At 44.9% G+C, this 119,483-nt stretch overlaps 1 protein-coding gene, 1 long non-coding RNA gene and 1 other non-coding gene across 3 annotated transcripts; all 3 read right to left on the reverse strand.

Annotated features, from left to right (window-relative positions):
- Window positions 1–24,248: 24,248 nt before the first annotated feature.
- Window positions 24,249–25,487, reverse strand: LOC135915359 (uncharacterized). Its single transcript, XR_011512469.1, has 3 exons — window positions 25,446–25,487; window positions 25,288–25,368; window positions 24,249–24,341 (listed from the first exon to the last, which is right to left on the reverse strand). It is a non-coding gene; the product is annotated as an uncharacterized lncRNA (long non-coding RNA).
- A 24,183-nt stretch (window positions 25,488–49,670) lies between these two features.
- Oat (Ornithine aminotransferase precursor) lies at window positions 49,671–117,723 on the reverse strand. Its single transcript, XM_065449789.1, has 9 exons — window positions 117,520–117,723; window positions 111,992–112,169; window positions 100,241–100,465; window positions 85,005–85,228; window positions 76,949–77,121; window positions 76,000–76,078; window positions 67,487–67,600; window positions 58,386–58,524; window positions 49,671–49,909 (listed from the first exon to the last, which is right to left on the reverse strand). Exons 2-9 carry the CDS (start codon window positions 112,161–112,163, stop codon window positions 49,746–49,748), a joined length of 1,290 nt encoding a protein of 429 aa, XP_065305861.1. The 5' UTR covers window positions 112,164–112,169; window positions 117,520–117,723; the 3' UTR covers window positions 49,671–49,745.
- Window positions 94,111–94,183, reverse strand: TRNAS-CGA (transfer RNA serine (anticodon CGA)). Its single transcript has one exon. It is a non-coding gene; the product is annotated as a tRNA-Ser (tRNA).
- Window positions 117,724–119,483: the final 1,760 nt, after the last annotated feature.

Genomic DNA, 119,483 nt, shown 5'->3' on the forward strand with positions numbered 1-119,483 from the left:
TTTGCAGTGAACTGCGGGGTGGAAAAAGTTCTAGGCAAAAAATAAATACGAATACAAGGAGAGAAGAAGAAAGAAGCGTTGCAGTAGAATATGGCTGCCGGATGCATCCGCTGAAACTCCACTCAGAAGAAGCGCGCTCTGCGCCTGACAAGTATGCGACAGAGGTTTTAGTAGAAATACAAAGCACAAAAACGCAACCGAGAGGCCGGGTAGCAAGGCACTTGCGATGGCTGCGCCGAGTGCCACGAGGAGTGGCGGTGCCCGAATCCTTTCGCGGTATGTGCGCCGTCATTTCAAAACGTCGTACAAGTTTATCGTCCCAGCCATCTGTATACATTGAACTAATGCGGCACGCCACTGGGCTCAAAGAAGACTGTTGTTGCGTTGCAAGCAACGACAGGGTTCAGAATAGAAAGAGAGGACTGCATATTTTATTGATGTGACGCATTGACCAGGCAAAGTAGGTAGAAAGTTTTCTAGAAAGCACTCCCACTTTTGCATACTGAAACAGCCGCCAATATAAAGGTTTCAATATGAATCAGCTGCGTCAAACGTAGGTTTGAAGCAATTGTAACAGCAGCCGAAAGCTTCTGTTAGAAACTCTTGGAAATATTGCAGCACTTCACAATTGGCGACTCTGTCAGCGAACAGGAAGCGCATTACCGCAGTAAGCTCAACGAAATCTGAAGACGAGGTAGGTGTCCTCCTGGATGTTGCGGAAAGCTTTTGAACATAAAGTTTTTTTATTGGAATATCGTGTTACTCATAAACAATACACCGAATAAGTATACCGCAAAAAGAGGTCTCAGTTTGAAAGCTGTCAGGGACCCTAATACAAAATTGTGGTGCATTCCAACATGCAGCACTCTGTTCTTTAGAAAACTTATACATCGTTTCAAAAATAATATATTGCATACAACGAAGCAGAGACTACACAAAAACTACACTGCAAGTACACCTGCAATCTTATTGCTCAAAAACGCCACCGCAGCCATAGCTCTGGAACAACACGGTCAGTTGGATACCTTTAAAGTTGCTGGTTGTGATTGTAACAGCTGAGAACAAAGCAGTATCGAAATTTGTGCAGAGTGAACTTTTGAGGGCACTCAAAACTATAAATATATGTAGATGGAGAGAGCTTGCCAGAAATTATACAGTTTTAGTTGGGCGTCTGCAACATTTCTGCGTACGCAGGAAAGCCGCGGAGGCGACAGCGCGCATGCGCAATACGCAGGAGCACGCGCGTTTGCTGCGGCCTCTGCAGGTTTTACGGGACGTACGTACTCACGCGTGTCCACGAGGCGCATTCTCCGATAGGGCTCTTGCCGAAGATCCTTCTAGCCACCATACCGCATATGTGATTCTGGCTTGTGGTTTGACTTAGTGGCGGCTGATATTAGCTACACAGTTTCAGAAGCTGGCATATGGATGCGCTGATTAGCGCACTACCGGCTCCTGCGCGTCATCATCATCATTAGCCTGGTTACGCCCACTGCAGGGCAAAGGCCTCTCCCATATTTCTCCAACAACCCCGGTCATGTACTAATTGTGGCCATGCCGTCCCTGCAAACTTCTTAATCTCATCCGCCCACCTAACTTTCTGCCGTCCCCTGCTACGCTTCCCTTCCCTTGGAATCCAGTCCGTAACCCTTAATGACCATCGGTTATCTTCCCTCCTCATTACATGTCCTGCCCATGCCCATTTCTTTTTCTTTATTTCAACTAAGATGTCATTAACTCGCGTTTGTTCCCTCACCCAATCTGCTCTTTTCTTATCCCTTAACGTTACACCTATCATTTTTCTTTCCACAGCTCGTTGCGTCGTCCTCAATTTGAGTAGAACGCTTTTCGTAAGCCTCCAGGTTTCTGCCCCGTAGGTGAGTACTGGTAAGACACAGCTATTACACACTTTTCTCTTGAGGGATAATGGCAACCTGCTGTTCATGATCTGAGAATGCCTGCCAAACGCACCCCAGCCCATTTTTATTCTTCTGATTATTTCTGTCTCATGATCCGGATCCGCAGTCACTACCTGCCCTAAGTAGATGTCTTCCCTTACGACTTCCAGTGCCTCGCTTCCTATTGTAAACTGCTGTTCTCTTCCGAGACTGTTAAACATTACTTTAGTTTTCTGCAGATTAATTTTTAGACCCACTCTTCTGCTTTGCCTCTCCAGGTCAGTGAGCATGCATTGCAGTTGGTCTCCTGAGTTACTAAGCAAGGCAATATCATCAGCGAATCGCAAGTTACTAAGGTATTCTCCATTAACTTTTATCCCCATTTCTTCCCAATCCAGGTCTCTGAATACCTCCTGTCAACACGCTGTGAATAGCATTGGAGAGATCGTATCTCCCTGCCTGACGCCTTTCTTTATTGGGATTTTGTTGCTTTCTTTATGGAGGACTATGGTGGCTGTGGAGCCGCTATAGATATTTTTCAGTATTTTTACATATGGCTCGTCTACACCCTGATTCCGTAATGCCTCCATGACTGCTGAGGTTTCGACAGAATCAAATGCTTTCTCGTAATCAATGAAAGCTATATATAAGGGTTGGTTATATTCCGCACATTTCTCTATCACCTGATTGATAGTGTGAATATGATCTATTGTTGAGTAGCCTTTACGGAATCCTGCCTGGTCCTTTGCTTGACAGAAGTCTAAGGTGTTCCTGATTCTATTTGCGATTACCTTAGTAAATAGTTTGTAGGCAACGGACAGTAAGCTGATTGGTCTATAATTTTTCAAGTCTTTGGCGTCCCCTTTCTTATGGATTAGGATTATGTTCGCATTTTTCCAAGATTCCGGTACGCTCGACGTTATGAGGCATTGCGTATACAGGGTGGCCAGTTTATCTAGAACAATCTGCCCACCATCCTTCAACAAATCTGCTGTTACCTGATCCTCCCCAGCTGCCTTCCCCCTTTGCATATCTCCCAAGGCTTTCTTTACTTCTTCCTGCGTTACCTGTGGGATTTCGAATTCCTCTAGACTATTTTCTCTTCCATTATCATCGTGGGTGGCACTGGTACTGTACAAATCTCTATGGAACTCCTCAGCCACTTGTACTATCTCATCCATATTAGTAATGATATTGCCGGCTTTGTCTCTTAACGCATACATCTGATTCTTGCCAATTCCTAGTTTCTTCTTCATTGTTTTTAGGCTTCCTCCGTTCCTGAGAGCATGTTCAATTCTATCCATATTATACTTCCTTATGTCAGCTGTCTTACGCTTGTTGATTAACTTCGAAAGTTCTGCCAGTTCTATTCTAGCTGTAGGGTTAGAGGCTTTCATACATTGGCGTTTCTTGATCAGATCTTTCGTCTCCTGCGATAATTTACTGGTATCCTGCCTAACGGAGTTACCACCGACTTCCATTGCACACTCCTTAATGATGTCCACAAGATTGTCGTTCATTGCTTCAACACTAAGGTCCTCTTCCTGAGTTAAAGCCGAATACCTGTTCTGTAGCTTGATCTGGAATTGTTCTATGTTCCCTCTTACCGCTAACTCATTGATCGGCTTCTTATGTACCAGTTTCTTCCGTTCCCTTCTCAGGTCAAGGCTAATTCGAGTTCTTACCATCCTGTGGTCACTGCAGCGCACCTTGCCGAGCACGTCCACATCTTTTATGATGCCAGGGTTAGCGCATAGTATGAAGTCTATTTCATTTCTAGTCTCGCCGTTCGGGCCCCTCCACGTCCACTTTCGGCTATCCCGTTTGCGGAAGAAGGTATTCATTATCCTCATATTATTCTGTTCCGCAAACTCTACCAATAACTCCCCCCTGATATTCCTAGTGCCTATGCCATATTCCCCCACTGCCTTGTCTCCAGCCTGCTTTTTGCCTACCTTGGCATTAAAGTCACCCATTAGTATAGTGTATTTAGTTTTCACTCTACCCATCGCCGATTCCACGTCTTCATAGAAGCTTTCGACTTCCTGGTCATCATGACTGGATGTAGGGGCGTAGAACTGCGCGTATAACTCAGCAATTGCCTTCTCAACTTTCGAGTCCGGCCAACTATAGCCGTTTTATGCGCTACACACGACCTCGCGGCTGCGTACGTAGGTGGTTGCGAACGCCCAACTAAAGCTGCCTATTATATATGCGACGATGCGTGCAGCATCCGCACAGCACGCGCTAGACACATGGTGCGATTTTGCGTGCGATCCATCGTATGGCCATTCGCATCAACAGGTTCTCAACCGGTTCCGACGCAGGCGGCATCGGATCGCACGCCGCGCATGCGACCAACTTGCTGGATGTGGTCCCGCGTCGCCCCTTGCCTGTACGTGATGGCCTCGTGGCAGACCCGGTGGGGCGGGGCCAATGGGAGAGTTTGTTCCCGCTCAGATCATCCCGATGCTTTTAAATGCGTAAGCATTTCTATACTTACCCAACGAGGAAAACCGTCCGTCCATCCGTCCCTCTAAAGGAGTACTGACACAAAATTTCGAAATCGAGTTAACGTGTCAGATTGATTTATGGGGGCATACACACATCATCTGCTAAATATAAACTGCGAATATAGCTTAGAACATATCTAAAATCAATTTTAAAGTACGTGCGCGCAGCCAACCGCAAAACGCAGCACCTCGCGACATCGACATCCGTAGGGCAAGCCCGGCGAGCAAGGTTCTCACCACTCCGATCGTCCAGATGTCCTTTCTATGTCTCTCTCTCTCTCTCTCTGGTCATGACGCTGACCTCTTTCGCCGCTGGCCGCGTTACAAAAATCAGCTATAATTTGTTTCTGGCACGAAATAACTCTTAAAGTGACCTCGAAAGTTTGGGTGTTATAAAACATTGCGCGAAATAGTAAAGCATTGGCGTGATTTTGACTCGCAAGCGCTCAGCGCAGCCGCCGCGGCAATAGTCTCTGCGAAGCGGCCGCCTGACTAACATGTTTCCCCGACGACGAAGTTACTCAGTGCTAGAACGCACCTGTCCCAGCTAGCCAGTTTTCGTCAAATTTTCATCAGTCCCTGGGGCGCTTATCGCGTCCTGGCTTGAGGCGATGGACGCGGAACGTTCCGCAGACTCGTGCTGCCAGAAGTCTGCAACCGCAAGCTCTTCTATGAGTCAAGGCACCTGGTCAACCTCCAGTGAACGCTCAAGAGAGACTCCTACTCCTGGGGCCATGGATGTAGAGCCTATTGCCAGCCCGTCTGGCCACAGCACTACATTGACAAGTTCCTCAAGGAAACGAGGCACCTGGTCCAGCACCGGCGAAGACACAGAGGTCTACTCAATCACAGGTGACTACTCATCCGATAACAGCTTCGTGTCGTTGAGGAGCCGAAATGCTAAATGGAGGCTTATGAAGGCGTCGTCCCCAGCGAGTACGTCAACCATGCAGGCAGGCAGTGAACGATGACCGCACACCATCCTCTTCATGCCAGTGAATTCTTCCGTCAACCTTCGAGTATTGAACAGGCAAGATCGGGCAAGCAAGATCGGGCATGTTAAGGGCACCTGCGCAAACTCCACAATGTGCCCCCGGTGCGCGGAGTCACACACGGTAGATGTCTGCCGTGCAACAAACTTTAGGTGTGGCAACTGTAAAGGCACCCATGAAGCGACATCTAAAGAATGCCCAAGAATCAAAAAAAGAGTTCGAAGTTCTGAAGAAAATGGTCAGGAATAACTCAACCCATAGAGAAGCCTCAGAAAAGGTCCGGCGGCGGCGTCGCCATCGACGGAAACGCTCAAGACAGGGTGGAGTTCGTGCACCGCTTGCGCCAACGCCATCATCTTCAAATAGAACGCCCGAGAGCACAAGGAGATCTCAGACGGAAAAGGCTGCCCCTGTGAAAGAGTGGCCGGCGCTCGCCAGCTCTCAATCTTCTAAAGAGCCTGCACGCTTGATGCTCCTATCGAAGCCCGCTTCTGTTGGTGAGGCTTCAGCAGTCGACTGCCAAATGATTCCGGTGCTACGATCCATTGTGAATGTCATCAGGGCCATGCTGACAAGCATTGACACTCCATCTGCTCGAAGTTGGCTACAAGTGCTCGACGCGCCGAGCCCCGTCCTAGCAAGCCTTGAGTGAAGCCATGACTGACAGTCACCATTCATATCGTGAGGAGGTCAGAGAAGCGTCGATCCTTCAGTGGAACGCGGGAGGTCTAAGATCTCGCATCGCCGATTTTCGTCAATTTGTTCTCACTAACCGATTTCCAATCATTGTCATCTGTGAACCAAGATTATCACATCCAATAAGACTATCCGGCTACGAGACAATATGTTCATCAAGTGACATCGAAAGTTGCAAGGTTGTCGCGTTTATTCGCCGTGAACTCACTTACGTCGTCCAACCGGTGCAACCTCATGACGATAATCAGTACGTGTGTATGGCTGTTAAAAGTAGGACAGTCACCTTTGCACTCTTGGGGGTGTATCTGTCTCCATCAAGTCGATTTGACACCAAAAGATTAGAAGACATCTTAAAAACACAACCTGGTCCGTGGATTATCCCCAGGGACTTCAACGCACACCATACCATTTGGGGAAGCTCAAAAGTTAACGCGACGGGACGACGACTAGCTTCATTAGTTTCCAACAATGGTCTCTACCTGCTGAATGACGCGAGTACAACATTTCTGCGGGGAATAACGTACAGCAGCTGCCTCGATTTGACTTTCGTCTCCCACCGCCTCGCCACGCATGTTAAGTGGTTTTTGGACATAGAAACGCACGGTAGTGACCCCATCCCCACTTACCTCAACATCAAGGGAATGTCTAACACGTATACGTCCACCACGATATGAAGAATAGATTGGACTGTCTTTAAATCCCAGATTGAGGACGCTTGTCACAAAGGCCTCTCTTGTGGACTTCAGCAAGCTATCAAGAAAACAGCACAGACAGCCACGCGCACATTCCAAGGTGTTCTCCAAGGTATTCTGAATTCGACCTGGAATTGGAGCGGCTTCGTGCGATTCGCCGTAGTGCTGAAAGAGGATATCGACGCACTAAGACAATTCAGGATCTAAGAACAGCCCGGCGAATGCAAAAGAAGATATAACGCCGCATGCATAAAGTATAGGCTCCGCGGTGGTCGAAATTTTGTGCGTCGCTAGATCCCCGCAAACCGCTGTCTCAAATATGGAGAACTGTGCGAGGTCTACGTTCTGTTACGGAACAGCGTTTCCCGTTTAAGGCCCAAGCACTATTCCAGCGCCGACAAGACATTAATGTGACGGAAGACTTCTGTGCTATGATTGCGGGCCAGCCAACTCGCACAGGTTCGCTTACATTGAACCGTATTCCAGATTCACGAGATTCATGCATGGATCTGCCTTTCACGACGCAAGAGCTTGACGCGGCGCTCGCCCTATGTAATCGGTTGTCGTCGCCTGGTCCGGAGGACATATCTTACCGTATGCTATGCCACCTTGGTGAACGGGCACGAAGTGCGCTCTTTAATATCTATAATGAGTCCTGGCAGGAGGGCAAAGTTCCTCAAGATTGGAAGATCAGCCACCTGGTACCGCTTCTTAAGCGTGACAAGTCTCCCTTAGAGATTACTTCATACCGACCGATTGCGCTGGCAAGTTGCGTTGGGAAGGTAATGGAGCGAATTATCCTCACCAGACTTGTGTGGTATCTTAACATTACAAAATCTACCCAGGCGCCATAGCTGGTTTTCGACGTCACCGATGTTCTATCGACAACGTTATCGATCGGGTAACCTATGTTCAACACCAAAGGACGTGTAAGAGGTTATCTGTCGCAATGTTCTTAGATATAAAGGGAGCCTACGACAACGTTCTTCATGATGCCATACTTAAAGCATTGAAATCGGTGGGCCAAGGCGGTCCATTATATCATTGGACGCACAGTTATTACATAGGCGGTCTCTATTCCGTAACACTGAAGCTGGCCCAACCTCGCAATATTGCACGCACCATGGAGCTCCACAAGGCGGTGTCTTGAGTCCCACGCTTTTCAACCTTGTACTCATTGGTCTCGTGGAACGACTTCCGAACACAACTAAAATATTAACGCATGCCGACGACATCTGCGTCTGGGCATCTGGTGTGACACGGCCGCAAGTACGCGCCAGGCTTCAAAACGCTGTCATGTCAACATCGGCGTACTTAAATGAACAAGGCCTCAAGATCTCGCCAGGAAAATGCGCATTGGTCGCGTTTAGCCGAAAGCCAATTAGATCATACGATGTCTCTATCGACGGTGAAAGCATACCTTATGTCAGGACGCAGCGATTCTTATTCTAATAATTGATCGTGACCTCTGCTGGAGTCCTCATGTGGCCTACCTAAAGAAGAGCCTGGCGGATATTTCTAATGTGCTTAAGTTTCTTGGAGGAAAAACCTGGAGTACTTCAGTACATGCAATGATGCAACTGTACAGGACGCTCTTTCTTGGGTATTTGCGATACAGCGTGCCTGTGCTGACCAACACCTGCAGAAGTAATATCCGTACACTGGAAAGCGTCCAAACCCAAGCACCTAGAGTGTGTCTTGGATTGCCACGGTGCTCGTCAACGGCTGAAACAATTGCCTTTGCACACGATTTCCCAGCTAAGACCCATATAGTCATGGAAGCGCTCAGTGCACACGTAAGACACCTTACTCGAGCCCCTGCCCATCATCTAGCCTCACTGCCAGAGGATCGACCACGTGCTTCCTTTTGTGAAACAGACCTGCCCTATCGTGCATACCTTCCATCAGGTTATACAGCTCCAGCGAAAGTTCCGTTTCCACCACGGTGCTTGGCTCAAGCAAAGGTTCGACTAATGGTACCAGGAATACAAACAAAAGCCCAACTCTCGTCTCCAGCACTCAAGCAGCTATCACTGTTCTTGCTTTACGAGACGTACAACGAGCATCATCTATATACTGACGCTTCAACCACGATGAATGGGTCTGCAGGATCGGTGATCTTTCCTACGAAACCCTCCACCATAAAGATTCGACTATCTCACCAGACTACATCGACGGCCGCGGAGCTTGCTGCTATTCGTTGTGCATTTCGTGTAATTTCTGAAGAGCAACCCAAGAAATGGAGCGTGTTCAGTGACTCCAGGGCTGCTCTTCATTGTTTGGTTTCTGCCTTACGCCGAGGACCCCACGAACAACTAGTTCTAGAAATCAGACTGCTGCTTCACCACCTCGCCGAGCAAGGACACGACATCACGTTACAGCGGATTCCAAGCCACTGTGGCATAATGGGCAATGAACATGCCGACGCAGCAGCACGATCTGCACATGAGGAAGGCTTGCAAGACTGCATTCCGTTCTCAAGAACAGACGCTGCAATGAAAATCCATGTGCTTGCAAATGAAGCCATCAAAACTTTATGGAACACACCAAGCTTGAAGCATACACGTCTACACCGACTGGACCCATCCCTTCGACTTCGACCCCCGTCTGGACTCTCTCGACTCGAAACAGCAGTATTTTGCCGACTGTGTCTTGGTGTCGCCTACACAAGATCTTTCGCCTTCCGAGTCGGTATGGACGACAGCGCGGCTTGCAGTCACTGCGGCGGCGAGGAGACTATCGAACACGTACTTTGCCAGTGCCCTCAATACAGCGCGCACCGGCTGTCACTAGCGACCGCCTTGGCACGCCTTGACGACAGGCCACTTTCGGAACAGTCACTTTTTGAATGCCGACATGAACTTTCGTCGCAGCGAAAGTCGGCCAAGGCTTTGTTGACCTTTTTACGTGACAGTGGTCTATTAGAAAGACTATAGTGACCCCATTCCATCCCTCTTCATATTTTTTTTTCTCACGCTTTTATTTTGTCGCGCTCTTCTTTCCGTCTTTACTTCCCCTTTCCCTTCCCCTAGTGCAGGGTAACAAACCGGAGGTTTTAACTCTGGCTAACCTCCCTGCCTTTCTCTCATTTGCATCTCTCTCTCTCTCTCTCTCTCTCTCTCTCTCTCTCTCTCTCTCATCGCTACCAATGGCGTCAGGAAAACAAATTGTATTGTCACTTATGAGTGACAAATGTGCAGACGTTGATTGTGTTGACGAATATAGGTGCTTTATTACGATCTGCGGACGGATCGCAAGGGCCGTGGGGCTCGGATCTGACGGCCAGCGAGCTAGGCCTGCACCGTCTCCCAGTGATCGCAAGCTCACCTGGCTTGCTCGTTCGCTACCGTCGGCGTCGATAAAATGAGATGTATTGCAATTTAAGTGCGACATAATTGTGTACCCGTTGTGCTGACCAACATAGGCGCTTCATTACGAGCTGCATGCAATCTAGTGACTGTTCATTTCGAATCTTCGATTTAGGTCGGTAATTTTTTATTTAACAATTGTCAGAAACAGCACATTTACAGAAAACGAAACTATCAAGTTTACAAACTCTGTAACTCCGCAATGAAAAATTATATCACAATTATGTACATTGCATCTAATAATACATCTAATAAGGACACAATTAATATGTGACAGATGAATCTCAAGAAATATAGTAATACGGAAATACAGCTTTTGCAGAACCCTTGCACACAACGTAACGAATTCGTGTAAGATAGAAATTGACCTATTGATGTTGGCCGCTTTGAATGATCTAATAGATGCCATTTACAGAACCGCGATATATGTTCTTGATGCAGAGCGAATTATTTGTAAACTTCGTGCTTCTACTTTGTTCGAACTTTCGAAAACTTTTTCAATAAAAATTAGGCACTAAATCGAAATCCTGCTTCCAACAGTCACGATAATTTACTTTTCTCTTTGAAATGCCACAAATTTCATTAAAATCGATCCAGGGGTTATCTCAGAAACGCGTTTCTACGTTTTGCATGTATTTGAATAGGCCGCGTCGGAGTTGTGCCCGAGCTAAGAACTTTCATTTTCGAAGGAGGAGCTCGACCCCCACTCGGCAGCTCAAATGTAGCACTGCGACACACATTAGACAGACGCGATGTAAGTGGTTTCATTGGCAGTAGTACCTTGTGCGAGGCAATTCTAACTCTCCACATTTTCGATTAATGATTTAATAGACATTAATCGGTTGATGTAACATGAGCAAAAACATGAAATCAGGTGCTGTCGTACTGCTGCATGCATTTCCCTCAGGCACTGCACATGACGGTCACCACCCTTGTTCGACAAATATTCTTAGCACAACATTCTGTTTCATGAGCCACCCGAGTGTGAAGGCACCTGCTCGTAAATTAGTGAAGGTTCACCTACACTCACGGACAACTTTCTGTGGCAACGAAAGGAAGACTACAGAGTCAAAGTGCGCAAAAGTGAGAGCGCTTCTGAAAAGTATCTCGCGTTTTGATCCACGTTCGTTTAAGTTGGAGAAGAGAACACATAAACACCTTATTTGCAACAGTTAAATGAGACACACCACTGAATGTACAAGTTTACTTATTTTGCGGCTTTTCCCATCCACGTTTTGGGAACGCGAAACCGTCGCACGAGGAAGCGGCGTCGATTCAGCTTCTTCTCCGAGCAACCGAAAGCACCGTCAAACGCTGGTGGACTACTTCGCTCGGTAACACATGTGCAGGAGCTCCGCCCCCGTACCTTTTCCTTCATAGCCACAGAAAGTTGTCCGCGAGTATATGTTTATGTAGATTACCGGCTAATTTTCATTGTTCCGACAGCGAGTTTCCTTGCTCATCGAGTAAGGAGCGCTCATTTTTGCCTGCGAGGGTGACCCCATGCTCGGTATTCAGTAAGCGAACGTTTACGGCAATTTATACGGGCCGGACGATAAAACTACTAAGCTTACTTCTTATAGCTATTTAGTAATTTGCTATCGCAATCAATGCTTAGCCCTTCGGGCAAAGCTGCATTTTCTCCCCTACGTGATTTTTTTCTTGCCTCGTCTACTGCCGCAACCCTTTGATCATGCGCCTCACTTTATGTATACGTATATAAATTCGTATCTGTCGCCGCAGCACAATTGGTAGTGATATGCTCACGTAATGTGGAGGTTGTATTTTGGGATCCAACTCGTGGCAGATATATTTTTGTCTACATTCATCTCTCTTTCTTCGTTCCTTTCCAGGTTTCAAGTTCAACCACAATAGCGGACTTTATTTGTGATTTCCTTGGCTTCATTCTCTGTTCGCTTTTCATGGTCGTGATTAACATCATTCGAGCCCCACGGGTTCTCTTTTGCGTATACATATATCGGGTGTCCCAGTTAACTTGGACCAAGATTAAAAAAGAAACAAGAGCTCTAGAGAAATCGTACCGACGGGATAGTAGCGGCTGTCGTGTGTACTTACAGGCAGTATTCATTTCATCACGAAGTACTAAATAATTATTTGCTTTTAATTAGTGAACTTTTTCATTATTGCTTGAATCGCAAACAGGTCAATTACAATGGTGTAGGGCACCTTAAATAACCTGTGAATCAAGAATTTATTTCGTGCTGAAGTGTTCCTGGCTGTTTTTTCCAAGAAAAAACAAAAGCCCACGACATACGCGAAATATGAAATAGATGCGCGTCACGCCGCTACTCAAGCGCCTCCAAGCAACCGTTGAAAGATACACGGCTGCATTCGTTTATCGCCTCATTGTACAAGGCTTCGTCATGTAGGATGGCTCGAGAAGTTTCGCGACCTAATTGGCGTGGTGCGATAAGCGTCAGCATCGGCGGACGCATGAATGTTGTGCTCGGTCATGAGGCACTCGGGATAGGTTTAACATTCGCGTATCATGAGACAAAGCTACAAAAGAAATTGAACCGATGTTTGAATAAAACTGTGCGCTATAGAGCGCGAAAAAAGCAAAAAAGGCAGCTCTCGGAAGATAAGAGCTACTCAGGGGTTCAATAACAAATAAACCAAAAGCACGTAAGGCGTCTCAGCCGACCACGAAGGAACATCCAAAGGTGCAACTGGTTTAGCCATTTGCCCTTCCAATCTCTTATCAATACTGTTGGCCGAAGACCGTCACAGGATGGTTGCAAGACATACAAAACAAGATAGGAGTGCTGCCGCACTCTAAAACAGTCCAAATAAGGCATATACACAGGAATAAGGCATATACACTTAAAGAGAAAGAAAAAAGGTTAAATCTTACACAGTTTTCTAAGCACTTCAAGCACAAAAACAAAAACATGTACGATTTTTTTTTGTATTTGTAGTTGAACATTTCTATTAGTCTTCGGATAGTTACAATTCTTTTACCGTCTTAAGGCTTTGCTTTCAAATTCCAGAATTTAGCAGGTCCAATACCAAGCGGTAGTCGTTTAGAATGTTAGGAAGTTGAACTGCTAGTTTTTGATCTCCGTATTTTGTTCTGCAACGTAGTTTTCCTATCACTTTTTCTGAGGTTATAGCTTGTCGTTCTGCCATGGTATTTGCTTTGGAAGGAACATTTGTCTTCCCAGAATTGCCGGGAAATTTCGAGGAATAATCCGTAAGTGTGAAGTTTTGATGCTGTTAATATTTTATATTTGTTATAGTATGGTTTAGTGGTATCAGTACGTCCTAAGTTACCTATCGCGCGCAGTGCGCGGTTTTGGAGTGTTTGAATTGATCTTAAGTTAGATTGTGTGGTGGTTGACCAAACCCGGAAACAATAAGCTCATCGAGAATGTATAAGCGCGTTGTAAATATTGCGCTTCGCATTTATCGGTAGCAAATATCGCAACCTGTTTAGCACACCTACAGCACAAGCAATATTTTTCCTGAAGACATCTACGTGCGGTCACCAGGACATGTTTTCATGGAATATAATTCCTAAAAATCTGGCTGTTGGTGCCTGTTCGATGTTGACCTTCTGTAATTGGAGTGTCATCTGAGAGCGGATTATTGTTCCTTTCGATCTAAACACTAGATACTTAGTTTTAGTTATGTTTAATTGGAATTTATTTGCATTTAGCCACAAACTTAGTTGCTGTAACCGATGTTATCTTGCTCAAAAAGATTTCCTTTTCTCTTCCTGAGAAGAACACGTTAGCACATCCGCGTATATTATAATATTGGAACAGCCTTGAATATTGACAATATCAATAATATGCAGTAAAAATAAAACAGGCCCTAAGAGGGATCCGTGCTGCACTCCGTACTTAATGTGCTGAATTTCAGAACTAACTCCACTTATTGTTGTGTACTGTATTCCAGAGGTGAGATAGCTTTTTATTAAGGATGATGCGACAACACGAATTCCATAAAGAGGTAGCTTTTTCAAAAGGACAATATGTTGCACGATATCGAAGGCCTTCACAAAATCGAGAAAGATACCAAGAGTTAGCATTCGGTTTTCTATGTTGTCAAGGATTTGTTCTTTTATTTCAAGTAAAGCGGTTTCTGAAGATTTAGTCTTGCAGAAACCATATTGCTCCTAAGCTATTATTTTATACGTGTTCAGAAACTCACAGAGTCTTCTATTAATTAGATGCTCAGAAATTTTCGCGAAGACAGAAAGAACGAATATTGGCCTGTAGTTATTCATGTCGTTAGGGCTACATTTATGAATGACAGTCACCCGGGCTAGCTTCATCGTATCTGGAAACACACTGTTAGAAAGAATTAAGTTGCAGATATGTACAAGAGGCGTGCTTACAACTTCACTGACGGCTTTCAACGGCTTCACTTTTATGTCATCTTCACCAGAAGCACAACTGTCTTTCAACGAAAAAATTATGGTCTGTATCTCGTGCTGCTCAGTCGGCCCCAAGAATACCGTAGAATAACATCGATTTAATATATGTTGTGTGCAAAAGACCAGTGTATCATTCTGTGAGGAGGCACAAGCATCAATAAAATGACAATTGAAAGTATTTGCAACCTCAATATCTGACAATTCACTATATTGAAATTCAACTTTTTTTGCGATAGAGTCTTTGTTCATTACCTCATTTGTTCGCTTTCCACGTGATATTTGAATTTCCCATGATAGCAAAAAACTTGTTCGCGTAATATTTTTCTTTAGAGCGTTTCATATCAGAATTTAATTTGTTATGATCACATTTGAAAGGCCGAAAGTCATCTTCGCTTCTGCTACTCAGAAAAATTCGGAAGAGCTTGTTACGGCATTTTATCCTGTTATAGAGGTCATGAGATATCCAAGGCTTGCTAGATTTTTTGTGTTTTTTAAACTGCTTAAGTGGGAAACATCTGTTGTATAAGAACGCGAAGGTAGATATAAAAACATCGTAAGCATTGTTTACATCAGTTTCCGCAGTCACTTCGTCGCACCGATAACCAGAGATAAATTCAACAAATTTCTTAACATTTTGTTCTGAATAAATTCTTTTAAGCTTTCAGGGCATATATTGGATGGCTGTTTATGAGGTAGCAGACAGTATATAGGGAAGTGATCACTAAGATCGCACATCAGGACACCTACTCTTACATATTCAGCAGAAGAACTCGTCATACAGAGGTGAAGCGTTGTCTGGCTTGTAGGTGTAATGTGAGTAGGCACGTTGATGACATTTGAACACCCATACGATTCAAAAGCTTCCTGAAAACGCGTATATTCTTGGTTGTCTGGGCAAGCATCTATGTTAAAATCACCCATCAGTATTGTTTCGAGTTTAAGTTCAATGCTGAGCTCTAATAATTTTTCAGCGAATTCGAAAAAATTACACATGGATCCAGATGGCGGGCGGTACACGAGCGAAACCAAGGTGTTCATGCACTGAAGACCAATACATTCATAACATTCGTTAACAATCTTGAGCTCTGGAATTAAACTATACGACAAACCAGAACGCACTCAAATAGCAATTCCGCCTCCTCGTTTTTTTCTTTCGATAAACAGAGATACAGTCATATCCAGAAATAGAAGCACATTCATCTTCTGATGTAAACCACATTTAACTAAAACGAAGCAAGTCAAAGCAGTGTTGCAATTCAGACAGATACAAACTTACTTCGTCAAACTTATTTCTCAAACTTCGCACATTAAAATGAAAAACTTAAAGTGGACACTAGTTCTTTAATGACGCGACATCACGAGAAAATTGTAATTCCAGGGTCGCCATTGTGGTTTAGTAAACATAACACATGTATTGATATCACGCATGCCGCCATCACTTCGAGGCTGTAACACTGACCAGATCCTCCTCGCGGCGTATGACAACAGCTCGGTCGCCGCTCCTTTTTCGCACCAAAACTTTACCGTTTGAGTGCCAGACGTATGCGTACCCTGAGGTCTGGGCCTATTCCTTCTTTTATAATATAGCACGTGATAGCCGTGTCATATTTTCACAGATAAACACGTGCCCATGGTCCTTTAGTTGCTTCTTGTTTGCAAGCGAGGAATCGCGAAGTTCCTGGCGAACAAAACGGATAATGATCCTCCATGTTTTGCCTGGTTTAGCGGGAAGTCTGTGTATAGCCATAACATCACTCTTCTTCAATTGTGGACGCTTAATTTGCATCGCTACTTCGTTTACCTTCATCATTAGGTCTTCGTTCTCGCTTTCCGCAATATACCATGTATTTCAATATTTAACATATGGATACGGCATTCAAGGTTATCCAGATCCTGTTTGATTTGGGACAATTCACTGCTCGAATCTGCCTGTTCAAATTGATCAACTCTGTTTGATAGTTGCGCGGTAACTTTTTCCTGAGCCTACAGCCTCGTCTGAAATTCATCGAATTTATCAGAAAGATGTTGCACGGACGATTCCAGTTCCACCAGTTTGATTGGCAGAACTAAAAGGGTATCTAGCTTGGTTTCGATTGCTAGAAGTCGAACTGCTATGTCTTTCTGCGGCGTTTGCCGCTTAATTTCAGCATCCGTCCTTTGCGGTCACTCAAAGTTGAGGTCACTCGATATGGTAATTCCAAGGTACTTAATGTGAATTTCACGGCTTATGACCTTACCATCTATCTGATAATCGAAAGAGCGTATATTTTTTATACACTTACACATACCCTTATATATATATAGTGTTGCTGTAGTTTATTTTCATTTTCCACTTATTGCACCATGTCACTAATACCTTTTAATGCGGAATTTAAGGCGATCTGGTCCTTGCGGCTGGATATTGTGGTATACATTAAGCAGTCGTCCGCAAAAAGTGGAACTTTGATAACGGGGTTAATCTGTTCTGCAATATTATATATAACTGTAAAAAAGGACAGGGCCGAGCACCCACTCCTGGGGGATTCCTGACGTCACAGGCAACACTCCGGATTTCGCGCCATTCACTTCCACAAACTCTGTTCTTACTAAATATGATTGAATCCATTTGATAATGTTAATGTTAACGCCGAGACTAAGCAGTTTATCAAGAAGTTCCGGGTCTCGAACGCGGCCAAACGCTTTTGAGAAATCGAGGCAAAAAGCATCTAACTAACCTTTCTCGTTAAGTACGTTTGAAAAATCATCTATAGTATTGGTGAGTTGGGTAACCGTTGACAATTTTTGCCTAAAACAATGTTGGTGACGAAGAAGGATAGTAGCATTTTCGAAGTAATTGAACAAGCTTTTTGATATTACATGCCCCATAATCTTGCAGCACCTGTAGGTAATTGAAATGGGCCTATAATTTTCTATGCTGTGTCTGTCGCCGGACTTATAGATAGGGACCACTCTACCTGACAGCCAGTCAGATGGCAACTTGCGCTGTTCTCGGGACGCCTTAAAAGTGATACAGAGATACTTAGATATCCATTCCGCATATCATTTTAAAAATTCATTTGGGGTCCCATCAGTACCGGCTGATATTTTTGGTCTATGTTAAGGAGCAGTGCAAATATTCTCTCCTCAGCTAAAACGATGTCTCGCATAAGCAACATACCCTCAGTGCGATTCTCGTCAAGGTCAGCGGAGGATGGCTCCGATGGAGCGAACACAATGAAAATATTCAGTATATTTTTCAGCAATTTGTGCACAGTCGTTAATTATATTGCCATCAATACAGACATATTGTATTTGTTCGTGCGACAGAGCAAGGTGACGCCAAAAACGTTGTGGTGAGTCTTTCATGAAATTGGGTAATGTTTGCGAGTAAAAGGTGGTTCCCTTGGCGTCACGAGCACGTACTTAAGGGTTTGGGAAAGCTGCGAAATCTCCACTTTGTTCCTCTCTTTATTCCTACTTCTGCGTCTTATTCTTCGTTTAAGCTGTATTATATTGCAGTTCATCCAAGGACTGCGCTTTTTTACTGCCTTGATTCGTCTTGGCACGAACTTTTCCAGACAGTAGTTCACTGTATTCCTAAATCTATTCCACAAGATGTTGACGTCAGTCACCCCATCGAACGAGTGCAGTGACATTTCAAGACAGTCCAAGATGCTAACATCGTCGGCGTTACTCTTATACAGATAGTTGGTCTCTCTTAATTCTTCGTCGGGAGGGCTTCCTTTACACAAAACAAAAGCAGTTTATGATCAGAAAGTCTGTCTTTGACGGAAACACTACAATCTGGTACATTGCTTGGAATGAGCACAAGATCAAGTAAGGATTCTGATGTCTGCGTAACTTTAGTACTTTCAGGAACTATTTGCGTGAGGTAGTAACTGAAAGTAAAGTTTCACAAAGCTTCACAATGTGCAACATCTGTTGTGCCCACTGCAAGATCAGCCCAATCTATTCCCGGTAAATTGAAATCTCTTGCAAGAATGCCACGGGTGTTAAGAGGAACATTGTTGCACATATAATCTTGAAGGCATTGTAAATATGAAAGAGGAGCATCAGGAGGTCGATAGACAGCTGCAATAATAAAAGGAACGCCTAGAAACACTGTTCTGCACCAAATACTTTCAGTATTAGGGCAGTCATCCAAAACGAGGACCACGACATTGGTGAACCACGACATTGGAGGACCACGACACTGGAGAAATTAGCCTCATCCGTCCAAAGCACGCGAGTGAGAAAGTCCGGTTCTTCTTCATATTTCGTGAAAATCCAATTGGCAAAGTAAAGTCTGTTTTCAAAATCTCGGTCTTCAAGTTTTTGGTGAAGATATACATGGTACGGGTGCATAGAACCTTTTTTTTTTTTAATCCTCCACACTGATGACCTTGAGGTTCCGGCCTCCGCACTGTCGTCGCGCACACTACCGTGAGGGTTAGCACCAAAGAATTCCAAAGCATCCGTTTCCGCTTCTTGAACCCCTGTCGCAGCCCTGCGTCGGCTTCTTGTGAAGCTACGCGTCTCGCAAATCTTACTGTTGACGGACTAGGGCGTCCTCTACAATGCCACATTCGGAATAGCTTCGCTGCCTTCCTCTTGCCGCCATGCGCCGCCCCCAGAGCCAGGAGCATTTTAGTCTTCTGATCATTCCTGAAGGGCATGACTTCCTTCTTGAAGAGCAGCTCACTGGCGTGGTACCGTTGAGATCTCCCGTTATTATCTACGCACTGACACGTCAAGCAAAAAAGATGTACTACGTAATCGACAACAGCATATGCTATCCGTACAGATGAGCCAAAACGCATTAGATGGACATAGCCTGCGCAAGGTTTGTTTTTATTGCTACAAAGAACAAAAGGAACATACATTCCGGGCGCGCCCATCTGCAGAACAAGATGAGTGCACAAAATTAGTCCCGAGTGCGCCGTCACGGTTTCCCGGCTTCGAAATCCCCCCTACGGCTCCGCTACGCTTATCAATGCGTCAGCGGCGTGTTGTCATGATGCCGCGACCATCACATTGCGTCAAGCCCTGTATCGAGCTCCCGCTACTAGTAACGCCGTGTATTCGTGGCTATTCGCTTGGGAGCGCTTGAGTAGCGGCGCGCGAGCGAGTATCGATTTCGTATTTATTCGGAACGTTTCGCGCGCTTCTGTTTTTTCTCAGAAAAACCAACGAGGCAAAGCTGAGCATGAACAAATGGTGGATTCGGAGGTTATTTGAGGTGCCCTACAACTTTGTAATTGATATCTTAGCGATTCAAGCCATAATTCAAATGTTCACTAATGAAGATCAATAAATTAATTAGTACTTCATTATGAAAAGATTACTGCCTGTAAGTACACACGATACGGCTACTATGCAGTCGGTGCGATTTCTCTAGAGCTCCTGGGCATTTTTTTTAAATCTTGGCTCAAATTAACTGGGCCACCCGGTGTATACAGAGTGTCCCAGCTAACTTTAGCCACAGTTCAAAAATATGGGAATGCTATGTAGCTGGGAAGAACTAAGGTAATGCTGTTTGCTGTCGCTTGGAGATACTCAAATTAGATGTTTAATTCCGCCTAATTACATAATTAACCTAACAAGGGCTAATTAATCAACTTCTCAAATATATTTAGACGAAAAGTGCCAATGAGAAAATTGTAAAGCGACATGAAAAACTCCCCATACAGCTTTCTATTGCTCGATACGTGCTGCATAAAAGTGTTTTTCCGAGCGTGAAAGAAGCCCGCGAATGCATGCAGAGTGCCTCGAGCGGCCAGTCGCGCGACGATTTTGCATCCCATGTAGTTGTGCTTCTTCTGCTGCGACAGGTAGCGCGGCCCTCGCCGGCAAGCTCCACTGTCAGGGTCGGATACGAGCAGCTAACTATACGAAAAGTTCCACAGGCCACTTATGCAGCTTGTTCACGAGAAAGGACTGCACACATTTATTTAAATAGTATGCCGTGTGAAAGAAACACACATGTCTTTGCAGGTCTGTGCTGCCATCTGATGAATTTCAGTTTGGACACTTGAATAGAATTTCTTTCCCCGAATAACCACGCGAGCAGCGCTTGCGATAGTTCTGGTGGCACGATCAAGCGCTTGGCAGCAAGGACGGGTTTGCAAATGCTTTTCCTTTGATTTGATTTTTATTCTCTCTCTCTCTGAGCAGAGAACGTCAAATTTGTTCCCGGTTTCCAATAGGACGGGCTGATTGCTAGATTGCACGGCATTATGTCCAACGTAGCGCGACCAGAACCTTGTGTGTCCCGTTAACGCTACACTGTACGTAGGCTTTCGGTGCTCTTGGTGCCACACAACAAGCAGACCACGAATGAGAACCGCGGAGCTTGTCAAAACATAATTTATGCACAGTGCCCGAGGGATACTGAACAAAAATTTCAAGAAAAAAAGTTAACGCGTCAGCATTAGACCCAGTACACGCGATTATATTGATATGCAATGCAGATAGCACATATTTTTGAACAGACGGCTGTATTTCCATTGTTTTACGAGCGCACGCCGGCCGCAAGTAGCCCGCGCGGGGCTGTCACGCCTGCCCGAGGCAGCAGCGTTCACACGCGGGCAGCCAGCGCTGGCTGATGTTCGCACCACTTGCGCTGTGCTATGTGGGCGCGTAGAGAAAGAAGAATAAAGGGAAGCGCAGGAAGGTTAACAAATAGAAATATTCGGTTCGAGATCGTTCACTAGGCAAAGGGCAAACTAAAACAGGAGCAAAGTACACCATCGGGGCGAGCGCAGGCGAAAAAAATATGTAGTTATCACGAGCGAAGGGTCTGTTTGCCTTGGCTTTGCGAACATTATGCACACAGTGTTCCATTAAAGTTAGGCCATAGTCTTCCACAAACGTTACACACGCTGCCGAACTGGTTGTCCGTGAAGTCGCGGTGAAACCTGACCGTCGCAGTCGAGCTTGCCGCCAGCCGAAGGGTGTGGTTCGTCAAGCGTTCGTTGCGAGTGCACCGTTGCTTGTGTCCCCGGCTTCGTCTCCTCCTTGTTCGTGTTGCGGAACCACGGCGGCGGTTGCAGTAGCTTCAATCTTAGCACACTTCCGCGCTTAAGGGCCGTTTATAGTCCGACGTAACGCGCGCGCGCGCGCACGCTACGTTACGTTGGCGAAAACAACTCATTCTATACACCAGAACACCGTGAATTCAAAGGGCGCCGCCATATTGATGAGCGCCGGTCGCGCCATCTATCCCAAGCGCCGCGAAGTAGCAGGACTGGGCTGCCACGCCGGGAGATGCGACCCGGCGCGAAGGCAAAACTTGGGCTTTTTAGCTGGGCGGAAGGCGTGTTTCGCGTTTTTTCTAGCCTGTCATTTTCGCTGTCTCGATTCAATCAAACTTCAAGACCTCATGCAAGTCCGCAATGGCCACACAGTGATGTGCAGACTGCAGAAGCGAATACATCGGGTAACCACGTAAGCACGTAACCTGTGAAGGATTTTACAGCACTGTGTTGGTGACATATATTATTAAAGAACGCAGAACATTGTCCTCTGCACTTTCAGTTTGGTCTTGTTTGTCATGGTCACTACTGGGTTGGCCGCGTTTGGCAACCAACTGGCGAGGTCGTTTGACTGCCTGATTAGCAGACGCCAGCCCTTCACCACCTGCACATTGAACACAAAATAGATGTTATACTAAGAAGGGCTGTAGTTCTTTCCCATGCCATCACTGTTGCGAAGATATAAAGTCCTCGCAAAATGAAATAGAAAATGCACCAGGCCAATTGTATCGTGCATCCACTTAAGAGTACAACATTCAGAACACAAGCTTACAGCACTCGAACAAGCAGCATATGATGCTAAACCTGCACTCATTGGAAAATGAGGAACTACAGTAGTTATAATGTTCAACTACATGTGCAGTCAAAGCCCCTATAACAGGGCGAGCATGACGGATGCAGGTGTTGTACAGTTGCACAAACCATGACAGGGCACATAAAATTACCACCCCTACTTAAAGCTGCATCATCGGGGAAGCCTTTGGTACAAGACAACAACCGCACCTGCATTCCTAAAAATTAGCCCCACCAACTGCAGCTACCTGGTTTCAGACCTGTTTCGCTTGTGCGAGGCCATATCGGATTGTTAGCGCTCCCTTAGAAAAGAAAACAGTACAAAAAAAAAAGACTGGTGAAAACGAGCAAAATTTAGTTACAATATACAACAATAATTAAGCACCTTATTTTCCTCGCCTTATGAACGGAAAAATTTTGCGCTTTGCCCTGCATAACAGCCCGCACGCAGTTTAGAGCTCAGGAGGCTCAAGTGAATTCGTTACGAATGACACCTGCAACACCTGCTCGTAAAGACAGGCGCGCTGCAAGAACGCCTTCGTCGACGAGCAGTCGTCGTTTACGTTTTTGTAGACGCATGCTACGTGACGAGCAGACTTCGGTTTACTTTCATTAGCAATAACGCTCACCAGCAGGGCAACATACTATCGCCTACAACTTGTCGTTCACGCTTAATGGTCATGCCGTGCACCAGCTGAGAGTATCGCTAACCGCAAACTCAACTGTACCGCTTAACCGTCGGAAGCTCTGCCTGGATGAAAACACGAAAAGGCTTGCCTTCTTGTTATAGCCAAGGCGAAGCACCGGCGCGGGATTCTGCTCTGTGGGCTTTTCCAGAAAGTGCTCAGAGCAAACCTGCGTGTTACACATATTACGTTCGTAGGGCGCAAAGTTGAACGTGGCACCAAAATATACACAGATCGAATACTCACTCGTGCATTTTCACTGGGTTGGTAGTTCTTCCTATTCACTGCAGCTATCCACCGGTGGCGCAGCTTGTCATTCTTCGTTGCGGATGGAAATCGGTGCAGGCTGAAAACACCGCACCGGCACGATTCCCTACGTGTATTGTGCACTTCGCAAACAGCGCTAAGCAACCTGCTCCTTTTCCGCTGGTTATTTTGGCATCCAAACACGACGCAACGATGCCCAGATGACTTCTTGTACTTGGGATCCGCGTGAACGGGCACATTTCCGCACTTTGGAGTCCTAGAGCTAGCGCTAGCCATGTCTGCTGGTCGCCGGCGAACACACTATGGCAGCCCAGAACAAAATCGCGCTGGTCGACCGGGCAATCCGGGTGCGAGAGTATGCGTTTAAATAGTCTGGGCGCGAGGCTAGCGTATTCTGGTCTTTAAGGGCCGTTTATAGTCCGACGTAACGCACGCGCGCGCGCGCGCGCGCGCACGCTACGTCACGTCGGCGAAAACGACACCTCTATACACCAGAACACCGCGAATTCAAAGGGCGCCGCCATATTGATGAGCGCCGGTCGCGCCATCTATCCCAAGCGCCGCGAAGTAGCAGGCCTGGGCTGCCAGGCCGGGAGATGTGACCCGGCGCGAAAGCGAAACTTGGGCTTTTTAGCTGGGCGGAAGGCGTGTTTCGCGTTTTTTCTAACCTGTCATTTTCGCTGTCTGGATTCAATCAAACTTCAAGACCTCATGCAAGTCCGCAATGGCCACACTGAGTGGTGTGCAGACTGCAGAAGCGAATACATCGGGTAGGTACGCTATTACGTTTGTACAAACCGCGCGCTATATGCTAGAACACGTGTGAGCTTTTTGGCACGTAACCTGTGAAGGAATTTACAGCACTGTGGTGGTGTCGTATATTATTAAAGCACGCAGAACACTGTCATCTGCACTTTCAGTTTGGTCTCGTTTGTCATGGTCTCTACTGGGTTGGCCGCGTTTGGCAACCAACTGGCGAGGTCGTTTGACTGCCTGGTTAGCAGACGCCTGCCCTTCACCACCTGCACATTGAAAACAAAATAGATGTTATAGTAAGAAGGGCTGTAGTTCTTTCCCATGCCATCACTGTTGCGAAGATATAAAGTCCTCTCAAAGTGAAAGAGAAAATACACCAGGCCAATTGTATCGTGCAACCACTTAAGAGTACAACATTCAGAACAAAAGCCTACAGCACTCGAACAAGCAGCATATGATGCTAAACCTGCACTCATTGGAAAATGAGGTACTACAGTAGCTATAATGTTCAACTACATGTGCAGTCAAAGCCCGTATAACAGGGCGAGCATGACAGATGCAGGTGTTGTACAGTTGCACAAATTATGACAGGGCACGTAAAATTACCATCCCTACTTAAAGCTGCATCATCAGGACCCCTTTGGTACAAGACAACAACCGCACCTGCATTCCAAGAAATTAGCCCCACCAACTGCAGCTACCTGGTACCAGACCTGTTTCGCTTGTGCGAGGCCATCGGATTGTTGGCGCTCCCTTAGAAAAGAAAACAGTAAAAAAAAAACTAGTGAGAGCGATCAAAATTTTGTTACAAAATACAAGAATAATTAAGCACCTTATTTTCCTCGCCATATGAACGGAAATATTTTGCGCTTTGCCCCGCATAACAGCCCGCACGCAGTTTAGAGCTCAGGAGGCTCAAATGAATTCGTTACGAATGACACCTGCAACACCAGCTCGTAAAGGTAGGTGCGCTGCAAGAACACCTTCGGCGACGAGTAGTCGTTTACGTTTTTGTGGACGCATGCTACGTGACGAGCAGACTTCGGTTTACTTTCATTAGCAATAACGCTCACCAGCAAGGCCTATATACAACTTGTCGTTCACGCTTAATGGTCATTCCGTGCACCAGCTGCAAGTATCGCTAACCGCAAACTCAACTGTTCCGCTTAAGCGTCGGGAGGTCTGCCTGAATGAAAACACGAAAAGGCTTGCCTTTTTGTTATAGCCAAGGCGAAGCACCGGCGCGGGATTCTGCTCTAGTGGCTTGTTGCCCAGAAAGTGCTCGGAGCAAACCTGCGTGTTACATGTATTACGTTTGTAGGGCGCAAAGTTGAACGTGGCACCAAAATATACACAGATCGAATACTCACTCGTGCATTTTCACTGGGTTGGTAGTTCTTCCTATTCACTGCAGCTATCCACCCGTGGCGCAGCTTGGCATTCTTCGTTGCGGATGGAAATCGGCGCAGGATGAAAACACCGCACCGGCACGATTCCCTACGTGTGTTGTGCTCTTCGCAAACAGCGCTAAGCAACCTGCTCCTTTTCCGCTGGTTGTTTTGGCATCCAAACACGACGCAATGATGCCCAGATGACTTCTTCTGCTTTCGATCCGTGTGAACGGGCACATTTCCACACTTTGGAGCCCTAGAGCTGGCGCTTGCCATGTCTACTGGTCGCCGGCGAACACACTTTGGCAGCCCAGTACAAAACGGCGCCGGTCGACCGGGCAACCCGGGTGCGAGAGTATGCGTTCGGTTAGTCTGGGTGCGAGACTGGCGTGTTCTGGTCTATAGTCGGGCGCACCGGCGCAGCTAACGTAGCCGGCGGCTTCCAACGCGCCCCGACGGGCCCGGCGCCGATTTGGCTCCGGAGCCATTCGCGCGTCGAAGTCGGCGGAACTCTCGCACCACAATGCATTGCGCGCGAAGAAAAAGGCGCCAACACAACTCCGCAGACGGCTTTTGCGGACGGCGCGCGACTTGGCGAACCTTCTGCGCATGCTCCGAAGATAGCAGCCTACGGCGCGCGCGTTGAAGTATTGCAAGATATAGTCCGGCGTAACGCGCGCGCGCGGCCACGCGCGGCGCGGTTAAGCGACGTCGGTGAAAAGCGCGCACTCTACAGTCCGGCGTCACGGCGTAGCCGGCGTGCCCAGGCGCGCTTGGCGAGCACAACGCCGCCGGCGCGGACATAGAGCGTGTTCTATTTCACGCGGCTGCCGCTAGACCAGAATGCACTGCGCGCTGCAGCGGCAGCGACCAGAAGGCACAATGGCGGCCTGCGGTGCGCGTACTGACAGTGCGGCTGTGGTTTTTTCAACATCCGTGTGGGATGACAGCGCGAGTGAGGACGCCTGCTTGAAGCGATTTGCAACCTTCCATGTGTATACGATGTGAAACGCATGGACTACCGCGACACAGAGCGCAAGAACAACGCATGGGAAGCTATACGAAAGCAGTGTGGTCTCGCCACAGGTAAGCTGCATTTCGCAGCTCCTGTACTAGCTGGTGGTAGCCGCCGAGTTGAGGGCGCTTGTCGAATAGCTTTCGCATGTACATACATGGTCCGCTTACGTTTTTGACGTAGCCGAAGTACTAGCAATATGAGTGCGATGTTCTGGCTGTCAGGCACGGTGGCCGCATTTCGATGGGGGCGAAATGCGAAAAACACCGTGTGCTTAGATTCGTTACACGTTAAAGAACCCCAGGTCAGAAAGAAAGTGGTTTTCGCACGTAAAACCATATGTTTTTTTTTTTTTGGCTGTCAGGACAAGTTAACGCCATCCCGCAAAAGTTTTCATTTTAGCGCACAAACAGCGCGCGGAACGAGAAGCGCGCGCGCTACCCGAACGGCGCGGGTATATGCTAGACGCGCATGCGCCATGTAAACAGCTGTTTGCCGCGGCGGTGAAGTTGCGCTCCCGGACGCACAGATGGCGCCAGCCTCGAGCTGCGCGCGCACGCCGAACTCTAGACGAAGCAAATTTCTTGCACCCCTGGCGTCGCTAGCGCAGCGTATCCGACTTCGCCTGCCGCGGCCTGGCGCGCCGAGAACGCCGGACTATATCTTGGCCTTTAGCGGCGAGAATTAGGAGTGGCGCCCTCTCGCGAGTGACGTCACGGCCAGGACGCCGCTCGCTCCGGATCGCTCGGCTGCCGCGCGCGCTCGTTCCCTTCGTGTATGCTTGGGGTATGGGTGGCTCGAGCCGTATATTGAAGAATACGTCGGCTTCTTTCAGCTGCCATACCTTAACCACAGTTTCTTCTTCAAAAGCGTGTGAGTCGAGAAACTTTGCGGCTTGGATATCGCAAGCTAAGTAGCGTTAAAGGGGTCTACTAGGTTTTGCAATGCATATATGCGCCTTGTCTATCGGTAAATTTTGACTAAAAAAAGAATATCTGCAAATTCCACACGCGAAGTTGTGTATGATGCTTCGCTAAACACTTAACATTCCTTTAGTATTTAGCTATGAAAGGCATTGCATTTTAAGTGGAAGAAAAATTTGGTAATTGGCGTCAAAATGTTATCCGATGTTAGAAAGACACTGCCCAGCGAAGCTGTCATCATGATTCCTATTACTCTGGTGTCTTGTTCTATTCAAATATGGCCATTCATTAATGCGTAAAAAAATAGTTAGGCGCGCATTTCTTATGGAAAAGTTTGCTGCTACTTTCATCCCCTTCTTAAACAGGCCTCCAAAAAACGAATTGCTCATGGCTGCTAACACGACGGCGGGTCATGTAGAGTATTTACATAGTTAATTCACAAACACCATAGTAGCAATCACCCGAGAGAAAAGTTTCGTTGTTAAGATCGAGAGCCACTCAATTGAAAGTGATGAAATGTTTCATAGTGGCCCTCAGTAGCCTTTATCGACAATATGGCACACCCCTGGCACGTAACGGTAGCAAACGACTGTCCGTATGGCGAGGCACGCTATGTTCGCGAAACCCATCAGTTCACTACAACTTCGAATTAAAACCATAAAGCATTTTTTTACAGCGCCAACTGGAATGGCTAAAGTATTCTCGAGCTACTACACCGCAGCTTAGATTGCCTACAAAAGGAAAATTCAAGCACCTTCTGTCTCACGATGTCTCGATCCAGCGTTATTTAATAATACAAACGGATAACAATTCGCTTCGTCGGCACATAAAAGAGAACCTTGCAGGCTAAATTAAGTTTGCTCCAATCCAATCGCAAACATTCATAAAGAAAGCACCACAAGCCTTGCATATACTTTCACTTGATTTCTGACACTCCACCGGGGGAATTTCGATATCTTGAATATGTCCCATACTACTAGTCGTTGACGCTTCGACTTCTTTCCGGCTGCAGCTATGCGGTCCAACAGGCATGCTTCACTAAAAAAATTGGGCCGAGCAGCCTGTGTCAGTTCGCCAAACAGATTCGTCATGTATATTCCTCAAGCAACAAGCACCAGTAAATTTCTCAAGTGAGTTTGATTCGATTTGATTTATTAATTTTCATTTACACACACACATGTACAGAGGAGTGGTAAATGGAGGTGGATGAGGGAAAAAAGCCGCACAGACGCGGCTTGAGGTAACCTCACCCCCTTAGGTACAATATAGCTGCATGGGGTAACACATCAAGCGCCATATAAATTACATTTATATAGTGGCCATAAAACATTGCAGTTATACAATATATGAAAGAACAGTGAAATATTTGCACAATAACAATGCGAAACACACTACGGCATTGAAATAAATAAATGATATACACTAGGTAACATAGACAAAAAAAGAGGAACATAACATACATTATTAATCATTAACAAACGCGCTCTAAAGAGGTGAGTTGAACGTGTAGCACGGAAAAGGGAATATATATTGGTACACTCCTATTTGTACTCTGTAAATAGCTGTAAGCCTTCATTAACTTTACTTCAAGTTTCCGCCGCTTAAAAAAAAAACACGTGAAGAACCGCCTAATGTTGACAAGCAGGTAAAGAAGCAAGTGAGGCGTGTAGAATCTGAGCTCCAGTATTAGTTAACTCCCCGGGCTACTGCCGAGCGTTTCTGTGAGGAAATGCAAAAATTCGATATTATACCATGAACTACTACTCTTCGTGAGCAAACCTGTTTAAGCGGAATAAAATCAACGTGACTGCTGTAGAAGTCATAGCCAGCTTTGTGACATACTTGTTGCACCGCGGCAGGTATGGTATCATAACTGGATTCCTATAGGCTATGCTTTTGCGATTGTCTATCTGCGTATGAAAAACTCGCAATGGGCTGGTCTGCGTCGCTTCGGCTGGCATTGTAGCGTTGCCTTCGAGAGCTGCATTGTTGTCTAAGAAATTAGCTCTTTGAATAAATGTTCGCAAAGGAAGACGTCGTAAAAATATATTTGAGACGACCACCATAAGTATACAAGCAGAGAGAACGAGGGCGAACAAACGAAAACACCGCAGAAAGTGCCCGGACAACGCCCGAACTGTAGCAGACGACAGGCGCGAGTCCATGCCCTGACGTCACGCGAGCGGCGCTCGCAGCGCCGCCCGTGTTCGTTCTCGGGGCTAATAGTCGGGCGCACCGGCGCAGCCAACGTAACCGGCGGCTTCCAACGCGCCCCGACCGGCCCGGCGCCGATATGGCTCCGGAGCCATTCGCGCGTCGAAGTCGGCGGAACTCTCGCACCACAATGCATTGCGCGCGAAGAAAAAGGCGCCAACACAACTCCGCAGACGGCTTTTGCGGACGGCGGGCGACTTGGCGAACCTTCTGCGCATGCTCCGAAGATAGCAGCCTACGGCGCGTGCGTTGAAGTATAGAGGGGATGGCATCTCGGCTGGCGCAGCGCAACCGACGTAGCGTGACGGACCGCGAACGACGCTCGCCCGCGCGCCGATAACGTCGGACTATAAACGGCCCTTTAAGGTGCTAATCTAGCCTCCCTTTGCTCCGATGTTTCGGCAGGCAACTTTGCCTTTGCTTGAGATTTCGAAGCCTGCCATCTAGTTATATCTACTGGATTACTGGATTCAGCCTGTCGCTTGCGCTGAAGCGCACGCACGTAGCCGGCGTCGCTCGACGCCGGGCGCGTCGGAGCGCGTTGGCCGCGTCCGGTTACGTTGGCTGCGTCAGTGCGTTTGAACCAGCGGTCGAAATATAAACGATGTTCTCGCCAACGTGACGTAACGCGTGCGCGCGCTCACGCAGCGTGAGTCACGCTACGTCGGACTATATTTAGCCCTTAAACCCTTGCCTAGTCACGCGGTACCGCAGCGGCGAGGCTCCGAGCGAGCGCCGCTGCGACGCCCCTCCGCAGCGGATCACGTGACGTGACATCACACCTGCCACACCAGCGCTCCGGTGGCTCAAGGTCACTGCAACGCAATGAATGTCCTTGCTGGACATGGCTCAGTAGAGCTTTCGCTTTAAAAAAATGATCGCCAATCCACACTGTGAAGGTGGTTGGCTGGTCCTGAGTCCTGCCGAGCCTGATCACGACGCCGTTGTGCATATTGACGTTGCTGTCCCCGTCGCCAGTCATCGTGTCCACGCTGCCCTTCAGGAGTCCTAATTAACTATGCGTAACCTTCCAATATAGCTATCAAATTCGCAACACAAATGAAATCAGTTGCTAGACGCGTTTTTTTACATAGGAAAGTATTGCGACGTCACTCCCTACTTCGTATGCTACAGTTTCCGCCTCCCGGCAACTGCAGCTTATGCAACCGTAATCTTTACCGGGAAACGCTTGCGGTGAACGCCATGTGCGAAAGCAAGCTTTCTTGTTCTTTTTTTTTTTTATAGCGTAAGCATTTCTATGCTTACCCAACAAGAAAAACCGTCCGTTCCATAAGACGATCGCTTTCAAGATATAGCCAGCAGCAGCGAGCGATTTTGCCTTGGTGCTGCCTGTCGCTTCTCCGCGAACGAAGAGGTGACAACTGTTGGAATCCCACCGATGGCACCGGTTATTGGAATCTCAGTGCTGACGCCCGTTATTGCAACTGGGTCGCAAGCCCCAAGGGTAGCGTTGGCCTGGCGGCCTGGGGCACACTGGAAGCATCCGAAGGTCCCGGCAAAGCATGAGTCGACTGCTAACAGAACAACTTGTTTATTCTAGCATCGCAAAAGAGCGGCCGGTCAGGTCGACCGAAGTGGAGAGACGGGAGAGCACGTTACTCAGCAGAAGAAATCGGAGCCTCTCTCCTGGCGTCCGGGGGCAGCTGCTCTTATACTCTTGGCGTCGCGGGCAAGAAGGAAGGTCACGAGATGACACCACGTGACAGCGAGGCACGGACGGACTGAGAGACATGTAGAGACAAGGAGGTGACGCATCAGCCGGGCCGGCGCCGGTCAGACCTCCTCGCTTCACACTGGGGGAGCTCCTCTCCCCAGCTGCCGCGCTTTGACAAGCGTGGGCACACACACACACACGAAGACACGTGGCACTGAACATGCCGGGACGCGCTCGGCGGGGATGCATCGCGGCCGCTCCGAACGAGCCAAAATGTCCGCCGCTTTGAACGAAGCTCCGGCGTACGTTGCATCCGCGCCGGCTTTACCGCGCGTCGTAGGCGAAACGTAACAGACCGCCCCGCCGGGGGAGGGAGATCCCGATGGTCAGGGGACTGCATCCGCTGTCCGGAGGGATGTCGCTCGATGATGCTCATAACCGAAGTCGGTCGTCCCTCGGCGTTTCTTGAGCGCAGCGCACCGAGAAGGCCTCGTTCTCACGTTCAGGTTCACACAGGACACTGCAAAGTGACTTCGGGAGAGTTCTCATTTTTCTCTCGTTCCCAGCAAGCGTTAGAACTACGCCGAAACTCAGCCGCTCAGTCAGCAAGCACGGCACAACCCTCACTAAGCCATGTCAGGCTCTTTCCCCTTTTATACTACTGCCTAGTTCCTTACAGTAGTCTAGCAGCACTCAGAACGCGTCCACAAATCGGAAAATTGCACTAGAAAGCACATCATCACTTTGAAACACTACACGAAAACAATATGTTAAAAATCCTGCCTCAGGAAGAAAAACATCAATAACAAACAATTTTGAGGCTGATTCCCACGTTAGGGGCTTCGACTCAAGCCATCGGCGTTACCGTTGAGACTCCCCTTTTTGTAACGCACCTCAAAGGAATGTTGTTGCTAAGCGAGGCTCCAGCGCAGGAGGCGGCCATTTGTGGAAGAGATGGTCTGCAGCCATTGGAGAGGGCAGTGATCCGTTTCGAAGCATGCGAAGCGGAGATCGCAGCGAGCGACCGTACACTAGCTCAGCTGGCGAAAACCCCGTAGCCGCATGCGGCGCGGTCCTCAATGCAAACATCACCCCAGGCAGACACAGCTCCCAGTCAGTTTGATGTTCAAAACACAATGCTCTCAACACGCGCTTCATGACGGAGTGGAGCTTCTCAACGGAATTCGACTGGGGGTGGTGCACTGAGCTGTGTAGCAGCTTTACCCCGCACCTTTCGAGAAAGGCTGTCGTCAAAGCGCTAGTAAACACTGTGCCCTGATCTGATTGGATTTCCGCAGGAAAACCAACTCGCGCAAATATGGACAGTAGTGCATTGACTATCTCAACTGAGCTGAGTTCTTTAAGCGGCACTGCTTCAGGGAACTTTGTCGCTGGGCAGATCACAGTCAAAATGTGTCTGTACCCCGTGGCTGTTACCGGCAGAGGTCCCACTGTATCAATAACGAGCCGTCTAAAAGGCTCCGTAATGATAGGTACCAACTTCAACGGCGCCCTCGATTTGTCCCCTGGTTTGCCCACCCGCTGACAGGTGTCACATGTCTTCACAAAGTGGTCTGCGTCTCGAAAACACCCTGGCCCAGGCACGTACCCAGGGGGGGGCCCGGGGGGGCCCGGGCCCCCCCCGAAATTATATGGCATACCCCCCCCCCCCCCTCCCCGCCCACGCCACCACTACTCACACATTCCTAAAGCGCCGTCAGATCAATGTTGAGACTTGGCAGTTGTTCATCGGTCAGCATTATGCTGCCTTTTTCACCCCTTTTAGATGGCGGTAGTTATCGGCATCTCTTGTAATGTGAAGGACAGTTTTCTCATAGATTCCGCACCCGCGCGATCAACTCGAGATGCGTTCACTTGTCACCATCTATTCAACCATCCCGCGCATAGCTGTTGCTTTTGTTAGTTCAACCTTCTTTGTTTAGGCTGGTCCTTGGACCAGGAGAGGGATGCGGCTGTTACTCCGCTGGTCCGTACTCTCATGGTACGAGTTGCGGCCGGAGAAAACGCCAACTGCGTTTAACTTATCCCTTTGCTTCATTATTTCCTTGAGTTACGGCTCGCTGCGACGCTGGAAGATGCCCGGAACCATATACACTTGATATGGGTTAGATAAGGTGGGAAATAAAATAATGTGAAAGAGCGTCCATCATGAAACCCTGCAATAATCCTTAAACCCATAAGTAAGATGACTGTCGCCCGTTACCTCGTCTGTTTTTCCCTAATTGTATAGCACCTTTCGAGCAAAATTGGCAACTGGAAACAAAAATCGCAAAAAGTTGAGAAATTAAGCGATCTACTAAAGAAGAGAGCCAAGGCAACAACCAAACTGCAAGCAAAAGCGAATAATAAATAAGTTAACCGTTGTTTATGAGAATATGTATGGATCAACATCTTTTTATTTAGAAAGGAAGTAGAGAAAACGCCGCCGGAAGTGGAGAACAATTACTTGTTTTGAACCGCCTCACGTAGCCACTTCTCTGCTGTGCTTATGTGGGTGTTTTTCTAACCTTTCGCGGTGAGCGCAGTACGTCTAGAATCGCAGAGTCCTGCGCTCTACGCGGTTGTATGGGACTGGCGGCCGCACAGCGTTACGCAATTCGCGGAGCTGTCAAAGCTGATTAACAAGGCGAAAATAACTGATATTCGAAACTATAACATGAGAAAGACTGAAGAAGCCGTAAAAAATGAACGCAACCTGAAATCAGTAAAAAAGAAACCTGGCATAGGACAAACCATGATGTATGCACTAAGAGATAAGAAGGATAATATCATCAGCAATCTCGAAGATATAGTAAAAGCAGCGGAAAAATTCTAAGCTGACCTGTATACAGTACCCAGAGGAGTCACGATAGCTCACTTAGAAACAGTAATGAACAGGATACAGAAACTCTCCTATAACTAGCGATGAGGTCAGAAGGGCCCTGCAAGACATGAAACGATGAAGAGCGGGAGGAGAAGGTGGAATAACAGTTGATTTAATCAAAGATGGAGGAGACATAATGCTTGGAAAACTGGCGGCTCTTTATATGAAGTGTCTATCGACTGCAAGGGTACCAGAAAACTGGAAGAATGCAGATATTATACTAATCCACAAAAAAAAAGGAGACGTTAAAGAATTGAAAAATTATGGGACCATTAGCTTGCTCCCAGTATTATATAAAATATTTACCAAAATAATATCCAATAGAATGAGGGCAACACTGGATTTTGTCAACCAAGGGAACAGGCTGGCTTCAGGAAGAGATACTTCACACTGGATCACATCCATGTCATCAATCAGGTTATCGCGAAATCTGCAGAGTACAATAAGCCTCGCTATGTGGCTTATATAGATTACGAAAAGGCACTTGATTCAGTAGAGATACCAGCAATCATAGATGCACTACGTAATCAAGGAGTACAGAACGCTTACGTAAAAAGCTTGGAAAATATTGCTACATTCGTGTGGTATTTGTTTGTTTGAACGAGGTGCGTAGGCGCCATAACTCCAAAAAAGAGGAGGAAGAACGAACTGGGCTCGCGCTGTGAATCTAACCGGTCAGCGCTGCAACCGTTGTTGTAAATATAATCTGTAAATAGTTTCTCGTCTTACCGACCGTCCTTCGCGTAAGAATATCTACAGAGGTTCTAGAGCTACCTTAATTCTACACAAGAAAATCAGGGAGATACCTATGGAGAAAGGGGTCAGACAGGGAGACACAATTTCTCCAAAGTTATTCACTGCGTGCTTAGAAGAATTCAAGCTATTAAACTGGGAAGGCTTAGGAGTAAAGATCGACGGCAAATATCTCAGCAACCTTCGGTTTGCCGATGACATTGTTCTATTCAACAACAATGCAGACGAGTTACAACAAATGATTGGAGACCTTAACAGAGAGAGTGTAAGAGTGGGGTTGAATATTAATATGCAGAAGATGAAGATAATGATAAATAGCCGGGCAAAGGAACAAGAGATCAGGATCGCCAGTCGGCCACTAGAGACTGTGAAGAAGTATGTTTACCTAGGTCAATTAATCACAGGGAACCCTGATCATAGGAAGGAAATTCACAGAAGAATAAAAATAGGTTGGATCGCATACGGCAGACATTGCCAGCTCCTGACTGCAAGCTTACCATTATTATTGAAAAGTAAGGTGTGCAATCAGTGCATTTTGCCAGTGCTGACATATGGGGCAGAGACTTGAGAGCAAGTTAAGGACCGCGCAAAGAGCGATCGAACGAAGATTGCTAGGCATAACGTTAAGAGAGAAAGAGAGTGGTTTGGATCAGAGAGCGAACGGGTATAGACGATATTCTAATTGACATCAAGAGGAAAAAATGTAGCTGGGCAGGTCATGCAATGCGCCGGTTAGATAACCGTTGGACCATTAGGGTTACAGAATGGGTACCAAGAGAAGGGAAACGCAATCGAGGACGACAAAACACAAGGTGGAGCGATGAAATTAGGAAATTCGCGGGCGCTAGTTGGAATCGGTTGGCGCAGGACAGGTGTAATTGGAGAGCACAGAGAGAGGCGTTCGTCCTGCAGTGGACATAAAATAGGCTGATGATGATGATGATGATGATGATGATGATGGAGGGGGTGGGCCCCCCCCGAAAAAAAATCCTGGGTACGTGCCTGCCCTGGCCAATAGTACTCTTGCAAGAGACTGTCTTTAGTTTTCTTAACTCCTAGGTGTCCGGACCACGAACCCCCATGCTACAAGCGCAACAGATCCTGACGATAGCATTGAGGCACGATCAGCTGATCGAACTCCACTCCCCTGCGGTCTAGATACTTCCGGTACAGGACCCCACCTCTTTCCACAAAGCGAGCATTTTTCTTGGCGATACCTTCCTTGACAATGCAGCGTATGTTTTCTAGGCTGCCATCCTTCTTTTGCTCGGCTATCAAAGCCGACCGGCTGACTTTTAGCAACCTATTAAGTCCGTATGACGTAGGCGCGATGAGCAAATCTGCAGATAGCTCTTCTAACTTTCCCGCATTGGGAATTTCCTCTCCAGTATCTGGTGCCTTTAACGCTACAGACTCAATTTTATTCAGTTCGGGGGTGCTCTGAATATCAGCTTGCTGCGCCTCTGACCCTTTCTCATCGTTCGACAACGTCGGCCCCGCAACTACCGCCTTTGCAGCGAGCTCCCGAACCTTCGATCTGGTTAAGGCCTGAACGCTAGCCTCACCAAACAAAAGCCCCTTCTCGCGCAGGAGGTGATCGGACCTGTTCGAAAATAGGTACGGGTACTGGGGGGGCAGCATAGATGACACTGCCGCCTCCGTCTCAAGTGCTCCGAAAGGTCCTTCAATAAGCACTTTTGCTACGGGCAGACACACGCTATGAGCTTCCACGGCTTGCTTGATCCATGCGCACTCGCCCGTGAACATATCGGGTTCTACGTAAGAGGGGTGAACCACATCCATCGTAGCTGCGGAATCGCGAAGCACTCGGCACTCTTTCCCGTTCACGAGGAGGTCTCGCATGTAAGGCTCGAGAAGCTTCATGTTCTCGTCAGTGCTGCATAATGACAAAAACACGACTTTTGTTTTTGTTTCTGGACACTGCGCCGAAAAGTGACCCGGCTTCTGGCACGTATAACACACGCGCGCTTGCCTCGCCTCGAACCGCTTTCTGCGTTCGGCTTCGGCTGCCGCCGTCTCCTTACGTTCGGTCGGACTGCTTTCACTCGCGTCCGCACTACGTGTGTCCCCCTTTGCTCTCATGGGCGTGAACTTCGGCCTCTCAAACTTGGAGCCAAATTCACCCTTTTGACCGTCCTTAGCTCCGCGAGCCCGACGCGTCACAAACTCTTCGGCAAGCTCAGCGGCTCTAGCCACCGTACTAACGTCTGGCCTATCCAAGACCCAGTAGCGCACGTTCTCAGGTAACCGACTATAAAACTGTTCTAGCCCGAAACACTGCAGAACTTTCTCGTGGTCACCAAACGCTTTATCTTCTTTGAGCCACTCCTGCATGTTTGACATTAGCATGTAGGCAAACTCTGTATATGACTCACTTTTGCCTTTCTCATTTTCTCGAAACTTCCGACGGAACGCCTCCGCTGACAGCCTGTACTTTTTTAGCAGACTCGATTTCACTTGGTCGAAATCCTCTGCCTCCTCTCTATTCAAGCGAGCGACTACGTCGGCAGCCTCGCCGGGTAACAAAGTGAGCAAGCGCTGTGGCCACGTTTACCGAGAGAACCCCTGCTTCTCGCACGTTCGCTCAAAGCTAACCAGGAACAAACCAATGTCCTCTCCAAGCTTAAACGGCCGCATTAGGTCAGTCATTTTGAACAATACTCGTTCTCCTGCACCGTGTGCCTGACTTCCATTACGAGCGCGTTCCATCTCCACCTCGAGACGCTTCATTTCCAAAGCGTGTTGACGGTCGCGCTCTTCTTTTTCTTTCTCTTTTCGTTCAAGCTCATCTTTCTCTTTTCGTTCTCTAAGTTCGCGCTCCTGTCTTTTTGCCGTCTCCCTCTCCTCAATGGTCTCAAGGCATTCCGACAGCTCGTCATCCTCAGCTTCTAACTTAAAAATAGCCCTCAGCAGTTCTGGTTTTCTGAGTTTGTCTGAGACATCCAGACCCAACTCTCTTGCAAGCTCCAACGATTTCGGTTTGCGCAACGACTTCAAATCCATGGCTGCTCTGAATGCTGCTTTCTCTACTGCCTACTATTGTCTTGCCGCAAACTAACCCGGCAGCAACGACAACCACAATTACCAGCTCTGTTTCTGACACTAACAAAAGCCTGGCAAAACTCAGAAGAAAGTCCCGCACTCACCAAACCTCGCAGCCAAGAATTCAGCGCAGTCGTTCCGCTGCAGGCAACCAGTCATCACACAGGGCTCGTTGCACTGCTCCCGGATGGTCGTTGTGCTGCTCAGCATACAGTCAACCGCATATCTTCGCTGCTGGCCTCCATTGTCGCGATCTCACCGCTGGCAACCAGCTGTTGGAACCTCAGTGCTGACACCCGTTATTGCAATCGGACCGCTGGCACCCGTTGTTGCAAATGGGTCGCAAGCCCCAAGGGTAGCGTTGGCCTGGCGGCCTGGGGCACACTGGAAGCATCCGAAGGTCCCGGCAAAGCATGAGTCGACTGCTAACAGAACAACTTGTTTATTCTAGCATCGCAAAAGAGCGGCCGGTAAGGTCGACGGAAGTGGAGAGACGGGAGAGCACGTTACTCAACAGAAGAAATCGGAGCCTCTCTCCTGGCGTCCGGGGGCAGCTGCTCTTATACTCTTGGCGTCGCGGGCAAGAAGGAAGGTCACGAGATGACACCACGTGACAGCGAGGCACGGACGGACTGAGAGACATGTAGAGACAAGGAGGTGACGCATCAGCCGGGCCGGCGCCGGTCAGACCTCCTCGCTTCACACTGGGGGAGCTCCTCTCCCCAGCTGCCGCGCTTTGACAAGCGTGGGCACACACACACACACGAAGACACGTGGCACTGAACATGCCGGGACGCGCTCGGCGGGAATGCGTCGCGGCCGCTCCGAACGGGCCAAAATGTCCGCCGCTTTGAACGAAGCTCCGGCGTACGTTGCATCCGCGCCGGCTTTACCGCGCGTCGTAGGCGAAACGTAACACAACACAGCGCTCACGAAGCTCTCAGTACACGCCACAACCTGCCCCCTTTCGCAGATTGCTTTCAAAATAGGGCCCCCGCGTCACTCTCTAGCGCAAAGCGGCGAGAATACAGCCCGCGAAGCTATCAGCAGTCGGCTCTCTCTGTCCGCATAGCAGATCGCTTTCAAGATATGGTCCGCGCGGCTAATAATGGTTCGACACGGATGCATAAGGCGCGAAAGAGCGATACCGGCTTGATCGAAATGTCATCAGCGTACCTGGCGCCGTCACCTACAGTAGTTTGCTTGCCTCTTCAATTCACCTTGCGTCGCTGTCCGCAGCAGTCTATTTTGCTGCAGCGCTGTCGTTTATACTGAACGGTTCGAGTTTCATATCATTGATAACGACACCGGGCTACCTGGAGATCAGCAAGGGGCAAAATGATTACGTATACTTACACAACTCTCAGAGGAGTTTCTGCGTGAATTTTTTTTCTTTCCCCTGCAAAGCCGGCGCCGCCAGATTAGGGTGCCTAGATGTCCTTAGGGTGCCTCGATGGGAGGGGAGGACATCCCTAGAATGCGTAAGGATGGATGGATGTTATGAGCGTCCCCTTTGGTACGAGGCGGTGGGTTGCGCCACCAAGCTCTTGGATGGATGGATGGATGCATAGAGTTTCTCACTATAACACCTAGAGGGTAATCTGGCGCCACCGTCTATGGGAGTTTCTTAAGGGGGCACCGTGCCGTCATGGGAATGACGGTATATGTGTCTGCGAGGCTCGTGTTGGCTGGTGTTGTAATAGGCTTCGTCTAAAACGTAGATATGGCTACGCAAATAACGCGTTCTCAAAGTAAAATCTTCATAAAATGTTTCCATTCACGCATATTACATCTTTACTCACCCACGATGGATGACCAAGCGAAGAAAAGCAAGAACAGACGACCAACTGTTGCAAAGCGAGCGCGAACCTTGTCGTCTGTCCTCCAACTTTAGCGGCCCGCTGATACTTTTTACGTAACATGTATAGTCGTACACACAATAACAAGTTCTCATAGTTAAACAAAACATGTTTTTGCGTAATAATAAAGCTAAAACAGCTTTTCACGTGCTGTTCTAGTAGAAAATGAATCATTGTGACAGACGGAACGGTGCCTACCAAGTGCGTCTTCAAGGTGTCCTGTCTCTACGAGAACGATGCCAATCCGAATCCACAATATACCGGCATTCCCATCCATACCACAGCGCAGCAGCGCCAGATTTCCCTCTAGGTAATGTAGTGAGAAACTCTATGGATGGATGGATGGATGGATGGATGGATGGATGGATGGATGGATGGATGGATATGAGCGTCCCCTTTGGAACGGGGCGGTGGATTGCGCCACCAAGCTCTTGCTATTATACTGCCTAATGTCCTACCTAGGTCAAACAATAAAAAAGAAAAAAAGCACTATGAACTACCAAACCCAAATTTTCTGATCCCCTGTTGCGAACTTTGCTTTTGTACGACTCCGTCTTCTGTCGTTTCCCTATTTTCTTCCACCAATCCTCCAATCGGCTCTTACTAATGCCTATTGCGGACATGTTTACCACTGCTCCCGCTGAACCAAAGGGCTTCAAGGAGGCCAGTGGTGCCTAAATCGACCGCTGGTTAGACGTCTTCATTTTCTAATAAAACATGCTCCATAGTTTGCCTAGCTTTACCGCAGCAAGCACATGCTTCTTCTTCCTTCTTATATCTCGCTTTATAGGTGCGTGTTCTAAGGTGCGAGGAGGCGAGCGCCATCTGGTGGTACTGCAAGAAACCCAGCGGCGCACGCCTTCCGCTGTGATTGGTAGAGTTTTTGGCTACGGAGACGAAGAAATCCCGAGATCTTAGTCAAATACAGCTTCGCTGCAAAAGTACCGCTGAAGTGTAATCGCTTGCTCTTGTAAGCGCGTAAGTATGAAAATTGCTAAGGAAAGTGACGGAACGAGCCATGATAGTGGCTCCGACGATGTATAAGGTGCGATCCGGCGTCCTACTTGCACCTGTAACCACGCACCAGTGATTTCAAAGAAGCTACGGTGGCAACTCACGTTGGATTGCATGCCGAAACAACGACAAACTGCCTGGATATCGCCATACGATAGCGAGGGGCAAAATACCCCCCCTCAAATTTCCATTGGCATTTCGTCGAGTAGTAAAGCAATTAGGTCAGTTAGGTCAGTAAAGCAATTAGGTCGATTAGGTCAGTTTTTAAAGTTTGCTAATTAAACGTATTCGTGTACAATGAACAATAAATACTGACTGTGACAACCACGAACACCCATCAACATACACTGAACGCGGTTCGTGTAATGCCCTCATTTTTTTTTTATTCTTGGTGATAATCAGGTGGCATCGCAGAGTACCACGGAATAAACGTGAAGTTACTTTGTTGGTCATTGCATGTTTGCCAGTATTCCACATAACTTGGCGGAAAGATATAAAGAAAGGACTAGTGACGTTTATCAAAAGAATAAAGGGGGAAAAGTGTTCAGTGACTTTGCTATCAGCATCCCCGATTAATATTTTGCACAACCTCGATTATTAGGGCTGCCCCATAAAGGCAACGCAAAACAGCGACCAATATTTTGAATTCCAAACAATGGTTTCTTAACGTTTTCGGACTCGATCTACGCAAGTCGCATCGTGAACATCATTGCCGTTAATGGGGGTCTTGCGCTGGAGTTTGAGGTATAGTAGCGGCGCCTGGTGGCGGTGCGGGAAACGACATCTGGGTCGTACCAGCTTGGGTCGCATTGAGCCCTGGCTGTGGCGAAGCACGTTTCTAGGCCGAGTTTTGCGTCGATTCGCACTTTTTTCTGCCCTGTTGCGAGTGCGAAAAGGCTCGTCACTTCTCACAGACCACGCAGACCACGCTGCGAGCTCGCCGCAGCCTATAGTTTAACTTAAACGGACTCTCCGTGTGCCGTGCGACGTAATGCCAGGAGCAGAAGGAATCGGTGAGGCCGATCAAGAGAGACCTAGCCCAGCCTCGAAAAGGCGTCACCGTCATTACTTCTGCGTCGTGGGCTGCCATGAACAAGAAGGCCTGCATCCCAACATCAGATTCTACCGTTTTCCTTCAAGGCCTCACGAAGTGGAGCGTCGGGCGCGCTGCATAGCTACAGTTCGTCGCGCTGAGTAAGCGAAACTTCGCGCCATGCTGACTGCTTCGCCTGTCTTGAAGCTTGCTTGATTATCTTCGTTCTAAAGTTCAGTGTTTCGCACCTACAGTCCCGACGGCAGACCGACGATAGCAGCAGGCATGGCTGGTAATTCACGATTCGAGACCCGGCCACAGCGACAATTAACAATTCGACCGATGCGTAGTGGTGAAGTGACCAGGTGTGTGCAAATGAGCACAAATGGTCGGGCTCATTCGATGACAATTCACTACTCCACTACGAGCAGCACAGGTTAAGAGAGATAAATGCGCTCATCCTTGATCTCAAGCCAGCACGTTGAGGCAGCGCAGCAAGGCAGTATTGATTGCAGCACATCGATGTTCGAGCGCTGTCATGAAAAGCTACATCAAGCGAGCAGTGCACGAGCTCGCGGTGCAGCGCGATTCGCACGTACGTGCGAGCTCATTTGCATTGCATATCAGTTATCACCAGTTACTAAAAGGGACAGATGGCCGCTACTACAACGCAGACATAACTACTTGTTTAGCGGCATGCAGTCAACAAAGATTGCAGGACGCCCGCCGTTTCGCGGCATGTCGAAAGACCGCTGCCGTCGCGGCGCGTACGATCGTGCGCCGGAGCAGTTCGTACATCGCGGCGTGTACCGTCGTGTGCTCGAGCAGTTCCGTACACATGATGTCTGCTTATCGCTGCTGTGGATTCATTTATAGCAAGCATTTCCTCGCGTTTGTGCGCCTGAATCTAGCAGCTAGCGTGCAAACCTTACCTGAAGTTCCACTTCGTACGCGACTCGCTTCGCTTGCGATTGACACGGTGCTAAAACTTCGCCGCCTAATTCTTCAACGGCGTACACGTATTCGGCACTGCATAATTTCTTGCCTTTACGCAGCCTACCTTCCCTGAAAAAATCTTCGGCGCCCGATATTCGCTGCAGGCCGTGAAACAACACAACCGAAAGTGGCGGGTCCATATTGTAAACGTGCTTTCCGAAGCAGACGACCGAGCTTGGTACGACCCATTTTTGCGCAGAGGGCGCTTTTTAGCACCTTTTTTCGCAGCGCCCCCTGGGCAATGCAAGAGCCCCATGCAGTATCTATCGTTCACGCATTCTCCGACCTTTTACGACCGCCATTGGGCTGGTGCGGTAGACTAAAGGCCCAACCACAAGCAGCACAGGATACGCGCCTCGCTACGCGTACACGTAAGCGTGCGCGTACGCAGGTGGTGAAGGGAAGCGTGGCCAGCCACACGATACGCGCACACGTGCGCGTAGCACAGGGCTGACACACCAGCGGCTCAGCGATGGCGGAAACGTTCGTCTTTGGCTTTGAGAAAAGTTTATCCTTAATTTCATTATGGCTAGCATTTTCTATTTATGAATGTTAGAGCTAGTATATTGTTTTTAAGTTGAGAAAAGCACGTCGTTTGTATCTGCACATTCTTGTGGCAAGCAAAGCTACATCAATGATGAACATCACGCGCGATAGCGTCTGCTTGCTCACGACTGCAGCTGACAAATGCGCGCGACCTCGCACGACGTTGCTGTCGAGCTTTTGCTTAGCCGCTTGCTTCGCCCAACGTTACTAGATAGCGTTGGTGCGAGCAACGTTTGTGCGGGCGGACAGAGACGCCGATGCGTGAAGCAGCGTGCCACGTTTTGCTCGTGTTTCTTATTAGTGTGCCAGGAAAATGCTGCTCGCCTTGCGAACAAACGTGCCTGCAATGAAACAAGAAAAACCACGAGAAAGAGACAAAGTGATAGCTAGGGAGGGTGCAGCGCCCTTCCTATCACTTTGTATATTTTTACTCGTGCTTTTTTGTTTGTGGTAATAAAACCTTGCTAGCATTATACGACGAAATAGTGTACGTGACCACCGCCTTTGAACTTCGTGCGCATTTCCTATGGGCTATAAACTTGTTACACTAATCATTTCAGGTGATCAAAGGTTTTTTTTTTTTTTTGGAACTGCTAAACTTGACAGAACAGAATGCAATTCAAAAGAACCTGAAGCTTTTTGCATCATAACAAACGATGCGAGTAGCGAGTAGCATAGTAGTAGTAGTAGTAGTAGTAGTAGTAGTAGTAGTAGTAGTAGAGTAGCATAGCGAGTAGTAGCATAACGAGTAGCGATGGGCATAGGGTGCCTCGATGCGCGCGGCCCCCCTCCGCCGCTCACGGAGCGGCGGAGGGGGGCGCGCGCATCGAGGCACCCTACCTGGGCATGTTAGCCAGCGCCACCACTCACAGACCTTGGCGGCGGACGTGGAACGTCTTTTTTGCCGCAGGCGTCACGAGAACGTGATCTTTTTGGGTGACGGCAACTGGTCAATAAACCCACATATGCTACCTGAAGGCATCAATGTTGCCGGATTCGAGACCCTCGTTATGTAATAAACGGGGTTGACCGAGGGGCCCGATTTTTATTATATCATAAGAAGCCAACATCGCACTCGCAACATCGCACTATCAAGTGCGCATATCATCGCACTTACTGAAACTTGGCTATCACCTGCCGTGGTTGCTCAGTGGCTATGCTGTTGGGCTGCTGAGCACGAGGTCGCGGGATCGAATCCCGGCCACGGCGGCCGCATTTCGATGGGAGCGAAATGCGAAAACACCCGTGTATTTTGGTGCACGTTAAAGAACCCCAGGTGGTCGAAATTTCCGGAGTCCTCCACTACGGCGTGCCTCATAATCAGAAAGTGGTTTTGGCGCGTGAAACCCCATAATTTAATTTTTTATATATAATGATGTAGGCAAAATCAGAAATTTGCTACGTTATATCGAAATTTTGTTGTATTGAAATTCGGCCTTTTATGCAAAAAAAGTGCAGTCGCCGATCAATTTTTCTTACACAGATAGGGGCCGCAGAATTTTCTGAATTATCGGGCAGTCGAAAAATGCAAATTTGAACGAGAAAAATAATTCATTTTGATGAATTTGGGAATCGGCGACGAATAATACGATTTCACGCCACGTCGACGATATCTTCACATCGGCGGTACGAAGTGATGCCAGCCACGCTGTCGCGTGCACTCCACCCCCGCGGCTGATAGCGTCACCCGCACTGAGACGACACTATCATGAAAAGCGCTGACAGCGGGGAACGAATGCTTCTTCTTCCTCTCGCTCCAACGGGTCGCCGAAACTCGAGATTACGCACTCTCCCATGCTAAATGCACGGTACAGCTTACACATTGCCACGCCGTCTCGGCACGCCCACACTTTGCACATGCGGCAGATTACCTCTTAAGCAGGATGCACTTGCACCCCCCTCCCCCCCCCCCCTCACGCACGCTTGATCGCGTTACCGCGAACTCGCTTCCCTCCCCCTCTTTCTCTTTGCTTCCGCGGGAAGGCGGCGCTCGAGAAGCCACCATCTTTCTTGTCTCACCCTCGCACAGTTTCACTCGCACCTAAAGCACAAAGTGCGCGGGGCGCGATAGCATCTTATCGCACTTATACCTAATACAGAACATGATGCATCTCCACTTCCGCGGTCGCTCTTGTCGCGCCACACGCGATTTGAGGTGCGTTTGCAAGCAGCCGCTTGTAATTCAACTAGTATGTGACCGTCTGCGTCGGCGGAAGTTTCCATTTATTGTCTCGGCTTTCCTTTGCGGCGGAAGCGAACTTTCGTTATATTGAAATCGCATACACAGTTCGTTAAACTGAGGTTCTAAATGGTGTTTTATGGACAAGAGGTGGACAAGAGGTTATGAAAAATTCAATACTTCTTTATATAGAGAATTTCGTTATATTGAAGTTCATTATATTGAGGTTTAACTGTATATGAGACAGTGAGAGGGGCTGAAGGAGGGGGATGAGTGTTAGTGTCCAGTGGAGAACCCCCGCCTTCTTTGAGATAGACTGAGCTACGTCGCTGGGCATAGCCTGAGTAGAGTGAAAGCTCCGTGTGTGTGTGCCTGCGCACACAGATTTCATTCTTCTGGGTCGAAGACACTGACTGCGCTTATACAGCATCAAACAGCAAGTGCTCAAGTCATTTCACGATTCATCATGCTCCTCCTGCTTTCTCTGTATGCCCTCTCCCCTTCAGTGTGATGTAGCAGGTCAGAGACATATGCTTCCCCAGCCAACCTCTTCTCCACCTTTGCACTCAAAAGATTTTACCAGTTCTGCACAGAGTGGATTGATTCAGCAAGGGTGATGTTTGCATCAAGGTGAACATTGAAATTTGTTAACAGAGTATAAAATTAATATAAATGTCATCGTAGATGACTAATTGAATAGCCGGGTGTGCTGTCGACGGGCACTCATATGCTTCAGACCATGGTATCTTTGTTGGCCCATAAACGATGGCGTTTTTCAAATTTTTTTGACTGAAGTGGCCTTTGACACCAAAGTACTCATCGGCACCATTCATACGGTCTTCCTGGCAGGCCTCCCCAATTGATGGGAGAGTTGACCATAATTTGCTGTTCTTCGACATTCTTCACAGCACCAAACACAAGAAGTCAAACAATTGTTCCACCTCACTCGGCGCTAAACCACATGACCTCGCGCATCTGGCGTGCAACAGTGGCAGAGTTAGATTCGCGACAGGAGTGTTGCGTTGGTGTCTGATGTAGCAAATAAACGGTTCTTTAAAGTGCTGTGGAGAAAAAGAATTCTAATGTCTCTGTGCCACACTACATTACACACACAGAGGCGAAATGGGTATCCCCATTTCTCGCCGAGTGCTTATGTAATTCAGTTAGGTTCAGAAAACTGTCACAGTAGCCAAAGAAAAGTATTCCCTTTAAAATTTCCACTCTTTGCCAATACAGCGGCACCGCAGTTTTTAACTGCATGGACCTCCTAAATTTAAGAAATGTAACTTCACACAGCCAAGCTTAGTATACATGCTCATCAGAGGACCCTCACGCTGCGACAGCTAAACAAAATGAAATGAATACCTCTTAGCAAAATGTCTTAAAGCTCAGAATCGCAAAGTCTGCTCGTGGGCCTAACTTTACACTGCAAACATGCAGTGACGGAGTACGATTACGACAAGCATCACCAGTTGCTGGGCACCACCTCTATTAAACAGCATTGGCTTCAAGTACATACACTACCATTAGAATCTGGTGTACGAAATTTTGCTGAAATACGTAGTAAGGTCATGAACTTGGCGGACAAAGTCCGGGCACAGTACGAAGCAACGACGATTGGTTTCTCACTGGCTGGGCCCACAAGTATGGCACTTCTTTTCTAGAATATACCTAATTTATTTATTTATTTATTTCAAAATACTGCAGGCAGCAATGCTGCCCTAGCAGGAGAGAGTTACATCAAGTGCAATGACAAAGATTTCACAAAGGAATCTACATTTGCACAATCAACAACAGACGCTGGCAGACAATTCCACTCTTCAATTGTGAGCGGAAAAAAAGACTTCTGAAACAATTTCGTCCTTGCAAAGTACGGGCGGATAACATTCGAGTGATTAATTCTAGAAGATCTGTGTTGTGAGCGGGAAAGATAAGTTTCGCGCGGGAGACCAATTTTGTTTTGATATATCAAATAAAGCGTCTTTAGTCTCGCAATCTTTCGGCGTACACAGAGGGGTTCCAGATTCAGTCGCTGCAACATGTCAGTAACAGATGATGTAGATCGATAGTCAGACACAATAAATCGAGCAGCCAGGCGCTGAATTCGTTCTACTTGTGCGATATCTTTAACGTAGTATGGGTCCCATACTGCGGAAGCGTACTCAAGGACTGGTCGAACCAAAGTGCGATATGCCTCGAGTTTAACACTTGACGGCGAGTCTTTTAGCTTCCTGCGCAAAAAGCAAAGTTTATTGAACGCTGTTGTACAAACGTTCTTCAAATGTTTGTCCCATTTTAAGTTGCTTGTGATGGTTAGTCCTAAATATTTGGCAGACGTTACCGATTGAATAGCTTTATTAGCAATGTGGTACGTATGAGACAGTGGCTTTTTCTTTGTGGTTATTGTCATGGCAACGGTTTTATCAAAATTTATTTGCATACCGTTTCGTTCGCACCAATCCGCGAGTGTACAGAGGCTATTGTTCAGTAGTATTTGGCAAGAGGAGCTCTTGACAACAGTATACATCACGCAGTCATCAGCGAACAATTTTATTGCAACAGAGTTATCGATGTTAGAAGCAATGCCGTTTATATAAATTAAAAACAACAGGGGATCAAGCACTGAACCTTGTGGAACTCCAGACAATACCGGCAGATCAGCAGACCTAACACCCGCACACTCCACAAACTGTGATCGATTACTCAGATAAGCCTGCAACCATAATATCAATCTCTCAGGAAGCCCGGCATCCCTTAATCTGTCAATGAGTAAAGTGTGTGGCACACGATCAAAGGCTTTTGACATGTCAAGAAAAACCGCATCTATCTGCCAACAATTATCTAGAGCTGAAGCAAAATCATGTATAACCGAAATTAGTTGTGTAGTTGTTGAGACAGTCCTCCGGAAACCATGCTGATACTCAACGAAGAATTTTTTTGATTCAAAGTACTGAGATATATGGTGAGCTATTACATGCTCCAGCAATTTACAGCATGTGCTTATTAGAGAAATTGGTCCGTAGTTACGAGCTTCTAGCCTGTCTCCCGATTTAAATATGGGAACTACTCTTGCCGTGAGCCAATCTGCGGGTAAGGAGCATTGGTTGAGTGATGCGTTAAACAGAATATAAAGGTAATGGGACACAATCTCCGAGTACCGTACAAGGAAGGCATTCGGTATGCCGTCAGCACCACTTGACTTTTTCACTTTTATATTTAAAAGAAGAGAAAGTATTCCTTCGCGACCAAGAACTAGGTCGGGCATTGAGTTTGCAACGGGCGGTGGGTCAGAGTATTGCGTTCGTAAATGTTGAGCATTTGGTCTTGTAAACGCTTGATGAAAAGTATTGTTAAATTCATTTACAACAAGAGTAAGATTTGTACACATGTTACCATTAATCTTTAGATAATTTACGCGCGGTTGGGAACCTGACAAGTAGCGCCAGAATTTCTCAGGAGATTCCTTCAAGAAAGCTGTAAGAGTTTGGCCATAAAATTTACTACGCGCAAGCTTCAATTTAGTAACTTCTTGAAGGGCGGTTAATGCTGACGTAGTTTTACCCTTCCTTTTTCGCTTAATACGCCGCTTTAGATGGATTATGTCCCGACTAATCCATGGGTTCCGACGCTTTGTAATCTTTCTACGCAAAGGAACAAACCTGTCAATGCATGATGACACTAATTTCTTGAACTCGTTCCAAAGATGAGAAACATCGCCACCATGCTCAAAATCAAAAAGTGAGAAATGCATTGCATCTAGGACAGATTCATCATCTGCAGCAGAAAAGTCATGAAAAGTTGCTACCGAGGGAGGTGCTTTTGTGCTATTGCTATTGCTATTGCTGCTTCAGTTTCTTATTGTTTGCTTGCCATATTCATTTTACTGCTTGCTTTTGTCATAGAGGATATTTAATGAAGTCGCAAAATGTTGAAAGGATTCTGAATGCTGCATTAAAGGTATATATGCAAGAAAACGTGCTAACACTGGTATTATCCCTTATTGCACATGTAATGTACGAGTTCCTAAAAGCACACGAGTGATGCAGCAACTGAAATTCAAGAACATACGTTTATTGGATGCTTATAGCATTGTTGATTGAACAAACAAACCATGTAATATCACTGTCACTTCATGCTTGCCATTGTTTCCCCGATGATTTCAATGCACTGCCGCAGTTCCTTTTCAGTGATAACCAAGGGTGGTGCCAGACGTATCTTGTCTCCATGAGTGGGCTTAGCAAGAAGGCCATTTTCCTTTAGCTTCAAGCAGATTTCCCAGGCATCGAGCCCTGAAAGAAAAATGTGACAAGTGCTGGCCTTTACACTGCTAGTGCTACGCTACTACATATTTCACAACACAGCTTTCAGTCAATGAAGCACATGCTCCAACTGCTTTCACATGGCAGATTAGAAACTCAATTTGTATCACTGGGTGCTGAAATATAGTACCGTTCAAACGAGTTCAATGGCAACAAAAATTTCAGTCCTCTTCTACATAGGCTAAGTTCAAAATATTGTTGACCCTTTATCTTCCAGACGCACGCTCATGTACTCATTCAAATAGATTCATTATATCATTTATATTCGAAACTGAATCGTGCAAGTCCAGAAGAACAGACTGTTAAACTACTAGATGGTTTGATACATGTACGGGGACCATAGCATTTAGGAAACGTCCTTGGCTTTCTTTCTTGCCTGCCTCACTAAGTGCTACAGTCCCACAATGTGTCCAGGTTTTAGTTCTATTTGCTTTGTTCACTAAACGCAAACTGCTCATTAGATCATTTCAGGTTAGGGAGCTGAGACTTTGGAGTCTCATAAGTAGGTTTATGCTTTGTTTTCCTTTGGTAATAAATAATTATGCTTTCACGCAATAAATTTTACATTTTACATATGCAGGGATGGAAGTGGCTAAGGGAGTTTTGAAGCACCTCTGGAAGCAGCAAACTTGGCACATTGGAGCAGGTTTGGAGCGGGAATTGTTCATTTTGGAGCTGAAGGTAAGCGCTGTGGAGCACGCTAGGTTAGGATCAACATGAGTGAAATTCAGACAAATCAAGAAAAAATTTTCTTTATTTCACTTTGCAGAACACTATTAGGTTACGGTGAATCAACACTGTGGAAGCCCTCGTGGTGGAGGAAAGTTCACTAAAAAAATTAATGTACACCTGACAAAGGAAACCTATGCGAGTTTCTCGGAAACCACTATTAAGTTGCACACTGGACATGCCAAGTAAATGTGGCCAAGAAAAAACAAAAAAACAAGGGATTTACGTGAACAGCACCTATTATTTGTTGATAGGCTTTTGTTATTGCTAGTCAAGTTTTATTTTTCGTTGTGCACAAGCAACTAATATTTATGATTTATTAGGTAACATTTTTTACCTCACTTATTGGATAAGCATATTGGATAATTCAAACTCTAGGTTCTTTTAAATCCAGTTATCGCTGATGTTTCAATGTCCTCAACAAATTTTTATTGACATCTCGTCATTTAGATCCCCTCTTAAAGTTCATTTGTTATGACATATTCCTTTACAACAAACAAGAAATACTGACTGTGACAACAAACAACACCTATCAACACACAGTGAATGTGGTTTGTGTAATGCCCTCAGTTATTTTTTAATGTGATAGAAATTATATGGATACTCCAAATATATTTTTGCCATCGCCGTGATGTTCAGTATAAAGTCTAAGGGCGATAACACCGTCACCGCGTGCCGTATGCTGTATGCGTGAGTGAAAGCCTGCGAGGATCAGCCGACAATCACGGCTCAATCTTGCGCACGAAAAGGAGGAAAGCAGGGAAGAAGCGCGCCATCTTCCATCGCTCGCGAGGCACTGGGGCAGGTCAGGGACTGAACGGGATGGCGGTTCTACTCCAGTTGCTCCTGCATGTGGCGTGACGTGCGGGCGCCCATATCTCGAAAGTGATCCAAGATGTGGACAAAGTGCGCGGTCACACGGGCCTCATCATCAAAGCGATCTGTGATAGGTACAAAGTGTGCAGAGTGCTGGTAGCTTCGTATGCGCTGTGCTTTTGATGCTTAGTTCATGATGAAGCGAGACTCGGCACGAAGGCCCAGTCACTCGCTGCTGCTACGCTTCAGTCCAGCATTTTGACAGCAAGTTTCCATGGTCATCGAGTGAGATGTGTTCATATTTACCTGTGCGTGCATAACACCACGCTTGTTAATTTAGTTAGTAAGCAAATGTTTACAAGTTTCACAGCTGATAAATCTACTATCTTTAATTTGTATAGCTATCTACTGATTTTCTGTCGCAATCGATGCTTCGCCTTTCAGACGAAGCTGTGACTTTTTAATTCTTGGCGACATTCAGTTGGCATAGCAGAGTACCACAGAATAAACATGAAGCTACTGTGTTGGTCATTGCATGTTTGCCAGTATTCCACGTAACTTGGTGGAAAGAAATTTTTTAAAAAAGCTGAGACATTTATGAATTTATGAAAAGAATAAAGAGAAAAAAAAAGTGCTCAGTAGCTTTCCGATCAGCATCCCCGAACAATATTTTGCACAACCTCGATTATTAGGGCTGCCCCATAAAGACAACTTAAAACTGCGACTGGTATTTTGAATGCTAAACAATGGTTTCTTAAATGTTTTGGACTTGATCAGCGCAAGTTGCATTGTGAAGATCATTGCTGCGAATGCAATTTCTGTCGTTCACGCGTTCTCCAACCCTTTACAACTGCTATTAGGCCGCAACGGTAGACTAAAACCGAAACTTTACATCTTCATTTTATGGCCGCAAAAGTCTCGTTTTGTATGGTATGGCTGTGCAGACTATAGAGTAACCGGAGTGCAAATTTGAGTGATGATTACAGTTGCCATTGGATATTACTGGTCAAGAAGTTTCACGAAAGCAAGCAGCTCATTTGTCAGAGTACCACACTACCATCCCGGTAACCAGACGTGGTGCATGTACGAAATACATTTTAACGTTACACGCATAGTGTTCGCTATTAATCAATGCAGATTTCCCAATAGGGCATACAAGCGAACTTTAACATGTATAATGACAGATCATACGATTTATTAATTCAGCTGAGAGCGCTGCTTTCTTTCCCGACTGTCCCATAAAGAGAGCATCAGTTCAAATCATCTTTAGCTAGTCCGCATATTACTCAAACACGCAAGACTTATATAAAACATTTGTAATGCATAGTATAGCAAAAAGGATTTTAGTTTTCCTGCGGCCAAGTTATAATGCTCCGCCAAACAAGCCTACACTCCAAAGACGCTGAAACGGATTGCTTTAGCTTCGCTTCCAGGACTAAACGCTAGCCAACACATGGCTGTGCAGTTGCCACTGAACACGAACACCCCACAAAATTTTACAACTTCATTTGAAGTTACCGTTCTGGCGTATGTTGGCGCAGCTCAGCGTTTTGGCACAAGATGGCACATTTGGCACAGCACTTCCACCTCTGCATATGTGTTGTGGAAAAGTGCTTTCAGAACAGGCGTGCTCCTTTAATGCATGGATAAATATGACAGTTGAACCACAATACATTTTCCTAACAGAAAGTATGCAGAACTTGGCATAATAAACAAACTTTAGGAAATTTTTCACCGGAAAATTCCTGTGAGGGGGCTTACTAAAGAGATGCATTAAACGATGTTAGACTGCTAAGTTATATCTTCAAAGCTGAGAAAATGAAGTCATATCATTGTATGAATTTCACACCCAAATCACGACCAAGGAAGGACTGGATTCAAATGTACATATATTTTTATATATGTCAGCTGAGCAACAGAAGATGCAAGATATTTGTTAAAACTAAATTGTCAACTGACATATCTATATGATAAATTTTCTAAAGAATATTGATTGATACGATTGATATTTGACAGCAAAAGAAAAATCTGTAAGCAGATCAGCAACAAAACACCACAGCAAATGAGGAAGACTATGCCTGCTCAAGTAGCTTCATATGACTGCAGAAACGGTTAAGTGCCAGTATTCGTGCCCACCTATATCAATTCATATGTATACACTTCCATTAATTCAACTCTGGCTAATTCAATTTTTCAGTTGAGTTTATCCTGACCAAAGGTCCTGGCAGGTGCCTGTATATGTATATGGGCCAAATTTTTTTTATTTTGATCCTGAAATAGGCCTTCGCTAGAAAATTACTCACTTCACTGGTCAGAACACATGTGCCTGACCCCAACAATGACCACAATTGTTAATGCAACAGCTGCACACAGCGTCTGTATTAACAGAACTAGGGGGCAGTGAATGCATTCAATGTGCAGGGGCGGGACTGCCCAAAGTAATTTTGGAGCAAGTGAATTTGCTGTTTGGAGCAGAAAAAAACTTCATTTTGGAACAGCTTGCAGCTGACTAAATTTCCTTTTGGAGCAATTTAGAGCAGATAAAATTTCATTTTGAAGCAGTTTGGAGCAGGCCAATCTGAATTTTGGTGGAATAATGGAATAGTGCACTTCGAAACCATCATGGAATGCAGAATAAACTAACATAAGCGCTATACTGCAACTGTCTTAAGCAACGTCTTAAGCTGAATTTTGAAGCAGATTACCAGGATACTGAAGTTGTCTAGTACATGCAAATTTTTGTAATAGTGCCTGTTGATTTTTAATTACTAATATCAATCACAAAAACATGCACTCTGCAATAGCGAGTCCAAAATTTCCAGAAGTAACCCAAGACATTTTTTATCAATAGATTTTCCTTTTATGCCTGGACAGTGTTGGTGAAGTGCCTAGGAATGCACTTCACCAGCAGACCGTACAGAGAAGCCAAAGTTATGAGCTACTGTGATATATTGAAAGCCATTTCTACATAATAGAAATAAATCCGCCTTGCCACAAGCCAATCAGAATGCGGGGCGATAGAAGCACGCTTTGTAGCTACAGCGTACTAGAACATGGAAGAGCGGGTCGCACAGCGGCGCGGCGCATGCTTTCCAGTAAAGCCGAAAACATTGGTGGCACTACGGTCAAACTATATATTCCTGCACCAATGCTCATGATGATAGCGGAAAATGTTCGCAAATTACGTAGTCCAGTCGTCACGGTAATATAATTTCTGGGTCACCATATGTCACTGCAGGCCCAGAGAGACGCAATCGACCCTGGGCCAGTATAACATAAAACTATGTATTATGATCTGTTTTTACTCCTAATCCACCATTAGCCCTTCATTATAGATCAAAATGGCTCAGGCCTCTCCCATATGGGCACTACAACAGATTGGAATAGTTTTACATTATACCAGCCCTGGGGACAGTTGCTCCCACCCGCTGAACCCGCTACAGCACATGCCTCCCTAATGCAAGATTCTTTCGCATTCCACGAAATCAAAGCTTTGGCCGTCACTTCATTTCCATAATTACTGTTACACCTTTGTATGCAAGCAGATGTACTGTCACGAACAAATGAAATGTGGATATAAATCACAAATAGAACACCTTTCTTAAGTAATAACTCGCTGGTATGATCTCATGTTGCTACTTGTCCGGTTGAGAAAGGTGGCATAGGGCTCGCACTACTCATGTCGCTACTTATCTGGTTGACAAAGATGGCATAGGGCTCACACTAAGGTTGAAGCTAAAATTATGCCGACATTGCATATTGGCAGATATAGATACGAAAGAATGCATTCTAGTTAGCTCCAACTTGTTTAACTACCATACTCGTATAGCCAGATACTTTATCATTCTCTTTCTAGGTATGGGTTTATGAGGTGGTTTCAATCTACACAGCAAATAATCACATGAAAGCACTATCAGCATCAATTCAAACGCAAACCATTTTGAGACTGGTATCAATGCGTTATTTCGTTTCGAGTTTGGGTGAAACTGAGAACATTTGTAACAGCGACTTAATTCAGACTTTGAAACGTATGCATGGCACTACTCCATGCTTAGAGACTAGCTGCCAGTCAACGTCCAATTTTTCAGACCCCCTAGGGGCTGTGAAAACATCAGAACAAATGAATGCGTGCACTTTACTGCCCCAAAAGTTCAAATCACCACAGGCATGGCCAGAATAGCTATTATTATTACACTTATTAGGCGTATCTTAGCTCGTTACTAATTACTCGATTCTAACAACTGAATCTTAAAGCGAAGCTTTTCTGCCTCTTCTCCAGGATTTAGCTTTCATCAGTGCTGCATTGCTGGCTATATTTGTGGATAATCTTGTTCTAACGAAATCATGAATATAAAAAATTAAATGAAATTCCCCATCTAATCTTCATAAAGGTTGATACTGCGTACAGTGGAATCTTGTAGATACGTTTCTGCATAATATGTTTGTCAGGATAATATGTTAATATATGCTAATATATGATATGATATATATAATATAAATATGATAACATATGCCTCCACCACTTGCGAGACAGCTGTTAAGCCTCAATGGTTTATTGCCCAGGTTGCGCGCTGAAGACGATGACGCTGGCCATGATGATGATGAATATATACAGATGAAAAAGATGAAGGGGTAATATAATGCTCACACTTTTTTCTTTTCCCAGCCAGTGTCCCATAGGAACAATGTATTTTCAGACGGTTATTGCGATCGCATTTTCACATGAAATTGGATGATACGACTGCAGAAGTGGTTTTTTTCACTGGTATTTTTAAAGCTCATAGCTTCAGATTCCAGTGCACTAGCTTAAATGCCTTCAGATATGTGTCGTACTTCTCTGTGCATACATCTCCCATCGACATTCCTCCCTCAATAAACATTACACATCGCCTTCGTTCTCATTAAGCATCAGTTAACAGCTAAGCAGGGTGGTTTGCTGAGCGAGCTGGAGCTGTTGCATCTCAAAACAGCAATGAGCATTCTTTGGGTGCTTCCCACAAGGCAACCCTTTCACCAGCGCCCGCTGTGACCGAAAAATAGCAACAGGGCCAGATGCTGTTGCCAGGCCAGCAATGAAGCTCCCTTCGAGGGGACAATAACCGCTGCATTCTGTGGAAGCAGTAACGACCGTGAAGGCCAGGCACCCGACCCTGACATGCTGACCGTCGCGAAGAGCTCCCTAATTGCAGATTGCAGTGCTGACACAGCCACTCATCGACACGCCAACATAGCCCCAGCCAGCTTCCCACAGGTACAGGAGGAAATCTTCATTTGCACTGCAAGAGGTATGGCTGCAGCCCAGACTTTGCACATGTGTCGATCACAGATATGGAGTGAAATAGACCGGAAAAGGAGCTATGTGAAGCTTTCCATATTGGAAAATTTTTCACAGAATTGTACGTGAATGAATCTCTTCTACAGCTCACCGATAAAGAGCTTGCATGTTTAAACCAGACACTAAAAAAATGTAAAAGCTAAATTCTAAGGTTTGATGTGCAACAACTACAACATGATTATGAGACACGCACACCGTAGTGCGAGACTCCAGAAAAATTTTGACCACCTGGGGTTCTCTTATGTGCACCTAAATAAAAGTACACAGGCATTCTTGCATTTTGCCTCCATTCAAATGCAGCTGCCATGGCCAGGATCAAACACGTGAATTCTTGCTCAGAAGTGCAATGCCATGCTACCATGGCAGGTTAAACCAGACACTACAGCTAGCATGCTGAGCACATGTTTGTTGCTATTTAATGACTTTTTTTTTTGCACATGCACGACAGCGATCAGTGGCATTTTCTTCAAATTAAAACTGAGTTGCAAGTTCAGCATTCTTTCTGTGTTCTCCTCGTACTTGTGCTCGTGCCTTTTTGCCTTGCTGGAACCACCGTACCTTTCTTAGCTAGCAGCTAAAGGCGACGAGGCTGCACTCGCATCATGTGCTACTGCTGCTACCCCACCAATTCAAATTAAATTAAGTCCCATCCTTTAGGTTCCAGCATCATGCTAAATCTGTATGCATGTTTTTTTTTCAGGAATATTAGTCCAGAAACTGCCTGCAACATGAAACAGAAACCACATTTGCAGCATTAGCAAAAGCCTAATCAGAGCCGGCGTCACCACCATTGGCATAGCAAGATGGCGACAAAACAAATTTTTGTGTAGGATGGTGATAACACGTTGCTCTCAGCCTGTAATGATGAAACCTAGCTACAGTACAGCCATATCACACATTTTAAGCACTCCAGGATGAACTAGCAAAGTGGTTAGTCTACGTGCACCACCATCCAGTTTGCAGTTGAAGGCGGATTGGTTCGTGAAATTGAAATATCAAACGAAATAGACCACAAAGGGAATAACATGTTGTGGTCCTTAGACACAACAAACACAGAAACTGGCAGCAGTGAATATTAGGTGTAAATAAATTTCTATTTTGTGAAGGTAAACCCTGCAGGTCTACATTAGTGGCGCAAAATCATGTTCCAAGCTACAAATGCTGACAGTTTTCCTTCAGTCTGATCTCGTTCACCATTATTATTTCTCACTGCCAGAGTCAGAAGCGTGCTACCTCTATTTTTTATGTTATATAATTGGGTGCAAGTTAACTTCAGGTACGCACCGTTTTCTACAACAAATATGCAAAAACTGTGTGCATGTTAACCCTTTGATAGTGACCGCCGTACATGTACAGTGGCAGAAACAAGTTGCAAGTAGTGTTTGCGATAGCAGAGCCACGCATAATCTTTTTTTTAATGATCCAATTCATTTTCCACTCTTCTGGCCCTTTGCGATTGGTTTAAGTGTAGCTTGGAGATCGCTCCACCACCGTCTTCACAAATAAATCGAAGCCAATTGTACACATTTGTTCACTGAAGTGTGTGAACATGACTTAGATACCCACCTGGTGCCACGATGATTGCATTGAGCAGACCTTTGCCTCGAACTTGTGTCACGAGGTCTTTAGGTAGCCTGCCCAGTTCAGCGCGAAGAATTTCACCAAGTCGCTGAGCATTTTCAGCGAGTTGTTCTTCTTCCAGCACCTGATAAAATCAAGGGCAATATGGGATTGAAGAACATAGAACAATCGCAGACCGTGGAGCTAGTGTAACGTTTTTAACAGCTTCAGCTGCTAATGCTTAAGGCACTGAGCTACAACAAGCATACCAAACAGAAATCAACCTTCTGGAGAGTATGATGCAACTGCTCCACTTTGTACTTTACTAAGGAAATGGGCCTGTTGTGCTGGAATTCTGAATGCACCGTGGTGCAAACATGTGGCAAATAATGAAGTACACGTCACAGCTTGGCCCCCTGAGTTACGCTGTGGCTGGGGGGCAGAACCCATCTCACTTACTTTGTTTGAACGTTCAAGTTTCATTTCTTTTACTATTAAGATGTTCAATGATTGGGTGGAAACAGAATTTGCATTCACTTCAAGTGGCCCATGCTCCAGCTCTTCAAAAATGCACTTTGCTATTTGCAAACTCTAACCATGCAAAAAATGGGAGCTAATACCTTTTCTAAGGCTCTAAAACCGTGATTGGTGCTGTTTTATAATTCAAAATTGCCATGGAGATGAATTTACAGATCTTAAAGTGAGTTCATGAAGCATAGTAAAGTGGCAATAGCTTAGACAATTAAGTGGAAAGCTAGCAGCACAACACAGATACCTGTGAGCCAGCTTGCCAAGGAAAGCAAATCAAAATCAGCTGACTTGTTGGGAGCAGCCAGCTACAGTGCGCAATAAGGAGATAATATTAGGTTATCGAGACTTGTGACTTAAAATGTATGTGTAAGCAGAGGAATGGCAAAGCAACAAACAATGAAGCTTGTGGATTCTCGCTGTACGCAATCTCTTACTGAAAAGACAGACAAGCTATCGAGACACAGTCAAGTGATTTACCGATGGCCACTGTTGGGAATCCTGTATTTGCCCCAGAAGCATCTGTGTGGCTAACCGTCAGCCAGTGTCAACACGTACCAGAGCCGATCATTCCGTGTATGAAGGCCAACTCCTGATTTTGTTACTTTATTAGATATAACTGATCTGTTGATTGCATCATTGTTCAGGGGCCATAGTTCTGAGGTGCTATGCATAAAGCAAACAGACAAGCCTTGAAATAGTTTGTTTCTGCTTGACGTGTAAATTTTGCAGCGCTAAAAGCAGCAGCAGGGCAAAACTGCATCTACGACTTCTCGTGCACCAAATATATATTTGGCACAGCAGTTTCGTTCCCTCACAATGTACAATGCATGAAACAAGCTTCCGACAAATTAAATTCTTATGAATTCCCACCAGAGCACAAATGAGACAGACATACACAGAGCATCTCCATGCATTTTCATTCACAGCAGAGGCTCAGGCTTTACACAGTTAAACCTCGATAGTATTAACATGATATTTGTTTACCTTTCTCCGGTGATCGCTTTTCACCGGCTAGAAAATGTTAGATGTTATCGCTCGGCACAGGACACGCCTGCATGTATCGGAAGTTTCTCCAATGTTATCGATGGTTTTATCCATTGTTTGTTGTCACTGAACCTTGTGTAATCCGACTGTGTGTGTGACACAAACTGTGTAGTACTTTCTGGAAGGCACGCAGGCACCAGCTATTATGCTGGAAGCTTAGCTGAGTCATTTATAAAAGGCGACACACTTGACCCCCAGATAAGATTTTTGACTACTTTATTTCGAAGAAGACAGACATGTGGCACGCTACTGACCACCACCAACTTTGCTATCACTGCCAAGCCACGTCTACGGCCAATGCCCATACCGGGAGATAGGACTTGGAAGCTTCCCTGTCAACATACTGCGCCCATAGCTTGGTGAGTGAACGACCACGTGACATCAAAAACTACATAGCCGCAATGCACTGGAGACCCTGACGTACTTTCCATTCACCTTTGTCAGGATGCTACCTGTCATCGCAACGCCAAAAGTGCACAGGACCTGCCCGTGGCCAGTCCATAAGCCGATATCCAGAAAACTTAAAGCAGCAACCGATCGAGGTGCAGTTGCTGTTCACTGAAATGCCAAAGACCCTCTGCCATCACTGTCAATGTTGCAAGAACCACCGCAATGATGCCTCGACAAAACTCCACCATCCAGACGACGCCTCGAAGCCAAGCAGACGCCACCTCAAGGAAGCCCAACGATGCGACGTCACAGCACTGGGACAACACGATTAAGCCGTGATACGACGTCACAGCCTAACCACGACGCAAGGCCAAGAACCACCGGCCTCGACATGTTTCTCGATGGCCACGAAGTCGCCGCTCTAGTGGACACAGGAACCGACTACACCGTCACAAGTGGATCATTTACTGTCCAATTGCAGAAAGTCAAGATTGCATGAGATTGCCCTCAAATTTTAACAGCCGGAGGACACTTGATAATGCCAACTGGAATCTGCCCAGCGAGAATTGCAGTTCATGACCGGACCTACCCAGCGATGCTTGTTGTCCTCCAACAGTGCTCCTGAGACGTAATTCTCAGCATGGACTTCCTGAGCCAACACGGCGCAATCATCGACCTGAAGTCCAAGTCAATAACGCTATCTGAAGATCAAGTGATATCGCGAGAAAGTTCTCCAAGTCGTAATGCCTTGAGTGTGCTTGAAGATCAAGTCAGCGTCCCACTTCGCTCTAGTATCATCATTTCTGTCGGCACAAATACACCAGGAGATGTAGACGGCGTCATCGAGGGCTACCTACATCTACTGCTGGACCGCAATATATGTGTTGCTAGAGGAGTCACTCGACTGCATGGAGGAAAAGCGAAAGTAACGCTAACAAACGTCAGCCAGGAGTACAAACACCTCAGTAAAGGCACAATGATCACGTATGTCGAGGAAATTTTGGAAAGCAGCAATTCATTTTTTCTCTCAGATTCTGCCATTCAGATTCCTCTCAGATCCTGAAGCCGGAAAAATGTTGCCCCGCTTACAATGAGCTTCTGTTCCTGGGCCACGTCATCAGCAAATCTGGAGTCCATCCTGATCCGCAGAAGACATCTGCCATCGCTGAGTTTCCACAACCCACCGACAAGAAGGGAGTGCGCAGATTCATGGCCTGTGTGCCTATTACAAGCGCTTAGTCAAATACTTTTCACGCATCGCCGGGCCATTGACATATCTCACAAAATCCGACGTCGAGTTCAGGTGGGAAAACCCACAAAATGAAGCATTCGAAGAGCTTAAACGCTGCCTGCAGTCACTACCAGTACTCGCCCACTGTGATGAAGACGCAGACACTGAAATCTAGACTGACAAGTATCCTAGGCCAGTGGTACGGATGACCAGCGATTCCAGGCATAGCCATGCTCCTAAGTTGCTTTCCATGATAATAGCCTTTGCATCGTTCAAGTTTATCGTGTGGCATGTGGTATGAACATGCTGTGCAATGGCATTTTGTGCCACGTGGTTCTTGGCAATATCATTTTAATGTTGTTTCAATCACCTTTGGACGCTTCCCATTTATCCAATGTAGACTCATTTACAATCTGTGCAGGGAATCTTGTTAACCACTCCCGGATACCTTGAGCAAAACAAAGGGTCCGTCATGTGGGCGAGCTCATTCCTCAGCTTGCTTGTCAGCACATGCACAATCCGGACGCCATGTTTCTTAAACATTCTCATGAATTCTAAAACAAGAATTCTAAACTGGACACTGGGCAACTTGGATGACATATTCTCGAACACTGGGATGAGTCCTTAAGCGTATACTATATAAACGAGTCTTGTAACGACAACCTCATTGTGAAAAAGGGACCAATACAGATACCGAAACATCACTTCCCGTGTTTAGACATTGGTCAGTGGACTGTTCTACAAATTTTACCTGAGCAGACGGTGTTCCGTTGTAGTTTTGATTACACCGTTTAGTACTATAATAACGTTACTTAGTTTTGCCACTGTTACTGCCACACAAGACAGGGATAATTGGCCCCAACAAATACACCAAAAGGCACTGACGTGATGCAACATGCACTCGGAATACAGAACTACTATACACAGAGCAAAATGCATCGATATGAATGCCCGATACACTGTGCTGGCATTACACTGGCCTGTTATGACCTGCCAAATCAGGCAGCATGCACTGCAAAATTTCAGCGGCCAAGGCAAGCTGGATTCACCGTTACTAACGAAGACGCTTCACTTTGGCAGCCACTATCTGTCACACGGTGCAAGACTTAAGAGGTACATTCACAAACAATTGCATGTAATTCAACCATATGACTATCTGTGCCTGCAGCAGTTTCCATTTATTGCCTTGATATTCCATCATGGTGGCAGTAAAATTTTTTATATCTAAATTGTGTATAAACACACTTTGTTAAGAGGCTCAAAATACAGTTAAACCTTGATTTAACGAAGTATTTAACTTTTCGCAACTTCTTGTCCGTAGAACACTATGTACAGTGGAATTTCAATAAATGGAAATCGCTTAAATGAAACTGCCACTTAAATGGAGTACCATCCTTATGGTTGGTTGGTTTTTGTATTCATGGAATGCTGAAAACATTAAACAGTGCCACCGTTCTTGCAGCCTCCAGATAAGCAGAACTGTGAGCATCAATGAAAATGAAACTAAACAGGCCATTTCAACCTCATCGCGATATGCATCTGAAACTAAAGACACCTGAACTTGCTCAAGACAACAGTGAAGAAGCAGAAGAACCACAGGATGAAGTGTTGGCTGAACCTCTCATCATAACCACACAGCAAGCAAAGCTCTCACTGAAAGCACTCGGGGATTTTTTCGAGCAGGAGCAAAATTCAGAATGTTATCTGCCGAATCTTTCAGAATGGGCAGCTTCATCAAAGAAAAGTGGCTGCAACAGATGAAGCAAACAAAGCAGCAGTCATTTTTCACAGTTCAAAATGTAGCAAGTATGCAGCTGAAAAAGATCTTTTTTGTTTCTTATGTTCCATGTATTTTTTTTATCATATTGCTGTGTTTGATATATCGCTAGTCAGTGGCTATCATACTAGCCAGCTTGATAACTAAGTCAGTTTCATACACTAGCCAGTTGCTTTCAGTGATACGAGTCAGTGGCTAACTAACATCCTGTTTTTTCTAATTTATGCTAAGCAATGTCTCTGTGCTAAATAGTTTATTTCAATGCAATAAAGCAGTTGCCTCGATAAAAAGAATACTTTGTGTACCCTTTAGCTTTGTCTCTCAGTAAATGGAACTCCTGATAAGTGGAACCAATTTCCCTGGTCCCAAGAGGTTCTGTTTAAAGAGAGTCCTCTGTATTTAAAACCTGAAAATGATGAAGTTTGTTTATACATGATTTCAATATAACAAAATTTCACTGCCACCTCGAAGGAATACCGAGACAATAAATGGAAACTTCCGTGGGCACAGATGGTGAAGTGGTTGAATTACAAGCGGCTGCTTGAGAACACACCTCTCAAATAGCATGCCGCATGACCAAGGGCGACTGATGAAGGAGAGCAGCGTCATGTTCCGTAAAGACCAAATGCGATAAGATTCTATCGCGACCTGCGCCTGTATACTTTGGGTGCTAGTGAAAGCATGCAATGGTGAGCCGAGAAGGAGGGTGCCTTGATGAGCACTATCTTTCCGCACGAGTAAAAGAAAATGGGTGGAGGAGAGCAAGCTCGTGGTAATGTGATCAAGAGCATGCGAGAGAGTGGAGGGGGGAGTAAATGGGGGGGCATGTTGACGCACGTCTCCCTTTCTAGCTGCACATGGTTGCTGCACGTGGCTGTCAGCAAGACTCAGCGCAGCCCGTCTTCATCTGCCGCGTCTGCAAAAAGTGGGTAGGCCAAAATGGCGTGGCATCATGCACACTGTCTTCCTACATGTTTAGCACTGGAGGTTGCATAATCTCAATTTTCAGAGATGCGATGAAGCGAAAGTTAGGCGAAGCTTCTCTCCCTGCTGCTGGCGCTTTTCACGAGTTGTCCCACTGTGGGCAACACTATCAGACATGGGGGCAGAATGGACGTGAAAGCATGGCTGGCTTCGCTTCGTATTGCCAATTTAGAGGTATTCTCAAGTAAAACTCTTGCTTGGGCTAGTTGGTTCATGCTTGAAGTAGTAAAGGCAAGGCGCCGGTCCTGTCGTTTGTGTTCTTCTTCTTGAGTCCTGGTCTTCTGCGCCTTGCCTTTACTACTTGGAGGTATTGTTGACACAGCGTGAAACCACATCTTTTGTCACGGACTCTCAAATGCAACAAAATTATTCTTTGTTCATTCAAATGTGCTTTTCCTAATTGCACGATAATTTGGAAAATTTCATGACCCCTTCTGTGTCAGAAAAATCCACACGTAACTGCACTTATTTGCATAAAAGGTTGAATTTATATATGATGAAATTTTTATATAACGAAGCAAATTGCCGATTTTACTGACTTTGTTATATCGGGGTTTAATGGGACATAGTGTTCTATGGACTAGGAGGTAAAACAGCATTGAATACTTCGTTGTAATGAGAATTACACAATACTGAAGTCGATTATGTGGAGGTTTAACTATTCTACTCTAAATTCTAGCATGAAGGGTGCTGTTGACCAGTGTTTTTGTAGCACTGCTCAATAGACGTATGTTTCAGGCCAAAATGCGTGAGGTTGATACCGTGCAGTTTCAGCATGAAATTGCTAATCAGAAGTTCCTTATCAAACTACTACAGTTGCTGATAGATTCTTTGGACTCCAAAAAGTCGGACTTGATGGATATTCCGGACTTCATAAATGTATTGTCAGGGTTCCCATTGATCTAATGCATTTTTGCAGCCAATTTTTTTGATGAATTTAGGCCCCCAAAGTTCAATTTTCTAGAATAAATCATTCATTCCGAGCCACGCTACCCGATCTTGAGGGCCGGCATGTTGGATTTTCCACAGGCTTCGCTTCCAGTGGCCTGCTCTACAGCCTCCAAGGTTGGGATGTGCACTCGTTCAATAGAGAGAGCGCGACATCCTCCAGTCTCGCAGGCCATGCCCACTCTTTCTTGGCTGACAAAATGCTCTAAGAGACGGCACTTTTTCTTGTTTATTTCTTTTTTCAGTCAGCATTGTCATCATCATCCCAAAGGCGGGATCCATTTTTATTCATTTATTTATTTTAAAGTTTCGGTTGCTATGTGCACGTGGTGTGTTCACAGAGCAGGTGTGTATCAATGACGACATCACATCTTTGGTGTGCATTTGTGTGGCTTCGCATTCGTGCGATTGCTACCACCTCGTGAACCATTGCGAGAGCCAAGCGGTGCGAAGAAACGTGGCTTGTTTTTTCGATCTCCGTGGCGATCTCCGACAGCGGAGATTGCAGATCGCCAAAGCGGTGATGCTCTTATCGGACTGTACACAGAGGCGATGTCAATCTTGCGCAAATCCAAGCAAATCTGATCGCTTCCAAGCGTAGTATCAGGCAGGGTGTTATTACAGATGTTTTTAGGCCGCTCTAAGCCTAACAAATTTTTTTTTGGGGGGGGGGGGGGGGGGCTGAACGAGTTTTTCAGACTGTTCAATCTTTCAAACTATTTTTTAGTCCCTGCAAGGTCTGGTAAATCAGTTTGCAATTGTAGTATTTTCAATTCTGCATGGAAGTGCTGACCAGAAAATTCCATGCTTTTTGAATGAAACACATTTGACTGCATAGGGAGGCAGCATGTTAATAAAGGTTGTTGTTCGCCTGTTGTATGACTCTTGAAAGAGACACTGATGCATAAAAGATGTGAAAGAACACATTGCTTGTAGCAGTATCCAACTTGTTCTTCAGGGTTCATCTCTTTGCACCAGTGTCTCTGCCAATAATGACTAGGAGACTGTAAAGCATGATAGGCAGTGGAAAATTATAATGCAGACTAGCTAAAAGAATCAAAATAACACTAAAGGTGTTATATTGATTCGTCTGTCTTAGTCGCATCCCATTGCCCAGCGCTGTTACTTTCCTTCAAACATGTACTAACCAGCCCAAGTTAGCGCACCTCGTGGCATGACGACTGCAACAACTTTAACTTAACTAGTAATTTGCCCTTGGAATGCTAAGGAATTGCACTCGATAACAAAGAGCAATTGCAGATGCTACTGATGACAATTGGCCACTTTTTGCTAGAGCAAATCCATATCCAATGTTTTATACCCGTGTCACACGGGCACATTTGGAAGGCCTTCCAGTCGACGGCCTTCGAAACGCCAGAACTCTATCGACTCAAAGGAGTTGTCGCGCTGCTACACGGCACTTTTGAAAGGCCGTTGAGTGGTTCCGGCGTTTCTCGCCAAATTGTGTGGCGTTGCGTATCTTTATTTTCGTTTTCATGTCATAAAAAGTTAAACAACATTAAAACCACCTAAAAGCACTATAATTTCTTTTATGTTTGTTTATACATTAAAACAATTGTTTATACATTGCCTAACATATATGTTTAGTTTTTAAGTTGTTGAGTAGCGAAACTGCGGCAACGTTTGCGTCGCTGCACGTCGCTGTTGTCGAGGGTGTGCGTACTTCGCGCATATCAAGTGGCAAAAATACTTTATTGAGTAATTGATAACACTCATATATAGTATTTTTAGAGCATTTTGGTTTGATTTGTTCTTTCTAACCGTGAGTTGGAGCACACTGTGAACGAGAGGGCATGTTCGCGCTGTTTCCGTTTCCGTTGCTCAAAGGCCATCGAGATTTCGATGGAGTTGTAAGGTGCTCCGTTGACTCGATAGACTATTGACTCGGCGGCCGTCGAAACCGCCCGTGTAGCAGCTCGAACTTGACCTTTGAGTCAACTGACTATCGGTTGGAAGGCCTTCCAAACGCCCGTGTGACACGGGTATTACACACTTTCATTTCCTCTAAGTGTCAACAGAAATTTCACTTCCCTTGCATTAGAATCTTAATAGCATTGTGAAGGATTGGGCTAGCATTAGGGCTACAACCGACTAAGCAGTCACATACACAGTTTATGCTCTGGCCTTCAACACACCTTTTCTTTTGACCTCTAGCAGTGGTGGGAACCTACATGCACATACCTCAAGTGCTGCAACAGCAACCCTTGCCCCAAGAGGGTTGCCGCCATATGTGGATCCATGCTCGCCAGGCTTTATTACCAGCATCACCTCATCATCCGCCAAGGCAGCAGAGACCTGGAAGATGCAGTCACTTGGTCGATCAGGGCAATTGCCACCTTCAAGCAGTCAATGACACAGCAAATGTTCACAAGTTCCCAAATTCTGCCCTGGCATAAACAAGGCATGATTTCTGCACATGTGTTTTATTTTTTATTTTTTTTTTTACTCTAAAGGTTCAATTAGTAAACGAGGCGGGTTGCCGGAAACAAGTCAAATAATTATGAACAACAACTGAGAACAAATAATATCATTAAGTCAAGAATACAAAACCAAAGCATCAGAAAGAAAACCAGCAAAGCAAACAAAAAATACCAAGGGCTTAAAATTCTAGCAACCACATGAAGACTTGTAAAGGTAGCAAAGACAAGACAAATCCACAATCTCGACACTGCAGAGATTCTGTGTGCATACGAATGTAGGAAAGTTCTTCAGACTGACACCTTTCTCAGAGAGCCCGGCTACCTTGTAGATGTACCCGGTAAACAGCGTTCCAGCTGCTCCAATGGATTAGCAGCACTTAAAGTGCAGATTTTCTCTATTCTTATGCAAGAAAATTTTTGTTAAAACATAAGGGGTGTACGTTTGTACTGAATGTGAACATTATAGGCAGTTTGTTAATTTTGGGGGAAAGAAAACTAGAAATTGCGCACCCTCGTATGTCGGTTTCAATCATAACGTTTCCATTTTGTTTCCGATTACTCGTTATGCCATATGTGAGTAAACATTAATGCAGGACGCATTAAGGGAGAAGCAAGATTTTTTGGGAAGATTTAATTCTAACTAAACTTTATTTGCACAGCCATGGTCATGTTTTAGATCAAGTAATGTTCAATACAAGCTGAACCATTTGTATCCCAGCATTTCCATGGTGTCTGTTCTTAAAAATTCACTCAAACAGTGGGCACCAGATTTCCCTCTATGTATATTATAGGAAACTATGAACGTTGCCCTGACATGTTGCATTTAGCACCTCTTTCATTTCAAGGCCAAAATGACAGATAGCTATGCAGGGTGTCACAGCTGACATGTCCCAAGCTATCAAAAAACAGGCTACTAGATGCAAGTACAGTCCCAATGGCGTTCTGTTAGCGGAAGTCCTCCATAATGTGGAGCATTTTTCTGTTTATTAGCTAATCAGTAGAAATTATTGAGCCAGTTTAATAATATTTAGTCAATGGTGTTTAAATGCCAAATTGTTCATCACATTTGAAAACAACGTATTCAATAGTTTCCAGCCTGCTTCATTTTTCTTTGCTCTTCGCACACTTCCGATTTGTGGTGCAAAATACGAGAAAAATGTAAAGTGAGTACATGTCCCCACGCATTGCGTGTTCAATAGCACCACTCTCGAAAGGAATTTCAAATAACTTACTCTACTACCTCTACTAGTCAAATAACTAACTCTACTACCCAATTAATAAGCTCTATCATCTCGGAATAATATATAGTTGCAAGAAACAAATGCAAATTCTAATTTTTTGGGGCCCCATGGTTCACCATGTGATTGATAAATAGGTCTATGTTTGTCACCAATACATTTCCAGGCTCGTTCACTTATTGTAAGAGTAGCTTGCACTATTTTATATATATATATATATATATATATATATATATATATATATATATATATATATATATATATATATATATATATATATATATATAGAGAGAGAGAGAGAGAGAGAGAGAGAGAGAGTCGGATCCTTTGCAGTTTGCCCCCACATTCCAAACCACGTTCACGCCCATTCCACTCGTGCTTCAATGCTGTGGTGCTCACTGTGCATGTTTGCGATATCCATACACTTGCACGTAACCCACATTCACAAAGTGAAACGTCACTGTAACCATTTTTTTTTTTTTAGACAAACAAACAAAGCCACCTTTGTTGCTTTGTTTTGCCAACCTAGGCCCAGCAAACATAGTGGATGACAATTTGTAACAGGATATAATGACACGCTGCCGTAAGCTGCTGTTTCATTTTCACAATCGCTACCACCCGACCTTTATAGAACACTCAGAAGCCCTTTCGAAGCAGACATGGCACAATTTTTGCCAAATATCTGGCTTTTGTAGCAGCATGTAGCAGATATTGCACTTTTTAGCAGTTATGGCGCAATGTAGCAGCAGTCCCACCACTGTTAATTGTGCCTTTAAAGCCTTTATTCTTGCGTTTACCACCACGCATGACACCGCATTGGCCGCATGCCTTCATAACTGTCTAGTCCCGATCCACGATCATGTCAATAACCACCATGGTTTCATCCACAGCGGTTGCGGCAAACAGTAGTTTTATTTTGACGCTATGCGTGCGTCATGCCCGCGCCTTCTAAACTGCATATTTGCCATCTATGGTCGTGCCGATAGCAACCGTGCTTTCATCTTCAGTTGTTGCAGCAAACAAGAGTTTTGTTTTGGCAAGGTGCATGCTTCAGCCACGTGCCTTCAGAAAGTGCAAGGTCATCATCTATGATCACATTGACAGCGGCCGCAGTTTCGTCTGTAGTAGTTAATAATAATATATGGGGTTTTACGTGCCAAAACCACTTTCTGATTATGAGGCACGCCGTAGTGGGGGACTCCGGAAATTTCGACCACCTGGGGTTCTTTAACGTGCACCTAAATCTAAGTACACGAGTGTTTTCGCATTTCGCCCCCATCGAAATGCGGCCGCCGTGGCCGGGATTCGATCTCGCGACCTCGTGCTCAGCAGCCTAACACCATAGCCACTGAGCAACCGCGGCGGGTCGTCTGTAGTGGTTGTGGCAAACAGTGGTCCATTTTGATCCATTTTGATTCATTTCAAAGCTGTTGAGAATGAAGAGCACCGGCTACATTGCGATGAATGATCCTTTAGCGACCAGCTCATGGGCAAAATAAAATAATCGGGATGTGTGCATGGCAGTGAAAAGCATGTCTCAGATGAAGACATGCTGCGGCTGCGTTGTGAAGGAAGTCGCAAGCCCTTTGCAGCTGAGAGTGCTAATCAGAGCGCTGAACGAGATAACGAGAATTGCCGCTTCTGCGTGGCTTTTGTACAAAATAAAAACAGGATCTGCCAATTCATTCAGTAACAGTAAATAAAAGCATGTTGAAGTATTAAGCATTCGTTTGTTTTCTTGACACCCTTGATAATTCGACATTAAATTAATTTGGACATTTTTTTTTCAGTCTTGCGAAATCCGAATTTAATGTACTTGTACTCGTAATTAATTTAATGTTTAAAATCCCTGGTACAAACCCTCACGGTGGTCATAACATTGCACAATGTGTCTCAAGCGTGGAAACTGTAAAATCAGTTGCGGTCTTTTGTCAGGCAGAGTGCCACATCCTCGATTGGCTTCTCCAACCCTCTAACTTACGATTAGACAGCTCCACGGTGTAAGAAATAGCTTAGGTGATTGAGCGGTGTGGGCTGGGTGCAAAGCGAACGGAAAGGCTTGGAGTTTTTTTTTCTCTGCGTGTTGGGAGAGGGCGCTAGAAACTTGAGGCCGCTAGGGTGCCTCAATGTCCTCCTTGCCTGCCACTATGTACGGCGTCTACTACAGCATTGGGCATGCGAATGGCAGATGCCTTAGTAGACGCCCTTGGTGGACGCTACACTGTGGCAGACACCGTAGGGACCCGTTGCCGGCGCTCATGTTTATGTGGCATTCGCGAGCCCGACACCGTAGCAGTCACTGTGGTTGTCTCTATTCTGTACGGAGCAGCGAGCGAATAGGACATTGAAGCACCCTACCGGGCACAAGTTTTTAACGCACTCTTTCGATACACGGAGAAAGGAGAACCTCAAGCCTTCCCCTTCGCTTTGCACACAGCCTGCGCCGCTCAGTCACCTAAGCTATTTCTTACACCGTGGGCAAAGACAAAAGGGCATCAGTTTCTTGCGCCATCTGTCGGCCCTCTCTAGAAGCAGGATTGCAGTGCACCTTGCATCGGCGCCTGCTCACCTACTTCTTACACCATGGACAGCTCTAAGCTCGCTGTGCTTCTGGCAGGGTCATGACCTCTGGCCGTGGCCTCCTCTTCTTCCCTTCTACAGAATTCATGTTCACATGTTTTGTTTTAATGCTGTAGGTATACGATGCTTAAAAAATTAACTTTGAGCATGAACTTGGGCATGTACCTCAAAACATGTTTGATGCTGGGGTGCTATTTGCATTCAAAAGGCTTTGTCCACCGAGAGCAGCATAGGTGTTGAGGAGGAGAGGGGGGAGAGAGTGAAGGCAATCTTGTTCATTAAAAGTTCCTTTCACAATTTTCCACAACACCAGAGATAGCTGTGCATTCTATGTCTCGCATATTTTCTTCATCTGCGTCTTCAATGCAAGCAGAATTCATGAACTCAACTCCAGCAACATCATCCTCCACATTGTCCCTTGAGTTGACGTCCGAGACGTTTTTCGATGAATTCCTCAGGTTTCTTTTCATAAAACAAGGACAAAGGCAGTGCAACAAGCACTGTAGAGATATACAAGCAGTTCATCAGCTCGAGCTGTGCTATGTGCTGCTTCGCACGGAGCGTTCCAAACATGTCCATCGTAATTCTTTGGAGATGTCTGTGACCATATAAAAATTCCAGCACAGAGAGGACACCCAGTACGTGCAGGTGTTGTAATTTGATCTTGAGGCACTCTCATGATTGTTATATGAGCAGGCAATATTTTGAAAGCCATAGACAATGCCAGAAATGCAGAAAGAAATAAGAAAGATAGCTTATCTGGCGCCACCAAACGACATGCTGCCATGATGGATATTTCGCACATTCATTTTATCCACATTCGTTAGTTGGTGCAGTACATGCCACAGTTGAAAGACGAAGAGAAGAGAATTCGGCTGGAACCACGAAATTGGCCGCACCTATATCACGCTCAGAGGAAAAGGTGAGCGTTCACAATGTACACGACTGTGTACATAGCATCTGAAAAGGTTAAGTCAAAGGACATAGAGTATGCAGTGGAGCATGGAGTCAAAGGCTGTTGGGTATTCGTAAAGCATTGCAGTTTCAATGAAGTTCACATGCATTACTGGCAGAAGCACCAAGAGAAGCTGCTTGCTATGAATTCGACGCGTAGCGCCGTTCAGGAGCCAAAGACAGGAAAGTTGTCACTGTTTGAAAATAGTGGGCATGTATATGTATTTACTGCAAAGATAAGTTACCGTATTTATTCGAATCTAGGCCGATTGTTTTTTTCAAATAATCATATAACAAACTATAGGGTCAGCTTAGATTTGAGGATTTCAAAAAACGTGCCAGTTTGCAATTGAAAATGATGAATATGGTACATAGGTAGCACTGTCTAGAAAAGTCAGTATCGCAGCCGCTACTAACCACGCCAGTGGCCCACCAAAGTGCACGAGCTACATCATTTGGCCTGTGTTGCATCGGTATGGTGGCTATGTATCGGCGGGTGGCGTGGCGCTATCGTAATGGCACCAAACAGGCAATGCCACAAACAAAACGTTGTGGTAGCCGCACAGGCATTGTCAAACGTTCAAGCCGGGCGGGACTTCGGCATCGATGAGAAAAACGTCCGTCATTGGAGGGGGCAACGGGAGACATGTGCCGCAATGAGGAGATGACATCGATAAGGAAGATAAGCACGTGATAACAGAGAAGAGCTGTTTACCGAGATTGCGCCGCGTTTCAACGCGTACGAGCCATGCCGCACTGTCTGTGCATGCGTGAACGAATGTATGCGAGCTTGCTCACGTCTGCAAGCGTACGAGGGAAGCAGTGATGATGACGGAGAATGAGGTTGGCATGATCATATTAAATAAATACGGTTTTCATTTTGTGAATGCTGTCCTCACTTTTTTGTTCGGCTTACATTGGGGCTAAGTTTTTTTTTTTTTTTTCTGGCTTCGGACATTCGGGGGTCGGCTTAGAATCGGGGCCGGCCTACTCGGTTCAAGTAAATACAGTATCTAATGCACCTGCTTAGTCACTACCATCTTACTGTTTAATTTTGCTCTTTTGAAAAAGTTCCCATAAAATTTACCCGGCATATTAAACACACCGCCCACCTTTACGTCGGTTTTTCGAGAGAAAAAGTTTGTTCATTATGTGACTAAATGGGGTAAATATAGGTCCTTCCCATAGAGTCTTCCAAAGTGACAGCAATGTTCAAATGCTTCGTTAAATCAAAAGTAAAATGAAAAATTACTTTAATGAAAAAATAACACAGTCACACCTCGATATAATGAACACAGATATACAGTAAAACCTCATTTAACCGTACCCGCTTGAACAGTAGTTTCATGTCAAATGTAGTAAAGTCATATCTCTGACTCAGTGGCCATTGAACATAATGTGTTTTGTATCTACATAAACCGTACCAGCTTATTGTGTACGTATCGGTTAACACGCAGTGTTTCCACTTTTCGTCGCGCAAACACGGCGGTGCGTCGTCTCCATCGGGCGACCCGGCAAAACAACAAGCCTCAGAGATCAGCACAACGGCTTCCAAGCGCCCTGTGCATTTGCGCGTGAAGCCACATCAACATCAACATCACTTCGGCGCCGTGCCAGAGAGCATTGTGGCATCATGCAAACAAGGAATTGTGTCATGCCGAAGCTCGGATAAAAAAACACGCCGGATGCTCACCATAGAAGAAAAATTAGACATTGTTCGTGCTATCGAACGTGACACGAAGAAGTCGGCGCTGGCACGTGACAGGGATCTACTGTCGACTACATTGTGTGGCATTTGTAATGTGAAAAAGCTGTTCGGCAGCGTTGCTGCGACCGCAAAAAGATGTCAGCTACGAGGTTCGACTTTTCGCCATCGTTGCCTCTGTTGTTGTCGATGTGTCGACTAGCAACAGTGATGAGGACGACACGGAAAGCGACAGCACGGGCGATTCAGGCCCGACAGTGGCTGAGGCTGCTTGTTTTGACGTAGAAGCAGCTTCACCCGCGATTTCACCCTCGACTTCTGCGGCGCTACCGCCTGTGTGCACGGAGAACATGCAGCGCCTAAGAGGAATCTGCCATGCGAGTGTTTGCCGAGAAGAGGGGGCTGGCTGAAAAGCTGGCACGCAGCTTCAGTAAGTTTGAGGCTGCTGTCGTCGCTGCTAGGCCGCCGCGACATCAAACGAAAATAAGATTCTTGTCGCGCGAAGTGAATAAATACGGCATGTCTTTCTCCCCTTTCATCGCACTCTCTCTGAGTTCCATTTTTGACAGGTAAGTGGGTGACCTCATGCTATTTCGGTTAAGCAGTACTACCGTTTAGTACATACTTTTTCCCAAGCTCCGGCCAACTACGGTTTACAAGATTTCACTGTATTGAAGTAAATCCAATATATGGTTAGCAGGCATTATTTAAATAAATATTCTATGATAACAAAGTCGAACACATTTGAGGCCTATATTGGTTACAATGAATTGAATATTTACTCAGTCACATGTCAGAATATGTATTCTCGTAGTCAAAATGTTAATACTCAGAAAGAGCAACTCGATTAGGCTCATTCTGGAAGCGCATGTGTATTATGATCAATGGGCCTGCAGCCAGCAAGCCAAAGTGCTAATCCTGTGTGATCACCCAGATTGCAGAATTGCTTATTTATGATGATGCAGATCACATTTGTCATTTACTGCTGTTTACATGCCATGTATCAACATGGCAAGCTGTCAATAGGCCATCAAAAATTGACAAGAGCCACTTTGCTGGCCTGTTGGACCTTTCTTTTGCAAAGACCCAATAGAGCAATTTATTCATTCTTTTAGTTCATAGAATCAGGGTGTACACTTACAATGAATACTGAATATAATAAAGATAATTATGTGTTGAATGTGTCTTCATTATAACAAGTTTCAACTGTATTTAGTTATGTACATGGTCAACCAAACTTTTAGAGAACACCTCATTTGCATTCTAGCACTGATCACAACTGAGATTTTGTGTGAAGACCTGAAGGGTAGTGTTCGTTTTAAAGACACATATTATGCTTTCCAGGCTACTACAGCAATGAAGCTTGGTACCAGCCAAGAGCTGATATTCCCCTACAGATTAATCCCCAATGGTATGGCTGATGTGTCTGCAATTCTGACAATTCCATGCTGCACATGGCATACATTTTGGAGTGATAAACTTAAAGTGTCTACTTTTTTGTTCCTCTTCAAGAAGAAAAAAAGAAAGGGGTGGGGGAGGGGGCACCATTGCCCCTGTAAAGGTGGCTTTCAATAAAACTTCAGTTCTATAATATGTGGACTAGATTACTAGTATTCTAATATATACCTTTTCCCTGGGTGTCACCATAATGCCCCCCCAGGCTTGTGAACCAACGTCAACCCCAACTCCATAGCACTACAGAAGCAGCATGTGCACTTTGTACTTGCTTGCAAGTGTCCAGAAAGGAGGTGCTCCCTCCCCTCAATGGAAAGGTCTATAGAAAAATGTGCAACTTACTGGATAGAGACCCCCCGAAAGGGCCTTGCCAAGGGTCACTATGTCAGGCCGTACATTGTCATGGTCCACACATAGCATCCTAGCAATGAAATAAAAAGAACAAAACGAACAGAAAAGTATGAGAAAGTGGTAGGATGTGGGTTGTGGGAACTAACAGCAAAGCAACAAATAAACATTAGTTTTCAAGCTAACAGCTCCACATTGATTTTATATATGTGAGCCGGCACAAAAATACGAAACCACCTCAAGATGCCATTCGAAATTTTCAAAAATTGAGAAATAAAATTACAAAAATTACTTGTCTGTCAAAACCTAAGCGGAAAACATCTTGATTCACAACCTGCAGTATTTAAAGGCTGCATTGATTAAACTTACAAATTTCATCCTCCAAAATATCCAAGCTGCCTGTTCAAAGAACAGAATGATATGTTTCTAATGACAGGAGTACTGTTATGCTAATGGTGGAGTTGTAAATAAAACTTTGCCTCACTATTGCTACCTAATCAATGCACCCATATTGCTTTAAAAGCTCCATTTCTAGCACTTCTTCAAAGTCACTCAGTGCTCACATTTGAATAAGTCACAAAAGCAGATACCAGACTTTTCAAAAGGTTGCCAAAATAACCCTGAATGCATATTAATGACCGTAACAACTCTGGCTGAACAAATTATGCTGGAATCTTTAAAAATTCTTAACAATTGACAGCAATCATAGGTACTGCTCATTACCCTGGCAGCCCCATGCTACAGCCGATCCGTATCAAATGCTGCACATCACTTCTTTCCTCCTCTAAGTGTCAACATAATTTCCCGATCTACTGCCTCAGAATCCTAATAGTAATGCAAAGGATTGGGCTACTTGGTTAGGGCTAGGACCTACTAAGCGCTCCCAGGCAATGCCGACACAGCCCCGAAAGGCTGTTCTGCAAGTTTAAATGTGGCTACCCACTTGCCCGTGCGGCCCAGACCAGTCTGAATCTCGTCTGCTATCCAGAGAACTCGATGTTTGGTGCAAAGATCACGCACACCCCGCAGATAGCCAGCTGACGGCACCACTACACCAGCCTCGCCCTGGATTGGCTCCACCATGAAGGCACACACATTGGGATCTTGCAATTCTCTCTGCACATAAGACAAATAAATATTACAGCGAGTGAGAAATCACGCAAAGAAAGCATGCACAAACCTTGCAGCCAGGCCTGCGATTTCACAGACAAGTGCTTCCAACCTAACCAATTGTTCATGACGATGTGAAAGGACAGTATGAAAATAAAAATAAGGCATCCAACTAACACAGTTTTGGTGTCATGTTTTTCAGCTTATACAGCATATTATTAAAGGGGTTCTGCATCAGACTGAAATGTGTTTGGTAATAAAGGGCATCTCCACACAAGTCCTTTCCTACAAAAAGTTAATGAATGCACCTTGTGTGAACGAAACCAGTTATCAGTAGTCAAGCACTGCTGCTGCCACACCCTCACAACATTCCTTTTCTTTTCATTATTCCTACTGCACAGAAACCTACGCAGCCATGCCCACACGGAGCGATGTCCACCATGCTTCACCCATCAATGCATAATGCCTTTGTACAGTGTAATCTCGAGACGTGTGGCATGACCCTCTGTCATGCTGCCCACCTTGAGGTCACAGTAATGGAACAGTGGTATCATTCACTGCCATCAGATGTTTAATTCTCATGCAGTTGTCGTTTCTGCCTGTTGCAAGGACTATGCCAGCAAAAGAAACTGTGCTGCACCTTCTGATCGTTATGCTTAGGGCATACACAATACTTCAGAGTTAAAACCTATGATTATCTGGGGCTATTTTAGTTAATGAATTTCTTCTACAATGTGAATATACTGTAGTTAAATAACCCACTGTCACAGATGGCACACTTGGTAATGTAGGAGCATCGTGCCATTTCCTCATGTGCTGTACAGCTATGAGCCAACACCATAGGAAGCACCAAATTTTCATTTTCAAGCAAATGTGCATGATGAAGTGACATGAACTTGACATGTGAAGTCCTACTAAGCAACTTTTAACATTGATACTCTTGTGAAATGAAATTCTGGCAGAACCCATCTCACGATGAAATTAGCATTGAAGTAATGTCGCAAAACACAGCACTGTCACCAAAAAACACATCATATACGACGCATGTATACAGCCAGGTTCCTCTCCTGCGTTTCTCTTTGGACACGCTGCACCATCTAGCAATGCCATCAGGAAGTCCATGTGTGGCAGAAGTGTGAATATATATTTAGAAAAGATTATTTGAATATATATATATGACTTGGGTTTGATACTGCCCAGCATTGGAGAAATTTTAACAGATTTCTTTTATCACTGAAATGTGGCACACACCCAATGACACCGGTTGGTGCCACAGAGGTTCAACGAAGAGCAGCACATACCCAGTGGCCCAAGCCAGGATAACGTAAATCTATCCAGTGAGGCCTGATTCATCTTGACATGTCACGGAGTGTTAATCGCGGATTTGGAATAAAAAATTGATTGTAGTAGCTTTACGTTATCCCAGCCCTGGTTTCAAAACCGGTTCCCTCAGCACAGCAGCCGAATGCTCTACCCATTAAACCGTGGACTGATGCCCAGTGACCAGTGGAATAGCAAAAAAATTTTTTTCAACAGGCCACATACAAACACAGAAACTTTGAGGGGGGAGGGGGCTTCCACCCTCTGGCTACGTCTCTGCCAGTGACCCATGTTGGAGTGAAAGAGGTTAGCTACAGACAAACACTGGGACAGACAAACATACCACAAAGTGAGTGAAATTCCCAAAGAACACTAATTGCATAAAACCTTTTAATGACCGCACATATGAATCCCCCCGAAAAAATGTTATATTCTAAAAAAATATTTTGAGGAAGTTTTTTCAGCATTAGGGGAAAACCACCAGGCAGAAAACTGGAAGTGGACTTCACCTTGAGCCACCTATGGCTTCATTTGAAATTTGGGCAGACAGGTTTGGTTCACATATGTGACCTATAGGTGTACATTTCATTTGCTTTACATCACATGTGCCACACGAGTGCAGCCGGAGATCTTGCACCAGTCTCTATTCTGACCATGATTTCAAAAGTAAGCAAGTTGCATGCTAAACTTCTTCCTCGTCCTGTGTTTCTGCTCTAAACAAGAGATGATGCTTGGTGCCTGTCATTCAGTAGCAGCCATAGACATTTAGCCAGAAACTTCATACTCAATACAAAAACTCGGCATGGAATAAACTCTCTGGTATGGTGCCTGATGGCAACACTTGTCAACAAAGGGTTAATACTTTTTGTCTGTCATACATGTTGAGCCGCTACAGGTACCTGAATGAAAATGTAGGTGTCCCTTTACAAATATTTCATGGGGATGCATACATGCCACTCACAACATTAATGAAATAAATGTGACATCAACAATTGCCTCTACATTTCATCTTATTTGTAACAATGTTTACAGAAAGTTGAAATCCCTTGTATAGAACTTTTTCATTCTAACAGAGGTTATCATTACTGAAAAGAGATGAAATATGAAACTAATAAATGCAAATATGCTCGCCCCACTTTTTTGTCAAATATTTTACTATGACCAATTGCTTGCTCTAAACTAATAAATATTTTAGCAGCTCAAAAAGTGATAATGTTGATTTTAACGTAGATAACTCAACTTATCATACCAAGGCAGAAAACACAAAGCAGATTTTGCTTGTTAGATAAGACATTCCTTAGATTGTCTTATCGGCGTCCAACAAATCGCTTTTATGGACATTCCATCTGTACTTACAGAGGTTAACAAACGGGCGCAAATAAAAGAGTGCAATCAAAGAGCCATTGTACGATAACTTTTATGCCTGTCTAGAAGCATTATCACATGTGCCACTCTTGACATTGCTTATCTAAAGAAAGGCTGGCAGCCACTAAAAGCAGCGATAGCCCCTGGCAAGTTGTCTAGCATTACACAGAATAAGATAAGACCTATTACAACACTCCAAGCAATCCATAGAAAGACAACTTCCAGCTGCTGAAATCTCCAAAATACTGATCACACAATGCAACGGAGCACCAAGGAGGTGAAATACAAAGCCAGCCCTCCTTTAAGGTACTGAGTGATGATATTTAGCTCGGAAAACAATTATGTACAAACAATGTGACCGATATGAAGGTGTGAATCCCAAAGCAAAACCTAAGCTATGGATGACACTGTAGTTCTACAAAGGAACCCTGAAATAATTTTTATGGTTTTGTATGAACACATTAATTTCTTCGGGGAGCTCCTTGTGAACATTAAGGATCAACTATAAAATGCACCATGTAAACCAAGGTTGCACAACATGTGCAAACTCTGCCTATGCCAGAGTCAAGCCTTCCATGGTGTGCTGGTGGCTGCCATCACGGCATGGCCACATGAGAAAAACATTAATTTCATTGCCAAACACAATACATGACATGATTCATTGGTGGCGTCAGGCACAATAAAACAAAAAGGGCACAGAACTGTAGGATCTCTTGTTGGGAGCAGATAAGAAAAAAAGGGCACCTACAACCACCACACGTATTGATCAAGTTACCAACACCAAGCCCGCATTATTAAAGCAGCACCTATAAATGAACTGAACATTCTCTTTGCCAATGAGTTTCAACTGAATGATTACAGAGGGTAGTGCCTAAAGAAGATACTTTGGTTTGGTTCAAAATGAAATTATGTGGTCAAGTTTTTTCGCCAGATGTGACCGCCCAGGATCGATTTTTTTTTTTATTGCAGATTCCAATTTTTTTCAGGGAGTTATTTCGGAAAAAAGATTAACGTAATTTTTCTAGGGTGACTGTAAAGTGAGAAAAAGACATTTGGCGTTGGAATATATGTACTTTTCATTCATGAATAACAACAACAAAAAAGGAAATAAACATAAGAATTGAAAATTTTATGCATTGTTATAGTTCAAGGCTTTGAAAATGCGCACACGAGAATATATTGCACAGCACAAATGTTCCTGCTCTTACACTAATATGTCCATCCATAGTGTAATCGAACTGCTTAGGTGAGCGCACTCAAGAGAACTGCGGCTGTGTGCCCGTCAAAAAAGCAAAACGTGAGACAAACTTCCGGTAATCTTCTTCTTATCGCCAACCAGAGGCAATTAGTTCTCGCGAGTGTCCAAAAAGAAAGCAACGGAAACGCATGCACAGCGGCATCCTTCCTATGCGCGCCCCTGGGAGCACTAAATGACCGATAGACAGATGGTCGCCCTTTGAGCGATTAGTAACGAGATAGCCATTAGTTTTGCAATCGCAAGAAGCCGAAACAGCCCGCAGAACAAAAGCCAAGCCACCGCCCGCCCGCCCACGCGTGCGCCAATGTGCAAGCGGTACTATATAGATGCGCGGGAGCGTACTAGCACTCAAACAAACCATGCAACGAAAAACGAGAAAGGGAGGCGCGTGAAAAAAATGTCCTGTATTCCCAAATAGTGGCAGTACATGACAGAAAAGAAAACGTTAGGAAATTGGTGCGCTTTTTAATTATACACACGGCGCCGTAAATATACGGCATCGACCATTTTGGAGTTCGTTCGCGCTGACGTATATTTTGCATTGACCCTCAAAGGGTTAACGTGCCAAAACCACTTTCTGATTATGAGGCATGGCGTGGTTTCTTTTGCACTACTGTTTTTCCTTCTCAGGAATATTATTGTTTCGGTTTAGTCAAAAGCCCACTTTGTGAACAATTTTTCGCAGAAGTTTCAACGCTCGAATTGCATTAGTTATTTTTTTAAGTTTTCCTTCATCCAAATACAAGATAGATATAAAAGCTTACCATTCCAACACTTTTCAATATTTTTAGATAAATCTTGGTTGAATAATGAAGAAAGCACAAGCAGATTTTAATCAATTTTCATTTCGTAAGTTCAGAAACTTGCAAAAAATTCCTGACCTTCCCAATATGCCAACCATCCCCTCTAGGTCTGTGCAGATAGGTTGCAACACAGGCATGCCTTAATGCCACAGGGTGTTCAGTGCCCTGCAATATAGTTCCCAGTCACATGGTTGCACTCTTTAGACACATTAAGCTTCCTAGACTGTATGTGCAGAAATTGCTTTTCCCTGCAGTTTTCTACAAAGCCACTTGAAATAACAAGCCCTCTATGGCATCAGAACTGCCAAAAAAGGCTTCAGAACTGCCAAAAGAGCTATGTGGGATGAAATTTCATTTTCAGGGAACAAATTTATTTCACACGTACTGTGGCTGTCTTGCTGGTGCTTGAAAAAGTATGTTGTTTCGAACATAGAAGAACACACTAATATTAGCAGAGAATGTTCTAAAGTCTTATAACATTTATGCACCACCAAGATAATCCTTTTAAGCAATGGACATGTAGCCAGTGCCAGAATGTCCATTGTTCAGTACTACCTATTTAAAGGGCCCCTGAAATGGTTCGGACAAATTTTGTAGACGCGTAGGGTACAGCTAAAGTTATTCATTCACACCACAATTTGTGTGAAGCGTCTCATATTAAGAGAGCTACAGATGATTACTAGTTACCCTCCTCCATAGTCATACATTTTCTCCTCAACTCGTTCGCCAAGTAATCGGGGCTAAGCTCCGCCTTCATTGGCTCTGCATCACGATGGCACATCGTGTCGTCAACTTCCGGTTCTCTAGGAGCGAGCACGCGAAGCCTCTCCGAACTCTTCACCAGCTGCTTGGCAGTCGACCCCAAGGGAGACCTATCGAAGCAGCATGCGTTGCGAGCATTCTGTTGCAGTGCCGAATGTGTCTGGTATTCCGGTAATCACAGGCGAGCTGGCCGTTTCGACAGATGACTGGAGGCATAAACTCAAGCTGATGAAGGAACTTTAGCATAGACGTACGTCAGCGGCCTGATCGGTCTCCACGGTCCAGCCACCCATTGGCGCAGAGCTTAACCAGCCAAAGAAAGAGCTAATATTGCTCAAACCAAGTGTAAAACATTTGAAACATTTATAAAAAACAATGTGTTGATGATTACACTCCTGCGAAAAATTTAAGCCAGCAGCAAAGGAGAATACACTTCATTACTGCTATTGTGTTTGGTTGAGCTCTGTGCCACCACGTGGCACAGACCGCCATGCAGGCCATTCACATTTGCGCTTCTGCTCATCCCATGAAACGGCCAGGCCCTGTCCCGTGGCGCTTGCATTTACCTAAATACCAGACTCGCGAAACGCTATTGCGGTAGTAATCCTCCGGTGTAAAGTGACGGCCGCAAACGCGCAAATCCTGGCACCGATCGGAGAGCGGCAGTCCGATTGCACTGCAGCCAGTCCACTCATCTGCTGCCATGCAGAGGGGCACGATGTCACAGCTTGACATATTGCCAGTCGCTACGTTTGCAGCCCACAATGCAACAAAGTCGAATAATGGTGCTCGCGAAAAGACTGAGACCGACTCTGACCAAGGAGCTTTCATCAAAATGGAGCATTTGTAACACAAGCAGACGACGCTTGCTGTGTGCCGGAAGTGCTTAAGTGTAGTGAAAAACTGTTCTTGTTTTCTTTCTGTTTCTTTCTATAAAAACAAATTAACTAACATTCCAACTTTTACGAACAACATTTGTTCACCACAAAGTTGGAAAAATTATCGATGACGCGCCCTGGGCAGCCAATCGGATAGCTCACCCTACTACCGTCATTGGGGTCAATGACGTCAAATGGGTAGGGGCGGCCTAAAATTCAGCCGAGTGATGCGCTGCGATAGGCAGCGATGTACATTTTTATAACCTTATAACAAATTACACGCTTTACGTGGAGCACTTAGATGCGTCAATTAATTATCAGAAGGACCTACCCTAACGGCTCGGTACGTTTGCACAAAATCGTCAAAATTGTTTCAGGGTCCCTTTAAAGGTTAAAGACCAAAGTCCGGACTTGAGACACACTTCTTTAGAAGCATATTGAGCTCCTCTTGAAGTCACAAATAAGAAAATCACAGAAAGGCAAACGAGCACATGAGACTGAACTACCAACTAGAGTTTTCATAGGCCTTTAATGCTCTCTGAAGATCCAAGAGCAGAGTTTAACAGATACACTCTGTGTGCAACCACTTCAAACTTCCATATCCGCAAGGTGGAAATGACTGCCGAGAAGCACGTTCGTGTGATTCAGTGCAGGTTGTAGGAACTTGAAGCTAAACATTTCGACAGAAGTGCCTGTCTGGTTGAGAAATTGATTAGGACTTTCAGACTGACTCCAACCAAGTAAACTGAATTTTATTCACCCAACGTTTCGGAGCTCGTTCGGCTCCTTCTTCAGGGGGTTGTTCTTCGGGGGGGGTGGCGGTGTGCAGCTTTTAAAGGGTCTTTTGTAAAGAAAGGAAGGTGGAGCAGGGAAGGTGGGGAGACACTTCACAGAAGGGAAGGTGGGGGGAAATAAAAAATGGGGGGGTTGACGGCTGCCGTAGTGCTGGGGGGCTGGGATGACCGGTGCTGGGGAACCTTGGTCCGCGAGAGTGCCGCTGATGGGAGGCGGGGAGTGGGGGAGCTTACAGGGCCGGGCAAACGTTTTTGTTTTGGTGAACCGAGCGGGAGTCTACCTGGCTGGGCGTCTTTTTCTTCTTTTCGTCATGTCGCCAAGACCATGGACATACACCGAGGGTAGGTTGCCCTTCACGCTGTTTATGTTACCCCCCGTATTCTGAATGTGCCATGACTCCAGTAGTAGTCTCTTCCATGAGTTTGTCTCTGGCAAACAGCACCAGCACCACAGCAGCCGTCAACCCCCCCCCCCTTTTTTTGTTTCCCCTCCACCTTCCTTGCTCCCCCTTCCTTTCTTTACAAAAGTCCCTTTAAAAGCTGCCCACTGCCACTAGCAGAAGAACAACCCCCTGAAGAAAGAGCCGAACGGGCTCCGAAACGTTGGGCTAATAAAATTCAGTTATTTGGTTGGAGTCAGTCTGAAAGTCCTAAGGTTGTAGGAAAAAAGAAAATAATAGTGACTGGTACTGAACACAAAGCTGCCTACCTCCAAGGCTGGCAAGTCATCGTATGGTATAATCGAGAAACCTGGCACAAATGGTCCAAAGCCTGCGTAGCTTGATGGATCCGTTGATGCTGAGACAGCTGCAATACTGCGACCCCAAAAGTTGTTCTCAGCAAACACAATTTTAGCCTTGTTGGTGGGGATGCCCTTCACATCGTACCCCCACCGGCGAGCAAGCTTGCAGGCAGTTTCTGCGGCCTCCACACCTGCATGACACGAGTTTGATAGCATGTAAACAAAATCTCGCAGGCATAAATAGCAAAACAGTGCTGGTGTACAGGGCTGAATGGCCGTTTACTACATGGCCGCTTTCCAAGTGCCCTCTGGAGCCAATCATGGTGCAATCTAGATTATTCAAGCATTCCAAGATAGACTGAAACTGAAATCAAAAGTTTACACACCAAATTTTACATAGTTGTCAATTCAAGTTATAAGCAGTCTAAGTGTGCTACATTGTCAATAAAATTTGAACTCCGATAGTACTGTAACTACTGCAGTTAATATGCTGATATACCACTCAGTAGAGCCCTTATAGCTTTGTGCAGGATGTACTATGTCAGTAACGCTTGTTTCATCTAACTATTTACAGTACTCAACTAGTCACGTACATACTCTAGATGGCTTTACAGTAAACAATTACTTCACCTAAACAATCAGCTGTACTTTTAAGGAAAATCAGGCAAATAATGTGAACACCACAAGACAACGCAAATATACTCTAGCCAATTATACGCCACCTCACTACTGGCTTCATCAGCTAAAGTAAACTGACATGACCATTTGCTTGGACTGACTCTGCCAAAGTGAAGTTACGGCAGTGCTGCCATCTCTAGGAAAACTTCCGTAGGTCTAGGAATTTTGTTCATTATTTAAGGAAATAGGGAAATTAGTCTAAATATGGGAAACTTTCACGCAAAAACATTGAAATAATAAAACTGCTGACATGACAGCATGTCTTTCTTTCAGTCACTTGCAAATTACATTCAATTTAGCACATGCACACTGACTTTTGATCATACAGCAATGCAGTGAATGGATTTTGCTCAACAAATGACAGTGTGTGGATACCTTGAGCCCTTTAACAAAGTACTGCTACTGCAATTTTGCCATTTGTACCTCAAGCTGAGCTGTCTATGTAGTATGTGCACTCTAAATGAAATATTTAGTATCTGCAACTAGAGAAACAAACATACGCTAGAACTCCAAACAAAGCAGCACGGGCAAATCTTGGGATTAAGTGGACAGATATACCTAGTGCTGAGCACAAAAATGTGGTTGTGGCACTCAAAAGCGGACTGCACACACACGTATACTAAAATACAGGGAATTGCTCATAGGCAGGGCAACCATGGACACAACAAAGTCTTAGTGGCTATGCGCTTGGGCAAGTTTTGCTTGCCCAAGGCAAGTGAGCCTTACGAGGCAAGTAAGCCTCACATCTTCATGCTCTTCCACAAATGATGTGTAAGTTAGGTGGTGCTATGTGAATGCATGACATTAAAAACATTCAAATATTTCAGATTGCCACTGTTAAGTGGTGCGCTGTTTCGACACTGTTACAGTTTGAAAGGGAGGTCCGACACCCATCGTCCTTACAATTTAAATAAAGTATGTGTAGTCTTGGCACAACAACAAAGTACATATGTGCTGATGTCTTCTTTTGTGAATATGGTTTCAAGGAGGTGGCTGTGTTAGCACAACTTGCACTGCGACATCATTTCTACTCGATTCCATCATTAGTGGGCGAGGCAACAGCAGCGTGGGCACCATGTTGATCAGCTGTCTGTTCATCACACAGTTCGCCGGCTACCTTGCTGCCTCCATGTTCGAGAATGCTGCTGCGCATGTTCCTGACGTCATGCTGCACTTGTTGTTATCATCGTTTCCTCATTGTGTCATGAATGTGCCGGGCGGTCAATGCGTGGTCGACCCTATCTTCCTTGTGGATAACAGCGGCAGATTGCTTCTCGCTTCGTCGACCTGTATCGCGCATGCTCTGCTGGAGAAGATTAATGTCACAATCCACCGCCCAATCACTAACAGACCAAGTTCCACGACGACATGGTTAGCGGCTATAGAAGCATCCCCGGCAGTTCACTTCTTCAGTGGGCGAGGCAACAGCGGCGTGGGCACCATGTTGATCCACTCTCTATTCATCATGCAGTTCGCCAGCTACCTAGCTGCCTCTATGTTCGAGAATGCTGCTGCGCATGTCCCTGACGTTGCGCTGCACTTGGCATCATCGTCATTCCCTCGCCATGTCATGGATGTGCCGGACGGTCAACGCGTGGTCGACCCTATCTTCCTTGCAGATAACAACGGCAGATTGCTCCTCGCATCATCAGTCCATATCCTGCATGCTCCGCTGGAGAAGATTACTGTCACAATCCACCGCCCAATTATCGACAGACCAGGTTCCATGACAATATGGTTTATGGCTATAAAAGCATCCCCGGCAGTTCCCTTCCTCAGTGGGCGAGGCAACAGCGGCGCGTGCACCATGTTGATCCGTTGTCCATCACGCAGGTATGTTACCTTGCAAATTCTCGGTGCATCCGTTCTGATGACCATTATATGCTGCTGTTCCCTCGCCCACATGACTGCAACCATGGTTTTGTCTATATTTCTTCGTATTCTGCTCTGTTAAATGCTGCCCGCAGGCTTTTATTGAGCGGCGATGTGGAAGTTAACCCTGGCCCCAATGCTCATTCTCAGCGTGATCCTGCCTTCCAAACCCGGTTGACAGATGTTGATAAACAAACCGAAGTAGCAGAAAAGCTCTCTGAACTCCTAAATGGCCAAAAGAAACTGGCTCTAGATATTGCTGAAACCAAATTTTTCAATCGTCTGTCAACACGAGGTTTGAGACTTTGGAAGCTCATGTCTCTTCTCTGAAGTCCCCCTCAACATCTAGTGGTGCACAGGATTCCAATGACAACCTACACACTCAAATCCAGCAATTAAAAAAGCTATATCAACTCTCTCTTGCAGAAACGACAATTAAGAAAACAGGTCACGTAGAAACAACATTATTATACATGGTCTCAGCGACGGCCCTAACGAGAATTAAAAGAAATTTTCTTCGAACATTGCTAAGTGGTTCCAGGACACTCTTAAGATTGCATGTCCGCGCATTGAAAGGTGTCATACACTTGGCAATAACTTCAGAGGCCGGTCACGTCCTGTTATTATGAAGCTCCTTGATTTTCAGCATAAGGTGCTGGTTCTGAGAAATTGCTATAAACTTAAAAACACCAACTTTCGCGTTTAAGAAGATTTCTCGCCATAGGTTCGCAATATTCTTAAGAAGCTCTGGGAAGCATCCTGCTCTCATAGGGATAATGGCTCATCTGTCCAACTTCGATTTGATCATGCATTTATTGGCAGGGTACAATACGATTTGGATAGCACATCCAATACTCTTGTCAGATCATCTGCTGGCTCAAATAAACCCGCCGAAACACTTGCTAGGACCAAATCCCCTTGACTATATGGTACTGGCAATAAACATTCCATTTTAAACGTTATTGCTAGAAGCCATGTCAGCAATTTCTTCAAATTTCTTTCCTTGGTCTTGTCTTATTCGCCATATATTATCAGTATTACTGAGACCTGTTACATGATGGTGTGCATGATTCTGAGGTAATCACCCCCTGGTTTCAAAGTGGTATGGCATGACAGAAAATTCGGGAGAGGAGGCGGTGTTGCTCTATTTCTTCAATCTCACCTTCACTTTTCTGTATGCCTTGCCCCAGCTGATACTGAGTCTTTGTGGTGTAAAGTTCAACTAAAAAATATGTGTTTGATTATAGGAATCATTTACCGTCCACCTGGTTCTAATATTGAGCATTTACACTATGTGAATTTTTGCATAGTCATAGTACTTCTTCATCGAACGTTATCTGCATGGACGATTTAATTGCTCCTGGTGTTGATTGGTCTTCTATGAAAGTAAGCAGACACGAAGTAGCTATCGGGCGGGAGTTGGTCCACATTTCACTGTCCTGTGGCCTGCACCAGATCGTTCAGGATTTCACTCGGTAAACTTCCGTCTTTTATCTTGTCTTTCTTACATGTTTTTTTAATGCCAGTTATGAATGAGATGTTATTGATGAAATATCTGACCACAATGCGGTGTTAATTTCAGTTCCTGGCATCGTCCTTAAATCCCGCTACATCTACCGCACATTTCCAGACTTTAACCGCGCTGATGATTTGGCCCTACGAGACTCTTTTTATGAGTTTGAACTAATAAGTACTACTACTGATACTAATACCTTGACAAGTTTCTTCAAAAATCTTGTCAGTAAGTGTATCAACCTTTTCATTCTTTTAAAAACAAAGAAAACAAACACTGAAATTCCTTAGATGACTAGGGACCTTTTGCATTTATTATGTCGTGTGGCCAGATTACGTCGATCGAAATGCTCTGGTGACCCAACAAAAGGCATGCAATTCCATAGCGCTGAAAAGGAACTCTGTTCTAAAAAGGTTGCAGCAAAAGAATTTTATCGCAAGGTAACCTTGCCGAAATTAATGCTGGCTAATCCCCAAAAATTTTGGAAAGCTATCCTACCACCTGGGTCATCCTCGGACACATTATTAATAACAATGTTGCAGTTTCTGAATCGTAGACAATAGCTTCTTTTAACACTTACTTCCACTCTGTCTTTACGACTGATAACTCTGTAACCCCCATTTTGATTCCGAACTATACCCTCCAATCGACAGTACATCACTGTCAACTGAGGGTATACTTAATCCTAAACTTATACACCAAGAAGTTGTGTGGTCCCCACGGTATCCCAACTGTTTTTCTCGTTCGATAGTATCTTTGGTGCAGCAGATATCTAACAATCATCTTTAGAAAATCTCTCTTAACTGGGAGCGTTGCAAACTTGAATACCTAAAATTCCTTCACATGTTAATCAATTCTCCTCGCCTCTCCTCTCTAGATAACTATATTTGAATTTTTCCTAACCCTCATGTACGAGGAGTCGCCATGCTCTATAAATATCTCAACCTTTTTTACCCACACTGATTCCTTTAAACACAGTTTTTGTCCATCAACAATTGAAGTATGGAATTCATTATCGGGTAACACCTGTTCACTTCCACTGAAACTATTCAAGCAAGCTTGTTTACAAATGTTATATGTTTGTTGTTCATCCCACTACTGCAATAACCTCATTGAGGCTGCAGTATGTATAAATAAATAAATAAATAAATAAAAATTAGTGACATTATGCGAAAAGCTTAAAATAGGCTTAAAAATAAATTGAAACTGAAATGTCTTATTTATTTGCATCACACAAAGTTTGAGTGTTACAGAAACTATACTGAAAAACTAAAGCACCACAATATGCAAAAATTTAGGGAATTTTTCTATCCGAGTTAAGAAAATGCTGGCTTTGGAGGTTGGTAGCACTGAGCTACAGCAATAAAATACACTAGCACATGGTGCTCACACTTTCAGCTAAAAAAGTTACTAAGCCACTAATGCTTAATGACTTGCTTGATGCACAGAGCTCAAAACACAAGGTAAAGCATCACTCTGCCTGTACTTCCCCTGCATCTGTGTACAATACAATTGACAGTCAAGTCTGCTCACATCCGTGCCTGCCACCAACATCAAACAAGTGGAATCACCTTCTCGCATTACCAGCTGCCATTTAAAATTACGACAATCACCTTCTCACATTACTAGCTGCCATTGAAAATTATGGCACATCTATGAACAAGTTAACAAACACTGTATGAAAAGGAAACAGGTTTTTAATGTAATTAGCATTCTTAAGGTACTTGACGCACTTTCCGGGGGCTGTCTGTCTACCTACCTATGTCTCTCACCGTCTTGCCGCCAACTTGGGCGACTGGTTAGTCCATGGTCAAATGGGTAACACATCGAGCTGCTGTGCTGAGTGAGCAGGGTTCAAAACAGCCAGAAAAGCTTTGGTCACCGAGTATGTGGCACTGGGCATATGCTGTTGTTCAATGAACCTTCTTGACGCCAACTTAGCAACTGGCAACAATCTGCAACTGGGTAAGTGCCCAACTTGAATGAACCCCCGTCACGTCAAATTAGGTCACAGGATGTGTGTATACAATGTATATGTGCCACTCTTCAATGAACTTTTTGGACGCCAACTTGGGTTACTGGGTATGTGCAATTGGTTATGTGCCACTCTACAATGACCATCTTCAAGGCCACTTAGGTCACTTGGTATGTGCTACTGGCTATAAGCGATTCTTCAATGACAAAAAAAAAAACACCTTAAAGGGACCCTGAAACACTTTTTGAACATAGTAAGAAAATGTCGATCTCCTGTGAAACACAGAGAAAAATCTATTGCTCTCGCTTCCGCAATTTCGTCATGCAGCATCATCGAATCATTGCAAGCAGCTGGGCCCACCAATGCTATTGGCCGATTATGCAATTGCATTCTCAGTAATACATAATTGCTAATTTTGACTTAAATAAATATATATATGTCAGCAACTTCAAAAAGACCGAAAAATCATATTTTTGCAATGCGCATACCTGCGTCTGCTGCATGTGGCCTATAAAATACCAGCAGCGTGCTGTGTAGTGTAGTCTACCACGGCCACCATAGGATGCTGCAACGAGCATTTTTGCTGCCGCGACGCTCAACTTATGACAGAGGCACTGTCCTCTTTGCTTCTCCACTGTGTAGCTTCCAGCACGCTAGCATAGCAAAAAGAGAGAGAAAGCTAGATATCGGTGAGATAACTCAACTTATAGTTGAAGGATTAAAAAAATTCTTGCAGCATGACATTAGTGAGATGTCTTTTAATAGCGAGGCCATTCTACAATTAGTTAAAGAAGTGTTTCAGGCTCCCTTTAAGTTTTCTTTGGTGCTGGATGGAACCATACCCATGCCATATATATTCGGAGAATCTTCTCTGCACGTATATGCACACATGCCAGTGGTGGTGCAGATGGCACGGTGTGTCCAGAGAAGAAGCACAAGAGGAGCCAGGCTGCATGCACGCCTCATACACAACACGTTCTGACAGTGGTACTATAGTGTGTTGCTACATTGGTTCACTGCTAATTGCATTAACGTTTACATCCATGTTGAGATGAGGTCTGCCGGAATTTTTTTGCTATGTCCATCTGTGTCTAACCACTTCCATGCCAACTTAGGACACTGGATATGTGCCCGCGTAGACAACATGGAAATAGACAACTTGGGTCATTGGGTATGTGCAACTGCGCATGTGCCACTGGCATCGGTCAGTGAACTCACTCACTCACTCGCACTCATTTCAAAGGCGTGAGTGCGAGTGTGAGTGCCACTGAGTGTGGGCGGAGGCAAATGCGAGTGAATGCCAGTGAGTGTGAGTGGAGGCGAGTGCGAGTGAGTGTCAGTGAGTGTGAGCGGAGGTGAGTGCGAGTGAGTGTGAGTGGAGGTGAGTGTGAATGTGACTGAGTACTGCGAGTGTGAGTGGGAGTGTGAACGTGAGTGAGTGCCTGTGAAAGCGAGTCCAGGTGAGTGTGAACGGGAGTGAGTGCAGGTGAGTGTGAATGTGAGAGTGCTTTTGAGTGTGAGTGGAAATGAGTGTGAACATGGTGTTTGTGAGTGAGTGGAGGCGAGTGTGAACGTGGTTGAGTGGAAGTGAGCATGAACCTGAGTTATTGAGTGCAGGTGAGTGTGAATGTGAGTGAGTGCTTGTGAGTTGAGCTGACTCTGAATATGAGTGTGAATGACGGTATGTATGTGAGTAACTGCTTGCGAGTGTTAGTAGACGTGAGCACAAAGGTGAGTGAGTGAGCGTGAGTAGACGCGAGCATTAACATGAGCGTATCACAGCTAGCACAACAATTGAAGACGTTTAAAGTTCCTTTTAAGAGTGGAATGCGATAGTGTAAATGTGCTACATTCGCATCGGAAATCATGGGAGGCGGTTGTAGGCAGGACCCTATCGACGAGGAAGTGGCCGCAGCATCGAAGGCACATGCATATGCAGCGTCTGAACTTTTTCATAGAGAACCCCGCTTAAGGGCGTGTGCACCATCGACCGACAGTGGCTGAATTCGGCAAATAAAGGAAAAAGAAAAGACAGTGGCTGAATGGGTTAACATGATGGTCTCGCAACCCATAGTCCCTGGGGTCAAATCCCCGGCCCGCAATTTTATTTTCAGGTTAACGTCTATTTATTTATTGCCTTTATCGGAAATTTTCACTCACGGCTAACAGACGCTGACAACGCCAACACCAGATTTTCCGTGGCCCCGCAAGAAACAAGAATAGCCATCTTCACGAGTCAGGCTGATGAGCATGCCACTGGAACTCGACCAAGTACTTTTCCGGTGATCGTAGGTGTAGCAAGACAGGGGGCTAGCTGGAGGGGTTATCTTAAAATATCACCTATATGGGTGTATGCATTACGCATGATTGAGCAAACTTCTCAGATAATAATTTCCGGGGTTTTACTTTCCAAAACTACGATATGATTAAGAGGCATGCCGTAGTGGCAGACTTCGGATTAACTTTGAACACCTGGGGTTCTGTCATTCCACCCCCGTCGAAATGTGGTCGCCGCAGCCACGGATCGACCCGATTTCCTTGAGCTTAGCAGTGGTACTTTTCAAATATAATGACGCTTGGCAGAATCACAAGAATATTCTCAAACGATAGCATGAACACAAAAGCCAATGGATTCTATTATGCTCAGTTCAACGAACCTACAGGTGTAAGTTCTAGGATTACAGGTATTTTGGGCTGTTCACCATGTTTGTGATGTTTCTGCCCAAAACTGCTTTGGTAGCAAAGTGAAACACAATCTGCAAAATGTTCCAATTAACTAGTTTCTTAGGACTCAAAAAACTAAGCGTAGAGACATATCTCTTCATCCCAAACGCCTCGCAGGCTTCCTCTCGTCACTTGACACTCGCCCTCCCAGTTTCGGTGCTCAGGAGGCATAAAGTGCTTCCATAGAGTTATATCATAAGAAGCCAACAAACACTGACACCAAGGACAACATAGGGAAAATTACTTGTGCTTAATAAATGAAATGAAGAAACAATAAATTAATGGAAATTAAAGTGGATGAAAAAACAACTTGCCGCAGGTGGGAACCGAACCCACAACCTTCGCATTTCGCGTGCGATGCTCTACCAATTGAGCTACCGCGGCGCTGTTTCCCCATCCACTTTCTTGGGTATTTATGTGTCCTAGTAGAACCCTGGGAGTGTTAGCCAGCGCCACCACTCACATACCTTGGCGGTGGACGTGGAATGTCCTTCTTGCCACAGGCGTCACGAGAACGTGATCTTTTTGGGTGAAGGCAACTGGTCAATAAACCCACATATGCTACCTGAAGGCATCAATGTTGCCGGATTCGAGACCCTCGTTATGTAATAAACGAGAAGAAGAAAGGGGGTTAACCGAGGGGCCCGATTTTTATTAGTCATATCATAAGAAGCCAACAAACACTGACACCATGGACAACATAGGGGAAATTACTTGTGCTTAATAAATGAAATGAAGAAACGATAAATTAATGGAAATTAAAGTGGATGAAAAAACAACTTGCCGCAGGTGGGAACCGAACCCACAACCTTCGCATTTCGCGAAGGTTGTGGGTTCCAAAAAGATCACGTTCTCGTGACGCCTGTGGCAAGAAGGACGTTCCACGTCCGCCGCCAAGGTATGTGAGTGGTGGCGCTGGCTAACAGTCCCAGGGTTCTACTAGGACACATAAACAGTTCTTTTTTTATGCTTCTGCCCGTGCCTGCAGTGTGTTCTTTAACCCTTTGAGGGTCAATGACGTAAATATACAGCACCGCGAACAAGTCCAAGAATGGTCGATGCCGTATATTTACGGCGCCATCTGTACGTTTAAAAAGCGCGCCAATTTCCTAACTTTTTCTTTTCTATCGTGTGCTGCCACTATGTGGGAATACAGGGAATTTTTTTCGCGTGCCTCCCTCTCTGTTTTCATTGCATGGTTTGTTTTAGAGCTATTTTGGTCCCGCTTGTCTATACACTATCGCTCGCTTATTAGCATGCGCGCGGGCGGCGGTTTGGGTTTTGTTCGGCAGGCGGTTTCGGCTTCTTTCACTTGCAAAACTGATGCCTATCTCGTTATTAATCACTCAAAGGGCTACAGCTTGTTTCTCGCTTGTTTAGTGCTCACTAGGGTGCGCATAGGAAGGATGTTGCCATGCATGAGTTTCCATTGCTTTTTTTTTATTTTTACACTCGCGAAAACTAATTGCCCTTGGTTGGCGATAAGATGAAGATTAGCGGAAGTTCGTCACACGTTTTGCTTTCTTCATGGGCACACAACCACATAGTTTTCTTGAGTGCACGCACCTACGCAGTTCGATTGGACGTAAATATTAGCGTAAGAGCAGGAACAGGTGAGAGTTGCGAAATATGCTCGGGCGCACATTTTCAAAGCCTTGAGCTATGGGTATAAAGATGCATCAAATTTTTAATTCTTACGAGATTATTTCCTTTTTTATTCTTGTTGTTCATAAATGAAGTGTACATATATACCAACGCAAGATATTTCTTTCTCAATTTACGATCACCCTAGAAAAATTACGGTAAATTTTTTCAAAATAAGTCCCTAAGAAGAATTCGAATCTGCAATAAAAAAAAATCAACCCTGGGCGGCTGCATATGGCAAAAAAAATCTACCCTCAAAGGGTTTTAAGCACGCGCGCTAGGCCGTACAATAGCTTTTTTTTTTCATTCAAATACACCGAATGGATGGCATGCCGCGCACGAGTACACCAATGCGTCCTTTAAAGCACAAAGAAGCATTGCAATTGTTTGTTCCAGACTCCAGTGTTGTGAAGACAGAACCCCGTAAGTGATATAAAGAGTGCGCTGCTCTGTAGATAAGAATGCTTCCAACTTTTGTAGTTGCTGGCACACACTACTGTGCTCTGTTTCTCGATGTTTGCTCGCCTGTAGCGATGTATTAAAGCACTTTGTTTTACGTCATCTCGTCTGCGTGCCGTTCTCTCCTCAATGATCAACGAGGGGCAAGCTCCAAGCGAGCGCTATTTAGGTTGGCGGCCGTTTGAAATCATGGAGTTATTTAAATATAATGCATTAGTAATGGAAGGACTAAGTTCATTCTGTTCCCTAACTGTTTTAAGGAAATATGAATATTTAAAGCAATTTGAGTTAAAGGTGCATTCATTAGGTGTTCTAGAGTGCTTGTGGCATGTTGACCTAGAATGATTCAAAGAACTTCGTAAAGATGTGTCAATGGTTCTGTCACCATGAATAAACTTAAACAAAACTTTTAGTCGTGCTAGTTCTGCCCTAATTTGCAGTGTTATAAACTGGCTCTTTTTAATAATTCAGTCGATGAATCCATTAACTTGTATTTATTATAAATGAACCTTATTGCCTTCCTCTGCACCCCCTCTTACGAGTTCTTTTTTTAAATCAAACAACCAAGCACTGGTCGAACAAGCATTGTGTAGGCCAGCAAATTCGTATCTGCTGGCGCAAAACGAAGGCGTCTTCTCAGAAAGATGAGTCGCTTTGGTGCTCAGCATAAAGATTGATTTCCAATTGAAGTTATGTTGTTAACATGGGTTTCCTGTCGGAGAGCGCGTGTTAAAGTGACATCTAAACATTTACACTGAAATACATAAGTGAGAGGTGTGTCATTAATAACGTAAGTAAAATCACAGATCTGTTTCATTCTAGAAAGATAAGTATTGCTAAAGTCATCTGCCACTCCTGACACCAAGAAAAGTAGAATTTTGTATATGGTGATCATCATTGCAATTAATTTTGCGGTATGAACAACAATAGTCAGCAAATAGACTGATGTTACCATGTAATCGGGAAAACAAATCGTTTATGTATATTAAAAATAAAACTGGGAACCAAAGCACTGCCTTCTCGCACTCCAGGTACAATAGGTGCTAAACTGGAAGCTTCGGTCTGAATAGTATACACAAATTCTGAGAGGCAGACGGCAGCACACTCCCTCATGAGTGCACTCACTCACATTCACTCGCACTCATTTAAAAGGCATGAGTGCGAATGAGTTCCAGTGAGTGCGAGTGGAAGTGAGTGTTAGTGAGTGTGAATGGACGTGAGTGCGAGTGCAAGTGAGCGCCAGTGAGAGTGAGTGGAGGAGAGTGCGAGCATGAGTGGGCGCTTGTGAGTGTGACTGGAGGTGAGCGTGAATGTGAGCGAGTGCGGGGCCTGGAAAAAATTACGGTGAGTGTGAGTGAGTATTCTCCTACACTGCCGACCAATGGCCACTGGGTATGTGCAAAAATAAACAAGTTGGACCATTCGGTATGCGACACTAGGTGTGTGAACATTGTTGGCCAATCCTCCAGAATGGGTATGAGCCACTGGCTAAGTGCCCGCATAGACAAGCAAAACAAGAGGCAAGTGAAGATGTCTGCTGCCGAGAAGTGAACAAGTTGGCATCAAAAGCAGCCACATGGGGAGAACAAAGTGAACAGAATGAGACCAGAGCATGCGAGCGAGTGAACAAAGCGTGCGAGGAGTCTTGAGCTACAGAGAAATGTAGATGTCGGTAACCAAAAATTGAAGAAGTCATCTACACAGAAGTGAAGAATTTGGCAATCTAGGTAGTGTGTTGCTACATTGCTTTAAAGCCACTTACATTAACATATGATTCAATGTGAGATGGATTCTGCCACAATTGTTTTTGTGTGTGTGACTTGTACTAATGCACTTCCTACACTTTTAATTATAGTATATTTACAAAGCTTGTTTGCATAACCACTCTCTCTGACCTCGAGGGTACTAAAAACAAAATAGTAAAGCAACTGACCTATATTGACAATTAAACCCATACCAAAAGGCATTTCTAAGGTACTCTCAGAAGCCCTTGTGAGAAAGAATCTGGCAGTAGAGAAGCTTTGCGTATACCTTTAGCTGTACACCACCATTTCTCACATAACTGATTAAGATTAGAGCAATATGAAACAACTGCCCCAATTTTAATGGACACATACTGAAATGCATTTGTTATCACATTTTACTGCAATTTAAATGCATGTCAAATGAAAAGCAGAGCTTCTGACACAATAGGCTTCTATGCACACTTTATCCCAAACAAGGTAAGGCCAGCTGGCTGCTGCTGGCAATGGCCAAATGGCATCGACTTTTTTGTAGTACAGTGTTGCGTAGAATTTACAAACTTTCCACATGTATCAACTGAATACTGAACTCAAGGTTACACAGTGGACACATTTATATGGAATTTCAATGAAAACAAGAATAACATTTGCTTAAACAAGGCGCACAAAACATCCCAAATGCATTAGCTATAGTATTTAGAGACGTACATCAGCCCTCTTTAATTTTCTGAACAAAGAATGTGTCTAAGCTGACGTGTTCGGACAAAGAGTCCAGAACGGTTGCAACCATCCCCAACGGTTCTGAAATTTCTACCATGGCAGCAGACTCCTGACTCTATTCTAAGGTGCACTAACAGGTCAATATTACAACTGACCATTCGCTTTGGCTCATTAGTTCATTATGTAAGGAAGCAATTCTGTAAACTTTTCACTCATTTAAAATAACGGTCACAGGCCTTCTTGCAGCACCACAAGTTCTTCAATTTGAGTTAAATGAACAATAATAAACCAGGCTCATGCTGAAGTTTTAATTAGCACCTAATACAGTCAGAGCTAATTAAGTGGGCCAAAAATCAGCTGCGTAGCAAACATGCAGCATGGATCCAGCATGATGTACAAAACTGCAGGCCACATAAGGGCATGCGGAAGAGTGGTCTGTTGAGCCTGTGTTATGTCTTGACATTGTCCTCTACTCCTGATGTCATCAAGTGTGTAAATGGTCTCGGGATCTGCAACCATGTGCACTTTTATATAACAAATCAGTGGACTGAGCATCGTACAAAGGCCATGTGTCCCTGTTTTCATGATGATAAGATGTTTCACAGCCTCGATCCCCACAATCTGTCACCACGATGCTCATGCATGTTACAACCCACAGTTAGGAAAGCATTGATGTTGGGAACTTAAAAAGCAGCGTGTAGACAATGCACAAAGGACACAAAGACCTGCATAGCAAGCAATCGCAGGTATTGATGTTAACATCACTGGCAGTTTCAGCCTTCAGATTAGCCAGTCATCCTCCTTTCACAAAATTATCCCATTTTTGACAGTGTTCATCAGAATCCGGATTAAGTGATACCTTACACTACTCCGGCCATCCGCTGCATTTTTGCGAGCTGATAAATAAATGGCGAATACAAGTCCCTTTGTTGAAACATTGGCTCCAGCCTAGGACGTATCGCTTGTTCTGCTACTATCGATCACTATAAGCAGTGGTGGTGGCAGAAGTAATCCATAGGGGCAACATTAGGGGCAGCAAAGCACCTTGTAGCATATGGTTTTTCCTGTAGGCACACCTTCAAAAGTAGCGAGTGTGAAGAATAAACTGATGGGCTCAATTTTTCCATTATTCACAACTATACAAACAGACAATGAAACCAGATAACGCATGGGGGAACGTAATTGTTATGTTTAATCAAATTGCAACAATAACAAGGTAAAGGGAATGAAAGTGGACGAAGAGAACTTGTGGGGACCAAACTCGCATCTCTGCATTATACATGAGATGCTCCAAAAGAAGTGGACATTCTTACCAGCACTCTTTATATGAAAATGAAGAGATAAAGTGCAGCTATGGCAAACCATTGTGTGGCAACTGCATACAATGACGATGTGTCCATCTGCCTGCTTTGCAGTTGAAGCAACTGGTGTTGCACAGAATGCAAGCCTTAATTTATTGACCATGACCGCTGCAGAATCAATTTCCACTATTAAGTGTGCAGGAAGCTTTACGTAGTTATGGGAAATGTCAATGACAACGAGTGTTACCACCTTGGTGTGTCAACACCTTTTTGTGTCAACCGAGGATAGACGAAGAAGTGCAGGTCAAGGCTATGCGTCGCAGGGAGAACGCAGTGAAAACTGCTATGTTCAATCAATTAGTCATTCTGCAATACTTCATCGACTTTAGCACCTTTAGCAGCTTTAACACTTCAACACCTTTAACACCTTTGGCAGGGATGTAATAACTAAAGAATTCCCAGTCACGTCCATTATTTCTGCGCTGGGAGTGCTTGAGAGCCCTTTTAATTTGTGCATATCCAGCATGCTGTCATGTGTTATGTCATTATGTTGCCAATCACCAGACAGTACTTACCAGTGTTCATGGGGAGCACTTTGTCATAACCAAACATGTTTGTCAGTCGCTCAGCCAGCTCTCCCAGAGCAGTGTTGTAGAAGGCTCGCGAGGTGAGAGTCATCATTTCCGCTTGCTCTTTCAGAGCCTTCACAATTTTAGGGTGGCAATGGCCTTGGTTCACCGCACTGTATGCACTCAGGAAATCAAAGTAAACACGGCCTTCAACATCCCACACGTGGACACCTGTATGGAATACAAAAAATTAAAGATGTAGAGTTCTGCGTGCAAAAAATAAGTTACCACACCCTTTACCTTTAGCAAATTATCCTGTCCAATGAACTCATTAGACTGCTCAGTCCAGTCTGCTTGAGTACTTTAAGTTAAAACATGAAATACTTGGGTAGACATATTCCTCAGTTAAACATGTACTCACCAGGTGCTTTCTTTTTTACACTATACATGAATTTATGAAAAATGCCTGTAGCAGATAGTGAAATTCTAATCCTTGAACTGGGTTACTCGAAGAGGTGGACATTACTTGCACAGTAAATTAAGATATATAATTGACTAATTAATAAAAATCTACTATTTAAGTTCTAAATAAATTACTTTAGGGCTCGTATTGCAATATACAAATTGACGCTGATGAGTTCTCAAGGCACATACACTTGGAACGAATTCTGAGGATGGCACAGTTTCGAGATATGTGCCTTCAAACTTGCCGTAAAAATGCACTATAGTGCTGCTTACTTTTTTAACAAAGAGTCATTTCATGCATTGAACCACAAAAGTAACTGGAATGAGAATGTATTTCATTGCACAGTTTGGAAATGAATACAGTGAAATCTCGACAAACAGAAATCGCTACGGAACTACCTCTTAATTAAACCGAACACCATCCTTAAGGTTGGTTGGTTTTCTATTCATGCAATTGTATTCAGCTTTGTCTCTCAGTAAATGGAACTCCTGATAAACGGAACCAATTTCCTTGGATCCCTTGAGGTTCCATTTAAAGAGAGTCCAACTGTATCTCAAAACTCGTGTCATCCTGAGAATTCGAACCAAATGGATACATGACACAATAATTCTGCAGAAACCCGCAAGGTGGAGAGAATTAATAAAGGGAAAATCAGACATGCACCCATTCGTAGCAATTGCTACGAACGGGTGGATGTCCGATTTTACCTTTATCAAATGGATACATGTTGAAAACTCACCGGCTACAATTTGTAAATAGCAATATGTGCCATAGAGTAATTAGTTAAAATTGTAGTTAGTCAATTATGCATTTCAATTTCTTGCACAGGTAATGTATGCCTCTGACGAATCCAGCTCAAGGACTAGAATTGTGCTATACGCCATAGGAGATTTCCAAAAATTCTGTATAGTCTAAAGCAAAAAAATTCATGAGCCATTCCCCTGTGGTAAGGTGGACGACCAGTGAAGCTGTTTAGCATACGACACAGCATCTTGAACAAAGGTACAAACATATTTATTGTCCTCATCTGTGGTCATCGTGACAATATAGGTATGCACACACATTAAGCGTGTCTGCCCCGTAAGACAATGATGGCTCATACCGCCTTAAGCAATGGCTCATACCCTCGTAATTGTGGCCTCCCTATTACAAGGACAGAAGTGAAATTCTATGCTAGAATGATGGGTGGCAACGAAGCCAGCTGTGGAAGAAGACTAACATAACAATGAATGTGCGAGCAAGTGGCATGAGCGCGTTCACGCGATTGAGCCAGCTGTGAAAGAAAATGATGCTCGAGCCATTGCTAATGACGATAGTTTGCATCTCAGGTGCAACAAGGGTAGTTCAAGTACACATTACAGTTCTGGGGACGTCGACCGACCACTTGAACTGGTGGACTGGGCGGAAAAGGCCAAGCATGCCCAGGGCCTTACTTGAGCCCTAACCCTCAGCCACGTACCTCTTTACCCTTCCCCCTTTCAATAAAGTTTATCACCACCACCACATTACAGGTCCCTGAGCCCACAGAGGTATGTGGCATTGAGCTTGGACCCTTTGTGCACTATCACCAGGATTGGCCCATGTGACGACAGTTTTTGCACACAGACGCCACAAACCCCCGGATCTTAGACCTATACAGTTTTGCTGTAAAACACACTGTATATATCTGACAAAGTATTAACCCATGAAGAGCCACAATTAGACCTTGCTGTGTTCCAAAACATTTGTGTCTGATTGATTCCAAATAAACGTCATCATAGGTCCAGCTCATATTAAGACAATTACAATTGTACTTCACTGCATACCCTCTTGGCACATAGTGTCACAGAGTCACTGCTTGGATCCACATTGGTAAATCGGTCATTCATCGGTTTCCAGAGACACTTATGAGAATCAATAAATACCAGATGGCTTTAAGGAGACCGTAAATGGCAGTCAGATTTAATGGTAATTCATATGTCAATTGGTCTCAGTTGGAAAAAACGTGACTAGCAATAGTTATTAAAACAGCAGTGTAATTAAAATTCACATGCTGAAATAACAGATCTTTGTACTTTGGTTGAATCAATGGAGATCAGCATTTTGCTTTTCTTGAAACATCTGCAATAAAGCTTTAATTACCCTATACATTGACACATGTACTTGTTTATCAGGTGACCACATTTCACAGTCTCACAAATGTTATCGCTGAGTACAGGACGCACCAGCATGTATCAGAAGTTTCTTGAATACTATCGATGGTTCTATCCGCTGTCTGTTGTCACCGAACCTTGTGTAATCCGATTTGCATGTATGTGCGATGCGAATTGTGTAGTACTTTCTGGAAGACACGCAGGCACCAGCAATTTCTGTGGAACCTTCGATACCTTATGTATAAAAGCCAATGTGCTTGATCTGCTGATCAGATTTCGCTGATCGCCGACTGTTTTTGCCACTATCCTTGTTCTTTAAGTGTAGCCTGCTTTTCTGGGCACAAGTTCACCCAATAATATGCAAGTTTTGTCATTCAAAGTTTCGCTACGATGTTCTTGATCCTCACTACCGCATGACAGTATTTTTTCAAAGACTGGTACTGGCATTCAGAGTTCCATTAAAGCCATTTGGTATTTACAGATTCAACATCTGCAGGCTTAGAGCCTGTCACCAGCAAAAGATGCCGACAGCGACTGGGGCTATACTAATCCAGGTACAACCAAATTAGGAAGGCCCACAAAGCTTCAACAAGACACTCCCTCACTAGATCAGGAATTCACCTCCCTGGTGCAGTATCCCGCCACCCCCTCCCAATTGGCTCACTCAATTACCCAATGGCCCTCAGTCCCCAGCAGCTGCGGAGCACCTGACCAAGGCAGCGGTCAGACTTGTAACGCAGCAGAGGGTGCCAAGAATCTCTGGACCCGGACAGGCCACCAATGGAAACTGACCCTTGCAACGTTTAACACCTGAACCCTCTAGAGTGAGGCTAGCTTAGCTGGACTCTTTGAGGAACTATCAGACATTGCTTGGGATATCATCAGCCTTAGTGAGATTAGGAGAACTGGTGAGGCTTATACATTGCTGAATAACGGCCATGTCCTCTGCTATAGAGGCCTCCCGGATTAGAAACAATACAGGGTGGGATTCCTAATCCATAAGAACATTGTGGGCAACATTGACAAATTCTACAGCATTAAGGAGAGGGTAGCAGTAGTCGTAATCAAACTTAATAAGAGGTATAGATTAAAGGTAGTACAAGCCTATGCTCCAACATCCAGTCACGATGATGAGGAAGTAGATCAGTTTTATGAAGATGTTGAATTAGCGATGAGAGAAGTGCAAACTCAGTATATACTGTAGTAATGGGCGACTTCAATGAAAAAGTGGGGAAAAAGCAGGCTGGTGAACAAGCAATTGGCAACTACAGCGTCGATTCTAGGAACGCTAGAGGAGAGATGCTGGTAGAATTCGCAGAAAGGAATAAGCTTCGAATAATGAACACCTTTTTCAGGAAGCAAAGCAACAGAAAGTGGACCTGGAAAAGCTCTAATGGTTAAAGGGCCCCTGAAATGGTTCGGACAAATTTTGTAGACGCATGGGGTACAGCTTAAGTAGAACATTCGCACTACAATTTAAGTGAAGCGTTGCGTATTAATGGAGCTACAAGCGATTACAAGTTACCCTCCTCCCTAGCCATAATTTTCCTCCTCAACTCGTTCGCCGAGCGCTCGGGGCTAAGCTCCACCTTGACTGGTCCTGCGTCACGATGCAGCGTCACATCATCCACTTCCGGCTGTTTTGGAGCCCGCTCCCACCCACGCGAAACGTCTCCACTTGTGGCTTGGCCGTCAACCCCAAGCGAGAGCTATCGAAGCAGCGTGCGTTGCAAGCATTCTGTCGTAGCACCGAACGTGTCTGGTATTCTGGTAACCACACACTAGCAGAACGTTTCGACGGAACGGTGAAGGCATAAACTCAAACTGATGAAGGAACTTTAGCGTAGATGTACGTGAGCTGCCTGATCGGTCTCCACGGTCCAGCCACCCATTGGCGCAGAGCTTAACCAGCCAAAGAAAGAGCTAATAATGCTCTAACCAAGTGTAAAACATTTGAAACATTTACAAAAATGTGTTAACAATTACACTCCTGCGAAAAATTTACACTAGCAGCAAAGAAGAACACATTTTGTTACTGCTACTGTGTGTGGTTAAGCTCTATGCCACGAGGTGGCTGTACCGTGCAGACCATTCACATTTGCGCTTCTCTTCATCCCCTGAAATGACACGCAAGGGGACACGGCCAGGCCCTGTCCCCTCGCTCTTGCACTTACCCTAATACAGGACTCGTGAAACGCTATTGCATTAGTAATCTTCTGGCGTAAAGTGACGGCCACAATCGTGCAATGCTGGCGCCTATTGGATAGCGGCTGTAGTATGCACAGCAGCCAGTCCGCTCATCTACTGGCTTGCAGAAGGACACGATGTCGCAGCTTGACATATTGCCAGTCGCTACATTTGCAGTCCACAACGCAACAAAGCCGAATCATAGCGCTCACAAAAAGACAGACCGACACTGACTGCGGAGCTCTCGTCAAAGACTGAGCATGTTCTAACACAAGCAGACGACACTTGCTGTGTGCCGGACTTGCTTAAGTGTACTGAGAAATTGTTCGTGTGCATTCTCTTTATGTTACTTTTTTTTTATAAAAACAAATTAACTAACATTCCAAATATTACAAACATCATTTGTTTACCATAAAGTTGGAAAAATTATCGATCATGCACCCCAGTCAGCCAATCGGATAGCTCGTCCCACTGACGTCATATGGGCGATTTCTGTCATATGGGTAGGGGCGGCTTAAAATTCCGCCGAGCAGTGTGCTGCGATCGGCAGCGATGTGCATTTTTAAAACCTTATAATAAATTACATGCTTTACACAGAGCACTTAGATGTGTCAATTAATGATCAGAAGGACCTACTCTAACGACTCAGTACGTTTGTAGAAAATAGTCAAAATCGTTTCAGGGTCCCTTTAAACAAGAAATGAAATTGACTTCATACTTTCTGCTGATCCCAGCATAGTGCAAGATGTGGAAGTGATAGGTAGAGTAACGTGCAGTGATTATAGGTTAGTGAGGGCCAGGATTCATCTCAATTTGAACAGAGAAAGAGTAAAAGTGGTCAAGAAAAAACAGGTCAACTTAGAGGCAGTAAGGGTAAAAGCAGACAAATTCAGGCTGGTACTTGCAAACAAATATGCAGCCTTAGAACAGAGAGATGATGATGACATAGAGCTAATGAATGAAACCGTAACTAGGTTGGCTTCAGAGGCAGCATTTGAAGTGGGAGGCAAGGCACCAAGGCAACCAGTAGGCAAGTTCTCCCAAGTAACGAAGGACCTAATAAAGAAAGGACAAAAAATGAAAGTACGATAATGAAGATAAGATAGAATTTGCGGAACTGTCAAAACTGATCAACAAGGCAAAAGTAAGTGATATTCGAAATTATAACGTGCAAGAGACTGAAGAAGCCATAAGAAATGGATGCAGTCTGAAATCAGTGAGAAGGAAACTTGGCGTAGGACAAACCAAGATGTATGCACTGAAAGATAAGCAGGGTAATATCATTAGCAATCTCGAAGGTATAGTAAAAGCAGCGAAAGAATTCTTTGCTGACCTGTACAATACCAAGAGGACTTAGGATAACTCTATTCGAAACAGTAATGAACAGGATACAGAAACTCGTCCTATAACTAGCGATGAGGTTAGAAGGGCCTTGCAAGAAATGAAACGGGGAAGAGCAGCAGGAGATGATGGAATATTATGGATGGATGATGGAATATGATGAAGATGGATGATTTAATCAAAGATGGAGGAGACATAATGCTTGGAAAACTGGCGGCTCTTTATACAAAGTGTCTATCGACTGCAGGGGTCCCAGAAAATTGGAAGAATGCAAACATTATACTAATCCACAAAAACGGAGACGTTAAAGAATTGAAAAATTATAGGCCCATTAGTTTACTCCCAGTATTATATAAAATATTTACCAAAATGTTCTCCAACAGAATAAGGGCAACACTGGACTTCAGTCAACCAAGGGAACAGGCTGGCTTCAGGAAGGGATACTCTACAATGCATCCATGTCATTAATCAGGTTATCAAGAAATGCGCAGAGCATATTAAGCCTCTCTATATGGCTTTCATAGATTACGAAAAGGCATTTGATTCAGTAGAAACACGACCAGTCATAGCGGCATTACATAATCAAGGAGTACAGAACGCTTACGTAAATACTTTGGAAAATATCTACAGAGGTTCTACAGATACCTAAGGTAATTCTACACAAGAAAAGCAGGAAGATATCTATAAAGGGGTCAGACAGGGAGACACAATCTCTCCAATGCTGTTCACTGCGTGCTTGGAATATGTATTCGAGCTATTAAACTGGGAAGAAAAAAAAAATGGGGTTTAACGTGCAAAAACCACTTTCTGATTATGAGGCACGCCGTAGAGGAGGACTCCGGAAATTTCGACCACCTGGGGTTCTTTAACGTGCACCTAAATCTAAGTACATGGGTGTTTTCGCATTTTGCCCCCATCGAAATGCGGCCACCATGGCCGGGATTCGATACCGCAACCTCATGCTCAGCAGCCGAACACCACAGCCACTGAGCAACCACGGCGGGTATTAAACTGGGAAGGCTTAGGAGTAAAGATCGATGGCGAATATCTCAGCAACCTTCAGTTTGCCGATGACATTGTTCTATTCAGCAACAATGCATGAGATTTCCAACAAATGATTGAGGACCTTAACAAGAGAGTGTAAGAGTGGAGTTGAAGATTAACATGCAGAAGCCAAAGATAATGATAAATAGCCGGGCAAGGATCGCCAGTCGGCCTCTAGAGTCTGCGAAGGAGTATGTTTACCTAGGTCAATTAGTCACAGGGAGCCCTGATCAAGAGAAGGAAATTCGCAGAAGAATAAAAATGGGTTGGATCGCATACGGCAGTCATTGTCAGATCCTGACTGGAAGCTTACCATTATCACTGAAAAAAAAGGTGTACAATAAGTGCATTTTACCAGTGCTGAAATATGGGGCAAGAACTTGGAGTCACAAAATAGCTTGAGAAGAAGTTAAGGACCGCGTAAAGAGCGATGGAACGAAGATGATAGGCGTAATGTTAAGAGACAGGAAGAGAGCGATGTGTATCAGAAAGCAAACAGGTGTAAACGATATTCTAATTGACATCAAGAGAAAAAAAATGGAGCTTGGGAGGTCACGTAATGCACCGGTTAGGTAACCGTTGGACCATTAGGGTTACAGAATGGGTACCAAGAGAAGGGAAACGCAATCAAGGACGACAGAAGACTAGATGGAGCGATGAAATTAGGAAATTCATGGGTGCTAGCTGGAATCGGTTGGCGCAGGACAGGGGTAATTAGAGATCGCAGGGAGAGGCCTTCGTCCTGCAGTGGACATAAAACAGGCTGATGATGATAATTTACAGATTTCACTTGGTGCCTCTGGACACCCATGAATATTCAAGTGACCAATGCAGATCTAAGCAGTGGCCCTTCAGCGAAAAGTGTCAATGGGAAACATAGTTGGCCTCAATTGTAACTGTCTCAATACCAATTGGACCCACAAGAATGGCCAATTGGAACCAATTTTAGCCCACTGAATGGAGCAATTAGACTCAACATTTTGTTTTCTTTTTACTGAGAAGGTGTTCCTTCACATTGGACAGCCATTCCTGCTTTTCGTAACAAGCCTACAACTTTTACCTGGGCATAGAAAATAATTTGAAATTAATTTTGGGCATTCCAAGCAATGTCACATATAAGTAGCACATTTAAAGGGCCCCTCACCAGGCTTGCACATTGAAAACAAGAGCAGTAAGCAGGTAAGGTGGCGATGATTGTGCCTGTAAAGGCTTACACCAATTTATGCCACAATATCAGCTGAAAATTCAAACAAACCCTTTATGCTCTTCTTCTCAGGGGCGCCACTCGACCTGCCAGTGTCACATACACTGTGTCTGCAGCACGCAAATATCCACAAGCAACGCAAGCAACTCAGGAGATTCCCGTGAAACCCCAAACGTACAGAACAGCTACAGGAAAAGCACCAAACAACAAGACAAGCAAGGAGATGTGTAAAAAAAACTGGCTGTCACAGGGGCAAAGGGTGTGACAAAAGAGAAGGTGGGCTGATTTGGAATACAGTAGGAGGACAATGTCAGTCACTGGTCAAGACAACAGGAGAGAGCCTATGCCATGGGGAGGGTAGATCACCTCCTCATACCATTGCTTTACAATATTTCACTAATTATATCTCGGCTACTACTAAGTCCTTTTTAACATAACATTCTTCAGTATTAAAAATTCTAGCGTACAACCAAAATTTCCTATGAGGCTTGGTGAGGGGCCCTTTAAGTGCAATTCAAATGCTTCTCTTGAGGCAATAACTGACTCACTGTACAGCACAGTTCAGTTAAATACATTATTTATTAATGCTATGCTGCTTATAATCAGCTACTTCACCAACATCAGCTTTCAACACAATGCAAAAAAAGAAAATTGTATGTGACATGCCATGATTGTGGCATCATGTCTTTTTTTTTAATGATTATATTTTTGCTTCAGAGAAGCTATTTTTATGTATATATGAAGTGACACGAAACACATAGCATAACTGCAAGTGCCACCTGCCATCAGGCACATATTCAAACATCATTAATTCCTAGTGTATTAGCATGCATAATTGTTACTGTTAAAAGGTTATTTCTTTTTACTTGTTTCTAATACGCTACTTTTTCCAATGCTGAAATATAGGTACATGTGCATACTTGTAGCCCTAGACTGTGCTAGCATATGCGCTGCTGACTCAGTGCACAACCAACTGTGTAGAAAAGGAGCATTGCCCTTACAGAAGTTGTAAATATTTCTGAATGGCAGATTTAATGCCCATCCAGATACAACTATAACAGGCCATAAGGATTGAATTTCAGCAGTTTTGTTGACATCACTTTCAATATTCTGACTGGAAAGTGCCTAGGTTCAAAACCAGTTCAGGTTTTTCTTTCCTTAATATCTTACATTCCATTTTATGATCATCATTAAGGTATGGTGATGATAATTATTGGGCAGCTGCAAAAGCAATTGCAGCAACACACAGCAGCATTACAAATGCAGCTGAAGTGCTGCTGCAACAGCCATTGCTGTAAAAGCACGGATTCAGGCTGTGTTGAGGTGAAGAGAGAGTGCTTTGATAACAAGCATTCACTGAACTGGCTCTCACTTTTTTTTTAGAGCTTATATCAGCAGGCAAGAAAAATTCATAAGAGGATGCCTTTGTCCACTTGCTATCCTATTTCTCTCATTATTAACTCTTCTGTCTACACAAATCTCTTAATCTAAGTAACCTGTATTGAACTCTGGTATTTACAAGGAACACTTCCATGTGCTATACAGGGTAGTCAAAATATCCCCTTTACAATGCCTTAAAAGCCAGAGAGTGAGCTATGTGTAGAAGTACCATGAAACTGGGATACTTTTTGAAAGGTTAGAGGTTGTCCTATTTTATATGTAACTTTCTTAAGTTTACAGAAGTCCATAGAGAACCTTAAAGAGGTACAACATTGTACAGTGGCATGCTGAACTAACCTTTTTGCAAGACAGTGATGTTTGAATGCACACCCACAACCATCGCATTTCAGTGTATGTCTTTTTTTTTTTAATTTCAGTCACTGAAAATTGCTTTGTAATACTTCCTGTCTAAAAATGCACAAAATGCTGCTATTTGAACAATTCATTTCAGTTTACTTAATGTCAAATTCAAGTGCACAGTAACAGTGCCATTTACGTAAGTCGCCTCATGATGCAGAATGACATTCAACATAACCCAGAAGCTGTAACATTGAGTAAGAGTCAAGCTCTGTAAACCTTCTGGGAGCCACACTCACTGTATATTGTTTAGTCAACAAAGATTTTTGTTCTCTATACTGCTGGCTTAGCTGCCATGCAGTGGCCCCAGAATCACGTTTGCAACAAACAAAATGTGAGCAAATGACACGTTCAACTACAATTTTAGAATGCTCCTGCAATGCTTCGAAGGTTGTTTAACAAAGCAGCCAAGCTTTATGGTGACAATAAGCTCACCCCTATAGTATTCATGAAGCTGGAATAATGCTAATAAAATCTTTTACACATGTACAGTCGACCCAAAAAGTTTGCGGACCAAGAGATCTGACGAAAATCTGAATATCTCCGCAACCTCAAAACGCAGCCTGGTATTCCCAATTACAGCCTTTACTGGTATATGTGAACAACATTGTGATATACGGTTTTACTGGCTACTTTTAAAGGCTGCTCGTATATTTAGCATTTTCTGAGACCCTGTGGTCCGTAAACTTTTTTGGTCAACTGTACATCAGAGCACTGCCACAGCAGTCTGAGACGACCACTTGAACATACCACAAAGCAGCACATGATTTTTCCGTGGCCATGAAGTGTTTTATGTTCAGTGGATAATTGGAATAATTGGACAAATGGTCAACTTGTTTGCTGTTATCCTCTGAATAATTGAATCATGTGTTTTCTAATATGTGTATTTAGTTTTGTTTTCCTTTTGTCACTGTTGTAACTGCTTGCCAAATTATGTAGGTACGTCGAACAATTGGTCTCATTGCCACACAGTTAGGCTATGGGACTAAACAAGTTTTGCAAATTTTTTTGTAATGTGAAGATGACGATGATATGGTGTTTAATGGTGCAAGGGCCAGGTATGGCCAAAGAGCGTCATGCCAAATGGTAATTTTAACAATGTATTGTGAATGGAGTGGACAGTGAATTCATCATGGTAAATGTGACATGGGTGTAAGAAGGCCTAAAAACCTGTCACTGTAAGTGGCGTAAAACAAATGGGTACTAAAATGATGACACTGATTAGTTAGGGCATGGGCGATGGCAGTTGGGCTTCGTTAAAAACATGATGGAACAAAACAACACATAACAGTGACAGCAAAACTTCAAGAGAGCCCTTAAATAGAAGGGCTGTTAGTCGTGTGCTAAAAATTACCTGTCCAAATGATTTTGAGAGTATCTGTTTCCGATAAAACTGTAAGACTAATTTGAGCGAGATGAAAGTGACAATAATAATAATAATAATAATAATAATAATAATAATAATAATAATAATAATAATAATAATAAAACATGAATACATCATAGACATTAAGACATGTGTACATGGATTGCCCTATGCAATAATGGCTTGATGGTGCTGCTGATAATTACTAATAAATAAATACCTTTTGCTTTGTGGATTGCCACTGGAAGTGGATGATAATTGTGGGCACCATATTTTTCTTCACGTTCGAAGACCTGATCAGAACTTAGAGGATACAGCTTAGCCTGAGTCCTTTTTTGCAACCAGTTCAGCTGCTGTCGCAAAACCCTGGAAGACAGCTTGGTAGCATGCATAACTTTCTGCAAAATGAACACATAAAAAATGGCTTTAAGCACTCAGTAATAGGAACACACTGCCAAGCAGATAAATGCGCACTGGCAACTGGCCCAAAACCTCCAAGCAGTGTGCCCCTCACTCCTCCTTTTCTTTGTCCTTTACAGTCATCTGCGATTTTAGTAGAATACCAAATACCAAAATGAGGCAAATGTGAAGCCTTAAGCAGGCACGGTTCACCACTGTCTTCTTGGTCTGCATGACTGTGGCCAAGCATGTGGCATTGCCCAATGCAGCTGCCAAACCCAGATAAACATGGCTAACCAGAAGCTTCTAGCTGTTCTAGCAAAGTCCCAATACCATCCCCATTTCTAACCCCTTAAAAGCCTTTACAACAAAGCAAAGCCAAACCTGAAACTAAGAGTTACATACAGTTAAATGCATTTATAATGTAGTGTTCAGCACCTACAAGATCCTTCGTTATACAGGCCCCTTCGTTGCAAAGGTCACGCACCATACCACTCATCCTAGTGCAGACTAAGCACATTCAACAGAAGAAAACCTATATTTAACCTAAACTAAAGAGTGACTTAATGAAATAAGGTGCTAATTTCTTCGTGCACACTTTGCCTGACAGAATGCATGACTGCAGCCAACCTTATTGCACTGAGGTTCACTGCATGCTCCATAGCAAAATGCAGTGGACACGCAAAATCTGCATATCGTCAAATGCTGCTATCGCCTCCTTTTCCATCAAAACTCTTATTCCTTTACAGCATCTTCACCGCTACTGCCTTAGTTGACCTTCATATCCTTTCTGCCCTAGATGGCTTTAAAGATATCGTCAGTTGTCAGTTACGATTACATGACTGCATCGTAATCAACTGCAACCCTTGCACCCAGCCCTTGCACCCCCAATGCGTCAACCCTTGCACCCATTGATGCATTACAACAATTACAACAAGTGTACGAGTTGAGCGATTCCTGAAGCAGAGCAGGAGGACTACTTCTGACATGCTCATGCTCGTCAAATGCATTGCTAACACTGCTGTAAGCACTAGCACAGAGAGCACGTTGGTAATGTCGGCAGAGAGCAGTGGCAGCACTGCTGCATGGCATTAGTTGTAAAGGAACAAATGGGCCATTGGGGACACCTCAATTCCTTCGTTATATAGCAAATTCCCTGTACCGGTCTTTGTCTTAGAGGCATTCACAATACTTGCAAAAGATAGGCATTCAGCAGAGACATAATCAATCCTTCGTTATACAGGTAATTCCGTTGTAGAGGCGTTCCAACTGGATACAACAATGGAGCAACTATATGTACTTAAGATCCCTCATTTTTGGGCAAAATCCAATTAATTTGCGATTTCGGCACCCTGAACAAAATTAATAACAATCAGGTCAAACCCGATTTCTCCCCGAATTTCGCCCTTTCATAATGGGTTTTAATAAATGCAGGTGTTGCAAAGCTAACAAATACTGCCCAACTTTTCCAAGCAGGTGGTCAAGGTATAATGTTAGTAATATATGAATAGCTTATTTGCCTCATTTTCGCTTAATATTCAAGCAGAAACTGACATATAAAAGATATATTCAATGCTTGCCAGTCTTGAGTGAGTGAAATCTTATTGCTTTCTTTAGCAGCCAGATTTACATGAATACAAGAATGGCATACTGCATCACATTTCCTGTATGTCACCTACAAGTAAACACGTTAGTGCTCTAGAAAGCGAGCTAACAGAGCATTGATGCTGCTCGGTATTGCAGGCAGTAGCTCTGACGTCGAACTACATAGTGGCCTTTTTTCCCTTCTCGTCAGCCATATATATGTAGATGAATGTCTGCAATAAAGACTCAGACTCAGAGGATCTTTACCTAACTATGTCACCTTCAAAGAAAGATGACCGATTAGTCTAATTGGTATTCCATTCATTTTATTGCAAGGGCATGTATTCGGAACCATTAAAGCAAGACGACAACAGACAAGGATGAAAGCCCTGACTGGTCTAGGACAGATGAAGTGCTTCCCAATGCATATACTAATAACATACGCCAACAACGGCTTGTAAGGTAAGGAAAAGCACCACACCTCCTGCAAAGCAAACTCTTGTACACTGCATTTTGTACTTTTTTTGTTAGTTAAAAAAATCAGGAGAAACATGTAAAGAAGGAATCACCAAACCTATCTCTATCTGTTGGTATTGTTAATGTGGTTCTTTTTAAATGTAATAATAATGTATGACAATGGGGATTTGCCTAGATCAGTTCATCAGATAATTTGCAAGCAGCTCTCCTTGCCATTACATGTTCTTGTGAGTGATTTCACTTGTTGAAACAGATTGTGTCCAAAAAGATGCCATTAGTTGCGTTAATTGTTTGTAGAACTTGCCAAAAAATCTTGAATGTTGAGCTGTCAGAAATCAGAACCGCCAACTTTTCTCCAGCTTTCGTGCCAGACCTCAAGATCCCCAATTTCTCCCCGATTTTCCTCTTTACCAACAACACCCTATTTTTACCCCCCAAATTTCAGAAAAAAATACTCCTAGAAAACAAAGGATCTATATACAGGGTGTCCCAGCTAACTTTAGCCAGAGTTTTAAAATATGCAAATGCCACGTAGCTGGACAGAACAAAGGTAATGTTGTTTGCCGTCGCTTGGAGATACTCAAATTAGTTTTTTTAATTTCACCTAATTAGATCATTAGCCTTAATTAATCAACTTCTCAGATATTATAATTCGATGAAAAGTGTCAATGAGAAAACTGTAGAGCAACATGAAAAACTTGCGCTGCAGCTTTCTGTTACTCAATACATGCTACATAAAAGTGTTTTTCCGAGCGTGAAAGAAGCCCACAAATACACGCAAAGTGCCTCGAGCGGCTAGTTGCACAGCAATTTTGCTTGCATTTGTGGGCTTCTTTCACATTCGGAAAAACACTTATGTAGCACATATCGAGCAACAGAAAGCTGCAGCGGAGTTTTTCATGTCGCTCTACAATTTTGTCATTGACACGTTTTCATCTAATTATAATATCTGAGAAGTTAATTCATTACGACTAATTATCTAATTTGGCAGAATGCAAAAAAATAATTTGGGTATGTCCAAGCGACGGCAAACAACATTACCTAGTTTTGTCGAGCTACATGGCAGTCGAATATTTTTTAACTCTGGCTGAAGTTAGCAGGGACACCCTGTACATTGTACAGTCTCAGGCATGATAAAGCCTTTAAAATCTGCGAGTGTAGTTATTGAGGGCATTGTTAAATGTACTTAGTTATATGGGAGCATTAAGAGAAAGCTTTAGCTTGGGCCCAACTCCGACGCTGCCTATTCAAATACATGTAAAACGCAAAATGTTTTTCCGAGATAACCGCTGGACCGATTTTGATGAAATTTGTTGCATTTGAGAAAGAAAGTCAAATTTTAGTGACTGTTGGAAGCGGAATTTCGATTTAGGGCTTGAATTTTGTTATAAGAATTTTCACAAATTCAGAAGCTTGAAAAAAATAGAAGCACGAAGTTTAAAAATTCATAGCTCTGCATCAAGAACAGATATCATGGTTCTGTGAATGGCATCCATTAGATCATTGAAAGCGGACAAATTCGATATGTCATTTTACATCTTACGTGAATTTCTTACATTGTTTACAAGGGTTCTGCAAAAGCTGTATTTCCATGTTAAGTTTTCTTGAGATTCATGTGTAACATATCAATTTTGTCCGCTTCGTATGCACTATTAGATGCATTTCACAGAATTGTATTTTGATTTTTCGTTGATGAGTCACACAGTTGTAAACTTGATAGTCTTTTTTTTTAATTTTTTGATTTTTGCCAATTTTTAATAAAAAATTTACGACCTAAATCAAAAATTCCAAACCAACCGTCACTAGATTTTAAGTTTTTCTTTTAAATGCAACAAACCTCGTCAAATTTGGTGCAGTGGTTGCCGAGAATAACGAATTCTCCTTTTACATGTATTTAGATAGGAGCACCCGAGCTAAAGCTTCCTCTTAAATTATTGCTATAAATCATACAAGGGCTCCAAGAGGCAATATCTCGGTGTCTCTTTCCTTTTTTTACCTGTATTTACACCGCTAATGAAAAGTCACTTGGGGACGTATCCTGGGACGATCACTTTCGGTGATACTAGGGAGGTTTAGATTAGGGGACGCAAGTGGCTTGCGTAGGCAAGAACTAGGGGGCGACGGTACTGCGCATGCGCACACGAGGACGTAGGGTGCTGCGCATGCGCAGTACCGTGGCCCCTAGTTGCGTACGCAAGCCGCTTGCGTCCCCTAATCTAAAACTCTCTACTATCGCCTCGCCCATCAGGCGCACGCTTATTGGCTGGTTGGACACTACGGCGGAAGAATCGTCGAGAGTGGTCGTTCAAGCATCGACCTCCTCTTTTTATATATATATATATATAATGCCAGTCTGATGCGGCCGATCCAACCATTCACCACCCTTTCCTATCGTCCTTGCCTACTGTCCCCCGTCCGCCAGCGTGTGCGCCTGCTTTAGGGTCGTGGACGAGAGCACCATCCGAGTGGCGCATCACGATCGACGGAAGTCGGAGAAAGATTGACAGACGCGTGATAACCTGACAGACGCAGGTACGGAGCGTCTACCACTTCACCGGAACGGCAGCGGCGCGCGCTTTGACGCACGCGTGATGCAAGCAGTCGTACCATCTGGGTAGTGTCGCATCGCGGCAGCTTACTGAACTAAGGTGAACAAAGACTCCCATTAGGGAGCGAGCGCTTGCACTGGCATTGAAAAAAAAAAAAATAGAGGCGGCGATGGTTCGAGAATGCGTCCCCTGATAATCACTAAATTCTGCAATGAAAACGGTACACCAAAAGGAACTGCTTCAAATGAGCGAAAGAACAGTAAGAGAACATTAGCACGTGCAGTAAAAGCTGGAAAGAAATACTTCATGAGTTAATCACGTGCCGTACGCTGGCCCTGCGCATACAAACTTTAAGGGGAGGGGGTTAGGATGTCCCCCACGCCCTGGATGCGGGCATGCATACACGCGACCTGGGAAGATGAAGATATGCGGACGCATGCACGAGCGCCCTGTGACAACACCCTCATCTAGCTGCGGCGGTCGTACAAATTGTTTCAATCAAAGGAGCACGCGGTACAGGTTTGCTCATTGCGCGCCGGGACGGTCAAATTTGGCGCCTAACGAGGAGGCCTCGGACGGGTGGGTCGCGTGTATCGCTATGTTGCAATTTGAATTAGCAAAACAGAAAGAAAACGCGAGAACGCGCCTAAACTTTGTTTGGCGCAGATGGGACGAAAGGCTTCCCGCATTCCTTCATTAATCTACGAGCAAAGAAAACGGCTAAAGAGGGAATGCTTACCGTGTACAGCCGCACCGGTCACAACAAGATAACTACTGCAGCGCAGATAAGGCAACACACAGACGCACGCTAATCGACGTGCCACTTAAAGGGCTGTGGCGCTGCGGGCGCTACGAGTAACGGAAGAGTTTTTTTCCACAGACCACGCCTCGCGAAGAACACGTGCTTTTGTTGCTGCGTTGACTCTGGTACCGGTGCGATTTTCAGAATTCACAATTTGCGACGTTTTAGCGTAGAGTGTCGCTCTCCCGCTGAGGCGCCGCGTGTGAAAAAATTGTGCGAGGGCGCTGCGAGAGAACTATGTTTAAATTGGGTTGGTGCTGAGAGGCGCTTCGCAGCATATTCAACGTAATTTCGCTGCGGGCGCAGACCGATTGCGCGCGTACGCTCTTATAATAGTGATTTTTTTCCACTGCAAATTTATGTTGACACCTTTTTGCTACGTATACATATTTGAGGCATGGGTTCTACAACATGGCGTCGTTGTCAAGTGCGTCGTCTGCTAGCGAGCGCGCGTTCGTTGCGCGGACGTGCAGTTTTTCTAGCACAAAGTCTGTGGACGCTATTCTGGACATTCCGCCATTTTCTACGATGCGTGACGTAGGCGCGACGCAAACAATATGGCGCTGGTGGCCCCGTTTTGCTTACGTAACGTGACGCCAGCTTGACGTTTCGCCTAAGAAGCTGAAATGAAGGCACTGAATATAGCGTTATCGGTAAAGCAAAACAGTTTTCCTCCGCAGTAAAAATAAAGCAGCTATCTCAAAGCGTATGATTATTCCGCCGAAAACGCTCTCGCTTTCGTCGTCTGCTGCGTACAAGCCGTCGTCTGCTTCAACAGCTAGGATGCGTGTCCCCGGAAAATGGAGTGAGTCATCGCATGTTGGTGCCAACGCGCTTGTTTTCCTGCTTGAGACAACATACGCGACGTACCAGATGTGATGCGCGCACGTTGTAGGCCACGTTATCGCTATCTCGTGAAACGCAAGTGACTCAGCCCGATTCGGCTGGCTGAGAAACGGCCCATATCACCGACAGCGTTGCGCGCGCCAGAGATACCCACCAGCACGACGCAAGTGCCGGCGCTGCCATCTCTTGTTCATTTCGCTGGTTACTCGCACGACGGGAGGCATAGAGGCGCGCACCGAAGACACGGTTCATATCTACACCGACAGTCAAGAGGCCGTCAAGCAACTGAACTCCCGATCCTACACGACTACCATAGCGCACCGCGTAAAACAAGCCTGCCGCCACCTGCGGGACAATATACATGCACGCATTTTCGTACACTGGACACCTGGTCACAACATGAGGGGAGCGGGGAACAGGGCGGCCCATGAAGCTGCAGGCGAGAAAATTAGAGAAGACCGCCATCGCAGCCGTGAAGTGAGCCCGTCCCTGCTGGACCATACCTATAGCTCCCCGTCATCCGTCGTTGTACCAGATCAACAGATTGCCCGGTTGAAACACGAGAGGAAGGCTCTACTACGGGAGTCCATTCCTAGCATCCTTCCTCCCATTCCCACTCGCCTTCCTAGAACAGCCCAGGTCCTCATCCACAAAGCAAGAGCTAAGGCATCTATCACACCGGATGTCCTGAGCAAGTGGAGAAGAACAGAAGTGGAATGTCCCAGTCAGTGGCGTAGCTAGGTCGCCTGGCACTCGGGGCCCTCAGCTCTTCTGTCACCCCCCCCCCTCCCCGGGTGTAGTCGAGGAAGGCGGGAATATCGGCAATTTTCGGGTGTCTTCAGACGTATATGACACCCCCGCCCCCCCCTACTTGCGCCGTGCACCCGGGGCCCACGGCCCCCCGGCCCCCCCCTGTTGCTACGCCAGTGGCCCCAGTTGCCCTGCGATCAACGTCGATCTTAAACATATGATGTGGTCCTGTCCTGCCACAGCCACCCTTAGGGACAAGCACACCCGACCTCTAAAGGTGGCATCGTACGAAGACTGGGTCGCAC

This window comes from Dermacentor albipictus, chromosome 1 (genome assembly GCF_038994185.2).
Source record: "Dermacentor albipictus isolate Rhodes 1998 colony chromosome 1, USDA_Dalb.pri_finalv2, whole genome shotgun sequence".
NCBI classification, from domain to species: domain Eukaryota; kingdom Metazoa; phylum Arthropoda; class Arachnida; order Ixodida; family Ixodidae; genus Dermacentor; species Dermacentor albipictus.

What these genes read in the sequence shown, in the direction of transcription:
- Oat (XM_065449789.1), bottom strand. Translation starts at nt 112,163, where the DNA reads ATGCATGCTACCAAGCTGTCTTCCAGGGTTTTGCGACAGCAGCTGAAC. An exon ending in AGTGCTCCCCATGAACACTG is followed by an intron (nt 85,229 to 100,240) that starts GTAAGTACTGTC and finishes CGTGTCATGCAG; the next exon opens with GTGTGGAGGCCGCAGAAACT. An exon ending in GGTCTGGGCCGCACGGGCAA is followed by an intron (nt 76,079 to 76,948) that starts GTGGGTAGCCAC and finishes TTTCATTGCTAG; the next exon opens with GATGCTATGTGTGGACCATG.